The sequence below is a fragment of the Schistocerca americana genome, chromosome 2 (genome assembly GCF_021461395.2).
Source record: "Schistocerca americana isolate TAMUIC-IGC-003095 chromosome 2, iqSchAmer2.1, whole genome shotgun sequence".
Lineage (NCBI taxonomy): Eukaryota > Metazoa > Arthropoda > Insecta > Orthoptera > Acrididae > Schistocerca > Schistocerca americana.
Window position 1 is genome coordinate 284326416 of NC_060120.1, and position 144179 is coordinate 284470594.

A 144179-nucleotide genomic window follows, 5' to 3' on the forward strand; every position below is an offset into this window, starting at 1 on the left:
CTTGTTGCTTTCTTTGCTAATATATTCAAATAGATCGTTCCCAATTTATAATTCTACGATATCCACGACGCTATGGGTATCTTTGGGAAATATGTGTGGACCTGGAGATCCTTCAAATTTATTATTGGTCCTCAGTAGATCATAGTCTGTCTTCTTCGTCTGATTCATCCGAATCAGTTGGCAACCGTAGCGTTCGCCGAATTCTTCTTGGACGTATTTCACTATCTTCCGACGATTCTGCTTCACTTTCATTTTTTGATATCCAGTGTCTTCTCCCCAATCGCCAAGTCTTCCGGAACGTCAGACAAGACGTCCGCGCATTCATCGTAAATAATCGTATCGTCTCTTTCGTCCTCCATGATGAAAGTGCACAAGTACTTACAGAAACAAAAAACTTGTTAACGTGTGTAATTTATTGCTACCCAAACAAAACCCCAACAGAATGAAAAAGATACTAAAACGCTGTCACCGGCAACTGCACGATACTATACTCACAACACCACTGTGGTGTCGGCAGCCACTGAGCGATAATATGCACACGACACCACTGTGGTGTCGCCGGACGGCAAAGTGTTAACTTTGATCAGTCTTCTCGTGCTAAATTCCAAATGGTGGCAGCGGAGTGCAAGAGCCGTTCATCTCAAATAGAGCACAAGTCAATTGGACCTGTTTTGTTTCATGACATCCAGTATGTAGTACAACAGCCGACCTCAAGTCGACACCACGTTTTATGACTTCCACATATCCTTCGATGCAGTTCAGCGCCGTCGGCTAGTAAAGGAAACACGTACACCTGACCGGCTTTGTTGCCTGACTCCGGACATTCCAGCAAACAGAACGCAGTGCGAGAACAGAGTCAGGCTTGTAGGCAGGCAGTGTCCGCTACAACAAGCAAGTGCGACAGCTTCTGTCTCGTTGCACGGGGTCCGCTCTTTTCCGCTATTTGATTCATTCAGTTTACTTTTGGATACCCTACGTGTCGCCACAGTCGTCGTTTAACGTGAAGGAGTGAAGTCGTGTTCACCATTTGTCTTTGAATCGTGTAAACTTTGTTCTGTGTGTGATCGTATTTTAACTGTATGCGTATCGTATTTTTTGACGAGGTGGTTGAGGACTCACCAGGCTATTGTACAAACGAGCGGGGAGAACAACCTGAAAGCCAGTGTCAAACTGCCGTTTAGAGGAAGCGGAGCTGCTACTCGGCTAGCAGAGTACTTGTGAAGAGCACATTCTTTTTTTCTTTTTTTAAAGGCTCAGCAGAAGTTTCAGGTCCTCTGATGAACGTAAGCCAGTGGACAGAAGGAGAGCGAAATCAGGTCGCGTATCTTAAACAAAGCTTATTTTTGTGCTTGCAGTGCAAGTCCAAAAATAATGATTTTCTCATGAAACTTGTAAAGAAACTGGTTCTCTACTTTTAAAAAAACCTTTTAAACAATAAAACATGACCTATACAAGGAATCTCGTTACCCCTGTTAGTCATGGACGAAAAAAAAAATTGGCATAGTTTTTGTCAGAACGTGCAGAATCTTATGTGAGACCAATAAGACAGTTTTAATCTAAATATGGTATGCCAATGTTTACGTGATAAAAAAATAAATTAGGTAATTCAGTACAATTATGATATAGATGCGATAAACACTTTAACGGGGCCAAATGAACAATCAAAGTCAATATAATTCCAGTAAACCTGCAAAAGTAAAAACAAATTATTGTAGGGGCCTACACAGACATCGCGCATCTGCTAGATGCCCACGAAATACTTAATTTTGTTTTGAAGCTGACAGTCAATGAGAAAATAGGTGCAGTTTTCAAGCAGTAATGGTGGACAGCATCAGCTGGATATATACGTAATTTTATGGTAGCTAATTTTACTATGAAAAAAAAATATGTACTCCCTCCAAAAGAAATTACAAACAAACATTAAAATAAAATTATAGTGAGCAGCAAAACGTCTGAGAAGAATTTTGAAAGAAAATTATTAATTTAACTTTAACTTGGCGGGTTTTCAAAACTGTCAACAAAACGAAATAATGGAAGGAATATTTATTGGGACTAAACAAAATTGAGATATTGTGACAGCATTTTTAAAATAGTTAATTTAACTGCAATTGTCTTTAATTTTGAAATGAGAGAGACCGTAATAATTTTCTTTTAATGTCTTAACTGTTGCTGCAGGCAGTGCGATGACGCTAGCGGTGGTCCGCGTGGGCGATGTGTGAAGTGAATCCTGATTCGTCGCGTGAAGATAATGATGGATCCTCCCGTTTCATTAATATTCTATTTACGACGGTGGTCCACGTCTCCGTTGTAGCCGAATCAGCTGGCAGCACTGGCGCGATAATAATAGATCCAGTGTGTGCGTCGTCGTTACGCGCGCGACGTTTTATTATTAAAAGTTTATTAATCACGCGGTGCGGGTAGGTCGGAATTATGCAATGTCTTTAGCATTTAAGATATATATTCGGTTAATGCCAATACTTCGCACAGTTCTTTCACCGTGTTGCCACAGGAAAACAGTCACATGTGTTTATCACTATAAAAGTCCGTTAAACATCAGTTCAATTTACGTCGTCGTCTTTAAGAAAGTTTGGACGATATAATAAATGTTTCTTGATCAAATCACAGCACTGTTCTTTTACTTAACATTTTGGTTTGTTCCACTTTCACGCAATTCTAACAGTTAGTGTCTCCACACGACAATGGTGTTTGATTCATGGCTAATTGTCACAAGTTCACACAGTTTGTAAAGTCGTCACCGCAAACACTCGATATACTTTTCGGGTTTTACTGTTGACTTAATAATGCACGATCTCCTGTTAACACAACGGAATCTCAGTAATTAATTGTTCCTCCGCGTATCACTGTCTTTCACACCGAACTTTGCCACGTTATTCCACCCGCGAACCGGCCGCGTACCACAACTCGCACACACTCTATCTATCGATCGTTCGCTCTCTCTCTCTGACACAGTACTTCTGCTAGCCTAACCAAAGATTTACAAAGCACATAGAACCAGAGCATTCATATTCGTACAACATAAAATATAAAACAGTAGCAAAATGAACTAACAAATAAAGAATAATTGAAATAAATGATACATACATACTATGACAAGGTAATGCGCAAATGAAAAAAAACATTATCGACTTTCGGGGAAAGCAATGTCTTTACAAACTCAGCCACAAAATGATAATAATAACAATAATAGTAAGATTAATCGGATAACGCTAATTTAATTGCGTATCTACAAAAGTCAATGTTGATGAATGACGCAACCAGCTACAAATACTTTTGGAGTGTTTTATTTTATTGGCATAACCGGTTTCGGCCTACCAAGCGCATCTTCAAATGAGTGACATTTTTCGTTGCATAGATGTCTTGATTAACAGTATGTTTTTGCTCCACACTGTACAAGAATATTTGGGTATTTAGTGCTTTTTATCAGTTGTTTCATTAATAAAATATGCTGAAGTGTTTGCAATATATATATATATATATATATATATATATATTGTTGTCACAAAGATTAAAAACATAACTAAAATATTTACAGAACATAAAGCATCTTCCACAAGTTGCAACTTGTGACAACTTGGTATGAGATCAAGCTTAAGATGAACACATTTCGTAACAAAAGGACTTTTTAGGGCCTGAAAATAAAAGCAAAGTCTGTGGAAACCGGTTGTTTAAAATGAAGAAATACTTATGTAACGAACCGCAAGACCGCTACAGTCGCAGGTTCGAATCCTGCCTCGGGCATGGATGTTTGTGATGTCCTTAGGTTAGTTAGGTTTAACTAGTTCTAAGTTCTAGGGGACTAATGACCTCAGCAGTTGAGTCCCATAGTGCTCAGAGCCATTTATGCAACCTTGGGTTTGAATGTTGTAGCAAGTAAAACAGTTCGCTCCTTCTGTTTTCTCAAAACGAGACAATTCAACCTTTTATCAGAGGTATACGAGCTAATGTTATGAAATTTTCAGGAGCTCTTCGAATTATGTATCTACCTCACTCAAACCAAAAAATATAATATTTTATAATTAAATTTGGATTTATAGGCTTGCGTGTTAGCAAAACTACTTAATTTTGATTTTGGAAAATTCAAAACTTTCTATATAAAATTTTAAACAAAATAATGATTGGTTCAGATGGCTCTGAGCACTATGGGACTCAACTGCTATGGTCATCAGTCCCCTAGAACTTAGAACTACTTAAAACTAACTAACCTAAGGACATCACACACACCCATGCCCGAGGTAGGATTCGAACCTGCAACCGTAGCAGCAGCGCGGCTCCGGACTGGAGCGCCTAGAACCGCACGGTCATCGCGGCCGGCAAATAATGATTGTAGTTCAGTGATCTTATAACCCTCTTAGGACCCTATAGCAAAATTTTCAAATTGATTGACTGTTTGGAATTTCAGTTATTACTTTTTATAAAAAATCAGCAAAAAGTGTAAAAAATAATATTTGTGGCAAAATACTAATCCTGGGCCTTTTCCATATTTTTGCATTAGAATACAGTTATTTTCCTTTGCACTTGCACAATTTCAAATCTCAGCCTTACTAACTATGTATGTAGAGATTTCTTAAAGAAATGCTTGTTTTCGGTAGTATCCCCTCATAAACAGCAGTAAGAAAAACTGCGATCTTACTCGAATCGGAAACGAGCGGAAGAATTACGAGACGCCGGCAGCTTACTGTAATTTAATCTGAAGGGGCTGGACATAACGTCCGTCAACAACCTGGCTAGCATAGCGAACAGACTTTGAGACGACCCATAAATGGAGCAGAGAACAGTGCTTCTCGCTCACGGCGAGCTCCACTGTACCCCGTAAGCGGCCGCACGTTGCTGATTGGCAGGTTTAAAAATGCTTTGAAACTACTCGTGCAAGGATACAGTGCGAGCAGAATGCTGTGGCCGCTAGATCCGCAGTCGGATAGGGATGCGTGAGGAGAGCGGGGGGTCGCTCAGAACGCTGTAGGGGAAATGCCGAGCGCTGTGGATGGGGAGGGGGGGAGGAGTGTCGTTCTAAACTAAGCCTACGATCACCATATTTTTGCAAATATTGAGTGGGGGCTCTCCACGCCCACACCTGTATGGTGACCATTCAAAAACATCTACTGTCACCTCTGCTTTCGTTAGTATCTAAAAAGAATTCCGCTGAAAATGCAAAGCCTACACCTTTCTCTGGTTGCCATGTCAAAATTTACTTCTTTTTCCAAAACATAGTGGAGTTCACATTGCCTCACCCTACCAGCGTGTTGTGCAGACACAGTTGCGAGAGAAGTTTGAAGGAGTGGTTTATTAAGCTTATTAAGTGAGGAACTGAGGAAAAGCAAGGTAAGTTGCTTATGAAAAAGAACATCCACCATATAAAATAAACGTGTAATTTCTTCAATTACGTTTTACCGAATAGTTTCTATGAAATTGTTTGAGAAAGTTTCAGGGTGCGCCCCTCGGTTCTGTCATCGCTGACTGGCCGAAAGATGGCAGGGGTTTGCCGATCTCCCCTTCCGAACAAACGAATGAGCTCGCCCAGCGCTTTGGTCGAGAACTGGGCATTGCGCATCGGCCAGCGCATCCTGCGCGAGCTGTACCACACCTTACTCTCGCTACAGGGAGGTGCACAACTGTGCGGCTATCGATATTAAACTTGTGATCAACATATCGTATTGGTATAATGCAGCTTTTTCAGTAGGGAAATGTCATTCAACATTAACAGGCAGTCGCATGTTCGAGCTGCAGAAGACATCATCACAAGGTGTGTGGACATTTCTCAGGACGAGGTACTGGCGGAATTAAAGCTGTGCGGAGAGATCGTGAGTCGTGCTTGAGTAGCTCAGACGGTAGAGCGCTTGTCCGCAAAAGGCAAAGGTCCCGAGTTTGAGTCTCGGTCCGGCATACAGTTTTAATCCACCAGGAAGTTTCATATCAGCGCACACCCTGCTGCAGAGAGAAAATTTCATTCTGGGAATATACCACGCTGCTGCACGCCCACGTCCCGTTCCTAACCTGCTACATATGTAAACATTTCTATATGTCACATTCACAGAGACAGATTTGCACCTGGTGGCTAAAATTGGAAATAGTTTTTTCCTGTGTTATTCGGTTCCGCATTAACGCTTTAGAATATCTATGAAGTTTCGCTGCCATACTATAATTACAGCACATGTTGGACCTCTGTGAGTAGCTGCACTTTAATGATACGTATCCATTAGTTCAAAGGCAACATAGAGATGATTATTTATCTTCATACATAATTATCTTTTTTTTCTGCGGTGACAAAACTCTCAGGTGAGTGTGTTGTGTGTGGCAAAAACTCGGTAGTGCTATTATGGTTCCCAATAAATTGAAACGACATTCGGCAACAAAACATTCCTCTGTGTTAAGATGTGAAATATTTCTGTCGGTTGTTGGAAGAAAATAAAAAGCAAGAGTGGCTTATAACTATGTCTGTACATGTTTGGCAAAAAATACACGAAGCTCTAGCTATAAGGTAGCGAAATATATCGTAAAGGCCAAAAAACAACACATAATTGCAGAAACGTTGTTAATGCCCGCATGTAAGTAAATGGTAAAAGTGAGTCCTTGGTTCAGAAGCTTTACTGAATTTTCAGAAGTTCCTCTCCCTGCTGACAAAATCAGCCGCCGATTTAGTGACATGTCCAGTGACATCGTAGACATTTCTAACAAGGGAACCTCCCCATCGCACCCCCTCAGATTTAGTTATAAGTTGGCACAGTGGATAGGCCATGAAAAACTGAAAACAGATCAATTGAGAAAACAGGAAGAAGTTGTGTGGAACTGTGAAAAAATAATCAAAATATACAAACTGAGTAGTCCATGGCAAGATAGGCAACGTCAAGGACGCTCCGAAGGCAGGAGCGCCGTGGTCTCGTGGTATCGTGAGCAGCTGTGGAATGAAAGGTCCTTGGTTCAAATCTTCCATCGAGTGAAAAATTTAATTTTTTATTTTCAGTTTATGTGACAAACTCTTATGTTTTCATCACTTTTTTGGGAGTGATTATCACATCCACAAGAAAACCTAAATCGGGCAAGGTAGAAGAGTCTTTTTACCCCTTCGCCAAGTATACAAGTTAGGTGGGTCGACAACGTATTCCTGTCATGTGACGCACATCCCGTCACCAGTGTCGTATAAAATATATCAGATGTGTTTTCCTGTGGAGGAATCGGTTGACCTATGACCTTGCGATCAAATGTTTTCGGTTCCAATTGGAGAGGCACGTCCTTTCGTCTACTAATCGCACGGTTTTGCGATGCGGTCGCAAAACACAGACACTAAACTTATTACAGTGAACAAAGACGTCAATGAACGAACGGACAGATAATAACTACGCAAAAGTAAAGAAAATAAAATTTTCACTCGAGGGGAGCTTTGAACCAAGGACCTCTCGTGCAGCAGCGGCTCACGCTACCACGGGACCACGACGCTCAGGAGCTCCCGGTCTCCATGATGTTGCCTATCCGGCCCGTGGACTACTCAGTTTGTATATTTTGCATATTTTTTCACAGTTCCACACAACTTCTTCCCGTTTTCTCAATTGATCTGTGTTCAGTTTATCAAGGCATATCCACTGTGCCAACTAATAACTAAATCTAAGGGGGGTGCGATGGGGAGGTTCCCTTGTAAGGAGAAAATAAAGATACCGACAGGTTCATCATCAGACGGCCTGTTCACGTTAAGATACATTTTTGTCGTTGTTTACATTAGATTTCACTTTTTACTCCACCACATGATGAAAATTCCTTGGGGTGTTGGTGCCGTTGAAAATTTCAATCCATTACGTTGGAATACTGAAGTGTGAGTGGTGCTTTACATTACTTGTGTACATATACATAAAAAAATGCTTCATATAATCTTCGCTACTGCTGGAACACAATAAGTCATTATTACAAGGTAATGGCGCGAAATTTTCGATAGCACCACCACCCCAAGGAATTAAAGTGTGGATAAGTAAAAAGTGGAAACTAATGTAAACTACAACAGATGGAAAGGAGAAGTGGATCCCTCTTCTAGTGATGGTATAGGGCATGGTGATGTGATCACTCGATGTCATTCCACCTTCAGCCTTCCAGCCTTTCGCACGACGAGCCATTGCCGTATTTGCTAGTATGAAGCCTGTGTTCGACGTTTCTCTGACACCCACTTCATCACTGGCGCTCTGCGAAGTCTATTCAATACCTGCAGGCTCACTTCCAGTTGCCTTTCACGGTCATCACACATGCAGCTATGCCACAATACTGGCTTCGCTTTTGCATCAATGGCATAGAAACGAGGCGTATTTCGTCCTAGGTGTCTAATTTCCTTTAGCCTTAGCAAATACTCGTCTATCTCACCACTAAATCGAAAATGCTTGGAAACCAGGATGCAACTCTCTTTTCTGGTTAACCTTCCCACACAGATTGAACGCCGATATTTTAGACGATTTAGACATCGTCTCCTGCTTAGGAGCCCGGCGGCGCAGTGTTGGCGCCATCTTGAGGCAGCGCGCCGCACTAGGAGCGGAACGTAAAGAAGGCGGTGGTGGCGCCCTGAACGAGACTGGCGCCAGCGCGCGCTGCAAAGCAAATTTATAATGGAAATGCCTCCCGCAGAGCGCCGAATTGGAGAGGCGGGGGTGGCGACAAATCGGGCGTCAGGGACAGGCCGCTACGCAAGAAAATGCCGTCTCTCCAGCTCCAGCTCGCCAGCGTGACAGCCTAAAGAAGGCGCCACCAGCGCGCTTCGAAATATAACCCAGCAGATGCCGTGTTGCATATCTGCCGTGTCTGAAACGAGTCTCGCCACGTGAATGTTGGTTACCTAAAATCCACAAGAGCAACCTTTAGATCAATTATCAGAAACATTCTCACTTGGCCCACACAGATTCATTAACTACATTTCATATTTATCATAAAAATAAGCAGTCTATTGACTCCTAACCCATATTCAAAAAAAGTGCTGTCGGTGGTGCTAGCAGACTAATTCTAACTCTAATAATCCAGAATTTCGATAGCTGTGTCTGCCTTATAGTCTAATTTTGGCATTCTCGTGTACGCTTCCACTGTGAGAGTTGTTGGAATACGGACTGTACGTAAAGTTTAAAGCTAACGTAGGCTATCATAAGTAAACATAGACCAAGTAGCTATGGTCGGTTGAGACTGACAGTTTTGCCTGAATTTCAGGTCTGTTGCATACCTATCAGGGGATACCAAAGTTCGATCCCTTTGCCACGCGATCAGTGTCTTACTAGATTCCCCAGAGACCAGAAGTGGTGCACCATCTAGAAACTGAGGGAGGACATATAAAGGACGACGTAACCTACTGGAACATTTTTTTGTTCGATATAGTTATTTTCTTGTGCGTTATTTAAAAACAAACACTATTTATAGCAAAATTGAAATTGACAGTGGTTAATTCAGGTTTTATCCAAATATTGTTGGTTTGACGGTGCGAATTAGAGGGATACTGTAGTAAAAAAAAAGAAATACAGGTTTATCATACTGGATTAGAAAACTCAATTTCCTCTAAAACAGGTAAAATTAAAAACAACGTAAAACAAAAATATATCAATCACTTGGAGGTATAGATGTTCTTACAGGGCCTATCATTCCCGTAAGAGCATCTGTATCTCCAGGTTTTTGATATATTTTTGTTTTAACTTTTTTAATTTTACTTGTTTTTGAGGAAATTGAGTTTTCTAATGCTATATGATAAATCTGCACACCTCCAAGTACATAACCAACAACATGAAGGTGGAACACTACAACTCGGTAGTAAAACCCCCTGCACTCTATGCCTCTGAGTGCATCTTGATGAAACGAAAGGACCCACTCAGGAAACTAGAACTTAAAGGAAGATCCGGAGGAGAATGGAGAATTCTAGGACTCATAAGAGGGGAAGACGGTACCTACAGAAGCAGGCACAATAACGAGCTCTACGAACACCAGGAAGACTTTGTCACACGTATGAGAAAAAGGCGACTGACCTTTTATGGGCACATGCCCCGCCTGAACCACTTTAGGCTCACCAACAGGATACTCACAGCGACTAGTAGGAGAAAGGAGTCCAAAGCCAAGTGGATGTCCTCTGTTAAATCCGGCTTAGAGGAACTGCACATCCCATTAAAGACAACCGAGAACCGAACTCAATACCAACAGGCCATCCTGCAGGGAGTCTTCCCACTGTCTCTCACAAGCAAGAAGTGTACAGCCACCATCAGACCTAAGTGGACGGATGAGAGGAAGCAGGCTCACAGCCAGAAGATGAAGGCATACTGGGCCAAGAACAAGCAGAACATCTTAGCTGAGGGTTACGACGAACTCCGTGGTCCCTAGTAGACCGAAATAAATTGAAAAAAAAAAACCACACCTCTTCAATAGTCCATTAAATTTCGGGCATGCAGCCGCGCAAATAAAATTTCCTCCACTGATATTTCAGCCGCGTATCGTCCGGCCATCCTCAGAGTGAGTCACAAGATTGACCACAAGATGCCAAGCGCGGCTTTATATGCTCGACCGCGGCGGTACTTCGCTTGCGGGTCACAGATGCTGGTCTGCGGCAAAGAAATACGCTTAAACATGCGCCGCCTGTGGCGAAGGCGTACAGACATTCAATTCGCTTATCGATGAGGGGAGAGAGGGCTTCCCATAGCAACGCCATCAAACTGCTCACCATTAAACTGAAAATAAGATGATAAAAGCACATGTTCAAATAAGGCCGTAATGTTCTTATCAAAACGTTGGCCGATAAGAGATAAAGAGTCCTTCAAAGGTACCTTGGTGTATAATGATATGATGTCAAAACTAACGAGCAAATCTGTACTATTTAGCCTGACATTGATCGGGGGCGGTGACACCATGACGACTTCTCTGCATTCTAATTACCCCAAGAGCCGGATTCCATGCTTTGTCCAAATTAAAACCATTATCTCTGTTTATTAAATTATTAGCTGATATAATCTCTATAGCTTCCTTGAAGATAGATTCCCAAAAGGAAGAGGTGGATGTTAAAATCTTCACATCACTGTAATTCATGGAATGCCCTGTATCAATACAGTGTTGGCCCTCAGCTGACTTGTCTGGCTGTAATAAGCCTGTGTATCTTCGATGCTTCACACATCTCTCATGAACGGTGCGTGTTGTTTGACCTATGTACGACTTCTCATAATTTCCGCAAGGAATCTGATACACGCCTGCATTACGAAGCTGTAAATTGTCCTTTACAGAGCCGAGTAAAGCTGCAGTCTTCGTGGGGGCCGGAAGATCGCCTTAGCACAGTGTGTCTCAAGAATAAGGCCAATCTTCGAGGAAAGAGCACCCACATAGGGCAAAAACGCACTAGATCTGAATTACTATCTTCTTCCCCATCACATACATGCATTCTAGGTTCTGCATTGAATGCTCTACGAATTTGTTGCGGAGAAAATCCATTCGATTTAAAAATGCTCTTGTGGTATGTGAGCTCTTCTTGCAAATTGTCTTTATCGGATATACAGTGCGCCCTATGCACTAAGGTCTTAAGGACACCTGTGGTCTGTGAAGGGTGATGGCAGCTACTGGCATGAAGATATATATTTGTATGTGTCGGTTTCCAACATACGGTATGTCCTAATGTGCCATCAACTTTACGGCGAACGACAACATCCAAGATGGGGAGGCAGCAGTCTTTTTCTATTTCCATAGTAAATTTGATGCTTGCATGGATGGAATTCAAATGCTCAAGAAATCGATGTAATTCATCCATTCCGTGTGGCCATACCACAAATGTGTCGTCCACGTACCTCCAGAAGACCGTTGGTTTAAAACATGCTGAGTCCAGTGCCTTGTCCTCGAAGTCTTCCATGAATAAATTAGCTACCAGTGGGGAGAGGGGGCTTCCCATAGCAACGCCATCAAACTGCTCACCATTAAACAGAAAATAAGGTGATAAAAGCACATGTTCAAATAAGGCCGTAATGTTCTTATCAAAACGTTGGCCGATAAGAGATAAAGAGTCCTTTAAAGGTACCTTGGTGTATAATGATATCATGTCAAAACTAACAAGCAAATCCGTACTATTTAGCCTGACATTGCTAAGTCTCTGAATAAAATCCATAGAATTACGAATGTTGTGATTACATTTTTCTACCAATGGTTTTAATAAGGAAGCTAAATATTTGACAGAAAAATACGTTGGTGAACCAATAGCGCTCGTTATAGGTCTCATAGACAAGTCCTCTAGACGCTCATCCTTACCCATCTTGTGAACTTTAGGAAGACCATAAAATCTCGGTGGTACTTCGTCGAGCTTATACAAAACATGTTTCTGTTATTCATAAGAAATTTTTGCACTTATCAGTTATAATAGGAAACTCTTTCCTTTGATCGTGAAGAAGAACATTCTATTGAGTACAAAATAATAAAAAATAGTTACATAGATTTATGTTAGTGCATGTAAACTTACTTACATCAAAAGTAATTGCTCTGGTTACATAAAAGTGCAGAAATTACGCGTTCAACTAATTTGTATTACTTATAAACTGCAATTTATATTTTGTAAGGATATAAAATACACAATGGACTAACACTGAACGGTGTGCAGTTCTTATTATGTGCAGAACAACCAAACAAGCAAAAAAGAAAGAGAAGCCGTCGGCTCCCACTTTCTCTCTCGAAAATTCAATTATTTTTCTTTCCCTACCAATGCTACTAATACCACGCGTGATTCTACCATTTACTACTTCATTCAAGTACTTTTCTAAAACTACCGAACCAAAGTTTTGGTACAGCGCAACTCTAACTATATATGTAACGGAAATCAAAGAAGTGTTACTACATCTGTCATAAATGTTCACCTGTCGGTAATACAGCCTACCCCATCCCCCATCAGGACCAACCGACTGCCGTGTCATCCTCAGAGGAGGATGCGGACTGCCGTCATGAAATGACTAGCAATATCTGAGATCCATCATTATGTCTAAAGCAATAACCTCAGTCGAAAGAGTGAGATATATGAATACAGGATAAAAGTACGACGTTATTTGGTATTTATAATGCGTATCTATACATTGTGCATCTTCCAGAAATTTTTAATTCGCTATCAAAAACTAATAAGGGAGCAGAATAAACTTCCAAGATATAAAAAACGAATCTTAATCGTGTGTAAAAGTTTACGTAGACAACAGTGGATAAATAACAGAAAAAAGAAAAAAATTACTTCTATATATGAAACATATTTAAGATAAGATAGGTCACAACAAAAATCTGAATATTGCGTTCCTCGCAGAAACTACCTAAGAAATGTACACGGTACACAAAAATATGACAAATAAGGCAAGTATAAAATTATGTTTCAAATCGTTCAAATGGGACTATGGGACTTAACATCTGAGGTCATCAGTCACCTAGACTTAGAACTACTTAAACCCAACTAACCTAAGGACATCATATACATCCATGCCCGAGGCAGGATTCGAAGCTGCGACCGCAGCAGCAGCGCGGTTCTGGACGGAAGCGCCTAGAACAGCTCGGCCACAGCCGGCCGCGGTGGTCTAGCGGTTCTAGGTGCTCAGTCCGGAGCCGCGCGACCGCTACGGTCGCAGGTTCGAATCCTGCCTCGGGCATGTATGTGTGTGATGTCCTTAGGTTAGTTAGGTTTAAGTAGTTCTAAGTTCTAGGGGACTGATGACCGTAGATGTTAAGTCCCATAGTGCTCAGAGCCATTTGCACCATTTTTTTGTAGCTCGGCCACAGCGGCCCGCAAAATTATATTTAGCAACTATGGGATGTACTGCACGAAGAGGACGATATTTCATATGCGGCACAGGGAGCACTTGAAATGTGCCTTCAAGTTAGTGTAAATTACACCAAGGGGAAGATCCTCCGGTTAAGCGACATTCTAAGCCGCTAGGAATTCAAAAGTTTCGCGTATGCACTTCATGAAGGCACGTTCCAATAGCGATGGGTTGATTCTCTTTATCTGTTTAGCTGCTGATCAAAATCTTAGTTATTAGGATTTTAAATAATTTAAATAATTTCATTCCTTTTCTCCTGTCTCTGTATGTTTAGGCCAATGCGTTGTGGATGGCTTCCGCCACTATTCTTTTTTTTTTTTTTTTTTTTTCGTTCGTGTCAAAGGCATCTATTGCAAGGAAGGTAACGAAAAGCTCAACAATTATAATCATGTGTGTGTGTGCCTTAGACATTACCACATTAAAACATGGAAATAGACAAACATGACCGTAATTAAATCACTTTCACCCGTTAAATCATTTTCACGCTTTAGAGTTAGCATGCAGACATGAGTATTTGTACGTGAGTAAGGAGTCAGAAATACATTTAAGGGCGAACGAATTAACAAACATTACATTGTTTTCGCCCAAAATTTAGCAACGTCGAAAACGTTAGAATTGGCCAGCATTAGATCTTTTTCGGTGTACGACTACGAGCAGAAATGACAGTTGCGCTGGTGAGGCATTGACTGCTCCTCCCCACACACACGGATTGAGGGTCCACTAGCGTATCCCCACTTTTTAAGATTTAGTTTAGACCACCCAACACCAGTTCATAATCTGTTGAGCGACTTCCAGGTACACCAATTCTCATTGTGACCAGGAGGCAGTTCTTCTTTAGGTTTTCTCTAGCCTAAAGGAGCATTATCTGCTGTCTTTTTCCACATGTCTAGCCTTTGGGTTGCATTGTTGTTGATCACATAGACTCGAACAAAACTTTTTTGTGGGACATGAAAGGAATCTCCCCGAAGGGTGTGCATATATGTGATTTAGAGCACTTCTTGATGTCCCCTGCTAACGGTATAACAGACGGCTAATGCTTCCACTCGAAAGGCATCCACCATTTTTCATTGACTTTTTGACCGTCGAATTTCGATACAATTCCCCACAGCGAAAGTTTAAGAAAAGAAAGAAAATTAAATTATTGGTCTTCGTTTCTACAAAAATAGTCTCTTCCTTTTACACAATTTGTTCAATGAAAGAGCCAACATGATGCTCAAATCGTTTCAACAGTGAACAATGGCGATTGCAATCCTGTTGAAATCGGTCACGTGTCAAATAACAGCTTACAGTTTTGATTAGTTGAGGATATATAAAAATGCGTCTTCAAAACTGTCTGACAAATAAAAGGTCTTTACACAATTAATTAAATAATTAATCAAGAAATTCATTTAGATGAGCGACACTTACAATATATTACCAACCTAGATGCAAACAGAGAATCAAGAGATGCACATCTTGTGACAGATGAAGAACAGTGGCTTCCGTCGTTTAAAGATAAAAAGGTAAAGATATACAAACAGCATCTTATAGTTCACAAACTAATCTCTGAATTACAATTTCTTGCCTCACTGAGTAGTACATGGTGAGATCTACATACATTTTTTATGATTTTTAAGTAAAGGAAAAGCTAATGTTATACACCCCAACAGAAGCAAAAACAACGTCTCTACGATTAACGTCCATCTTAAAGAAAATCCAACCGTGCGTTTTGGATGAAATAGAGATACATTCGCTTTGATTCATTAACTCTACACTATTCATTAAGTTTGTAGATAACCTGTTGACTGTACGATTGTTTAGGTCAGAGCCATTTGTTGTAATGCGTTTTTTATCTATATCATTGTGTTTCTTTTTTATTTCTAATGTAAGTACGAAATCATTGATGACGGTTTGTGGTGTAAACTCTTCTCAGCGCACTTGTCACCTTAACACTCCATGAAAATTGGAGCTTACGACAATAACCACCATTGTCTTCGTCAGAAAAGCAAGTGGCTGTCAAAGGAGTAACGGATCACAAAGAAGTAAATGATGTAGCGCCGCCCTGGAGGTATAACAAGGGGAGATGGAGCCAGAGATTATCCCTGTACTTTGATTTGAAGTCGGCGCCGCCATATTAGATGCCCCAAAACATCAGCAGACTGCTCTTTACGATTGCCTTTTGTTCTTAATTTCTCTTATGTACTCGCAACAGTTGTTTCAAATAGAAAACGTTAAAATGCATTCGTAAATTTCACAGCGTTAGAGAGACGTATTCAGAGGTTATCCAGTTGTTAAATGCATATTTGATCCAGTAATACGACGCATTTTGCCTCCTTAATGTAACTTCTTCTTTGTTATACGTTTCGAAGTACCAAGAAGAGAACTGTGTGATATGAAAAGGCTGCTTTTGTAATCTGAGATTTCCTTAATGAGGATTGACGAAACTGGGCATGTCTTCTTTCCGAAAATGCTGAGAACGTATTTTGCTACGTTTGGTCGGTTTCGAACCTTTACTTCTCACAACGTCCACCCAGAGAGCTTTACGGGTTGGAGTGATAGGAAATCTAAATCCAATGGCAGAGATAAAACCGCACAGTAAAAGTAAAATGCGGAACCAAAATTCATGTAAATAAAAGAAAATATCACTTAACGAATCGATTTACCAATGAAACGTCTTTCCTTTATTCTTTCGACAATAATTAGAATGACTGATACATCATTAAATAATGCAAGCCGGCATTTTCTATCAAAACACGCCCAACAGAAACTAATGTTCCAGATGGCTGAGGAAGAGAGAAGTTGTTCTGCAACACACCAGTCAGCTCTCATGCGTAGGCATAAAGTTTTTAAAAAATACAGTCTCCTATCCTGCGTCAACAGCCCGCTTCTCGCGCACCGCTCAGCGAGAATCCCGCAATTGCGTTAAAGTTCTAACTTCCACAGCCTTAATGGCGTACTTTCGGATGCTCTACCGAGTTGTTGTTCTCATTTTACGTGCAATATTTCGACGATCGACCCATCCGTCTTCTTCGGGTGCTGCCAGTTCTTTTTCTTTTTTTAAAAAAATCTTTATTCTTCAAATACATGATACAGGTTAACCCACTACCTAATACATTAGTGGGTCCTAATTTATGCTTAGCACAATTACACTTACTGCAGCATATCTAGTTCCAGAATGTGCTGTTGTTCCCGTTTCCACTATGGGTATTACTTGCTGTGTCTTTGGGGTTACCAGTGTTTTACATACCTACTACTTATTGCTAGTCTACTGTACCTGCGGCGTTACAGGTGTGACAGCGCTCATAGACCTGCAGTGTTGGCCGTGCCCACCGAGCTAATCCCAGTGGGCATGCCCCTGGCACCGGGATGGCCCAGAATAGTGAATCGCTGCAGTGCTATGCTAATGGAGTTATCCTGTCTTATCCTACGTCTAACCTAAAACTAATTCTACAGTCATATTCGGTGAGTGTCTGAATCCGTTAGAATGTGCACCCTCCCGCCTAATCCTAGAAGTGGCGGATCCCAGCCTTGAAGCGGCTGGACAGGTCCACGCCTCGGCGGAACTGCTGCGAGTTTTGCCTTTACGTATACTCAGTGCCTAAATTCCAACCAGACTGTGAATTCAAAGCAGCTAGAGAAAACTGTGAACTACTGTCGGTCTCGCGCTGCTATTTATAGATGATGCAGACTCCCATCGCCCAATACGCTTTGGTGCTCTTTCGTTTTTCAGAGCCAGTGTTGATATACCGTGAAACGTGCATTCTCTGAGCATTTCCCTGACCTGTTAGATGTGATGGCCAGCTAGGTTTTAATAAATCGGGAGCCGTACCCCCAGCCTTGTTTAAAGTGAAACCTGTGTTCCGGTTTATTAGGTTTTCCGGTACCTTTATTTTCAGAGACTCCTTATCTACACTGTTCAAAAAACTTGGCGTTTGCAGCACAATACTGGTCGTGTCATACTTCATTTCATTTTTACATTCGAGGCAGTGCTCGATGAGATCTAATTTGTTTGCTTATTTTGCTCAGGTATGTAGCTGGTGTTCGTCGCATGTCTCCTAGACCGTTCTGATAGTCAACCCCACGTAAGACATGCCACATTCGCATGGAATGTGGTGCACACTCATCTTTCGGAGACCAGCATCGTCTTTAGCTTTACAGTGAAGACTTATTATTTTTGCCGACGGCGACGAATGCGCTGGATGTCATGTTTCCGTAGACGTCTACCAATGTTTTCGGATACTGGACCAGGTAGATAAGCGATTCATAGCTTCATTTTCTCTGGCTCAGTCTCAACCTCTTTCTTAGGTGTTTTTTATTTTGGCTGCAATGCCCCGCTCAATTTGACGGTCTGAGTCAGTCGGTCGACGAAATATTGTGCGTAGAGTGGAAAAAACAAGACGACTGAACTGGCAGAAATACACTATTAATCAGTCACGCCGAGTACACGTAAGAGATCTCATTCTACAGCCTTTTTCAAGATTAAGCCCCAGTTTTTGTTTCTTTTATTTGTAGTTCTGTATTTTAATCACTGCGCTATGAAATAGTTAGCTATTGTTTGCATGACAAGTTGAAACTTGTGGGTGTTTACAATGAAATGTGCTAGTAAGTGCATTAACTAATCCAGCTGAAAACTTTAATCTTTAATAGCTACATTAAATTGCCCAGAGTAGTAAAAACGGGACAGCCGTTTGGATACAACTAGAGGCTCAAATTGTACAACTTGAAGTTGCAGCGGTATGTACTCAGACTACATCGACGGTAAAAAAAAATTCAACACCCTCATGGACAACGTTATTTTATTGACAGGGGGCTGATAACCTGCAGTCTGGAACCGCAAGACCGCTATGGTCGCAGGTTCGAATCCTGCCTCGGGCATGGATGTTTGTGATGTCCTTAGGTTAGTTAGGTTTAACTAGTTCTAAGTTCTAGGGGACTAATGACCTCAGCAGTTGAGTCCCATAGTGCTCAGAGCCATTTGAACCATTTTTTTTGGCTGATAACCTAGCCATTGAGCGCCCGTAAGCACCAAGCACAACAACAATTCTTTTGTCAAGTGAGGTCGCAGCTAATTCATCGTAGTATGATAAATTCAGACTAAACAAGGCACATACGTCACAATAAAGGGTGCCAAACAGTCGTATCAGTGCATAGTGTACACTTGTGTTGCAACTCAGCAATGATTCTTACAGGTCCTGGGGAACGATTAAGTTCCCACAAGTCTGGTGCTCGTGGTCGACGGTGCGGTGGTGGTCGCCGTGGTCGCCGGGGCGGTGTTCCCACGTATTTACGTCCCACATTTCTTCAATTGCCGAGAAATCTGGTGATCGGGGCCGCCGGGGCCGTGGTTGACCACCACGGCCGGCGCGCTGAGTCGGGGCAGTAAAGGCGCGTGTCCACTAGCAAATAAGTTTCGCAAGTAACTTCTGCCGAGTACGTGCTGAGGTGTTTACATTAGTACCAAAACTTGCGCAAGTTGACATCTGCATGTCGCTTCGTCAAGTTCATTTCACAAATTTGCTGCAAGTACTTGCGGAAGTGTATCCATTACAGTTCGCGTTGTGACACAAGCAAGTTGTAGATTACAGTGTCGTGTGCACAAACAAGAGCAGGCGCCAGTGTTGTTGTACTGTCATTGTTAAAGAAAAAATGTGACGAAAAACGAAAAGTTAAGAAAAAGGAAGTGTTTGGGTAAAGAAATGGATACAGAGGCGTTCATGTTTAAGTTTTCAAGAAACACTACTGAACGAAATGAAATCAGAGCACTTTGCTCAGATTACAAACTTTCTGAGAATGTCTTTTGCAAGTTATGAATGCCTCTTGTCAATTGTAGAATCATCAACAGGATACAAATATGAGGCAACTTATATCACCAAGAGATCGTCTTTTAATTACACTTCGATTTTTAGCCATAGGTAAGAGAATAAAACAAGTAAATGTCAAATAAAAATTTATCGTCAATAGCCGAACATTTATATTTACTTAACTGAATTACTTTTTTTAAATTTTTAGGCGATAGTTTTCACTCTTTGATGCACCTTTTCCGAGTACCTGTTTGCACAATCTCTCGAGTTGTTACGGACTGCTGTGTGGCTCTATACGAATGTTTGAAAAGAGAATATTTGAAGGTTAGTATTTTTATATTTCATAACTCACACAAATAAATCACTTAAGCAGAAACTTTACGAAACGGCTACCTTGTGAATGATGAACTTGGGCAGTATCAGAAATAATAATTACTTTCTCTGATGGTGTGCAGATGAAACTGCTTTCGCCTGTCATCCAAGAATTAGTTATAGCTTCATCTTCCTCGAGTATTGCCTTTTGTATTATCCCCCGTCAACAGAAGAAGAATGGTTACAAATTGCTACTGGAAACTGTATTGGCGCTATTGACGGAAAACATATAGTCACACAGGCTCCCAAGAAAGATGGCAGTGTGTACTTTAACTAAAAATGATACCACAGTACTACAGAGTTATATACTTCGATGTGAGCAGTAATGGTAGAATATCTGATGGTGGACTTTTTAATAATTGTAGACTGTCAGAACGTCTTGAGTCTAATGGTTCAAATGGCTCTGAGCACTATGGAACTTAACATCTGAGGCCATCAGTCCCCTAGAACTTAGAACTACTTAAACCTAACTAACCTAAGGACATCACACACATCCATGCCGGAGGCAGGATTCGAACCTGCGACCGTAGCGGTCGCGCAGTTCCAGACTGAGGCGCCTAGAACCGCTCGGCCACCCCGGCCGGCCTTGAGTCTAATTCTTTGAATGTACCAGTTCCTCGAAATTTACCTGGCAAAACTGTGCAGATACTTTACGTCATTGTTGCTGATGATGCATTTGTTCTAAAAGGTTATATTATGAAGCCCTAACCTTTTAGAGGACAACCAGTGCAAAATCGTGTGTTTAACTATCGGCTCTCTAGAGCAAGAAATGTGTCTGAAAACTTTATTGGGCTTATATGCACACGTTTTCGGGTACTACGAACGCAAATTCTTCTATATCCAGAGAAATCGAGGCAAATTGTCAAAGCGATTTGTACTCTTCACAACTTTTTACTCACAGAAAAGAGTAGAAATTCCGTTTATGCCTCATCTGGCACATTTGATTCTCAAGGTTTGCAAAGACATATGCACAATAACGAATATAACGCTGGAACCAATAAACATACATAATTGGCCACAGATGGCCAAGGAAGTCAGAAATGAATTCACGAACTACTTTGTTTCACCAGAAGGGGAAGTAGCCTGGCAATACAGACGCCTTTAAATTTCAGTTGATTTCTGATGAGAGTGTAAACATAAATACATCTGTAATAAAAGTGATAAATACTACATGCAGAATATTAAATTTGTTTCACTTACCATATTATTATCTTCGGTTTTTTTGGTGTGTAGGGTCGAAACATAAATTTCATGGAATCAAAAAATTCCCATTTCCTTTTATGTAAGTCAACTGAACTTTGTCCACTGTTTCTTTTCTTCGATTTATTTAGTTCTTGATTATACTGCGTACGCAAATTGTGGATTTTTTCTCCGTATTGCTGACTCTGGTAGTGTCGAATTCCGATGCAATAATTTCCAATGCGTCTTGTTCTTTTAACCATTTTTAAATTCCATGTGTTGTGTGTCCCACAACACGGGAAAACACTCCAGTCGCTGAATAAGCCATTGTGCTTTATCACTCGTCCACGCGAGCTTCAAGACTGACATTTCGTACTGTATACACTTGTGCAAGTTCCGAAAAAACTTCCCGCAACTGGCAAGCAAGTCCAGCAAGTAATTGCAGCAAGGTACGGAGAAACGTTTTCACTAGCAATTGATTTTGCGGAAATTTAGTGGACGCGCGCCTGAATAGGCGTTGGTTCACAAAATATGGCTGCGAGTTGCAGCTTACAGGAAATTTAATAGCCCTTACATAGTGCATGTGCGAAAATGGTTAACTTTGTAATGCTGAAAATAAATACAGGACGAAATGCTCGTACAGGAACATCTACCAAGTAAGTTTTCGCCATATTTACAGTTTTAGTAAGTTAAAATCATTTCATAGACGTTGTTGTGAAGGTCAAAACAAAAAAATTAACTTTACTAGATTGTGAATGAACGACCTGTTGTTTATATCAGTGCAGCTCAACAGTAACGAACACAAAGTGAGGCCCCAGCAGGAAAGAAAGCAATGATGTAAGAAGCTATCCGAAGACGGACTTGTAAAAAATCCGAAACCGGTAATTGTATGCGGTAAATAAACATTTTTTAAACGATACTTGTGGTTGGTTGCTGCTTTCATACACCTTATCTAGACGATTTAGTTATGGAAGAAGGAATGGGAACAGGAGCAACTACTGATAAACATAAATAGCTAAGGTATTCAGGGAAGCTGACTATTTCTTTATTAAGTGGAATTTTATGGAGTAAACACATAATAAATAACATAAAAAGAAGAATATTAAAAGAATACTTAGGGGGCAGTTCAGTTAGTTGAGATTTACCATTTATTTTGTTTCACTGATGATTACACATAGACTCCACATTTTATAATCTAATACAAATATTCTTGTCATATCCTCTATGCCCTCATACAATTGAGACAAAATTAGCTCGTCACCTGCAAATTATAATTAGAACACTATATCATCATTTATCGGGATATCACATTTTTATATTGTAATTGCGTTAGGAAGTCTTTTCTGAAGTGTAGCGTTGCACAGAAATGAAACGCGGACGATAAAACAGTGCACAGGAGAGAAAAGAAGCTTTCGAAATGTGGGTCTACAGAGCAATACTGAACATTACTTGAGTAGATCATGTAACTAATGAGGAGGAATTCAATAAAACTGGGAAGAAAAGAAACTTATGGAATAACATAACTAAAAATGGGATCAGTTAACAGGGCACATTCTTAGACATTAAAGAATCATCAGATTGGTAATGGTGGGAAGCATGCGGTGGAGAGGGCAATCAATTTTGTAGAGGGGGACTAAGCTGATTCGCTTGTTGTAAGTTACACAGAGACGAAGAGGCTAGAGCAGACTAGACCAATCTTCGGACTCAAGGCCACAACAACGACACAGTCTACAGCCTTCAGCTACAATCTGTTGATCACGTGGAACTTGTGGTCCTGCTACCACTTGTTAGCATTCATCGGGATGCCAATATTTTTACATTTTAATTAAGTCCTTGATTTCAGCAGCAGTGGGTGCTACCTCTCTTTCTAGTTTTCAGGTTTCTTGTTTATTTTTGTTTTCTAACAACCAACTACTGTCCAGTTCTATAATTAAACGCTACATGTAGGGTGAAAATTAGTGCAGCGTGACAGTTACTGAGCTATATGAAAAAAACCTAACTTAGTTACTAATTAAGGCGTGCAAACGCTTTATTCAAGATGTAAACGTCGCTACATGACATGTTCGATATGCCTGCCATCATTGGCGATCATGTGACGTAGACCAGTAGCGAAATTCTGCATGACCCGCTGAAGTGTCAGAACATCGATGCTGTCGATGACCTCCCGAATGGCTGTTTTCAGCCCAGCAATGGTTTTGGGGTTATTTCTGTACACCTTGTCTTTAATATAGCAGCACAAAAAGAAGTCGCATGTGTTCAGATCTGGAGAATATGGTGGCCAATGGAGGCCCATGCCCCCGGCCTCTGGGAACCCCAGAGCCAAAATGCGGCCCCCAAAGTGCTCTTTCAGGATATCAGACACTTTCCTGCTTCGATAGGGTCGAGCGCCGTTTTGCATGAAGCACATCATGTCGAAATCAGGGCCACTTCGGATAATGGAGACGAAATCAACTTCCAAAACCTTCACGTACCGTTCGTTAGTCACCAGGCCATCAAGTAATATCTAAAACCGAGGTAAGCCTGTTCCACCTCACTAATCGCCTTTCATCAGCAAAGATCAGTCCACAGTTCGGCCCTCTTGGCACGGTCAGATACAACGAAAGCCCAAAATACTAGGGAGTCACTCTGGACAGAACTTTAACATACAAAAAACACCTACCCAACTTGGCCAAGAAGATACAAACACGAGTGAACCTTGTGAGGCAGGCAGTACGCGGGGAGCAACCACATCAGTCCTCCGAGGAGCATCCCTTGCACTGGTATACTCTGCAGCAGAATACTGTCCACCAGTTTGGCTCCGAAGCGCCCACGTAGTGAAAGTAGACGTCCAACTGAACTCAGTTATGAGAGTAATTAGTGCTACAGTCCAGTCTACACCTACTTGCTGGCTACCAGTGCTTTCAAACAACTGTCCACCAGACCTCCGTTGGATGGCTGCTCTTTACAACCTCTGTCAGCAAGTTTCTGAAAACAACTCGATCCCTCTTCATGACGATTTGCTATCACTGCCTAGGAAACGCCTCAAATCTAGAAGACCAGCATATGAAATGGGAGTCCAAATGCTATCCACAGGATTCGACCAGGACGCAGAGTGGAAACGTGAGTGGCAAGCTTGTAACCTCCCAACAGATAAATTAATATTCATAATAACCTCCCAACAGAAAATTATAATTATTATGTATTGCACTCACAGCATTCACATTTAGTGTAACCTCCCAACACAAAAATTCCGAAACCTCCCAACAGTAAAAAATATAGTTATTTATATCATTCACATTCAGCGTAACCTCCCACAGAAAAATTCCGTAACCTTGGAACAATAAAATGTGACTAATATCCTAATAAAAAAATGTGACTCCTAGATAACCTTTCAATAATTGACTGTGAATTTAAACTGGTAGATTTTGGACGTCAGCAGTGCTGCGTCATGGCCTCGATAGATCATACTGAATAAATTGAAAATTCTTACCTCAATGAAGTCGCCGGATAACGCATATATACCTGCTCTTATAATAATTTTTTCTGGCACAGCCCAGTGCAATGCTGGCCGATAGATTTACCATGTATAAAAGGAAACAACTAATTTTTCTTTACAGTAATCGGGATGACCATGGATTGGATAAATTAGTAAATTCTTTAAATTGAGATGAATCATTGTCAAAAGTTAATTTTTATAAAAAAAGATTATTACTAAGAGATTTCTTAAAAACATTTACATGGGACTTGATATAACAATACTACATGTGCGCGAGGTTGCTTTTACCTTATATTATATCGCTCAGGCTCCGCCATCGCTCTACATGACCGGCCCAGCCAACTCGATACACACGACTGCTCGCTACTACTACTCCTACTGCTACACAGTTCCTACTGCAGCCGACACTGCTCTTTGGTCTGAGATTCTCTTACAGCTTACATATCGCAGGCAGCACGTGAGCAACCCATCGAAATTGCATCTGCTCGAGTGCGCTAGCAACAAATTCCTTAATCATGGACCTCTCAGAACTACAAGAACCCGAAACCACGAACTTGTAGACAATCCAACAGTTCCAGTTCCAGGCTTCCACCAACAAAGGGCGGTGTGGATGCAGTTAAACAGAATCGAACTGAAGAGGGTAGGTGCAAATACAACATGCACAAGTGGAGCTTTTCAAGTGACAATGTGTGTGACTGTGGTGGCACCCAAACAATGAGCCACACTGTGAATGAATGTCCAATCAGACGCTTCCCTGGTGGCATTGAGAAGCTCCATCAAGCATCCCACGAGGCACTCCGCTGGATCGAGTCCATCAACATCCGAGTATAGACTGAGACGTTTTAAAACTTGTGTATGTATATAATTTCACATGTTCATTTTTATATATATTTCTTTGTTTTGCTAAATGTGTATGACTGTAATTGGTGCATACGACAATAATAAATAACAATAATCAATTAATATCGCACCGATTATTCCCTGACTGGACATTTAACACCACACAGTCACCCGTCGAGGGTGAAGAGATTTCTCGATCGCGAAATGTGGATTCTCAGTCCCCCAAATGCGCCAATTTTGCTTACTGACGAACCCATCCAAATGAAAGTGACCTCGGCCAAATAACAATGCGCATACTAATTCCCATCATACTCCGCGGGCAACCGCGCAGTTTGAACATCCTAACGCAAATTGTCCAGAAGTTAAGACGATTTTATTTCGTATAGTTCAATAATTGTCACCCTGTATCAGGTGCCTATGCGACTGGACGCCCACTGGTTACGAATCCAGTACGTCATCCCTGGCCTGTATAGGAGCCCCGTGGCCAGCGACACACGTTCCCTCGCTCCCCCTCCCCACGCGCTTCGCGTTTCGGCCGGCCTCCCCCAGTCGCTCCAGCTCTTGACGCTGGATTCCGCGGCAGACCCCTTGCGACCGGAGCTCGACCTCTTGGCCCTCCAGAGAGAGACCTCGCCCCGCAGACCTATCCCCGCGGCTACGTTTGCGCATCTGTATTCCGCGTGCCGACCGTCGCCCACGGGCCGTCGGTATTTTTTGAAGTAATACTTTTATAATTAAAAAAGTCCGCAGCTCTCGCGACACGGCCGGTCGTGCGTAATGAGGACGGCGCGTGCGTGTAGACGCGGATGGCGGTTCATCGGGGAGGAAACTTCCTACGCGAACGTATTGTCTGTCTGTCGGCTCTGCATGGCTGCGCCGTACCGGGCGCTCGTAATAAGGAAGATGTCGGCCGCCGTAATTAGCTCCGCTCTGCACATAAGGCCCGGCCTCACTTACACGCCGCCTGTGTCTCCTCCTCTACATCCACGTCTACAGCCACTGTGGATGCTTCGTACGACCTTCACCTGTCCTCTCGTCCCTGTTGCGGCATAAAAGGAGGACCACCTGTACGCTTGTGCGTATCTGCTACGCATTTCCCCGTCGAGCGAGATGGCACAGTGGGAATGCGCTGGTCTGGTTCCCCAATCGAATTTCTAAACTTATCTATTTATTTATGCAATTATTTCACGTGCCAAGTTTAGGCCCTTGTTTAACACTGGTACTCGACATTAAAGCAACAAACCGCTGTTTTCCCCTCTTGTGTCTAATTCACGATATAACCATACAAACTATCAAAAGATGTCCGTACGATCGTGTTCTGCACGGAAGATGGCATTCCGGTCAACGGACAACCACGCCAACGATGACGTCAGAGCACCTGTCAGAAGAGGTAGTAAATTTAAAAATGTCGTGTGACTAGGGCCTCCCGTCGGGTAGACCCTTCACCGGTTGCAAGTCTTTCGGTTTGACGCCACTTCAGCGACTTGCGCGTCGATGGGGTTGAAATGATGAGGATTAGGACAACGCAACACCCAGTCGCTGAGCGGAGAAAATCTCCGAACCAGCTGGGAATCGAACCCGGGCCAATAGGATTGACGTTCTGTCGCGCTGACCACTCAGCTATCGGGACCTGACAGAAGTAGTAGTGTTTGCCAGGTAGTCCCACATCCACAATCGCTGTGCGAACAGTCACAGACGGGGCGGTATGGCACAAACAAGACTACTACCAGGCTCTCGGCTGTGGAGGGCCAAGAAGAATGCAAGCAGGACAGCAGCCATCTGATATGGCCCGATGACTTAAGGTCAATCGTTCTGCTGTTTCTCGGATGTGGCGACAATTTATAGAGACCGAAACAGTATCCCGAAGACCAGGGAAAGGCCGATGATGTCTTGATATCAAAAAGAATTAAGTGTTATTTGGCTGTAAGGGCGCGACGGTAACGCTTTAGCATTGCACGGCAACTGGCATTTGACCCCGAAGCATCCACCGCACATGCTGCCTCGAGATAAACGGTGACCGTAGCCTTCGGCAGAGCGGTCTTTGTTGTCGGAGACCTGCTGTATGTGGACCTCTGATGTGTCTTCCCAGAAGGGGACGTCTAAGTGGAGTCGTCAACATACCACCAGGACGTCGAACAGTGGGCTAATGTTCTTTTCACAGATGAATCCCCATTTGGTCTGGAGAGTGATTCTCCAAGCAATCACATCTGGAAGCAATGTGGAACACAATTTCGGCACCCAAGCATTGTGGAAAGAGACCGATATGGAGGAGGATATCTAAGGGTGTGGGCAGAGATTATGTGGATCACTCTAACACCTCTACATGAAACTGTGCGGGTGAATCGGCAAGGTTTAACTGTGTCAAGTATCGCGACGAGATCTTGGGACCTCATGTGTGGTTGTCGCGAGGTGGTATGGATCCAAACTTCGTATTGATGGACGATAATGCTCGACCTCATTAAAACAACGAGTGGCTGCGACGCCTGTTCACTCTGAGGATTTGAATCCCATGGAGCATATCTGGGATGCGGTAGACACGCACGTTGCATCACGACGCATCTCCCAACCACTCTCCAAGACTTCCGAGCAGCTATGCAGGAGGAATGGGCGTTATTGCCTCAACATCAGATTTATGACATCATTCACAGCATGCTCTGTCGTTGTGAGGCCTGTATTGCTGCCAGAGGTGGTCACTCCACATAGTGAGGACGTTAACCAGTTGTTGGAATGTATGTGCAAATTCGTTGAGTGGGAAAAAACGAAGAACATTTTTGTCTACCGTTATACATTTAGCTGTAATTTATGTTATATATTCTTTACATTGTTTCTACTTTACTATAACCTTTTTATACTATTTTAAGGCAAAATAAAAGCAACCTTGCAAAATTTGCGTTTGTTGCTTTAATTTTGGAGACCAGATTACGTGTAGGCTCATTGAGATGCCCCAACCGATTAGTTTTATGCAACCTGTATTACGGCTGTATCAGAAATGGTATCCAGACAGGCGACATCACGTAATCAATGTAAGTTCCTTCTCAGAGCTTTGGGCGACGGTTAGCAAACGGAATCTTACTATAAAAAAATACAGCTGAGGATTAGTCAAGAGTTACAAGGTATCTTTCGACCAAGATACAACGTGCTTCTGCCGTACTTATCCAACTGCCTCCAATCGTTCTTTGTGTAATTAGCGGTGTACTAATACAGGTTTTCGATGTGGCTGTAAGTTTATTCCGTTTATAGGACTTAATATTTCGTAAATGGTTCAAAAACCTTGCCTTTTAAAGTTGTATCTCGACACTGGGAACAACGAAATCAACAGGAGATATAAAAATGGGAAGCGTGGAGGTAACAACTTGCCCGTATATAACTGATGAACCAGTTATGAAAGATTAAGCGCTGTAAACAGAATAAACTTGCAGTGACTTACAAAATCTGTATGACTTCACCGCTAATTACACAAAGAGAGTTTGGAGACACTTGGTAAGTATGGCAGAAGTAAGGTATATTATCTTGGTCCAAACACGCTGTATAACTCATGGCCAATCGTCACTTGTATTTTCGCAGTATGATTCCGTCTGCTGACACTCGCCCAAAACTCTGAGAGGAAACTTGTATTGATTACGTTGCTATCGCCTATGTTGATGTCGTTCCTGTTACAGATGAAGTGCAGGTTGCATGAAACGACATCGATAGGAGCAGCTGACTTTCCCTGTATAACCAGACATGCTCAGTAACTCAGCATCACAATACACTCATTGTATGGCGCAAAAAGTATCCAGACATCTCTGTGTAAGGCGGCACTAAACGAAAGAGTATTGTATTGTGAGCAGAGGTGTAGTAACAAGAGAATGGGTCGGTCATGAGAGCTCAGTCACTTCGAATGCGGACTAGTTATTGGATGCTATTTGAGTAACAGTTGTATTAGAGACATTTCAATCCTTCTAAAGCTGCCCAAATCGCCAAATCGCCTGTTGGTAATGTCATTATGGAGTGGATACGCAAAGGAGCAACCACAGCTACTCGGTACTCCTCATGTACTGACAGACAGCAACCTTCGAGCATTGCGGTATGAAAGGAAACGAATGAAATCGAGCACAAATAATCATACTGAGTTCCGAACTGCTGCCAGCAATTCAGCTAGCACAATCATTGCGGTAGGGAGTTAAAAAGAATGAGGGACAATTGTGAGCTGCTCCTCGTAGGCGAGCCGGTGGAAAGAGGGACGTCACTGGACAGCGGGTGGCTGGAAACAGGTGATTTCGACTGATGTTTCACGCTATGCCCTCTGGCAATCCTACGGAAGTCTTTGGGCTTGGCGAATGCCTGGAAACGTTACCTATCATCGTGAGTAGAGCCAGCTGTGAAGTGTGGATGAAGTTGTGTTACGGTATGGCGCTGTTTTTCGTGGTTGGGAGAGGCGCTTAAGAAAACACTGAATGTGGAAGAATATGAACAGATCTCACAACATTGTGTAGAGCAACAGTTCGGAAGCGGTGGCTGATTATATCAGCATGACCATGCAACGTGTCATAAAGCAGCCTCTGTGAGGCAGCGGTTTGTGGACGACAACATTCCTGAAATGGACTGGCCTGCCCAGAGTTCTGACCCGAAGCCAACAAAACATCTTTGGGATGAGTTAGAACCTAGACTGCTTCGATTCTCTTCTGTTCCGGTTTTCCCACAGTCCATGTTTCACTGTCCATGTTTCACTGCCATACAATAATGTGCTCCAGACGTACATTCTCAGAAATTCCTTCCTTAAATTAAGGCCTATGTTTGATACTAGTAGACTTCTCTTGGCCAGAAATGCCCTTTTTCCAGGTCTAGTCTGCTTTTAGTGTCATCCCTGCTACGTCCGTCATTAGTTATTTTGCTGCCTAGATAGCAGAATTCCTTAACTTCATCTACTTCGTGACCATCAATCCTGATGTTAAGTTTCTCGCTGTTCTCATTTCTGCTACTACTCATTACTTTCGTCTTTCTTCGATCTACTCTGAATTCATATTCTGCACGCATTAGACTGTTCATTCCATTCAGCCTACCATGTAATTCTTATTCACTTTCACTCAGGATAGCAATATCATCAGCGAATCGTATCATTTATATCCTTTCACCTTTAATTTTAATTCTGCTCCTGAACCTTGCTTTTATTTCCATTCTTGTTTCTTCGATGCACAGATCGAGCCCTAGGGAGGAAAGACTACATTCCTGTCTTGCCCATTTTAATCGGAGCGCTTCTTCCTTGGTCGTCCACTCTTATTATTCCCTCTTGGCTCTTGTACAGTTTGTATATTACCCGTCTCTCCCTATAAGGTACCACTATTTTCCTCAGAATTTCGAACGACTTCCACTATTTTATATTGTCGAACGCTTATTCCAGGACGACAAATCCTATGAACGTGTCTTGATTTTTCTTTAGCCTTTCTTCCATTATCAACCGTGTAAGAGGTATGCGCTGTCTGCGACATGAGAATCGCTGACCAGAGAGCAGTGTTGACTGCAGAATGAACTTTGTAACTGTAGCAGTTAGTTGTTGCTAGTCGCTTGTCTGAGGTTGTCTGCGCTTGTCTGCAGTCTGCTCTCGTCGGGAATCTGGAGATGGAGTATTATTGTATAAGGTAAAGAAGCAGCGTCGCGCATATCTAGTAATGTATCTGAACTGTCATCCAAATGTTTTAAAAATTTCCTAATAATAATTTTGGTAATATAAAGTAATTTTTTTAAAAAAAAGCATTCATTTAAAAGAAAAAGTCAGTTACTTCCTTTCACAAATCACAAATGTATAGGCCAGCATTGCACGGAGCTGTGCCGAAAAAAATTTTAGGTAAGAGCAGATATATTTGCCGTTTTTATTGAGGTAAGAATTTTTGCTTTTCATTCAGAATGATCTTACAGGGGCATGACGCAGCACTGCTGTCGTCCTAAAATTTACCAGGTTACTGAATTTATTTTTTATTACGAGGTTTAGGAATTTTTCTGTTTCGAGCTTACATTAAGTGAGAAAAGAATTTTGTGGGTACATTAAATGGGAACCATTTTTGTTCTTAGGTTACATTTTTGTTGTGAGGTTACACAAAAATTAGAATCGCTGTTCACAATAATTATTTTTAATTTCAATTTTTAAATTTTGTGGGGAGGTTACACTTGGTGACCCTGCCAGGATCGTATTTCTTTGCGAATTTCTGAGAAGTAGTCATATATCTGCTCTTGTTTACTTAAATGTAGTTTGCATCTGGCGCAACGCATTTACTGATTTGTCACTCTTTTCTTTCACAGATCATCGGCAATTTGTTGCTCCTTGTTGTAATTGTTTGTTCCATTTTTGCTTTGTCTTTGTTTCATTTTTGTGCCTTTTTTTTTATTTGTGAAAAATGCCGCGAAAAACTATTAACAGTACATCGCGATGTGCAATGAGTGAAACAGCCGACTCGAATAATTTGACCGATAATACTAGTGACACGCAGTGTAATAGTGATAATCCCCTATTTACAGACAATCAGTGTGTGTCAATTACTAGTAATGAGTTTAATCCTAATAATCAGCAAACAAATGCAATTATGTCCAGAGTAAATGTAACAATTGATGACGCGGCGCGTTCCGATACAATGAACGGTGCCCAGTTTGACACACCCGGTTTGCAAAATTTGAATTGTGAACAGATAAATTTTTCTCACGAAGATGAACAATGTAGACAAAATACGTCAGATTTATTTGATTCCGGGGTAGTGACCCACAGTGCAAATCCAATTGGCAAACCTTTTCAAGAATTGAAGAATGACCAAATGGTTACAGAAAACGTGACAAATGCGCATGCACCAACACACAGCATAGAAAATAGAGTCGCTAATTTTGGCTTGGATCAAATTATGGCAGTATTGCTACAGTCGATTGAAAAACAAGACAACAATCACAAACAACTTAGTGAAAATCTCAAACAACAAATTAATGAAAATAATGAAAATCTCAAACAAAAAATTAATGAAAACAATGAAGATCTCAAACAACAAATTAATGAAAATAATGAAAATCTCAAACAACAGTTTAATGAAAATAATGTAAATCTCAAACAACTAAATAAAAACTAGACAGCAATTCCAAACAGCTTAGTGAACAGATTACAGCCGTTGCCGTGCAATGTCATGATACTAAAGAACAATTACGTGAGGAAATTAAGGCTTGTGCTAGGAACAATAGTGAAGAAATTAGATCTGTGGCACAAGAATTAAGGAATACGCAAGCAGCTACAACTAAATTACTTAGAGACGAAATTAGTGCAGTCGCTGAACAATGCTCTGAAAACGCAACACAGTTACGCGACGAGTTTAAATTAATGTCAGCAGAACTTTCACGCACACTGGATGCGAAAGTAGACGCGAAATTTGACCAACAGGACAGTCAAATTGACGAACGTTTTAATAACCACCTACAAAACAGTGAAACGCGTTACCGTAAATTTATACAGGAACAGAATAAAGTAAAGCGACAAGTAATGGAAACAATTACTGCACAGAGACAGGAAGACAAGCGTAAATTGTTTACAAAGGCAAAAACATACGTAGACAATAATATTTTTACAGTATCAGACGAAATTAATACTATCAAACAGTTGAACACCGAATTACATGATGTAATCTCTGATCTTAAAGCAAAAACAGACACACAAACAGTAGACTTTCAGACAATGACCGACAGACTTGAACAATTAGAACTAATACAGGATACCGATGCCATCAAAGCAGACGTTAAGAAGTTGAACGAAACCACACGTAAAATACAAAAACAAATTAACGCTTGTGATAATAAAAACGATGATCAGGTAAAAGCACTGGCTGAAAAATATGATGAATTGGCCAGTCGTATTGATGTTATCGAAAATAATAATGACACTAAATCGGACGATACTTCACCAGTTTCGTTTAATCAAACACCCGAATTCCAAAATTTACAGCAGACAATCAGTGAGATAGGTTCGTCCAATAATACATTACGTAGAAAATTGTCAATTTTACAGCAAGAAGTGACAGAGATGAAAAATGTTTCAGCCTTTAACACATCACAGCAGACGCCACTTTGCGAACATTTATCAGACTCACACCGCCAGTATAATTTAGGTAATTTACAGAGAGTACGTGAGTTAGATTCCGAACAATCACAGACATATAGATTCTCATACAATCCTGCACCTGTTCAGACATACAGAGACGATAACGTTGATTATAAGCAATTTTTATCTGTAAAAAAATCTAAGGTGTTTAATAATGACAGAACACAGAGTCACGCTTTGGACTGGATACAACAATTTTCTTTTGAATTTTCACCTGCATTGCCTGTAACGGAGAAGCTAAAATTTATTTGCAGCGCGTAATTGACCTCAGGGGATTCATTACACTTCGATGAATATGTGCCGTAGCGTGCACAGGGCCCCGAGCCGTAGTAGTGCTGTTTCATCTTTAGTTTTCTGCACTGCTGCCTTCTCTTCTACCATCCTTTACATCTATCAAAACAGCTCTTCAACTATCGATCTATCTAGTATTAGGAATTTGTAAAGATAAGCTGATACGACAAGTTTTTACCTGAAAGTGATAGTTTTCATTAGATGCTCCACAAATGACAACCACGAGAACTTTAATACCAGACAAAATTTTGATTATCAGTATCGTCAAAATTATCAACAACAGGAACCACATTTTGGTAACAATAGACGTTTTTCCAAACAACAGCAACAAAACCAGCCGGTTAGCATACCTAACCAACAATGTAGTCTACAAGGTCAACCAAGCTTTAATGTTTCGCCGCCTACACGTATAGCGTCGGCTCCATCAAATAGTAACGCACAGCAACAAAGAAATAACTACGTACAGAAAACACACAATTTCAATTCCTATCGCAATGCACCGTATAGGAATGACTATCATGACAGACGGAAAAGTAATGAGCACAATTATCAGCGTACGTTTAATAACAGTCGGTCTTACCAACAACAAAATCATCCGCAACAACAAATTATCATGAATGAACCAGACAGTAGATATCATCCCGAACGTAATACGTCAGGACGAAATAACAGAACAGTACAAATAGTGGAAATGCCACAGCATACTCCAGAAAATAATAGCACGTCAGATAGAATTTGACTAGATACAGTACAGGTTGCATCTTACAGTAACGCAAGCAATGCTTTTGACACGCAGAATCTTGTTCACGAAAATGTTATTACTTTTGACGACATCCGAGACACTCTTTTGCAGGAAAGACCGGTTATTCAAAAAAACCATTTCACACCCTGTCATTGAAGTAAAGATTGGATTATCCAAATTTTCAGCAGTAATCGATTCTGGATCACCTATGTCAGTTATAAATGAGGAAACTTTCGACGAATGTAACAAAGAGAATACCTATCCTACATTACCATTAGGCAAAACTAAAGTAAAAGGAGCAGTATCTGGTAAAGGAGTAGATGTAAAATTACAGACACATTTATCATTTTGTATTGCAGGTCATACATTTCACTCAAATTTTTGGATTGTTCCCTTATTTTAGGTACGAATTTTCTGGTACAACACGACGCAATTATTGACTTTCAAAACTCCTATTTAATGTTAAAGGATGAAAATGTATAACTGGCATTAGAATTTCAGCACTCTTTATCTGCAGAAGAACAAACAATTAATCGTACAGAGGTCATTTCCGGATCACGTGACATAGACTGTCATTCCACATTGTTCACAGATACGTACGTGCACAACTATAATACTCCAGACGAAGCTGACTATGACGTTATACAGATGATTTCTGATAAAGTTAAACTGAGCAGTGCAAATACAGACGACGAACGCATGCAACTACGCAAAATTCTTTTACAGCAAGCTCCAGTTTTTAACAACGTTCCTGGTACTATGTCCGGTTTTATGTATGAATTTCAAGTTAAACAGCACGACACATTTAAAGCCAAACATTATCCCATTCCGTATATTCACAGAGAACAAGTTAAGAAAGAATTGCAAGCTATGCTTGACCAAGGTATTATTGAACCAGCAGTTAGTCCGTACATAAATCCACTCCATATTGTTAAGAAAAAGGATGGTTCACTTCGTCTCGTACTTGATTCGCGTCACATCAACGACATTATTATTAATGAAACAGATCGCCCACAAACACTAGAAGACCTTCTACAGAAATTTCATGGTACTGCTATTTATTCCACATTAGATTTGAAATCGGGATTTTGGCAAATTCAACTCCATCCGAACTGCAGAAAGTACACGGCTTTTCTCTGTTTTGGTGACTGTTATCAATTTTGTAAATTACCGTTCTGCTTAACTATTTCTTCAGCAGCATTTATTCGCGGTTTGAATAGTATACTTCCGACAGAACTTAAAGACAGAATCACAACGTACGTAGACGATATTCTTATTGCAGAAGCTAGTTGGTCTGAACACAATCTGATTCTTGAACAACCGTTGCAAACTTTTCGTGCACAAGGACTCACAGTTAATCTCAGTAAATCGCACTTTGGCAAAACTTCTATAAAATTTCTTGGACATGTGATTTCAGCAGAAGGCATTGCGCCTGACCCAGAAAAACTTCAAGCTTTACGTGACATTACTGTTCCTACGACGAAGAAACAACTACGCAGCTTTTTGGGTTTAATTAACTTTTTTCGTAAATTTATTCATTATTCTGCTTTAGACACCCCTAGAGTATGTCAATTGACGGGTAAAAACACTATTTGGTCCTGGGATAGGCAAGCACATTCTGAATTTATGAACCTGAAAGAAGCTTTGTTGAATGCACCACTTTTATCACATCCAGATCTTACTAGAAATTTTTCCATTGCCACCGACAGTTCTAACACCGCTTTAGGCGTACACATTTTTCAGGAAATTGAAGAAGATGACACTACAGTAATTAAAAACATCGCCTTTGCAAGTCGCATTCTGTCACCTGCCGAACGCAATTATTCTGTTACAGAACTTGAAACATTACGTGTTGTTTGGGCATTTACTAGATTTAGGCATTTTCTTTATGGAAGACACACTACCGTTTATACAGATCATAGAGCTATACAGTTTTTACTTTCCGCTAAATTTACACACGACAGATTAAGCAGATGGAAACTTTATTTACAGGAATTTAATTTTACAATTATTCACATTCCCGGCACACAAAATATTGTAGCAGACGCACTATCCCGTTCTCTCAGCAACAATCAGCAAGACATCGCAACCAACTTCTGCAAAGCAAATTTCAGCGTCATGTACATTCAACAAGTTGTATTTGAAAATTTCATTTCGTCGTCATTACAAGACATAGCACAAGAGCAGAGTAAAGACAACGTATGGAAAGAAATTAAACACCTTGGGCAAGATAGGAATAATGTTACCATTAGAAACCATTACATTGTACGGAATAATATTCTGTTTCGCCGCTCTCACCCTGACAGCAACAATTGGTTGTTATGTATTCCTGACGAGCTTGTTAACAAATTAATTTGGTATACTCATTTAAGTTACGCACATTACGGAGCCAGAAAATTTTTTCTTATATTGAGACAGAACTGTTATTTTACCAACATGGAGAAACGTATTCGACGAGTTTTAGCGTCATGTAAAATCTGCCAGAAAGCTAAGTCAGATACGACTTCACATATTCCTCCGTTACAACCCATTGTACCTGTTAAATTGAGACACATGGCTGCTGTAGATATTTTTGGTCCGATTCCCAGAACTAATAGAGGTTTTTGCTACATCTTTGTCGCTGTTGAACTCACTTCAAAATTTGTTACCTTCACTCCGTTACGCAAAGCTACTGCTAAAACTGTTTCGAAAGCATTTTTAAAACATTTTCTATTCCATGTAGGGCATGTATTGAAAGTAATTTCCGAGAATGGATCACAGTTTCGATCTGCTTTATGGACACGTATGTTACGAGCTAGAAACATTTCTCCGATCTATATATCCAGGTACCATGCTTCTTCGAACCCTTGTGAACGACTAATGAAAGAAATTGGTAAACTGTGTAGAATATACTGCCATAAAAATTATATTGATTGGGACACACACATACTCTCATTCCAAGATGTAATTAATTCCATACCAAATGAATCTACTATGCTATCTCCGACTGTTATACTGAAAAATGTTGAACCACCTAACAAAATTAAAGAATTCGTAACCTTTCCTACATCTCGTCGACTACGACACCATGAAATAATTGACATTGCGCTGAACAACATCAAACGTGCCGCAGAGCGCCGGAGAAGACAGCAAAAACAGGTTTGTACACGCCGTGACTTTCACATTGGACAGAAGATATTAGTACGCACACATTATTTATCCAACAGAGGAAAGAATAGGTGTAGTAAATTTGAGCTTCTATACGCAGGTCCATATCGAATTCGCAGCATTCCTCACCCCAATGTAGTACACGTCGAAACTTTGAGAACCAGAAAAAGTAAAGGCAATCACCATGTCTCCAATATTAAACCCTTTATTGAATGAATATACTTTATGATTTATCACACTGTAATGCCATTTCCTGATTTTTATATGACCAATGATGCAATTATATTTATGTGACTACTTAATGATGATTATCGTATTTTTTTCTTGGCAAGTGCCCGGCAAGGTAAGGTTAGCAGGTCGCTGTTCTTGTCGTTACACATCAGACCGTGCACATTTTTCATTCTTCATGTATGTATGATTGTTTTCCTGTTTTGTTTGTATGCACTATGAAATATTTAAGATATAACAAACACCAGTTGACTTTGACATTTTGCCTTATGATATCTATCTCAACATCGTGACTACATTGTGATACTCTGTGTACATTTTTGCACCTGCAGACTGTCTATGTTTTTGACATATTACGTTTTCTGTCATGCTATGCTGTATGCTCAATTATATCACTAGAAACCAGTTTTTATTTAATGGGTATATGATTTAAATGCAAGACATTAATCATTGTTCATCATTTTCAGAAAGCAATAACGTGTCAAAGAAATAAATTAAACAAACCACAGTGGATTGCTATGAGGCGGGAATTTCACCTTCGGAATGAACGGAAGAAGATGCAATACCTCGTCACGAAGAGTAAATGGATCAGAATTAACAAGCATTAACAAGAATATACTATAGACATCGTATGATAGCGGTCTTAACTAATTTTTTCTTTCAGAATACGAGGCGATTGGTGCAGGCTGTCAGACAGAACTACACATCTTAGTTTTAGTGATGAAATATGCTAGAAATAAGGAACTCTATACTATGAATAGTTGTATGATGAAGTGTCTTTTTGCAGATGATAATGAATGGTGATGAAGAATATAGTAATATGAATAATGAAGTTTTTCTTTACAGGTGATGATAATAATGGAGTTATGGTGATATGAATAATGAAGTTTTTGTTTACAGGTGTTGATAGTGATAAACTTTATATGGCCACTAAACGCACCACTTTTAAGTTTTTCTTTGCAGATGAGGATAATGATGAAGTTTATGTATTTATGCTATGTAGTTATTTAAGTATTTGTTGCAGTTCGTTTTGACAGTATGTCTTATGTCGCATGGTGTGATGACTGAAGGTTTTGGAAAGGACAGCTAGAGAACATATATATTTAATACACATTTCATTACCTGTTAATTCGAAGTTCACTACTTTTCAGCATAATATGCGTTTCTTCTTTCAGCTTAATAGTCCATTTTGTATTTTTTTTCCAGGAGAAGCTATTCATGAAATTAATGTGCTATAAGCAGTTGGTCATTAAACCTGTTCTAGTACTTGCATTTTTTTACCCATTTGTGTGTGTCATTCATGAATGTGATCACATATACTTTATTTATTTCATAACCTTGCTACAGCTGACTCATGACGAATGACGTTACCTATCCTCATTTGCAGCAATAAGTCAAGAGTAAATATTGTTATGCCCCAGCAATTAATTATCGATCCCAAGGCAATGCATTGCTAGTATAAAAAATATGTATTAACAGTCCCAAATAATGCTACCAGTTTAAGAGAGTTCTGAGTAATACTGAATGATGTTTTTCTAATCACAGACCTTGAGTAATAGTTACAGTGTGTTACATTTTAAATATGTCATATGTCACTTGAATGATGAGTTCTGAGTAATAGTATATGATATTTTGTAATAATGCATACATGCTCTACACTCTTTAACTCTTGTTTTGAACGATGACTTCTGATGTTTTGTAACTGGCCAATGAGTGCCAATAATTATTTTAAATATGTCGTATGTCACTTGAATGATGAAAAATGTTTTGTAATATTCAATACTTGCTATATGTTTAGTAACTGGCCAATGAATGCCACTGTTTCTTATATTTGTATTATGTCACTTACATGCTATATATATGAATACTAGTAGCTTGATGCTACACTCTTTAACTCCTGTTTTGAAGGATGACTTCTGATGTTTCGTAACTGGCCAATGAGTGCCAATAATTATTTTAAATATGTCGTATGTCACTTGAATGATGAAAAATGTTTTGTAATATTCAATACTTGCTATATGTTTAGTAACTGGCCAATGAATGCCACTGTTTCTTATATTTGTATTATGTCACTTACATGCTATATATATGAATACTAGTAGCTTGATGCTACACTCATTAGCTCCTGTTTTGAAGGATGACTTCTGATGGTTTGTAACTGGCCAATGAGTGCCAATGATTACTATAACTAGCTGAATTATGTAAATAGTACGCCATTAATAAACTCTTGTTGAATGATCACTTTTGAATAATGCCTAAAATGGTTTGTAACTGGGCAATGAGTGCCAATGTTCACTATAATCAGATGACTTATGAACATTATTCTGTAATACTTCATACATAGTACAGAAATGTTCAGTAACTAGGCGATGAGTGCCACCAATTACTCAAATCAGTTGATAGACTAGTGTAATTCTCAATGATGACTGGCATAAGACTTAATGTCCTTCACCTTCTGACCTAATTACCAGGAATTACTGCAATATCCATTTGTCCTGTCTATCCTCATGATCATGGAGCACTATATTTGGTTTTTGCACTAATTCTACGTTGGTGTACCTTACAAGAACGTGGTGTTGACACGACATGCTGTCCACCACCTTGAGCGATGGAGATGTTATTATGGTCCCACTGTTTAGTGTACCTAATGTACTACCAAAATGATAACATTGAATATTAATGCGACATTTCAGTGTCTTGGCTACACTGATTAATTCTTCAGGGAAGAGAACTGCAGATTGTCTCACTTGGTGTTGTGCTTCTGTAGAAAGATATGGACTTTCAGTGCAGCTACGTTCAACCTACTGTACTACAACCATGATGCAATCCTTCCCTTTCTTATCCTAGTTCTTGTAAAATGGTAAAAAAAAAATACTACAGTGCGTGTACACTTTATGTCATTTGTTAATATGTTTTGTACTCATTGCGATACTTTTGTGATTTCCCGATATGTTCTGTACTACAGTGCGTGTGCACTTTATGTCATTTGTTAATATGTTTTGTACTCATTGCGTATACGTTTTGACATTACCTGATATGTTCTGTACTACAGTCCGTGTGCATGTTATGTCATTTGTTAATATGTTTTGTACTCATTTTGTCATTGCTTGATATGTTCTGTACTCAGTGCATGTGCACTATATTTTATTTCATGATCTGCACTTATATATATGTATATATTCTGTGACTGTGAACTTAGTTAATTAAGAAAAATTTGTTGCTCATGGCAAGTCCAATTGACTCACCATCGCTGCCAAACTTTTGCCCCCCAGTGGAGGGTTATGTAAGAGGTATGCGCTGTCTGTGATATGAGAATCGCTGACCAGAGAGCAGTGTTGACTGCAGTATGAACTGTGTAACTGTAGCAGTTAGTTGTTCTTAGTCGCTTGTCTGAGGTTTTCTGCGCTTGTCTGCAGTCTGCTCTCGTCGGGAATCTGGAGATGGAGTATTATTGTATAAGGTAAAGAAGCAGCGTCGCGCATATCTAGTAATATATCTGAACTGTCATCCAAATGTTTTAAAAATGTCCTAGTAATAATTTTGGTAATATAAAGTAATTTTTTTTAAAAAAAAGCATTCATTTAAAAAAAAAGTCAGTTGCTTCCTTTCACAAATCACAAATGTATAGGCCAGCATTGCACGGAGCTGTGCCGAAAATTTTTTTAGGTAAGAGCAGATATATTCGCCGTTTTTATTGAGGTAAGAATTTTTGCTTTTTATTCAGAATTATCTTACAGGGCCATGACGCAGCACTGCTGTCGTCCTAAAATTTACCAGGTTACTGAATTTATTTTTTGTTACGAGGTTTAGGAATTTTTCTGTTTCGAGCTTACATTAAATGAGAAAAGAATTTTGTGGGTACATTAAATGGGAACCATTTTTGTTCTGAGGTTACATTTTTGTTGTGAGGTAATACAAAAATTAGAATCACTATTCGTAATAATTATTTTTAATTTCAATTTTTAAATTTTGTGGGGAGGTTACAACCGCAACGTCAGAATTGCCTCCCACGTGCCTTTACCTCTTCTAAAGCCAAACTGATCGTCATGTAGAACATCCTCAATTTTCTTTTCCATTCTTGTGTATATTATTCTTCTCAGCAACTTGCATGCATGAGCTGTTAAGCTGATTGTGCGATAATTGTCGCACTTGTCAGCTCTTGCAGTCTTCGGAATTGTGTGGATGATATTTTTCCGAAAATCAGATGGCATTTCCCCAGACTCATACATTCAACACACCAACGTGAATAGTCGTTCTGTTGCCACTTTTCCCAATTCTAATGGGATGTTATCTATCCCTTACTTGTTCTCCAAAACTCTCTTAAATTCTGATTCTAATATTGGATCCCCTATCTCTTCTAAATCGACTCCTGTTTCTTCTTCTATCAAACGAGACAAATCTTCCCCCTCATAGAGGTTTTCAGTGTCCTCTTTCCACCTCCAGCTCTCTCCTCTGCATCTAACAGTGGAATTCCCGTTTCAATCTTAATGTTACTGCCCTTGCTTTTTGTCACGGAAGGTTTTCCTTTACTTTCATTTTTGCTGAGTCAGTCTTCAGACAATAATTTCTTTCCCAATTTCTTCACATTTTTCATGCAGCCATTTCGTCTTAGCTTCCCTGCACTTCCTATTTTTTTCATTCCTCAGCGGCTCGTATTTCTGTATTCTTGAATTTCTCTAAACATTTTTTGTACTTCGTTCTTTCATCAATCAACTGAAGTATTTCTCCTGTTACCCATGGTTTCTTCGCCGTTACCTTCCTCGTATCTATGTTTTTTCTTTCCAACTTCAGTGAATGTCCATTTTAGAGACGTCCATCCCTCTCAACTGTACTGCCTACTGAGCTATTCCTTATTGCTGTATCTATAGCCTTAGAGCGCTTCAAGAGTGTCTCGTCATCCCTTAGTATATCTATATCCCACTTCTTTGCGTATTAGTTCTTCCTGACCAGTCTCTTGAACTTCAGCCCACTCTTGATCACTACTAGATTGTGGTCTAAGTCTAGATCTGCTCCTCGGTACGCCTTACAATCCAGGATCTAATTTCGGAATCTCTGGCTGACCATGATGTAATGTAACTGAAATCTTCCCCTATCACCAAGTCTTTTCCAAGTATACCTCCTACTCTTGTGATTATTGGACAATTGAACAGAGTGTTTGCTATTACTAGCTGAAATTTATTACAGAGCTCAATTAGTCTTTCTCCTTTCTCTTTGGTTGTCCCTAGTCCATATTCTCCTGTAACACAACTGCATTCCAGTCCTCCATGACTATTAGATTTTCATCTCCATTTCTTTCATGCATTACCCTTTCAGTATCCTCGTATACTTTCTCTCTCTTTTCATCTTCAGCTTTCTACGGCGGCATGTATATTTGAACTGCTCATACAAGTCGTTTACTTCTCATCAGGCCTACAAAATTTAGTCTGTTGTAGATTACATCCGTATCAATGTTGTGTCGGATTGTCAATTCCACCATGGTTTCACCATGTACTGAATCAAAGATCTTCCATAAGACTTTCCGCTCGAAAACGAAAACGAAAAGTCCTTTTTCTTTATACTCCATGTTTCGCAATCAAACAGCCCTGCATGTTGGATCAGTCTTTTTACAGATGGAGTTTGAAATTCCTAACAATAATAATAAAACTAATAACATCATATGTAGAAACAGATATATGGAATATAAGAAATGTCAGTCTTATTAACATTGCGTAAAATAATTGCCTCACCACGATCTTTCCGAATGTGAGTAATAACATATAACTGATATATGTGGTAGCAGTATATTAGGAATCGAATGTGGAGAAGAAGATAATGTGTCAGAGAAAGAGGGAGAGGTAATAGGGTAAGGTTAGGAAATGAAATTGAAAGAAAAGAGAAATACATAAGGACTAGGAAATTATGGATATTATTCACGATGTAACATAGGTACTGGTTGCACTGTTGGACAGAAAGGAAACAGCTGGGATCTTACAAAAGCTTTCTCACAGATCGGTAGCTGAGTAGACTGTTGGCGACGTGGAATTGGTTTATCTTCATGAATTTGAAGACTTCGAATACACAGGTCTGGAACAAAAATTTGAAAATTGTTTTAGTTTTGATAACTAATTTTTATGTAGTTTTTGACGCTAGTTTCAGAAATGATATTGGTTTCTGCTCTCATGTAAGGTTTGTCTACAAAAAGAGGTAAAACTTTTAGTAAAACCCTAAAAATGCCATTTTTATGTCAGTATTATTTATGCACGCTGTTATTAAACCACATTAAACATAGGTTAATCTTAAACATAGAGTAAGAAAAGTTGATAAGGCTTTATTACAACATTATGACTTCTTTATAGTAACGGTTCCTTTTCCCTACCAAACTTATTTTTGTACTTTACCTGCTGTGGAGCTGAGGATTTTCTCTTTTTAACATCCAAAAGTAGTCAGCCATCATGTTCATGTCACAGCGTCCTTCATGTCTTCAGTTCATTTCTTTTATGTCTTGACGCAATCGTTTTCCGGTGACAGCTCCAAGATTTTCCAGAAAATAGTCCAGATGAGAATGAAGAAACACCTATGTTGCAGCCCAACAGTTTGTAGTCAGATCAGCAACAATATTCTTGTAGTTTGGGTCTTTCTTATTTCCTAGGAAGCCGATTACCACTCTTCTAAAAGACGTAAATGCTTTGCTTTCATGGTTTTCCATTTTCAACTTGAAGTTTTCATCCTTCATTAGTTTTCTTATATCAGGCCCAACAATACCCCTCCTTTAAGTTTTGCTTCAGAGAATCCAGGGAACCAGGGACCAGCCGCACAGTCCATGACTGCAACGCCTAAGACCGCTCGGCTAATCCCACGCGGCCCGTGTTTTATATTAAACGTCTCCATCGAACATTATGCAGAAAACGAGGTCACCCACTCAAAAGAAGAAAGGCATAAACTCTTCTTCTCTACTCCTGTATCAAGAAAATGATGTTCCAGGAGCCAATAACCCTTCTTTTATATAAATTTCTCGGGTATTCAGTCGGGTAGCCGCCTTTTGGACGATGCTACCCTGCTGAATACCCGAGAAATTTTCAAGATTTCTGTACGCCGGGGACACCTTAGATCACACATCAAGAACCCTTTTTCTTTCAACCTTGACCCTAAAACCTCCGCTGAATCCTTTGGAAGGCCTAAGTCTCTAACAAAATCATTTAGTTCCGATTGTGTGAAGAGTTTGGCTCGTTGTAGGGGGGCTCGTAACTACCATCATTGTCATCATCATCATAATCATCATCACTGCCTTGAGACAATTGATCAACGTCTTCTAAAATGTTTACAGGTGTAGCTGGAGGACAAGGTGTAGGTAAATGAAGCCCATGAGGAACAGGGCAAATAGCTGAAGGGATGTTCGGATACAAAATCTCCTTTTTATTTATCAGTTTAAAACCTTGCACTCAATATTTTTCGGTTCTCTCCAAATCGTAGGTAGAGCAAAACGAAATGATTTATTCTTACCTTGAAACCATTGTCTCAGTCTCTTCTACACACACACATACACACACACACACACACACACACACACACACACACACCACACACACACAGACACACACACACACACACACACACACACACACACACACACACACACACAGAACACACTTTGTGAGAAGCCCATGATTTTTCTTGATCGCCCTGTTTCATACAAAAGTAGGCGAAGTATACCTTTGTAATAAAATCAGAAATGTTTCTCTGTTGCTTTTTAACAGTATAAGTTCCACAAATACAGCAGAAACAATCAGGAGAGTTCACACAACCTCTAGAAGCCATTAAAAACACAGAACTAAATTTCACTTTAACAAAGAAGCAGTGGAAGTATGCTTGACAAAGTGGATACATCCACGTTGACAGCAGGTTGACATTTCAGTGGAGAGCAGACAGTACGCGGACGGGGAAGGAGGAAGAGTGGAAGAAGTTAACTTCTTACGCTAAAATATATTTTAAAGTTATTATTTAGATTTTACCGAAAAGTTATAGTTTGTACGTATGTTAAAAACATCTTAAAAGTAAAAATTTAATATGTGATTTGTGGGTAAACAAAGGGTGATGGAATTTTTTCACTATTTTCTCTGTATTCAGCACAACAAATACCATAAGAATCACTACAAAAATTTCAAACAATTTTTTCGCCTCAGACTTGTGATACTCCCGCGACCCCAAACATAATCCACATAATGCACATACAGTTTTGAGCAGAATGGATTAATGATACGGTGTTTTGGGTAAAACAAGTTCCAGGTGAGGTGTATCTAACAATCCTTAAAGAAATAAAAGTTTTAAAAAAAGCTGGGTAAGAGCAAACTAGCAATCCAGAGACCCAGGGTTCATTCCTAAGTCGGTCCTACGATTGTTTCAGAGGTTTATCGCTTCTTTCACGTCCAGTAACGCAATGTTACAGCGCGGTTCGAAATCCACGTTAAACTGTAGGTCTCCCTGTTAGTAGCTCTGCTAGACGGTTCCTAATTTGGAAGCAGGCAACGGAATTGGTTGCCTCCGGAATAGCACTGTGTCTAGTAAAGCAGTGTGATGTTCAGACCAACCTGCAGGTTAATGACTGCTTTAGTTTCCTTCAGATAACTGACTAATTTGTTATATCTTCTTTCTGCATTAGCGTCTTCCAGGAACCACGTTCCAGTAAGAAATCTTTATTTTCCGTTGTTCCTTCCTTTCCCTCCAGTATTCTTTCATTGTTTCACTCTATTCCTTTTCTCTTTCTTCAGACGACTTTGTGTCTGTCTTCCGCACCTTTCTTCCTTGGAACCCCACTATTTTTTAAACTCTCCTCTTCAACATTTCTCTTTCTTATTGTCCACTTTTTTTCATGTATTCCGTGACTTATTGAATTCAGGTGGCAGATAACTATTGTTGACCTAGCTGTTTGACTATGTTTTTGGCGGCCTGCTGTCATCCATGCTGTAAATATCTTCAAAGAACAGCAGTCTCCTCTTACTCATTGTCTGTAATAATACACTGATGGCAAAAAAATAGCAACAGCAAGAAGGAGTTGTCCGACATAAACGAAAGTTGGTAGGTGTGTTTCTACATCTGAAAGACAATGTCTGTTAAAATGTCGCGCCAGTGGCATAAGAGTGGCGCTAGCAGCGCCCCTATAAGGATGAAAATCAGGTTTTCTTTAAATACACGCTGTATCAGTCGTGAGCATTAGTTACCTTTGAGATTGCACGTGGTGAGTTGATGTTCGTCAAGAATGCCTTTAAGGCGACAAAGATGCCGTTATCAGCACCTCACTGAGTTTGAACGAGGTCGTGCAATAGGGCTTCGAGAAGCTGGATGATCCTTCTGGGATACCGCAGAAAGACTTGGAAGGAATGTGCCCACTGTACATGATTGCTGGCAGCGGTGATCACGGGAATGTACCGTCGCAAGAATACCGGGCTCCGGACAGCCACGTGGCACTGCCGAGAGCGAAGGCCGTCGTGATCGGCGTTGGGCCCTGGCACATCGTACTACATCTGCAGCAGCAATGTGAGTCGCAGTTGGCACCATAGTGAAACAACGAACTGTTATAAATCGGTTACCTCAATGACAGCTCCGAGCCAGACGGCCTGTAGCATGCATTCTAGTGACCCTATGCTGCCGTCATTTGCGACTTCAGTGGTGACAAGTAAGAGCTCATTGGAGGGCGTGTGGCTTTGATGAAAGGTGGCTCTCCATTGGCATCAGTGATTGCAGTCTGTTGGTACAAAGAGGCCAGTCGAGGGCTTGCAACCAATCTGTCTGAGTGCTAGACACACTGAACCTACACCTGGAGTTCGGGATTAGCCGAGCGGTCTTAGGCGCTGCAGTCATGGACTGTGCGGCTGGTCCCGGCGGAGGTTCGAGTCCTCTCTCGGGCATGGGTGTGTGTGTGTTTGTCCTTAGGATAATTTAGATTAAGTAGTGTGTAAGCTTAGGGACTGATGACCTCAGCAGTTAAGTCCCATAAGATTTCACACATTTTTTGAATTTGATACACCTGGAGTTACGGTCTGAGGTTCGATTTCGTATGGCAGCAAGAGCACTCTGGTGGTTATCCCACGCACTGCAAATCTGTACGTCAGTCTCTTGATTCGAGCTGTTGTGCTGCCATTGATGAAAGCATTTCAGGGAGTTTTCCAACAGGATAACGCTCGCCCACCGCTGTTGTAGCCCACCATGCTCCACAGTGTATCGACGTGTTGCCTTGGCATCCTCAGTCACCAGATCTGTTTCCAGTCAAACACATTTGGGACATCATCGGACGGCAACTACTGAGTTATCCACAACCACCAGTAATCGTCCCCTTCTTGACCGACGAAGTGCAACAGGCAGCGAAATCCATCCCACAAGTTGACATCCAACAGCTGTCCAACACAATGCATCGCGTTTGCATATTTTCATTCAAGATTCTGGCAGTTACATCAGTTACATTAATTTTTTTGTGTTGCGATTTTTTTTCGGCAGCGTAATTTGATTCTTACGTTAGGATATATTTCCTTGTTAATTTAAAAACTCTGAAGTTTCTAGAGGCTTTAATATTTTCCTTATAGTTTGTCTTTCTAATACTCTAATTTTTCAAGCTTACTCAATACTAATAACTGCCTCGCATGTCGGCTAATAAATGACATCATTTGTACGTATAGACAAGGACAAGGCTGCTTGCTTTTTCTGTTCTTATTTTTCCGAACCGGTATCGAGCTACACCCTCGTCGTCAGCGATGCTATAGAAAATTGTAACGCGAAACACGCTAAAATATAAACACATCTTAACTCCCATAACATAAACGTTGTACCATAATATTTTACATGTTATGTTACTATGTGTCTTCTGTAGTACCACTGATGATAAGAGTGTAGCTCAATACCAGTCCTTTCTGTGCCTCTTGATGACTGGGTGTTGTGTGATGTCCTTAAGTTAGTTACGTTTAAGTAGTTCTAAGTTCTAGGGAACTGATGACCATAGATGGTAAGTCCCATGCTGCTCAGAGCCATTTGAACCAATACCGGTCCGTAGAAAAAAATAAAATAAAAAGAGCAAGCAGGCCTCTGTATACATATATACAAATAATGTCGTTTATCCGTCACATGAAGGCTGCGAGGCACCTTGAATACAAAACGTTGGCAAATACTGTAGGTACCCTGGTTTCACTACTGTGCTCAGTACTTCACATTAAGATTTTTAGATAAGAATTTTTTGTTGTATTTGTAGGTATTCTGAGTTACGCCGTAAGTAATTTATATATCTTGTGGATCATTTCTTCTATAATATATTTTTCTTAACAGCTGTTCGCCTCAAATTTCTGCATCTCTTTACTTTTCCTGTTGACCAAAAACTATTCTTAAGATTTTTAGAGTACTTTTTATACCTCCATTGATTTTTTTTCCTGTCGTGTTATCTGCCTCTTCTAGGAGACTGATTTGTGTTGCTGCATTTCTCAGACAAAAAAAAAAAAAAAAGAAAAAAAAGCGAATTATCTGCTAAAGCTAGGCAATTTATTGCACCTATTTCTCGGGGACTGTCTGAAATGGACTGACTACACAGGATGACGAAAAAAGTCGGACAAATAAGGTCAGGTCACTGTACGGGTGCTGAATCCAGCAGAATGTATCAAATGACTACACGTTGTACGATACCACTGTGGAGTTACATTTCATTCTAAAGAGTTATCTGACTGGCTCCCGTTTGAGTATGTCGTTACTATAAGCTTTTACGGGTGCTCGCTGTGTGATGATACGGGATCCTTATTCACAGGTACACTGAAGATCCAAAGAAACTGGTACACCTGCGTAATACAGTGTATCCCCCCCATCCGAGAACACAGAAGTGCCGAGGGAGTGGAGTGGAGATCTCTTCTCTCTTCTGAATAGCACGTTGCAAGGAATCCCAGATATGTTCAATAATGTTCATGTCTGGGGAGTTTGGTGGCCAGCGGAAGTGTTTAAACTCAGAAGAGCGTTGCTAGAACCACTCTGTAGCAATTACGGACGTGTGGGGTTTCGCATTGTCCTGCTAGAATTGTCCGACTCAGTAGGAATTCACAATGGACTGAATGGGTGCAGGTGATCAGACAGGATGCTTACGTACGGGTCACCTGTGAGACTACTATCTAGACGTTTCAGGGGTCCCACATCACTCCAGCTGCATACGACCCACACCATTACAGAGCATCCACCAGCTTGAACAGCCCCTGCTGTCATGCAAGGTCCATGGATTCATGAGGTTGTCTCCATACCAGTACACGTCCATCTGCTTGATACAATTTGAAATGAGACTCGTCAGCCCAGGCAACCTGTTTCCAATCGTCAACAGTACAGTGTCGCTGTTGACGGGCCCAGGCGAGGCGTAAAGCTTCGTGTCGTGCAGTTATAGAGGGTTCACGAGTGTCCCACACTGATGATGTTTCGTTGAATGGTTCGCACGCTGACATTCTTGATGGTGCAGCAATTTGCGGAAGGGCTGCACTCCTGTCACGTCGAACGATTCTCTTCAGTCTTCGTTGGTCCTGTTCTTGCAGGATCTTTTTCCAGCCGCAGCAATATCATAGATTTGATGTTTTACCGGATTTCTGATATTCACGGTATAGTTGTGAAATGGTCGTAAAGGAAAATCCCCGCTTCATCGCTATCTCGGAGAAGCTGTGTCCCATCGCTCGTGCGCCGACTATAACACCACGTTCAAACTCTCTAAAATCTTGATAACCTGCGCTTGTAGCAGCAGTAACCGATCTAACAAATGCGCCAGACATTTGTTGTCATATATGAGAAATGTCGACCGCAGCGTCGTATTCTGCCTGCTTACATATCTCTGTATTTGAATACGCGTGCCTATACAAGTTTCTTTGGCGTTTCAGTGTATAACCGTATGTGTATAGCACCCTATTCATTTTTAGCTTTCTATGTTACGTAGGTCGACATAAGAAAGGGTATTGTGATCGAAAGCAGTTCTCCATGAAGTAGCTTGTTCATCATCCAGATTTGCCCCTGACGAAGTATTCATAGCCGACCGGCCGCCGTGTCATCCTTTTCCAATGGTTTCTTTCGGATGCGGTATGGTGGAGGATGGGACCTGCACACCGCCAGTCCACCTACCAAGGAAAAATCCACGGCAGTACCGTGTACTGAACCAGGATCCTCTTCACGGCTGGCAGATACGCTGACTACTAGGCTAAGCAGACGAACAAAATGGCTTATTAGTGTTGCAAAAATTAGTTTCTTCAAAATATCCAAACTGCACAACACCGGCTACAAATGAAATCATCTTCAAAATTGATGCTTTTTATGACGAGGTGAGCGAGAACAAATAAGCAACTATTTCTGTCGAAGTATTTTCAGACACCATACATTTGTGAGAAACCATTCAACAACCAAGATCGCATGAAATATTTCTTCATTTAAAACAACAGGTTTCAGTAGACTTTACAGTCATCTTCAGGTCTTAAAAATCTTTTTGTAAAACATGTTCATTTCACTCGGAGCCTCATGCACAAGATGTCACTTGGATAAAAATCAGCTCTTTATAAAAGATTTGCTATCACTAAAATATTTAAAAATATAAAGCATCTTTATACTTTTAAATATTATAGCGATAGCAAATCTTTTATGAAGTGTTGATTTTCATCCACTTGGCATCTTGTGCATGAGGTTCAGAGTAAAATAAACATGTTTTACAAAAAGATTTTTAAGGCCTGAAGAAGACAGCGAAGTCTGTTGAAACCGGTTGTCTTAAATAAAGAAATATTTTATGCAATCTTGGCTGCTGAATGGTTTTTAACAATGAAGATAGATGGCCCTTCAGTATTCCTCCAAAATGAGAAAATTCAATCACACACTTGGCAAAATATAGACACTTTGTCTTCACCTTGGTCTACTAATGAAGAGGAATAATGAACGTTTGTTTCAACACTTTACTATCTGAAGTACTGGCACAAACTTTCATCATTCGACTTTTAATTTATCTTCAGAAATGTTCATTGTACTCTCCACTTTTAATATTTTTGTGGGATCTATAATTTAAAAACCTCTCTCACACCGGCCTGTTTAGCTCCACTGATCAGGATAGTAAAAAACTTGCGTATATTAAGGGAATTTTCATTCACAAAGCAGGCTTATCACATTCACACAGTTCAATACTGTTCTATCCTGATTAAATTGAGCTTCACTTAAATTCCACAAGGCCGTGAAGCAATTTCGAAGTCTCGGTGCGACGAAAATTGTCAGTCGATCTCCTGAAAACATTTGTAATAATTATTAACTTTCGGTGATCACATGGGGAAGACCGGAGATCTGCTGGTAAGACCGTGTTAGCCTCTTTATTGAAAGTAATAAGCTGGATATCTTGGGCATACAAAACGGCAGGTTCGTCCAGTGTAAATCAGACGTTCCCCACTGATCCCGCGCAACACAGCGTAGTAAGCAGACACTGTCAATAATAATCAGTTGAATAATACGCGGAGACACTTACTTTAGTTTAGTTCATGTATTAAATTGCTTCTCCTACAGAATCTCATCAAGATGGCGACTAGCTCAACAATACATACATATAAATCTTCGTTCTTTCACGGCTAATCGGCAAGATCTCCTTCATTCTTTTCATAAGAGAAAACATAGATAGCAGAGAAGCTATTCCATGGAGTAAATGGACGCTCCAAGGCATAACAGGGCTTGAAACTACTTTGCATTGATAATCATCGTATATTAAACTTTAGGAATCGGTAAGATAAGAAGAGATATTTCGAGATATGTACTGAGTTATATAAAATATATAAAAAAATTCTGAAAATATCGCGGAGAGACCGCTGCAAGAGACATTACACACTGGGCGCACGACACACATCCAGCTGACAGTCAAATTCGTCCAACGATCAAATAGTCTTTGTCGCCAGTGGCGCAGGCCATACGACTGTCGATAACTATCACGTCGCAGAGCTGTAACTGGACGTTGCCATGATGGCCGCCGAGTGAGATACGTGGGTGAAGGCGCCCGGAGTAGACAACGTTCCATTGGAACTACTGACGGCCTTGGGAGAGCCAGTCCTGACAACACTCTACCATCTGGTGAGCAAGATGTATGAAACAGGCGAAATACCCTCAGACTTCAAGAAGAATATAATAATTCCAACCCCAAAGAAAGCAGGTGTTGACATATGTGAAAATTACCGAACTATCAGTTTAATAAGTCACAGCTGCAAAATACTAACGCGAATTCTTTACAGACGAATGGAAAAACTAGTAGAAGCCGACCTCGGGGAAGATCAGTTTGGATTCCGTAGAAATGTTGGAACACGCCAGGCAATACTGACCCTACGATTTATTTTAGAAGCTAGATTAAGGAAGGGCAAACCTGCGTTTCTAGCATTTGTAGACTTAGAGAAAGCATTTGACAAGGTTGACTGGAATACTCTCTTTCAAATTCTGAAGGTGGCAGGGGTAAAATACAGGGAGCGAAAGGTTATTTACAATTTGTACAGAAACCAGATGGCAGTTATAAGGGTCGAGGGACATGAAAGGGAAGCAGTGGTTGGGAAAGAAGTGAGACAGGGTTGTAGTCTCTCCCCGATGTTATTCAATCTGTATATTGAGCAAGCAGTGAAGAAAACAAAAGAAAAATTCGGAGTAGGTATTAAAATTCATGGAGAAGAAATAAAAACTTTGAGGTTCGCCGATGACATTGTAATTCTGTCAGAGACAGCAAAGGACTTGGAAGAGCAGTTGAAGGGAATGGACAGTGTCTTGAAAGGATGATATAAGATGAACATCAACAAAAGCAAAACGAGGATAATGGAATGTAGTCAAATTAAATCAGGTGATGCTGAGGGAATTAGATTAGGAAATGAGACACTTAAAGTAGTAACGGAGTTTAGCTATTTAGGGAGCAAAATAACTGATGATGGTCGAAGCAGAGAGGATATAAAATGTAGACTGGCAACGGGAAGGAAAGCGTTTCTGAAGAAGAGAAATCTGTTAACATCGAGTATAGATTTAAATGTCAGGAAGTCGTTTCTGAAAGTATTTGTATGGAGTGTAGCCATGTATGGAAGTGAAACATGGACGATAAATAGTTTGGACAAGAAGAGAATAGAAGCTTTCGAAATGTGGTGCTACAGAAGAATGCTGAAGATTAGATGGGTAGAGCACATAACTAATGAGGAAGTATTGAATAGGATTGGGGAGAAGAGAAGTTTGTGGCACAACTTGACCAGAAGGAGGGATCGGTTGGTAGGACATGTTCTGAGGCATCAAGGGATCACCAATTTAGTATTGGAGGGCAGCGTGGAGGGTAAAAATCGTAGAGGGAGACCAAGAGATGAATACACTAAGCAGATTCAGAAGGATGTAGGTTGCAGTAGGTACTGGGAGATGAAGAAGCTTGCACAGGATAGAGTAGCATGGAGAGCTGCATCAAACCAGTCTCAGGACTGAAGACCACAACAACAACAACATCTCATCCAGAAAAAGTGATTGTTTAAGAGTAAATAGCGTTTCATTTAATTTTGTTTTGCATACTTGCCGTAGTGTCTGTTCTTGTCACACAAGTGGGTATTTAGCGTTCCTCTACTGCTTTTTCTTAAAACAGTTCATATTATTTGACATCCTGACAGCCGCAAAGTTGCCCTAAACTTTTTGTGTTATGAATATGGAATAGCCTATCAAAATTTTCTTCACTGTATAATGTTCTTTAAAACAAGGAAGCTGCTAGTTTTAGTAATGTTTGCTCTCTCTATAAAAATACCATTAAACGTTTTTAAATCTTATTTGTGAACATATTTCGCGTTAATTGCTAGTTGGACAGACGCGACTTAGGCCTAAATTTGCCGAATTGTAAGAGTTTAAAAACCTAAGCAGACAATCTTAGCAATACGAATTCTCTCAAAACAAATCAACCGCTAATTCACTCACTGTCTTTATGTATCTAAACTAGTACAAAAACAGATCAACAGCACAAAACACGCTAGTGTCGTTGTTGCTCACATACAACCCAACTCGCGTACTTGACAAACTCAGCACATTCTTTCAAGTTAAACTCAATTCTCTTTATCGAAATTAACCATGAGTGAGAGACGTAGGAGCTGTTACGGACTAGTGAGTATCGGGTTTGCAGCCAGTCTTGTAGGCGACTTTCACTCGTAATGAGGGAGGGGGGGGGGGGATAGTGAGGAGAAGAGGCTCTCTCCTGGATCTGCAGAGTATGCAGCAGGAATATTTTGACTGAGGAACGCGAACCAAAAAACCGCGCCCTACAGGAACATTTGGACGAAGCCAGGAGGGAAGTGATTAGCATCAAGGGTAACAGAAGGCAGGAGCGGGGTTGAGAAGTGACTGTTGGTAGGAACTCAGGGTGTAAGAGGACCCTATCTGATAGTTTTATTATTAACACTAAAAATAGCTATCGACCACTGGCAGAGTTAAGTGGGAAAGTATATCATGTCGGACTAGGAAATAAAATGTGCAGCACACTTCAACCGAGATCAGAGTGCATAAGAGCGTGAAAAATGTTAGTAAGAAGAAAGTAAGGCCGGTAGGTCGCAGCCATGGGCGACGTGTACCCTCAGTGACAGGAGAGCTTACTGGCCACCAGCATTTTCAAACCAAATGTAAGTAGTGCTAATTCGAGTCAGAGGACCTAGGTTCTTTATGTGAGGGTTTTTCGAAAGAGGACCGTATGGTGATATTGGGTAGAGCAGGAAATGGTTTGGATAGGGTTGATATAGGTCGTGACCTAGACAAGATTGCTTCCCCAACTCACGGCACCAATGTATGCTTTCCAGCGTCATGATCGACCACACATTAGTGAAGCTGTGAGACGGATTAATATGGCATTAGAGACAGCCGACTTTGCACTTGTAGCCCTGGTGCCTGTCGGGACTACCTATAGATGGGGATCACTAAGCATGGCCGAAGTTTAAATGGGAATGAGAACGGAAGAGTGGTACAGTTCATTCACGACAGTATAGGAGATCAATCTTGGGTCTATGGATGGTCATATACCTATTCCTATCGGTATTAGATGTAGATCTTTTCAAGGATAAGTCCAGATAACGTGCACCCCTACCTAAAGAGTATCTCCAACAATTCAGAAAATTCTGCAATAAGTACCCACAAGACAAATTATAACACATCAAATGGCACACATACTACACAACATGAACGAAAAGAATCAGTGGAGAAAATAACACAGGACATTTTTACTTGAAAAATGTTTCATCAACACATGTAATCAATAAAAATAAAATACAGCGATCTGAAGTTTAGTTCCAGTCTTTAAACTGCCCATTACATTATGTCTCTAAACACTGGTGTAGTGTCACAGAACTCCGGCAAGTAGTATTATCGTTGTATCAAATACAGACTCTTACTATAGGACTACTTCGAAGGCTGGAGGATCATGCATGTATATCAGAAAATGAACACATTTTAAATCAGGACATGGCCTTAGTGCAGTAAGTGAAGAAAAACACTTTGTAATATCAGCTACTCAATTAACAAGGCTTGACATCAACAAGAAATTCATCGTTCTGTATGCGTGTTGATCACACACTGGTAGTGTGGACACTTTTATCGATAAATTAACAGAAATTCTTGAAATATGGAAGCCAACATAATTTTGTGCAGAGATATGAACATAAACAGAAATTTCACAAATGAAACTACTCGTATTATCGTTCTCATAAATGTCCTTCAGAGTTTGGGTAAGCTGTTGTTTGACAGTAGTGCAAAGATGGTTACTACTATGACCGCAGCAGTAATAAGAGTACGTCGCCGTAAATACGGACAGGCAAATGTGTGATTTAGCGGGTAAAAGATATTTGACTATCAGACCATTTCTACCAAATAATAACACTAAATGAGGTATGTAAAAAAATCCCTAAACTGCAGGCCTGCAAAAGACATTGATCACAAATCAAAATACAAGACTTTCCAAGAGAACTACGAAACCAAAGTTGGGATGAAGTGTATAAAGAAACCGATGTAAATGTAAAATTCTCAACATTATTTAGATTTAACTTTGAAACGACACTTCCAAAAGTGCCCACGTCAGTATCAATGTCTCACAACAGAAATGGATAACAGCAGGTGTTAGGAAGTCCCCCAAAACCCATAAGTACCTCAGTTCCACGAAGATGAGTCATAATGTGCCAGACCCGTTAAATTTCAGTCACAGGCAAATTAAGCTATAAGAAGGTACTGACGGCTGCAAAAAAGTCCTTTAATGACAAATAATATACAATGCAGAGAATAAAAGAAAGCAGTCTGAGACAAACAAAAGCATAATAGCATACTGATAAGGGAGAAGGATACACTAACAAACGATCCGCACCATCTAGCAAACTATACGTGAGCATTACTTAAGCGTTGCAGAGAAATGAGAACAAAAATTTCCAAAAACAAATATAACACAATTTAACATGACTAGTACAGATCTTTCCACGATTCTGCGTAGTTAGTTTCATATAAAAAGCGGGCAGTACTAGTTGTTGGGTGATTTCTGGAAGGTTCTCCCGCAAGCAAGCTGATTTCGGAACAGAGGAGTGTGTAATCTCCCACTCCTTCCTAATTCCAGTTATTGTCCACAATAAGCAAAGTCTTTTATGAAAAATTGGAGAGGAGCGAAGATTACAATAAACTTTCTACTTTACTTAGCTTTTCGTACTTTACTTAGCTTTAGTTGCCTCCAGTTCTTGTCTAGGGGTCTGATTCTTGAAACTGAAATTCTCACATTTTAGGTCCTCATGGTTGAATTGATCTAAATAAATTTGAAGTTTGCTGTTGCAAAATTTTTGTTGTCACATTTTAGTATATCACACAGTTCTTCGAAATTTCACATTAACAAAGCCGAAATTTCATTGTTCACCGAAATACAAAAATACGTCCGATCATATCAGAGGCATGCTTACTACTCCTTCACTCTCCGGAAATAACAATATCCGAGATGGTTTACAGGTTTTCTTGACAAATGAATTTGTATTAGTTTCGATTATTATTTCATAAATGAATCCAGAAATAAACATAGCAAGCAGTAATAGATTGCGTAATTAATAACAGAAGTTTTAAGTGTGCCAAATACTTCGTAATTTCAAATGTTTGTAAAAAAATAATTTTAACTGTATATTCAGATAGTAACATCGAAAATAAAGTAAATCCTTTTCATAAATTTTAGTTTGTATTGTAACATATTGCGTATAAAATTATATGAAAGTTTTCAGCTGAGATAATCTTGACAGGTCCAGAACTCGGAAATTAATACTGGTGTCGAATACTACTGTTGAGCAAAAGTAATGCTAGAGGAGGATTTCCCCTTTACAAATTACAGGAGAACAGCTTACCTCAGGCTGGGTGGCATTTCCGGAGAAGTTCCTAGGGCTTGTTCCACGTATTCTGAAGTTGTGGTTTCCGTGAGTCAGTCGCTTACGCACAGCCGCAACGCTTCCTCAGCGCGCAAGTTCGCACTTCAGATGTAGCAGTATCTATTCAGCATGGATGTCGACAGGAATCCCGCCTTTTTTACCCCAAGAAATGTGAGTAATTTCGAACTATCTCAACAGTATTTTTGTTGCTACAATCCTTTGTTTCTCCACCCCTACTAGACACTGTGTGTGCTGCATCAACCAACATTAAACGACCGTTTAGTCTCTGTACCGAAATGGCAAAATGTTTACGCGCATTTGTACCATTTCAGGAAAACTTCCACAGCATTCTCCTCAATTGTCATGCTCTGAGGCACTTTCTCATTCGTCGCACTGGCTACTAATCTGCAGTCGCCCCTCCAACAGAGTTTGGGCTGAGGACAGAGAACTTTGAATACTTTATCATTCGCTTCCTGGCTGTCGTCCCGTGCGGCCTGTGCAGTTTGAAGATGTGTCACTTTTTCCTCTAACATTAGACTGCAACGGTGCTGTTTACAATATTGTTTCTCCCACAAAAATGCCCACTCATTTTGTAGTGGCTTTCTTCTTCTGCAGTCCAGTCTACACTCTTGACCTGTCAGAAAATGAGTAACGTTCGTCGCCAAGAGAAAGCTGTAGCGGAAATTAGCCGCACTACACATCTCTACAAGTTGCACCATATGTTTTGTTTGTTAGTGAAAAGTTAACTGAATGATTAACTGAAAGGTAGTTTGTGAGCGAAAAACTTCGGTACATTGTCACCTGTTTGATACAGAAACACTGCCAAGCCAGTGCTAATCTTAAGTTAGAGTTTTGTCAATGACACGCAGTCACAGTCAAAAATGGTTCAAATGGCTCTGAGCATTGTGGGACTTAACATCTAAGGTCATCAGTCCCCTAGAACTTAGAAGTACTTAAACCTAAGTAACCTAAGGACATCACACATCTGCCCGAGGCAGAATTCGAACCTGCGACCGTAGGAGCCGCGTGGTTCCAGACTGAAGCGCCTAGAACCGCTCGACCACAACGGCCGACGCAGTCACAGTCACTCGTAATAGCCAGCTTACTACATCGAACCAAACCTATTACCAAAAAGGAATACGAAATGTATTATCTCTGACAGAATGGTAGCTCTAACATTATCCAAATCGATTTCTTTGAACGTTCAGTTCTCGGTTCCGACTTGCACAATATGCCACTCAAATTTCAGTTAGTTCAAAAGTCACAGTTTACACATAAAAACTGGAAGTTCGCGCGTTTGTCTTCCACGCACATCCGCGGCATTCCACGGACAAGTTTTACTCATTATTCCGCAAAACTATTACGTGTGTTCACAGCTGTTAATATACGCATCCAAACTGAACTTAGACTTCAGAATGGAAAAATATGCGCCAACCTGCTGTCCCCTGATTGGCTGAGAAACATCATAACCAATCCGATACAAGTATTAAATTGCGCAGTCCTGGATCTTGACATGTGACCAATCACTACTTAGCAGCATTTAAGAACAATTTATTAAATGAACAAATTTGGAAAATCAACCATTATCAAAATAACTGCCTCTTTAAATAAACAGAATTGTTGTACAATGTTCGTTTCCCCAGTCCCACAAACTGGCTAGCACCACTTTACAAAATTCCCTTGAGAGTATGATCCTGTTTGTGTACGGAAGCAGTTCTCACGCTAACGTGTACTCAGTTAACAGACATAACAATGTTAATTTGTTATCTTACTTTACGTTCACACAATCATTCAAAGTAATAATTAAACTTAATAAATCAACAATACTTGATAGCAGACGTAATATACAGCCGATACAGTTTTGTTTCCAAAATATGCTGGTTTAACTTAATAAATCAACAATACTTGATAGCAGACGTAATATACAGCCGATACAGTTTTGTTTCCAAAATATGCTGGTTTAACAACGTATGAATTACGTCCTGAAGCCCGCATCTCGTGGTCGTGCGGTAGCGTTCTCGCTTCCCACGCCCGGGTTCCCGGGTTCGATTCCCGGCGGGGTCAGGAATTTTCTCTGCCTCGTGATGGCTGGGTGTTGTGTGCTGTCCTTAGGTTAGTTAGGTTTAAGTAGTTCTAAGTTCTAGGGGACTGATGACCATAGATGTTAAGTCCCATAGTGCTCAGAGCCATTTGAACCAATTACGTCCTGAAGATGCTGCCACCTTTCGACGTCAGCCGAAACTACTTAGAAACGCTGCTGGATCAGAGCTTCGACTAGTAGACTGGCCTTGGTGTGCAGAAGCTATAGGGCTGGTGTGACTCCAACATAAACCACGTGACTGTTGGCAAAACGTGGAGGAATTTCAAATCAGCGGTCTGCCACCCTATGTTTGTATCGTATTTTCCCCACATTTCTCAATTGACTGCCAAACGCTTCCAACAAAAATTACTTTTTTATTTGTGAAAAATTATGCCAGAACTACATTTGACCTGAATTTGTTCACAGCACCATTTATAAAATCTAACAAATACATCGAACTCCACTCTGGTGGGCAGTGGGACGAAATTACTATAAACTATCAATTAAAGTAAAATGCCGTTAAAATTCTTTTAAACAGTTAAGAGTGGGCTCATGCAAAAACTTTAAACATTGGATTCGCCGCGTTTTGAGCTCTAGTGCCTAATAAAAGAAAATGGGATATGGGAATTACGTCAACTACACGTACCAAAATTGTCGACTTTAGGAGCAGGTCCATTTTAGAGTATCAATTTTAGGTGCACTTCAAAGGTTCAGTTCCTACTATTTTTACAAAAGTTTAAACTATCAGTTTGAAAAAAAGATATTTTAGATGAAAGGTGAGACTTTGAAGCTTCAGAAAATAATTTTGGAGCCTACATTTATTTAATAGTATTAGAAGGTAGAAAAAAATTCTCTTCATGTGTCGACTATAGGTGCTCTTACCTTATTATAATCTCACTTGTATATACAAATCCTTGGTACCTGTGGGCTATTAAGTGCCTCAAAATGAATAATGCATAAACAAAAGTGAATATTGTACACTGTAGTAAAAGCTGTCAATTTTGATTCAAGAAACACCTATAAAATTTCAACTGAAACAGTCGTTACAGCTCTCAATTTAACCAGGGCAGGCCATAAATTAAAAGTTCTAAGAGACTATGCAATGATTTTAATTTTTTACAGGTATTTTTTTCACAGTTGATGAAAACAATCTCAAGGAAAACTCTTTTCAAGGTTAAAACACTGTTGTCAACTTCTGTCTTAAGATAGTCATTCTGTGGGGAAACAAACTGCAAATAATTTCCACAATGAACTGTGACAGTATATAATTTTTTAAGAAAACTATCTAAGGGACACTTTCCACTCCTAATATTGCAAAATTGTACTGACCCTCATCCAGATTAAGAGCTATTTTCCAGGGCACAAGCAGGTTAGAGCTCATCTGCCAAAACAAAAACATTTGGAAGTCTCTAAGTACAATAAGAATAGGGGCTCTTATTTTAGAAAAATAATGCCTGTGCAGTGATCTGCTTTTGTTCTGGCACTGGTTGGGATGATGAGGAAATTTTTCCTTGCCTCTGCATAATAATCATGTGAGCATAAATTAAATAAAACTCCTCTTTAATTACATATTAATGTTTATCATTGCAGTTTGTGATCAATTTGAATAGCTTACTAAAAATGCAGCAGAAGACAATTAGTCAACTTAGAGCTTAAAAACTTACTTTTTTTAACAGAAATTTTGGGCTTACCTCGGGAGTAACCTTTAAAGATAGGAAAAGTTGTTCTTACACTGAAAAGTGGGGTCTGTTTTCTGTAGAGTTTGTAAACTGCCAATGCCATGCACAATGTCACATTTTCATGAAGTTTTGTACCAAATTTTGGAAACTGTTGCATATGAATGAAATATACATACCTGTACTTGTTTCACTCAAACAGCATTCTGAGTTTTTTATTGCAAGCTCATGCGACAAATCCTTAGTACCTGGTGTCTGTAGTGGATGTATTTTGCCAGAGGTGAAGACTATCCATTGCAGTAACAACTGAGGTAATAGAAATACTTTTATGCTTGACACTCCAATGATATTTACAAACATGCACTGCCAACACCATGCACAATCTCACATTTTCACTAAGTTCCGTAGCAAATTTTGAAAGCTGTTGCATATGAATGAAATATATGCACCTGTACATGCTTCACTCTGAGCCTACTGAATTTTGTATTGCAATCTCATCTGACAAATCCTTACTATTGCGTATCTATAGCAGACACATTTTACCGAAGTGAACACTATCCATTGCACCAACTACAATTGACTAAAAAGCAAGAAACTGGTTTAAACTTTTACGTGAAACAACTTTTGGGGGTTTGAGTTTATATAGACAACAAGAAAAGAAATACATGTTGATTCTTTCAAGTGCTTTTCTCATTTGAAATTTATTACACTGTTTTCTCAGTTACTGCAAGTATTCAAAGAAAATTAACATCTCTTGGGAAAAAATAGATATTCAGAAAAAATTAACTCAATACTTTATTTCACAACATTATTTTATTTCTTACAAAATTTTATTTCACATTTTCTTTCTTACAACACAATATTTTCCAACAGATTTACTTCCTGAGCCCATATTCTAAGAGGGGCAGAACAATGTTTAACAGATAAAAAGATATAGAAGACACTGACAAGAGAATAAATCTAGTAAAAATATAAGGGCCCAAACAAATTAACAACACAACATACAAACCTAGTGGAAACAAAAAATAAAAAAAGACAGTACATAAATATATATTCTGTTAAGAGAAAGACAAACAAATGAATCTAATTGGTCTGAAAACAGAAGTAAAGTCCAAACATATATTGAAAAAGGTGTTGTGGATGCAGTATGGGAACTTAGAAAGGTTAAGAACTCCAGATACCTCTGTCTGTACTTTGTGTAGGCATCAAGGTTCAAACATTAATAATAATAAACAATATCACCTTGGCAATTATAAACTATAATGTAATAGGGATCAGGCATAGAATATTTAATGTCCCTTAAACAACACAGTTTTTGTGTATAAACTCCTCACACAACCTTTCTGGAATGTTTCTGTCACAGTCTTTCCAAAATGGTGATTTCTAATTTTAAAATACTCAAATAAAATTGATTTAATTAGAGCATTTCTGTGATTTTCTGTGGGCTCAAAGTCCATAATATGTAAGTTGATGGACTGAAAAACACTACAATCAGCATCTGCCATAGCACATGTAACAAGAACAAGCATAACATTTTTCTTTTGCAACATTCCCTTCGCCTGTTGCAACTGATAAGCTTGCTCTGATGCTTTGCAAATTTTAATAACGCCAGCAGAAGGCGTAACTAAACCTCCCACATTCTTTCTACTGATTAGTCTGATGTCACTGTCCACTGCACCCCATAAGGAACTTTCACATTCTACACAATGTACTGACTTAGTCAATTTACACACAATGAATCCTGCTATGTATGCAACAACATTCCGTACATAATTTGACAGCTGTTCAAATGAAACAGCAGGAATGCTGTATGAGTGATCATGAGAAACTGATGCAACATCTAGGCGTAACTTTTCTGAATTACAATTGATAACTGATGTAAATGGGTTAGATTGCGTCACATCCAGTCCAGAAGATACACTGAGAATGGAACAATCTGCAGTATTCAAAGTAGATCCAAATTCTGACCCTTTTACCTGCTGATGGATAAGCAATCGTTTGTAGGCTGCTTTGAATTGAGCTGCTGTGTAAATGGTAAAATATGGCCAGCTGTCTGCATTGACAGAGGTTATTTATACCCTTTGGACAGGAGATTCCTACTACTGAAACAATCAAAAAGGTTGTTCATTGTCCTTATAAATTTAACTGTATGTTCACAGCCTTTAAAGTCAGCTAGCTGCAAATCTTTGTCAAGGAATTCTACAGCATTAGCTACACTACCACTAAATGTTTGCACAGCAATCCTTACATTCATTTTATGACGATACCACTTAACGTGTTTTGTTTTTTACTTTTGTAGCAGCCAGAAGTTTCTCCACTTTTTGCAGCTCATGTAATTTTAATACATAATCATATTTTATTCGATTTCTATTTCCATCAAAAATGACACCTTTACCAGCTAATGTATTGTGTATTAACTTGTACATGTGACATGGATCAAGGAATATGAAAACATCATCCTTACATAGAGGGTTTTTTAAAAAAAGATTTCATTCTGCACGTTGAAAGACAGGCCCCTAGCTTGTCTACTATTGCAGTGTTTACTTGAGCACCATCAAAAGTAACAGAAATTACTTGTACTCCAGCATCATATGTAGATTTCAATGCCTCCTTATGTAGGTTTGATTTTTCAACAGCACTTAGGCTATTGACTTATAAGTAGCCAATTGGAATTTTCCATGAACCATTAACAGCAGTCAACATGAATGTTAATGTCTCATTTGCAACAGGCAGATTGTCATGGTCAAGATCTGTACCATAATCTATGTAACCAATAAACATATTTCCACGAAATTCAACATGCTTCCTTATGGCAATCTCATCAAATGACATGGCACAAAGCAATTTCTTACCTTTGCTAATGAGTTCCTGACTCTTTATTCTAAGCGCTGTTGCTGCTTCTTTACTGAAACCAGGATCCCCATCAACAACACTGTACCACTTTCTTAATGTTCGTGGATGTGGCAGTGATGTTTTCAAATTTTTCCTTACATAGCTATATGCCTTGCTACTGTAAAAATTTAGTGTTAGAGCAAAGGTCCGAAGAGCTGCTGGATACATATTTGCTTCTTTACCTTGGAGCAACTCTGAAGTACCAGGTGGTAGCATCTGATAGCAAAAAGCCACAAGCATTTAAGCATGAGTATTCCAACCTGCAATCAGTCATACATTTTAAAAATGACAGGCATTGTAAATATACTTGCCTTTAGTAAATTAGCTAGGGATTCATTTACCTTTAGTAAATTAGCCTGGGATTCATTTATAACACAATTATTTTCAAGATTATTTATCAAAGATTTCAAAGACAAGACTTTCTTCTTCATCCCACGAGATGACCGCTGCAAACTCCTTAACTTTCTGGCTTTGATGCTAATCTGCCATCTTGCCACATCTACCACTTTTTCTGCTATGCCAGGAGTACACAAATCGCTATTCGAAAAGTCCCCAATATACCTGAAACTTTTGTTTTTCAGGGTGTTCGTTTCCATATCGCATAACGTCACTGTAAACAAAACAAAAATGCATGTTTTGAGGTATAATTTGTGGGCGAAGCATGTTCGAAATGGCACTAACGTAACGTGTTACAGTTCTATTCTAATACAATATTTTACTAACTCGCAGTTATCACACACATTCTAACAACACTCAGACTTACAGGTATTGGAAGCACAGATTTCGGAAGACGCGGCATCATCTAAGGAACGCCTTCTAGTTTGTGATTTACGGAGCTTAGACCTCTTCGATTTCATATGCTTCGGAAAATCAAAAAGTGTCGGGATGGCATCACTACTTAGCCAATTCCCTGCAGTCTTAGCCCTATAAAAACATCAGGTTTAAGAATGACAGACACTGTAAATATAAATTATAAATATGCATTGCAAATAATAACTAACCTATCAAAACACTTCTCCTCGAAGTGCTTCGAGCAAAGGCGCGTATGTGCAGATGGCTTAAAGTTTTTCCGTTTCAGGGCCTGTATCCAAAGCTGCCTTCGGTTTTCATCCTTAGGGAATCTATGAGTAGGAACGAGAAACAGTTATACTTACTTCTGTAACCGAATTATCACAGATACTTTCCAAAATGTAATATGAGTCTGACTTTATAGGCATCACTTTGAACACTTTAATTTACGTGATACTCTATTTCAAGTGTAAAAAACATATGAAAGATTTCAATAAACGCATCTGCACTATCATAGAAACACTTACACGTGAAATGTAATGCCCTTTCCCCCGACAAAACGCTGAGTACAGTCATAAGCGCAACACGAAACAACCACGTTTTGCCAACATTCACGTGACTTCAGCCCAGAGATGTTGGAGCCACGAAAATGACGTCAGGCCCAGTCTATTGTATTTATGGTCGAAGGATCAGAGCGCAAATCCGTCATGCTGGAACCACGACGCACGTGTGAAGCTTCCTGCTTGTTACTGTCCGACTCACATAGGCGGGCTACAAGGCTCTGCACCTCAAGCTACTAGTTTCATAGCTCAGAATCCGCACCTCGCATTTATCTGTTTGTGCCCCTCGGATGTGTAGTTCATAGCATTGTTTCCCTTGTTAATTTGAAAATACGAGTTGTGAGATGAGGAACTTTGGCTCTGTTCTTCTTTCAGTATTCCTAACGATGTCAAAGAGCCACATGTAAGTAGGCTGTTTTGGTTTTTATGTTGGTAACGCCACGTAGCGCTCTGTATGAAAATCACTGACTGTGCTCTGTGCAGTCTGAGGCTGTTCGGCATTGTTGCAATATTTGCTATTGTAGTGTTGGACAGTTGGATGTTAACAGCACGTAGTGTTGCGCAGTTGGAGGTGAGCCGCCATCAGTGGTGGATGTGGGGAGAGAGATGGCGGAGTTTTGAGAGCGGATGATCTGGACGTGTGTCCATCAGAAAGAGTAAGTACGTAATACTCGATATCATGGACTTCAAATAATGAGTACCCAGTTTCAAAAATCTGCACATAAATTAACCACATGGAGATCACCCAGTCTTAGACAAGGTGAATACCAAATAGACCATGTCGCAATTTCCAAAGAAAACATAAAAGAAATTCAAAACATCAGAACCAGCTGGTTGGCTTGAACATGAACCATTCCAAAACAAAAGTAATGTCCAACAAATGGGTCCCAGCTGGAGATGTGAAGGTCAAAGACAGTCTAATAGAAGAGGTCAGTGAATATGTCTACCTTGGCTAGATTATAAATATGAAGGGAGACATAAGGCCAGAAATCTATCGACGCATCAAGCTTGGCTGGCAAGCATTTGGGAAGAATTCAAAAGTATTCAGATCAAAAATGCCAGTAAATTTGAAGAAAGCAGTATTTAATCAATGCATTCTTCCTGTGATGACGTATGGCTGCGAGACATGGACACTGAACTCATTTACAAAAGGGAAACTTAGGACAGCACAGAGAGCCATGGAGAGATCAATGCTGGGCTATACAAGAAAGGACAAGAAAAGGACAGATGAAATCTGGTGTGTGACGAAGGTTAATGACATCTTAGAGACAGTAGGTTCCTTGAAATGGCAGTGGGCTGGCCACGTCGCAAGAAGAAAAGACAACAGATGGACGAAGCTAGTACTGGAGTGGAGTCCGAGAGAGCACCGGAGACCAAGAGGAAGACCACCAGACAGATGGGACAAAGACATCAAGAAGATCGCTGGTAACACCTGGCAGAGAACTGCCCAAGACCGTCCCACTTGGAGAAGACTGCTGAAAGCCTACCTGAATCCACGACTCGAAGAGGCCACATCATTTAATGATTGCATTGGCTGATGATGATATATATATATATATATGTATAATGAGTTTTGAACACTATTAAGGTAAATACATTGTTTGTTCTCTATCAAAATCTTTCATTTGCTAACTATGCCTATCAGTAGTTAGTGCCTTCAGTAGTTTGAATCTTTTATTTAGCTGGCAGTATTGGCGCTCGCTGTATTGCAGTAGTTCGAGTAACGAAGATTTTTGTGACGAAAGTGATTCATGAAAGGTATAGGTTCTTGTTAGTCAGGGCCATACTTTTGTAGGGATTTTTGAAAGTCAGATTGCGTTGCGCTAAAAATATTTTGTGTCAGTTTAGTGATGATCAGAATAAGTAAAGAGAGAAATGTCTGAGTATGTTCAGTTTTGCTCAGCTGTTTGAAAATCAAATAACGTAAGGGGTTTACCAGCACAATTATTCATAAATTTTTCTAAGGGGACGTTTCACACATAATTAACTTCAAGATTTGTTGTTAATTTTCTGTGTTTTGTTATTCAAGAGTCATATTGCAGCAAGATTCCATTTTCGTTTTGAATTAGAACATGTGTTTGGTAGTCGCGATATCGACTTCCGTTCACGAACCATGCTTCCTACTATTTCTCCCATGACTCAGTGACCCTTACTTAACTAATATAATCAGGAATGCATTAAGGTATTGTTTTTATTGTGATGGTGTTACCATTGGTTAATTCAGAGCTCAGACTGTTATTAATGCAGATTAGTTTGAGTCTGTAAAAAATTATGCACTACGCACAATAAAGTTACTACCAACCAAAGAGCACGAAATTGGTAGAACTGTACAAAAACTAAAATATAAAAAATCAGTATGCTTAGGTGAAGTATCAATGTGTGTTCCCTTAGCAGCCATAATAAATCGGTAATTCAGAGCAGGGAAATTCTCAGAGAATTTTAAACAGGAAACAGTTGTGCTTCTGTTAAACAAAGGGAATGCGGAAGACATAGACCACTACCGTCCCATTTGCCTACTGTCATTAGTCTCGAAAACTAATGGACTCAGCTACGAAAGAGAGTTAATGAATTACTTGAACATATACAATCTTCTAAGTGAATTTGGTTTCTGAAGTGGCGGAAGTACAGAACCAGCCATAGTAGGATTCATAAAAGTGGTACTTGAGTCTCTTGACAATGGCGAGTGTGTGACAGACATATTTTTAGGATCAAAGTTTTTGATACTGTCGACCATAAGACTGTACTAAATAAGCAAGAATCATAAGGAATAAAAAGCATAGCTAATACCAGTAATACCTGATTCCGACCACACCTAGTACATAGGGTGCACAGAGTAGAAATAACACATACCTCAAATAACACTGAACTATTAGTGAAACATTAATCAGAACCAAACGTATATTTATAAGTATGTTCCTCAGGGGACCATAATAGGACCAACCCCCCCTCCCATCAATGAACTTCCCAGTGTTGTTGGTCGTGGTGAAAAATACTCTGTGCTGATGACAGCAATGTTAAAGTCACTGAGAAAACAAGAGAACTCCTTGTAGACAAGGCAAATGAAATCCTCAAGGACGCTTAGGATTGGTCAATATGCAAAGAGAGTGACAATGAACATAAAGGAAACAAATGGTAAGATATCAGTTTGAAGAGGCAAAACAGTGTTAAATTAGGTGTAGGTGGCAACATACACAAAATTTCTGGGATTGAATATAGATTCTCAGCTGAAGTGGCGCGAACACGCAAAGGTACAATAGAGTGTCATCATCAGCACGTTATGCCCTTGAGTCCTGTCATCGGTGTGTAACAGGCAGCGTCTTTTAGTTATGTATTGTTCATACATTCTCTCAATTCTTAGCTACTGGCCTCTTTTTCTGGGAACAAATGCACAAGATATGAACATAGTTATCAGACTGTAGAAAAGGGCTGGCTGGTGTGGCCGAGCGGTTCTAGGCGATACAGTCTGAAACCGCGCGACCGCTACTGTCGCAGGTTCGAATCCACACATCATGGATGTGTGTGATGTCCTTAGGTTAGTTAGGTTTAAGTAGTTCTAAGTTCTAGGGGACTGATGACCTCAGATGTTAAGTCCCATAGTGCTCAGAGCCATTTTTTTGTAGAAAAGGACCGCAGGAATAATAACTAAATATAGTAGCCGAGCTCTTTGTAAAGATCTTTTCAAAACACTGGGGATATGTACTAAACCATATGAGTATATTTACCAATAAATTGTGTACATAAAAAGTAGCATTGATAATTACTGCACAAACAGTTCTGTCCATGAAAATGGAACAAGACCTAGAGTGAATTTACCTCTACTAAGAAAGAATAAAGTTAAAACTCAAACAGCAGTTTCCATCAAGAAATAAAACTGTACCATAAATTGCCCGAGTAGATCGAAGAGATTACTAAAACGAACTTGTTTAAAATGACAGTTAAAAAGTATCTGTTAAGCAATAAATCCTGAACAGTGAAATATTACTTATATAAAACACATTAACAGTGTGGTAAAAAGTGAACACAAATAAATAGTAATAACGGCAATAAAACATGTCATTTCACGTAATACTTTCACACAAGGTTTTTGTTTTCTGCAAAACTTTACACCTAAAGCTATGCAATATGTAATACCAATAGCATTTCCTCTTTCTGAGCTAAATATCTCACTCGCAACAGAGCGATGGCCAATGGCCTTGCCTCAGTGGTAACATCGGTTGCCGCGAGATCAACGAAGTTAAGCTGTCTGGCTTGGATAGAAATTAAATTAGAATTGTATTAATACCTTCAGCTGCTGACGGGCGTTGATATATATCAACGGGGAGAGGTGAAAACGTGTGCCCCGACCGGTACTCGAACCCGGGATCTCCTGTTTACATGGCAGATGCTCTATCCATCTGAGCCACCGAGGGCGCAGAGGATAGTGCGACTGCAGGGACTATCTCGCGCACGCCTCCCGCGAGACCCACATTCTCACCTTGTATGTCCAAACGCTACATTCGTAGTGTCCCACCTCAACACACGCACTACTCGTGGAAGTAGTCCGGTAAGAGTTCTGGGAATATGTGTGCATCCACACAGAAGAAGAAGGTCATGGCCGGTATTGCCAGAACTAGGACGAGTGACCGTCTGGGTGTGCCGAGCGCTATTGACAGGCGGGGTGCATTCAGCCCTTGTGAGGCAAACTGAGAAGCTACTTGATTGAGAAGTAGCGGCTCCGGTCTCGTAAACTGACATACGGCCAGGAGAGCGGTGTGCTGACCACGTGCGTCTCCATATCCGCATCCAGTGACGCCTGTGGGCTAGGGATGACACGGCGGACGGTCAGTACCGTTGGGCCTTACGAGGCCTGTTCGGACAGAGTTATAGAGGGACTGTGAGTCAGTTCTTCAGGGTAAGGAATAGCTGGCTGCAACAGGCATTGTTGCTGTGGTCTGATACGTTATGAAATAATATGCGTATAATGTGTACAGTGTCTACAGTGACTTTGAGTTAGAAATGAAAGAAAAGTACAGCACTAACCTTTTAAAGTATAAACTTCCTTGAAAAACAGTATTGTACACCAGGAATAAACCGGATCTGTTTTAAACAGACTAGCCTAGTATTTGGGAGGATGGAAGCTCCAGTCTGCATCCGCCCATCCTGATTAAGTTTATCGTGGTTTCCCCCAAATTACTTCAGGCAAATGGTGGGGAAGTTCCTACTTTAATGCGAAGGCAAAGTACCTGTCCCTTCCTTGTCATACCGGACTTGTACGTATGTACGATAATGAACATATGAATTACAGTCAATTCCCCAAGTGCATGCCATAATTTTAAATGTGACGTCAGCAGCAAGATCTCTGGTAGCGGTCTCGAATCTGTAATCAATGCGCTTTTGCACAGTGTGTAGGTAAACAGTGAGAGAGTTGAAAGTTTTGTTTTGTCGGTTTGAAATGAGTGCAAAATATCTTAAGCGTCACTTACTCATTTTTATATTTATGTATTTACCAAAATTGCTTTCAGTGGTCCACTAAGAAGCTATTTGGTTCGAAAGAGGCAAACTATGTGCGTCAAGAGGATAATGATCTGAGACATCGCAGCAGTCTCTGTACAGAGTTGAAGCAAGACGGTGGGGTGTCCACGATGGATTGGCCGGCAATGTCTCCGGATGCAAATCCGATCGCAATGTTTGGTCATATATTAAGATGAAGCTTAAAGGAAAGCCAATATATACTCTGAGGCAGTTGTCATATAAAATCAGGACTGTATGGAGATCGTTACCGAGAAATATGCAGAAAATGTCGTGAAAAGCATCCCAAAAAGGTGCCAAGCTGCAATCGATAATGGTAGCCACTGGATTAACTATTAGGCAATTGCACAATTAGTAATAACATGTATTTTCATATAAACATATATTTATAATAGTGACTTTTAAATCATACAGATAAAGGCGTACACTTTCTTGTGGAACTGACTGTTGTTTTTGTTATTCTTAAACTGTAATACCAAGACATGTCCAATATCATGCTTGTGAAAGTTATCTACTGATGAATAAAACTGCTACCGCATTTTACGAACTATAAGATGCACTTCTTTCTTCGTATAATTGCCTCCAACATTGCGTCTTGTACTCGAAATTGATATAAAAAGTCCAGTGATGGATTTAAAATTACCGCAAGTCTTAAAAATGGCCATATATTCCGTGCCTCGGGAAACGTGTCTCTATCAGGCAACACTGGATTCAACTGGATTCACAGGCTTCCTGACCGCCCCGATAGCTAAGTGGTCAGCATAACGGATTGCCGTCCTACGGGCCCGGGTTCGATTCCCGGCTGGGGCGTGGATTTTCTCCGCTCAGGGACTGGGTGTTGTGCTGTCTTCATCATCATTGCATCCCCATCCGGCGCCCAATGTGTCGTCGAATGTAATAAGACCTGCACCAAGGCGGTCGGACCTGCTCCGTAAGGGGCCTCCCGGCCAATGACGCCAAACGCTCATTTCCATTTCCACAACCTTGCTGACATTGTCTCCCTCCTGCCCAGCCACCACAAACCCAGGACACTGTCTAACCTATGACGCGTCACTGCAGACTACGGTGTCAGTGAACTTGAACTGAAAAGGATTTGTGTTATCGGTAACAGTTCAATATTTTTGTTACTAGCTAGTTACCGTAAAGGAAAAAAATAAAAGGTATTAATGTGATGCGGACTATAAATTGAGAGTAACAGCGTATGCAAGAGAACATGGAGACAGAGAAGTTGAGCGGCATTTCGGCCTCCACCAACAGAAAAAAACCATTCACGATTGGCGGCCTAGTATAGAGGAACTGAAAAAAAAATGAAGAAGACGAAATGTGCAAACAGAGGACTGAATGCAAAATGGCCAAAACTAGAAGATGGTGATTCTCAGTGATTTTAAAGGTCAGTTCGGTTTTATAAACAAAGGTTTTTTCAAGTCTGGCTTTTATGTCGAAAATAGTAAAAATGTTTTTCAAGAACATGCTTAAAAATTAAGATGCGTCTTATAGTCCATAGCGTCTTCTAGTCCATGAAATACGGTACTTCATCTATTACTGAACTGTTGAAACGCAGCACGAGAAACGTGTTTTGTTACTGTGTTCCCACCATTTTTACTCAACACATATTGGATGATCACATGATCACCACTGGCACCTTCGTTTCCATTTGTAAGTTAAAATTAACGCAAAGTTTCTGTCTTTGTTCTACCTCAAGTAGAAGATACGGTGTAATGATATCATAAGAATCTTTTAGGAACACGTGTATTATAACGATTAGCAAATAAAAAGCTGTATTTTTGACAGGCCTTTAATGTGCGAATGACTTGAAACTGTATACTGTACTTCCATTGCACGTAATTTCTGACAAGTAACCCTTAGCCTCAAACGATGTAATCCCTTATGGCATCTGGTCGTTTCTACCTGTGTCATAAAAGCTGTCGTGCATCGAAGTGGAGGTTTAGAAAATCTGCCTTATTTGAGTCTGCTGCGCGCGCTCGGAAAATTTTCACAATCTGCTTTTTCCATGTTTTTAAAGTCACGCACTCGTCGTTTTATGTGTTCGTGTTCGCAGCCTCGGTTCATCTGCAGTAGAGGACATAGTTAGTGACTAGAAGTCACGATAAACAAATACTACCTTACGCTTGCCAATAAGTCATCTAGCGTTTCTACTGATATCTGTTCGGGATACTCAAATATCTATTCACTTGGGTGTCTTATACTGTTGGTGCAGATGAGCGTTTGCTGTTTTAAAATGAGAGCACTGTAGTTTTTCGAACGTAATTAAAAGACTACGCGGGTGTGCTTATCAGACTGCGCTAAGGGACAGTAGAGCTCTGTATAATCAGAAGTGTTCGTTCTGAAGACCAAACGTACAATTAAGAGCTACAACACCCCAGCAGTGAAAAAGGTATTCATTTATGGCGCCCTGTCGACAGTGTTGTCTCTTCAGTGCTTAAATGATTAATTTTGCTAATCATTTACACTTCAATAAACCTCGCCGCCGCTCCACCCCGATCAAAAGGTTGCATCGTGTCGTGCTCCACGTCGTGCATAAAAGCGGCAGTCGAGCGCATTATTGCCGACTTTATTTCCGGAAGGGCCGACGGATCCGTTATGCCTCCTCCTGCCACCCCCCCCCCTTCCGCCCCCACCACCTCTCCTACGGTCCGAACGCAACCATCCAGAGGGCGGCTAATTTCACGAGGAGGCAGGCGTCGTGTTTCGTGGGCGCATGCGCAGACTCTTCCGTTTGTTTCCTTCCTCGCACTAGCCTGCGTTCAAATCTATCTAATCGCGGAGAAAATTAAAGGATCAGAAAGGAGGAGCGCCGTCTATTTTGCGCGCGCATAAAAAAGTATTAAAAGTGGAGGAGCGAACGAGGTTGTGAAGAGAGAGATAGAGAACGGGGCAGAGCCGGGCGTAAAGAAGATTTTGCTAATTAACGAGGAATAATTTATCCGGCTCACTAACTCCGGGTGTAATAAAACCAGGCGTAGACAAGCGGGCGCGTTGTGTTTGGCAACATTCAAAGCCCCGCTTCACTTTTTAATTGGCTGTGTAAATGTTAGCCTGAATGGAATAAACTTACAATGTTGCCGCGCGCAGCGCCTGCACGCTGCGCTGGGCCGGGCGACGAGTGGAGCGGGGAGGAATGGGGAGGCGAAGCTCGCGCATGCGCACTCGTGCATCGCGCGTCAGTAACAAACAGCCAGCCACTCGAATATGTTCGGAGAGCGCGCGCGGTGTTACGCATGTGTTGTGTCTCTGTACCGGCTGGCTTTGGACATAGCGCTTCTGCATCGTTACCAGATCCTTTCTTTCTTTTTTTCCCGCCGAGAGGGAAAGAACCCATAACGTCTGCCGTCAGCGTGACAAACATAATGACGCCGAGTAATGACGAGCACTCCACATTAGCGGGGAAATCCACACCAGTGGCGGTTATTGTGGAGTGTTAGCCGTGTGTGTACCACACGTGTTTTGTCGTCTGTGTTAATGACAATCGGGTACAAGCTGTTAAATATGCTACTACATGTATACTCTAACTGACGTCAGAAGAACGTTTTTATTGTTAAAAATGGTGTCTCAAATCGCTATATTCGAATTACAGAAATGAAAAACGATTCTAAGCTGAATACTTTGAAATAAGAAAGCTGTGTTTCGAAATGCATATTTTTGCACGCAACTTTCTCGACATTCAGGCCATGTGTCTCAAGCTTTCGAAATCGTCCGCATTCTCCATTTCCAGGAGCTGATTGTCGCGAGCAATGCGTGTCCCGTATACAGAGTGAAGCAGCTAAGACAGGTCACACGAAATAAACTGCCTAACAAGAAAACATGAAGCACACAGCAGCCACGGTCGGATGTTAACTTAACTTTGTACACATACACACCATAGGTGGGTATGTAAAGGATTAGACTTACAATTCTGTATGACATGTTGAACAGCCACTAGATTTAATTACTGTTGTTTGTTTTTAGTGTTGTTACCAGGCCTGGTTTGATATATAAAGGCATTAACGGCGTCATATGTTGAATGACCACTGAGAAGAACACACAGATGTTACACACTTGTTTGAGACAGTGTTATCAGCAGGACACAGAACCTGAGAGGGAGATGGGCGAATCGTTCACCATCCCGATTTCTGCGCCATTGGTATATGACAGTGACCCAATGTTGGACTGCATAGGAGCATAAGAGAAGGCATACTCCTGGTCAAACTTCTGGTCAACCAGTGTTTGTTGATCCATTGTGGACATGGGACAGCGGATGGTCAATTATTTAACAATGAAATCGGCCAACAGCCGTGTAGTAGAGACGTTATTTTATTTACCAGTTTCGGCATTCCATTACCGCACCTTCAGACCCCATATGCAGCTCTCGAAAATAAACGATATTGGCATACTGGGCCATATGTTCCTGGATGTTGTGAATTCTAAAAAATGGTTCTGAGCACTGTGGGACTTAACATCTGTGGTCATCAGTCCCCTAGAACTTAGAACTACTTAAACCTAACTAACCTAAGGACATCACACACATCCATGCCCGAGGCAGGATTCGAACCTGCGACCGTAGCAGTCGCGCGGTTCCGGACTGAGCGCCTGAACCGCTAGACCACCGCGGCCGGCTGTGAATTCTAAACCGTATCCCAAGTGCTTCCTTCGAAGACTTGATTGCAACTAAAGAAAGCACTTGGGATATGGTTTAGAATTCACGGCATCTAGGAACACATGTACTGGGGTACGCCACTATTGTTTATTTTCGAGAGATGCATATGGGGCCTAAAGATGGCATAATGGAATGCCGAAACTGGTAGTAAAAAGAAAATAAAATAACATCTCAACTGCACGGCTGTTGGCGAATTTCATTGTTAAAAATCCTGTCAACAACGTCTGGCCACCAGAAGGCGGGATCCTCATACTGTGCACTAAGCACGTCATAGCCCTCTCACACCTGGACCGCCCACCCGAAAACAGGTAAAGAACTCCCTGCGACATTTTATGTTAACTGCACCATTGGTCAGAGATTAGCAGCAGCGAAAGAAGGGAATAGCGGCCCAGCAGTAGGCTGCCATTATCACAACACCAACTGCTACATTTGGAGTGATGCCATAACAGGAAATCATGGAGAGCTGATGAACGGCATCGCAATGTATCCACCGACGTATCACCCCAAATGACCATCGTCGGCGAATGTGATGTCACCATGGGCAGACGTCCCCTCTTTCCAGTGTTTTGAAGGGGCATGGCAGTCTTACTCCTGGTAGCCATCAGGTGGGACTTCAGGTCACGGCTGGTAGTGATTCAAGCAACTACGGTGACATATCGGTATGTGTCATGGACATGTGTGACCCCTCATGCGAAAGTATCATGGTGTCATTTTTCAAAATGACAATGCCAGTCCACACATAGCACGTGTCTCTATGGACTGCATGCGTGATGCTGAGGTGCTCCCGTGGCCGTCAATATTCCCGTACCTGCCCTGATAGAAAATGTGTGTGTCTCAGACGTCAACGTCCCAGTGATAGTAACCAGGATATAAAGGACCAGTTAGAACAGTTCGTGCGCCAGCTTACCACAGATGATGGTACAGTGGTTCTAAGACACACTTCCCTACCCGGTCAGTGCTTCCATCCAGGCCACACGAGGTGAAACTTCATACGGTAGCTGAGTTTGTACTGCCAAGTTCTTTGTAAATGTCTGGGCTGCTCTGGAGACATGACATGGGACTGCGGCGCGTGGATTTGAATGTTTACCAGGACTGTAGACATGCATCTACAAACAAAAATAAATTAATTACATAACTTTAGTATTCCGACGTTATAATTAAAACTTTATGCCGTATATCAGAATTCAGCGACGCTGTGACATTAAATATGTAGCAGCTACCTTCGAAAAATAGTCCCAGTGTTGATTTTATTCTCGTATATCAGAATTCAGCAACGCCATTACATTAAATACGCAGCAGCTATCGTCCAAAAGTGGTTCGAGTATTGATTTTACACTGGTTTATGTAAAGACAACTTTATTCTCCGTGCTTTATTTTCAGTGAGTGAGTTCGTCTTAAGCAAAATTCGCAGTCTATCTTCAAATTATCGGTTGGATTTAGTTTTCGTTCCGCTGGAGATGTGCTATTGTACTATGGCGCGAGGACTTCAGTGCGTACCAATACTGCAGCATGTACCTAGGAATAAGCAGAAAATGTATTACGTAATTTTAACTGAAACTGTGTCCGCCTCCGGTAGCTGAGAGGTCAGCGCGAGAGACTGTCAGTCCTAAGGGCCCGGGTTCGATTCCCGGCTGGGTCGGAGATTTTCTACGCTCAGGGACTGGGTGTTGTGTTGTCCTAATCATCATCACTCCATCCCCATCGACGCGCAAGTCGCCGAAGTGGCGCCAAATGGAAAGAATTACACCCGGCGAACGGTCTACGCGATGGGAGGACCTAGTCACACGACTGAAACTGTGTGATCGCTCCTTGTATAAGGGCAGACACAGTACCTCTAGAGGGCCCCCGCAATCGTTGTCAACTTATATCTGGTTACTTCTTGCTGTAACTGTTGCGATGAAGTACAGTTCATTATCTGTTTCGGCCGTGATGAGCCCTCTTCAGATAATCTGAGCCCGTGTTCAGTGTAACACATAACCGTCGTCGTCGTGCATGGCTGCCTCAACAATAATAGTGAAGATTTTAATGGGCAGCGGGATGGGAGAGGTTAGTGCTGGCGTGTGCGGGTGGAGAGTCACCAATAGACACTCTCCAACTCGTCCACGAAATGCACGCTTTGAGGAATGCAGAACTGGGAGAGGGGTGGGTACTGATGGGGCAGCAGTTACACACCATCTGTAAACAATGGGACGAAATGATCACTTACACAGCGTGTAGCTCTGGAAATAGATTAGCTCGTGCAGGGCTAACAGTTATTGTTGTTCAAGGATGAGGCCTGCTTCGAATGTCCTCGAGCCTGCTCTGCCACTATAGCCACGTCTGGAGTGACGGCTAGTTTTGTACTATCGCGAAATAGGGGAGATAGTGCCACAGACATGATACGTGAATTGGAGTGGAAATCATTAAAACAAGGGCGTTTTTCGTTGCGACGGGATCTTCATCTGAAATTTCAATCACCAGTTTTCTCCCCCGACTGCGAAAACATTCTGTTGGCACTCACCTACATAGGCAGAAAGCATCATCAAGAAAAATCAGGGCTCGCGCAGAAAAATTTAAGTGCTGGTTTTTCCCGCGCGCTGTTTGAGAGTGGAACGGTAGAGAGACAGCTTGAAGGTGGTGAAACGCCTCTGTGAAGTCGTTTCATAAGACGCTTGTCGAATTCGGTACAACCTATTCATTTTACTATCTGATTTTAGCTCAATTCATGAACTCTTCCAGAAAGACTGAGCACTCAAATAAGGCCTATTGTATATTATATGTGTGTTTTAATGTGGGGTTTCGGTTTTGTTTTGTGGGAAACGCTGAGTTGGTCATCGTCTGCTGGGAGGTTTACCCATCTTAGTCGAAGGCTGTTTTTGTGTGTGAGGTTGGTGACGGAGGGCTACCCCTCTGGTAGCTTCCGCTGCACGGGGAGGTAGGTAATCTCGACAGAGAAAGCAAGACTCTTTGGTGAACGCTTGGTGAGTACGGACCGTAGCTCTTAAGGGGGGTTTCAGGTGATAGGAATCAGGCTGAGTTAGGACTTCGTTAAGTTTAAGTGGTGAAATACTTAAGAACTTCAGCTTAACTGAAGCGTGTGAAGCGAGTTATCTCTTATAATTATTTTTAATCTCATATTTTGTGGAAATTGCTCTTGTCTTTGTGTGTCGATTTTGTGCCACGTGTTTGGCAAGCAATGACCCTTCTGGTCCACCACGGCACCGCAATAGGCTTTATTTTAACAGTTTGTTGTTTAATGAGCTACAATTTCTGCAAGAATATCTGTTCTTTCGTGCGCTTTCTACAAAGCAGCACAACAGTTTGAGTCAGAATGCACCAAGTGCTCTAGTTCGGCCGTTTGCAAGCAGCGGATGCAGTTAGTATGTTAAATAATTATCGCACAGCCTTGTGTATTGGTTAAACCTCTGTCCAGAATAGTGCATGCGTAGAATCGTAATGCAAATCTCACTGTGATTTTTTTATAGTATTAATGCAAAGGAGATGATAGTATAATTGTCTCCCACCCCCGTTTTCTGTGTTTCTTCTTGCTGTAGTTAAATTGTGCTCTGTTACATTCTCACGTAATTCTTACTTAAATATTTCTAGTCAGGCACCAGTTACGTGTAGTTAGGATGTGCAACCAAATACTTAGATACAATAAATAATCTACGTGAAAGATAAATTCTGTGGTGTTGATCTTACCCAACTTACTCCGATTTCCAATCCTGAATTAATCATGTTGCTTCATGCACGACATGGAGTGCTATTTATCTGGCTACTTAAAGAAATTTGCATACTTGTAATCAAATTATTTAAACTTGAAATTGATTACAAGGATGAGACAAATGCGAAGGAAGCCTACAGTATATGTCTTTGTCGACTTTAAAAAGGCATATGATTCAATTCACAGACCCACACTATTTAAAATTCTTGAAGAACAAGGACTGGATAAGAAGACACGGAACATCATAGAGCAGACATTAACAAATACAAAATGCAAAGTGAAATTCATGGGAAAACTTTCAAAATCATTTGAGATAAAAACTGGGGTTAGACAAGGTGATGGATTATCACCTCTGTTATTTAACTTAGTTCTAGATAGAGTCATGGCAGAATGGGAAAAAGAACTCAAAAAAGAAAAGTACTGGAAACCAATATCACTGGGAACCAAAAAAGATGACCTACAAATCCCCTACTTAGCCTACGCAGACGATCTTGCAATAATGGCAGATTCTAGTGAAATGGCAGTCAAACAGATAGAAACCTTAAAAGAGTGTGCAGGAAAAGTTGGCCTACTAATATCTTTTGAGAAAACGGTGTTTACAACAACAAATTTAGAAATTTCTAAGTTACAAACCAAATATGGAGAAATTAAGAGGGTACCATACTTTAAATATTTAGGAGAGATAATTTCTGAAAAATACTCACAACAAGAAAGAATATTAAAAGCTCGTAGGGGTCTAGGGCTGGTCCAAAACATTTACAATAAAAAATGTCTATCTATAAATACAAAAATTAAACATTATAAGTCGGTAATTAAACCAATAATGCTATATGCCAGCGAAACCTTGACACTTAAAAGGAAAACAGATATGGAAAACCTGAAGAAAGAGGAAAGGAAAATCATTAGGAAAATTCTGGGACCAAGATGGACCAAAGAGGGGTATAGATTACAGAAAAATTCTAAAATTGAAGAATATTCTAACATAGAGATAGACATGAGGAAGAGGCGTCTAAAATTCTATGGCCACATAATGAGACTTCCCGATCACAGACTTACAAAAAAAATAGTAAGATACGTAGCATCCCTTGTTAATGGAGGAGAATGGATCAAAAAGTAAAGAAAGATCTGGAATTAGCCAACATTACTACTGAAGACATGAACAAAAGAAACAATTTCAAACTTAAAGTTGACAAGTGGGAGGTCAAACCAGAGACAAAAGCGCCGAGAACTGGAACAAAATGGAGCGAAGAAAGAAAAGCTGAATTCTCGCAAAGAATGAAGACCTGGTGGGCAAACAAGAAGAATAAGAAGCCCCAGAAGTGAACCATCTTTACTTAGCGTCTTCCATGTTGGGAGCTTTACGACTAATAATAATAATAATTATTATTATTATTAAAGTAATTAAACTAATAATTTTGAAGCTCCGTTTTTTTTCTAAATGGTTAGGAAGGTCTTGGACTGGTGGCGACCCTGACTTTCTGAATTTTTATCATTATTTGTGTGAGAGAAGCAGCTAGAAATGCGAGATAACGTATATGGCTCGATGAGAAACGTCGTAAAGATAGTAATACGTTACAGTGGTTCATTGAACTCTGTGCCTGGCACTTTAATGTGAATAGCAGAGTAATCACGTAGATGTGGATTAAGTTCATGCTACAGTCGTCTCTGATTGCCAGCAACGGTTTCCTTTGAACTTGTGGTCTGGAATTGTGAAACATCAGCCAGTAAGGCCCTATTTGCAGCCACTCAGTTTCGGTGGTGCACAGTAAATGGTGTGCTCCAACAAGTATTGGAGACTGCGAGACAACGTGGTTTCAACACAAGAATGCGCTATGTCACTCCGATGTTAATCTTCGAGAGCATTTCAGTAACAGTCGCACTCATTGTTGGATTTGAAGGGGCTGTGCTGTCCCTCGGTTAGCTCCACTACCTGATTATTTATCTACACACTAACGCTTTCATATTGTAAACAGTGAGGTAAGATATTAGAAAAAGCTGTAAAAAGTTACAGGAGTTGCACATCTCGTCTAAAATTGACAGCTCACTTAATAAATAAAAACTGTTAAAAAAGAGAAGGGGAATGAACCATAGAAGATGACAATATTTCTGTTGAAGAGACCGAAAACACTGTAAAAGACCGATCATGTGCACCAGGAATTTACATTTATTGCTTTTTAGAGAAAACTGGTGCGAACAGTTCAGAAGAGAAAGCAAAACACCACACCTTAGAAGCATTCGAGAATACATTTGGTGAAATAAAAATCAATGCCTTATTAAAATGTGAAATAAGGAAAATCATCATTACTCTAAGAAGCAAAAATCATATGGCATCTTCAATAAGGCACTAAAGCATTATGGGAATATAATATGCAATGTTCTTAGTGACTTATGAGACACATAATTAATTAAAGATGTTTTCCCAGGCAAATAACTACTGCCCAGTGTCACTCCCTACATCATTTTCTAAAATTTTTGAGAAGGTAATGAACTCCATGGTTTCCAGTCATCTTTGTAGTAATGGGATATTTATTCATTCACTGTTTGTATTTGGTCAAAGACCACTCTACTGAGTCAGCTATAAGGGGCAGTCAAATGAAAACGAGGAGGATAGAATAAAAGTAAGTAAACTGCTTATTATTTCAAAAGTAGCCGCCATAACCGGTAATACAGTTATCCCACTGCAAGACAAGACAGTCTGTACCTTCATGGAAAAATGTTGTACCCAGGTGTGCAGCTTTTCCTACAAACACATCCATGACCACGAATGTCTTTCTTCAGGGCTCCAAAAACATATAAATCGCATGGGGAGGGATCGGGACAGTATAAAGGACGTGTAAGGGCTTCCCAGCGAAACCTTTGCACCATAACAGAAACAATCTTGGCAACATGTGGACGGGCCTACTTCTGTCATACGGGTTGTTTCTAGTATGCTGCAAATGTTTCTCTGGGAAGCCCTTACACGTCCTTTATACTGTCCCGATCTCTGCAATTTCGATATTTTTGGAACTTGAAGAAAGTCATTCATGGGCGTCACCGTCTTATCTCATTTCACTCTTACACGGTCGGGTCCAAACCGAGTAAAGTTTCCTTCTCCATCGTCTTCTGCCCATCGCTGCCATCCACCATCGTTTCAAACCTATCGTTGACCGTTGCAGCTGTTCATGGAGGCCATCCCTCCAGCTCTTCCTTGGTCTTCCCGTGAGTGTTCTGCCTGTGCGAATTGAATCGAGGAGCTTAGGTGGCCACATGTCGTCTTCCATCTGAGCCACATGTATAGCCCAATTTAAGCGCTTGCTTCTGATGATTCCTGCTGCATTGGAATCTTAGTACAGTTCATCTCATGGTTGTGTGTGATCCTGCACTCACCCGTGTTTGCGCGCAACATCGGACCCAAAGATCTTCCACGGCACTTTTCTCTGAAACAACAGTAGTTTATGAAAATCTTTTGCATGTCTCCTCTCATTTTTATCAATTTTATTAATGTTCTATGTCATTGCACGGTAGTAACAGACCGAATAAGGTTATTGTAATGAGAGTATTTGTAGTGACAGCTCAAAAAATACTTTTCACTTGATTCCTAAACATGTTGTTTTACTTCTGTGGGTGGCCTGGGCGAGGCGAGCATCGTAGGACGCGGCACACTGCGTTTGCGGTTGGGAGCTGCACTTCCCTGAATTCTGAGGGGTTCGTACAATAGGCTTAAGCGCCTGGCGGAACGACTGACGTCGGCCGAGTTTCGCCTATTGTATGCAGGGCGAAACGAATATTCCTGGCACCGACTGACTGCATTGTCCTCATGATTCTCAGAATACCTGTGGACTCTGCCCTGCGGGGTGCGACTGTCTGGCACCGGATGGCCGGTGGCCTAGGCAGGTTGTTTTCGTAGCCGGTCAAACAGCAAGTTCAGTGCCCTTAGCTGAATAGCAGAGGCATGATTGGTCAACTTAAACTGAGACTAGTTGACGTCATCAAGACCTGCTCGAAATTGGAGGGAACGGTCGCTATTGGTGCGAATGATGTTCTGAGACAGTGTGGGGGAATTTTGGAATCAGAACTGAATGCTGATTCACGGTTTTCGAGGAGAGTAGGGAGTTGAGCAATGCTGGCTTCGTTCTTGCATGGCATCACAGATGAGATTCGGGATCTGGTCTTCGTCGGAGTCGGACGGTCTTGCGACTTGGTCGCTCGTTTTCGGAAGAACTTAGAATTCTCGGACAGCCTTCGCGGCCAGGGGTTGACACAGAGTTGCCGCACGGCAGAAGTCGGCGCCTACATCATCAGGACGCTGCCTACCGACGACGTGCTGCAGATTTCAGTACTGGTTCAGTATTTTGCGGCTCCGGCATTGTAGGACCTTATCAATTTTATACTGGTCCTCAACAGCACGCTCGCTCGCTTTGGTACAAGTCCACATCGCTTGTTTCTCCATGTGATCCCATTTGAGCTCTCACTACTGATTGCGATACTGCTATATAGTCGGGAGATTAATATTTGATTCGTTAGGAGCTCCAGTCATTACCGTCAATCTATTGCATCACAGAGAGCAGGAGCCCCTTGTTCTCGAGCCAACTCTTATTCTCATAATATTTCAGTCTACCCTATCCTTTAACCCACTGTTTGTGTCGATAATCATGTACATTTCTGTTCAGACGTATAATAAATCTCATTGTAATATTTAATCCGCTTATCATTTCGTAGATATATGCAGAATCCCAATTCCTGTTGTTTATTATGATAAAGTTCTCTTTTTTTCTGGGTAGATTACTCTGTATTTCTGAAGCTAATAAACATATACAGTGAATTTTGTTTTTTGATGAACAGGAAACTCAAAAACTTTTTTCATATCTTTTCACAGGTGTTCGATATGCCCCCCTTGAGATGCACGGCATATGTCAACGCGGTATTCAGATCGTTCCCACACAGCACCGAGCATATCTTGAGTTACAGCTTCCACAGCTGCTGTTATGCGATGTCTCAGTTAATTCATTGTTGTTGGTAACGGAGGCACACAAACAAAGTCCTTTATAAACCCCCACAAGAAATAATCGCATACAGTCACATCCGATGACCTTGCAGGCCAATAATGTAAGGCTGAACCACTCGGTCCAGTGCGACTGATACATCGTACAGTAATCTTTTAATTTAAGAATCCCCGCACTTCCAGATGCCAGTGTGGCTGTGCCCCGTCCTGTTGGTAAATGAAGTAGTTCGAAACAGTCTCCAACTGTGGGAAAAAGAAAGTTCCCAAGCATATCGAGACACGTGCTTCCTGTAACGGTGTTCTCGGCAAAGAAATATGGACCAATACGTGCTTCCTGTAACGGTGTTCTCGGCAAAGAAAAATGGACCACACACCTTATCTCAAGTAACATAATAGTTATGATTTTCTTAAATTGGATGGTTCTGTTTGATGCACAGTCGTGGACAAAACGAGCGAAACCCCTCGCCTTCTCTTTATGCTGATCCGCACAGCTTTAAAGTCTGCTACACAGCATAACAGCCAAGGCGACGAAGTGCTACCAACATACTATGCACAGGTGTGAAATTGAAAAACTATCCGAACTTAGTCAGAATGTTTTCAATCATGTGTAAGACTATATTAATGCTCATTAGTATGTTAAACACAACAAGTAAATATAAGATATAAATGAAAGAAGAAATAGTGTGAACCGTACTAATAAAAATGAGTTTCAGCTTATCGAGATAACCTAACTGTTTTAATAAGGCAAAGTACCCCAGATCGTTACGAATTAGCGAAATATTATGCACATTCGGCCGCGAAACTATCTGTGCCAACGTTCGGACCAGTCATACTGGATTACCGTTGCTGACCTACCATGAAAGTGAGCAAATTTAGCAATGCGTGAAGATTCATAACGAAATCCAGTTCAAAATCATTCAGTGTCACACTTAAGTCAATTCAGTTATTGACAGAAGCGGAAGTAGCAAACACCTTTCACTGCGCCAGCAGACAACCCAGGCAGACAGCCCTCTACTATTACCCCAGACATGAATAAGCCGGCAATTTCGCAATGCAAATGGCATGATGATCTGCAGTTTGTGTTGCATAGAGCTTTCTGGACTCAAAAACATGAATTTTTTACCTTGATGTCACCGCTTATGTGACAATCATTCGGGGTGTTTATCGAAATAACAAAATACTGTTATTACCGAGTAAATTTAATAGGATAATTCTGCACAACCGCAGGAAATAAACGGCTACATAGCTGGCAAACGTATTCTACAATGTTTCGAATTCTCCATTAGGCTCGCCACAGCCAGAAAACGTTCATTAGCCGAAGTGTTTCTTAAGCTAGCTAGCAATGGGAATACTCGGTGGCATTAATACTGGGATCTGAATTACCACGTGTATAAGCACATGGATTTTATTTGTATTACTGTAAACCTGATGAAAGGTCTCTGTTGGATTCCTTTCATGTTTAATTTCTTAAATCTGTTGTCATTTATGGAGTAAATTCCTCTCCTAAATTTACTGTGCCGTTTCTGACTATCTGGGAGGAGACTGAGTAGTGGAACGTGTTACTTTTACACATAAACAAGAACGATCTGTCACACTACTACACTTTAAAACACAGTTTATATGTAATTCATGTCACACAGTCTCATACGGAACCTACATCCGCTTTCTTTTATATACTGTATATGATAAGATACTGTTATTCCCCTTCCCTTCTGTGTGAGAGTATGAATGAGCAAATGTATTTGTAGTTGCATGCTTGAGGGTAGCAGACAAGCCTGTCTGCTAGAGAACAGTAGGACCAACGTCGGAACAGGTAGCTACGCTTCCTAAAAGCAAAGAGGTTTCTATCCTTAGTATGGTTCTGTCCGTCCGTTGTCATGTTGGTATAGGAAGCTGCCCCTCTGGCCACTTCCGTTTGTCTTTGTGAGCCACCCTCAGGAAGCACGCTCAGCAATAGGCAGTTGCTGTGGGACCATGGCGAGCGTCTGAAGTGGTAAGATCTCCGGCTAAGCACGTGTCTGCTAAGTCCGTAGGACAATGGATTTCTTAAGTTCAGCCTAACTGAAAACTTAATACCTTGATTTCAGATTTAGCTCTAAAATATCTAATGCTATCTTAAATTGCAGCGGAGTGTAATTCTCGTGTGAAGTTCAGATTATTTTGCGGTAGTTGCTTTGTCATTACTTTGTGAGTAAAGTGGAACCACGTGTTGATCAGTAACTCTAACTAAGTTCATCAATCTTAAATGTGAATGCTTGTGTGATTATAACGTCTCGTCTTGACAATATTTTACAATATAGCAACTTTTCTTTATGCTTTTCTTTATGTTCAACCCACGTGGAGTGTACTTTGCGAGACCAGTACCACGTGCTTATATAACTGTTTGGCCCATCAGGTTAATAGTAAGACGTTAGTAACCAGTTCAAGGTTTTTCTTTTGTCAATTGCTTTTCGATCGAATTTATTTTAATTATCAAAATTACTGTGGAGTTATACGCTTTCTGTAAACCAAGTTGACCACGTGGAGCATGTGGGGTAATCATCAAAGTAGCCTTCAGCTATTCTTTTTGGGAAGATTTCACAAAGAGTTAATATGAATTTATTATACCAGTGTGTGGTAATTACATGACGGACAGGATTGTATTACGAACGTAATTTCTTTGGGTGAAAACTGAATCTGTTGGTTGTGGTTAATTTCTTCTTGCTTATGTTTCAACGTTCTTTGGGTGTTGTTTTGTGAATGCAGGGTTGTATGCAGTCTCCCAATCTTGGCTCCATATTTGATGTGTTCCGTAAGATTAAAATCTCACATTTTTACTATCCTTAAACAAGGCACCAGCTCAGTTATAACTCACGTATAATATGCTGAAATTTCAATGAACAATCTTAAAATAAATTTCCAAATATAAACTGATTTCTTTCTTTTTATTTAAATTCTCCTTTTTATATATAGGTATATTACCGGTTGTTGTATGACTGTAAAAGATTATAATCAATGTTAGTCTGATTGGTAATGTGGTAAACCTAGACTAGTTACCTGGTGAAACAGTTGCGCAGCAATGCACGATTAACTTCTCCCCAGACAGCTCACAGCTTTTAACCCGCTTTTATTCTACTATTAGCACCCGATTTCAGCATAGCAAATTCGTGTAGCAATATTACACTGATTTGGATCGAAAGCGTAGCTACGAGTAATATGGCGATGTATCGACTGCAACTAGAACATTTCGAATAAAGAGTAGGGGGAATTATTTATGCCGCCCTCATCTTCAGTAACTGTCGTAGCTATTTTCGTTGTTAGGATTTCGTCATCTAAGTCGGTAAAAATGGAACCCTACTAGTCTCACTTTCTTGACCGTCTATCTGTCTACCCAATTCTTAAAATCCGTTTACCTAGAGTACGGATAGACATAATAAACGGAAATGTATCGCACTTCCTGCGGTATACGGTCCCATGGTGGTGTAAAAAAGTGAGCTTCTATGTCAACGCAATCTAAAGATAGGGCCGTTTATGCAAAGAAAACTTACGCGATAGGTCAAAAAATGGCTCTACAAACTATACGACCAAATTGCTTAGCTCATCAGTCTCGTAGACACAGAGCTACTTAAACCTACCTAACCTAACACCTACTTAAACCTACCTAACCTAACACACATCCATGCCTGGGGAAGGATTCGAACTGCCGGCGCAAGCAGCCGCGCGGTTCGCGATATGACTTCGTTGAACGCACGGCTAACCCGCGCCGGCAAGCTGTTAACATCATCTGGTGTTGCTAAAAAGGTACTCACTTCTGGTGAATAATTTTCTGCGCAGTTCATTTAAGATAAAATAACTAAAATATATTTGATGTTATGGAAGAGGAAGGACGCTTAATTGATTTCCCCTTGTCTTTATTTATGATGTTAGATTCGCAATCTCAGCGTACGTACTATCCATAACCACACTTCAGCGCCACGTCATAGCCACAGATTAGCGAATGCAACACAATGGCTTATGCTTGAGGTATTTCGTTTCCCACGAAGTGGTGGCAGACGATCTGTGGCGTCTTCGAAACTCTGCACATCAGCTGAGCGAACGTTTCCTTCCTGCTGCTAGTCTAATGGACAATGGCAACACCGTAGAATACGTTTGACAACTATGTGACCATCGATTTACGTCCTTGATTGGTTCATAATTATGTTAGTAAATCCACTCGATATTTTTGTGTCGTTTAAATTACATTTGCTCTATGATTCGCACTGAAGACGTAGGAAATGTATGATATTTGGTCCATGAATCACGTTCCAACAGAAATTGGTGCTTACATTGACCTTTATGTTGCGAATTAGTCGTCTTATCCATCACATGGACAACGTGGATGCTCTGTCTTGCTACAGTTGTTTCATAGCTTAGTGGTATTGTGTGTTGGTGGCGTTGCCAGTTTACATACTGCGCATGTAACACACAATGAAAGCGTTCGATGCCTACAGTGATCGTAATTTATGTAACTTGCTCTTGGACTTCCAATTTGACCTTTCCACAATGCCATTTTTGACTTGCCTCTTAATATTTTCAACAAATCTGTAGTTATAGGACATATTAACTGTTTAATACGCTATTCCACAAATTAAAAACTTCTAGTTATTCTTTATCTCTTGGAACTTACTATTGTTCACTTTCACTGAAGATAAGATACATAATAATAAAATGAAATCGTAGATTACAATCTCAAAGCATACTGTGAATGGTTAAAATGAAATGAACTAAAAATCATCTTCTTGTCTAAAACACTTTACTATTCCAGAGAGCTTCGGCACCTCTCAAAATTTTTTACACCTTTGATGCTCAGCCATATGTGAACAAATAGTGGGTCTCATGAAGCAGCACTGTTTAGCCGTCACAAAATGAAGCCAAAAAATCAGTAAATTAACTATTCTTCTACTGTTGCTCCGAATCGCATATACCAACCGCCCTCTGCTGTTATTGGGTATTTGATTTTTCTCTTCTTTTTCGGGCCTCCTTACATCCCCTTCTAACCCAAACTCCGTTAGGTAGGTTTAAGTAGCTCTGTGTCTACGAGACTTATGAGCTAAGCAATTTGGTCGTATAGTTTGTAGAGCCATTTTTTGACCTATCGCGTAAGTTTTCTTTGCATAAACGGCCCTATCTTTAGATTGCGTTGACATAGAAGCTCACTTTTTTACACCACCATGGGACCGTATACCGCAGGAAGTGCGATACATTTCCGTTTATTATGTCTATCCGTACTCTAGGTAAACGGATTTTAAGAATTGGGTAGACAGATAGACGGTCAAGAAAGTGAGACTAGTAGGGTTCCATTTTTACCGATTTAGATGACGAAATCCTAACAACGAAAATAGCTACGACAGTTACTGAAGATGAGGGCGGCATAAATAATTCCCCCTACTCTTTATTCGAAATGTTCTAGTTGCAGTCGATACATCGCCATATTACTCGTAGGTACGCTTTCGATCCAAATCAGGTTTACAGTAATACAAATAAAATCCATGTGCCTATACACGTGGTAATTCAGATCCCAGTATTAATGCCACCGAGTATTCCCATTGCTAGCTAGCTTAAGAAACACTTCGGCTAATGAACGTTTTCTGGCTGTGGCGAGTCTAATGGAGAATTCGAAACATTGTAGAATACGTTTGCCAGCTATGTAGCCGTTTATTTCCTGCGGTTGTGCAGAATTATCCTATTAAATTTACTCGGTAATAACAGTATTTTGTTATTTCGATAAACACCCCGAATGATTGTCACATAAGCGGTGACATCAAGGTAGAAAATTCATGTTTTTGAGTCCAGAAAGCTCTATGCAACACAAACTGCAGATCATCATGCCATTTGCATTGCGAAATTGCCGGCTTATTCATGTCTGGGGTAATAGTAGAGGGCTGTCTGCCTGGGTTGTCTGCTGGCGCAGTGAAAGGTGTTTGCTACTGCAAGGGAGGTCTGGTTTGTTTTCGGTTCTAATCTCGATGGAGGCAGATAGACTATCAGTAAAGCAATTTTAAGAAATTCTCGAGCCTCCAATACGTTTTATTGCTACATCTGTTCTGTACAGGTGTCCTGTGGATGACAATATGAAACTCTTGTAGAATTTCACTCCTGTTACTGCCTACTTTTTCCGCTTCTGTCAATAACTGAATTGACTTAAGTGTGACACTGAATGATTTTGAACTGGATTTCGTTATGAATCTTCACGCATTGCTAAATTTGCTCACTTTCATGGTAGGTCAGCAACGGTAATCCAGTATGACTGGTCCGAACGTTGACACAGATAGTTTCGCGGCCGAATGTGCATAATATTTCGCTAATTCGTAACGATCTAGGGTACTCTGGCTTATTAAAACAGTTAGGTTATCTCGATAAGCTGAAACTCATTTTTATTGGTACAGTTCACACTATTTCTTATTTCATTTATATCTTATATTTACTTGTTGTGTTTAACATACTAATGAGCATTAATATAGTCTTACACATGATTGAAAACATTCTGACTAAGTTCGGATAGTTTTCAATTTCACACCTGTGCATAGTATGTTGGTAGCACTTCGTCGCCTTGCCTGCTATGCTGTGTAGCAGACTTTAAAGCTGTGCGGATCAGCATAACGAAAAGGCGAGAGGTCTCGCTCGTTTTGTCCACGACTGTACCATGTAAAACTCGAGAGTTTGCTCTTCCCAACAGTACGTTGTTCATGCACCTATCTCAGATAACATAATAATAAAATCGAATGATTCTTTTTGATACACTCTCTATTGTACTAGAGAAGTTAAGCTTTTATGGTTACGAGTCCGTCGTTCGGATGCAAGGACCGAGCGAGGTGTCGCAGTGGGTAGCACACTGGACTCGCATTCGGGAGGACGACGGTTCAAACCCGCGTCCTGCCGTCCAGATTTAGGTTTTCCGTGATTGCCTTAGATCGCTTCAGGCAAATGCCGGGACCGTTCCCTTGAAAGGGCCCGGCCGATTCTCTTCCCCCACCCTTCCCTAATCCGAGCTTGTGCTCCGTCTCCCATGACCTCGCTGTCGACGGGACGTTAAACACTGATCTACTCCTGCTCCCTCCTCCCTCGGAAGCGAGGAAAGAGGGAGATCAGGGTTTGACGTACCGTCGACTATGAGATAATTAGAGAAGGACCACAAACTCGGATTAGGGAAGGAAATTGGCCTTGCCCCTTTCAAAGGAACCATCCCGGCGAGATCTAGGGAAATCACGGATAGCAGAGGTTGAAAATATCGCTCCAGTTGAAAATTACTTTATTTTCACACGACCGGTTTCGGGCTGTTATAAGCCCATCCTCAGGTGTCGTACTGGAAATAGGAAAAGACGGGAGATAGTTTTCACACGCCGCAACACAAAAAAAAAACTACTACGGTTCCCTTGAAAGGGCACGGCCGATTCTCCTCCCCCACCCTTCCTTAACCCAAACTACGAGTAGTACTACTGTCTGGTGACACTTGCGCATTGACATATGTTTCATAGCACCTAGCCCGACCAGCGGTTTCGAAACGTTTTTTAAAAGTTTTTGGAACTTCTTAGAAATTTTTTTGTTTTTGTTTTTATGTGTGTAGCGGCGCGTGAAAATTATCTTCCGTCTTTTGCTATTTTCAGTACGATGGGCTTATAACACTCCGAAACCGGTCGTGTGAAAATAAAGTAATTTTCAACTGAAGCGGTATTTTCAGCCTCTGCTATAATGCTCAGTTGCGGATGTTCTTCCAACAGGTTTGTTTGTAAATCACGGAAAACCTACATCAGGATGGTTGGACGCGGATGTAAATCACGGAAAACCTACATCAGGATGGTTGGACGCGGATTTGAACCGTCGTCGTCCCGAATACGAATCCAGCGTGATGTAGGTAGTCACATGCCTAGTTTAATTCTTATTAAGAAACGGAATACAGAAAGAAAAGCTTATAATAGTTTCCACAACGAAACTTTATCTCGAAACCTGGCAGAAAACCCAAAAAGTTTCTCGTCGTACATAAAGTATGCTAGCGGCAATACACAGTCAATGCCTTTTCTGCGCGATAGCAATCGAAGTACTAGCGTTGATAGTGCCGCTAGAGCAGAGTTACTGAACACAGACTTGCGAAATTCCTTCACCAAAGAAATCCGAAGTAAGTATTCCATATTTCGGAGCAAGAACAGCTCCCTACATGAGTAACTGAGTAGTAGATATCCTCGGAGTAGTGAAACAGCTTAAATCACTTAATAAAAGCAAGTCTCCCGGTCCAGACTGAACACCTAGCTTCCTTTCAGAGTATGAACATGCAATAGCTTCATACTTAAAAATCATATACAACCGCTCGCTCGACGAAAGATGCGTGACCAAAGACTGGAAAGTTGCACAGGTCACACCAATATTCAACAAAGGCAATAGAAGTAATCCACTAAATCACAGGCCCAAATCATTAACGTCGATATTCAGCGGGATTTTGGAACACATATTGTTTCCGAACATATGAATTACCTTTATTGACACACAGTCAACACGGAGTTAGAAAACATCATTCTTGTGAAGCACACCTAGTTCTTTACTCACACGAAGTGTTGAATGTTGTCGACAAGTAATTTCAAATTGATGCCGTATTTCTAGATTTCCGGAAGACTTTTGACGCTCTACCTCACAAGCGGCTTGTAGTGAAATTCCGTGATTATGGAACATCGTGTCAGTTATGCGACTGGATTCGTGATTTACTGTCAGAGAGGCAACAGTTCGTAGTAAACGACGGAAAGTCATCGAATAAACCAGAAGTGATTTCTGCCGTTCGCCAAGGTAGTGTGTATAGGCCCTCTGTTGCACTTTATTTATATAAACGATTTAGAAGACAATCTGAGCAGTCTTTTTAGATTGTCCACAGATTATGTTACCGTTTATGGCCTAGTACAGTCGTGAGAAGATCAAACCAAATCGCAAAACGATTTAGAAAAGATATCTGTATGGTGTGAAAATTGGCGATTGACCCTAAATAGTGCAAAGTGTGAGGCCATCTTCTTGAGTGCTAAAAGGAATCCGTTAAACATCGGTTAGACGATAAATCAGTTAAATCTTAAGTTAATATATTCAACGAAATATCAAGGAATTAAAATTAAGAACAGCTTAAAGTGGAAAGAACATGAAGAAAATTTTGTGGGAAAGGCGAACCAAAGACTGCGTTTTATTGGCAGGATACATAGAAGATACATCAGGTCTATTAAGGAGGCTGCGTACACTTTTTTGGAGTACTGGGAAGACAGCATTAACGGAGTACATCGAGGAAGTTCAAAGAAGGGCAGCACTTGCTGTATTATCGAGAAATAGAGAGGAGAGCGTCACGGACGTGGTGCAGGAGTTGGGGTGGACAGCATTAAAGCAAAGGCGTTTCTCGTTGCAGCGGGATCTTTTCACGAAACTTCAGTAACCAACTTTCTCCTCCGAATTCGAAAATATTTTGTTGACGCCGACCTACATAGGGAGAAACTATCATCTTAATAAAATAAGGGAAATCAGAGCTCGCATATAAAAATGTAGGTGCTTGTTTTCTTCCCGGGCGCTGTTTGAAAGTGGAATAACAGAGATTCGCTATAAAGATAGTTCGATGAACCCTTTACCAAGCACTTAACTGTGATCTGCACAGTTTCCATGTAGATGAAGATGTATAAGAGTCCCCTAGGTTTTTCGGTAATATAAGGAGGGACACCACATCATCTGCATAAGGAGAAATTAGAATGGGAGTTACACAGGATTCGATCATTAGCGCAGTGCTGCTCTTGCTTTATATGAATGATCTGCCATTTTATTTGAATCAACAGGCAGAATTAGTCCTGTTTGCGGATCATAGAAATATTGTCGTAGAGCTAAGCAAAGAAGTACCAACAGAAAAAATGCTCTTGAGAAAGTTCCTGAATTGGCTACAGACAGTTGGGCTAGATATACTCTTTAAAAAACAGCTTATGCAGTTTTCTACGGTGAAAAGTATCCGACGCGCAATTAACCTAGAGCACAAACAAGAAAATTAGAAACAGGGTACAAAATTCTAAGTTCTTAGGCCGGTATATTGATGAAAACATACATCGGAAGAACCAAATAGTGGATGTGCTAGAACGTTTCGATAACTATAACTGGTAACTGTTAGGATATAAGTCAGTAAATTAAAATATTTCGAATATTTTCATTCAATGAAGTCTTATGCGGTGATATTCTGGGGTAACTCCTCACTTAGGCAAAAAGTACTTTTTGCACAAAAGAAAGCAATTAGAATTGTGTGTCCTGTTCACCCACGTACATCTTGCAGGCATCTCTTCAGGCAGCTGGGAATAGTATCCAAAGCCTCACAGTACATTAATTCACTTGTGAAATTCGTTATCAGCTATCTGTCTGAGAGCAACAGGGATATTCACAAGTGGAACACAGGCAGGAAAAATGATCACCATTACCTTTTAAAAGACTCTAACTTCGCGGCTAACAAACTCCTTGACGATCTACCAATAGGAATAAAATGTCTGACAGACAGTAGAGGTGTTTCAAATGTAAGTAAAAGAATTTTCTTCTTAACAAATCCTTCAATGCTGTAGAGGAATTCTTGAACACGAATAGTCACGTTTAGAGAAAAACCCTGTAAAAGATCAGCATGTAGTCATATGAATTTTTTTTTTATTTATATTCACGTACAAGTCCGCATCCATAGCCGAATGGTGAATGCGACGGATCCTCTTGCAGGGCACCGGGTTCGATTGCCGGTACTGCCAGGGATTATACCTTGGTGGGACTTGCTGCTTCATTGAGAAGCTGTGGTTCCAAGTTCAAAGCGTCCACAAGGGCCGAGAGTGCAGCGTACTGACATCACGCGTCTCCATACTGCATCCGATGATGGATTACTGAGGATGAAACGGCGGTCGGTCGACTCCCCCCTGATCGCGGGGTGATGGGTAAGTTATGTACGCATATTCATTGACTGAAACAAGAAGGAAGTCTGCGAAATAAACGGATGTTGATAGGCGTTTTCCTACATTTGAAAAATTATGTCTATTCAAATTTCGCGCAGTTCGCATAATGGTGGCACTAGTAGCGCCACTATGAGGATGCAAATCAGATTTGCTTTAAATAGACACTGTATATGAAGGTCGTGAGTATTTGTTTCATTTGAGACTGGACGTGATGACTTTAGGTTACTCATGAATTCCTTTAAGGCGACGAAGACGCCATTATTAACACGTCACTGATTTTGAACGAGGTTGTATATTAGGGCTACGAGAAGATGGATGTTCCTTCTGCGATATTGCCGAAAGACTAGGCAGGAATGTAGTTACTGTACATGACTACTGGCAGAGGTCGTCACGATAATATAAAGTCGCAACAAGACCGGTTTCTGGACGGCCACGTGACACTGCCGAGAGGGAAGACCATCGTCTCCGCTGTATGGCTCAGGTGCATCGTCCTGCATCTGATACAGCCATTTGAACAATTTGTGCTGTGGTTGACACCACAGCGACAAAACGAACTGATACAAATCGCTTACTTCAAGGACGCCCTGTAGCGCTCATTCCACTGACCCCTGACCAGCGCCACTAGTGATTTCAGTACTGACAAGGGAGAGCTCATTCGAGGGCAGGCTGGAGGTCTGTTGTGCTTTCTGATGAAAGTGATGGCCGTGTGTTGGTTAGGAGTGGCCAGTTGAGGGCCTGCAACCAACCTGTCCGCATGCTAGACACATTGGACCTACATGTGGAGTTATAGTCTGGGGTGCGGTTTCGAACCACAGCCGGTTGTTATCACTCGCAACCTGACAGCAAATTTGTACGTCTGATGATTCGATCTGTTGTGCTGCCGTTCACTAGCTCGATCACCAGCTCTGTCTGCAGGAAAGCATACATGAGACATCATTGGGTGACAACTGCAGCGTCATCCACAAACAGCATTAACGGTCCCTTATTGACCACCAAGTGCAACAGGCATGGAACTGCATCCCACAAACTGACAAACGATAGCTTTACAACACAATGCACGCAGTTTTGCGTGTAGAGATGGGCAAAGTCGTTCACCCTTGGGAACTAGTTCATTAGTGATCGCTCTTTTTTGGGAACCGTTCATTTTCACTCGTTCACCGTTCATTGTGCTTGGTACATGGTTCTTATGACAAATTGAAAATTAGTAGCATAGGTGACTGAAGATGGAAGGCGCCAAGAAGGGGACTTGCCTCCCCCCTGGAGTACAGAGTTTTTGTTCATAACAGAATTCTCACACACTTGTAATTTTCGTGATTCTGCAAAACTTCTCGTTTAGCCGACTGTAGCGTTATGTGACTGGTGCCAGTGAAATAATATAATGTGGCGCACGAAAAACCGTGCCCGAGTACAGACTGCTCGCCAATTACGCACGATTTGTTGACCGCTACGAGCAAGATACATAAACATGTAATAATTAGGCAGTGAATAAATAACAAATAAGCTAATGCAAACAACTTCGAAACAATTGATGACGATTGGTAAGCGACAATGAGTAGTCTAGTACTCGCCACCCTGTACCACTGAAATAATATTGTAGGAGCCATCATATTCTCCTTACAAAATGTGACACCATACACTCGATGGCGAAGCGGGGGCTTCATTCGGTTCTAAGTAGGTCTGCCTTCCATAACAATGAACATGCTCTTTTACCTTGGATCAAAAAAAAAAAAAGACGGAAAATGGCCACCCGTGTGTGCCGTGCCGACTTCCTTTGCATGTGTAATAACAAAAAGTCTTGCCTTTTTACAAGTATTTCTTCTGTTGTTTATCGAAATAGAGAAGTAAACTGATACGCTGTTTCGTTACCTGAAAAGATGTATGTATTACATACCACGTAACTTTTATGTAGTTTACGTAATTATTAAATACATTTTAATTACCGGTCGTGGACGCTGAATAGAATAGGAAAAGAACCAGAAGCTAAGAGTTCAAAAAATGGGCGTGCGAAGCGAACGAAACGAACAACAACTCGATACTGAACTAATTATGAGCAGTCGGCAGTGGCACTGCGACGAGTGGCCACGCGAGCGACGAGTCGGACCGAGCGAGACCGAGACAGAGGGGAACGGGACCGAGGCTGGAACGAGACCGGCCGACGTGCTGCTGGGGGAACGAGATCGACCGTTTCCCGTTGCCGGGAACTATGAGTAGAAAGCGGCGACCGAAGTGAACTATGAAAGACCGTTCCTTAGAACTCGTTCCTCGCTCGTTCCGTTCATCTTGGTGAACCGTTTCTTTGGACCCGCTAGTTCGCGAACGACCCATCTCTATTTGCGTGCTTTCATTCAACATTCTGTCGGTTACATCGGTTACTAATGCACCAGCATTTCACGTTTCCCGGCCGGTGTGGCCGTGCGGTTCTAGGCGCTTCCGTCTGGAACCGCGTGACTGCTACGGTCGCAGGTTCGAATCCTGCCTCGGGCATGGATGTGTGTGATATCCTTAGGTTAGTTAGGTTTAAGTAGTTCTAAGTTATAGCGGGCTGATGACCACAGATGTTAAGCCCCATAGTGCTCAGAGCCATCTGAACCAATTTCACGTTTGCAATGACAAATATTGCGCTTACATTAACCTGTGATCTTGCAATGTTAATCGCTGAAATATGTTACCTAGAGAAACGCATCCCCGAATTTCATTCCTCTACATTAATTGTTTTTTAGTGTTGTGATTGTTTTCCCGCCAGTATAAATTTTTGTGCATTGTATGTTTGTTCTCTTGGTACGTTAGCCGCCACAACTAAGTAAACTAACTACCTAACTCTTAAAGACACATAAAAATTCTATAGGTGTCCATACAGTATCAGATCTTGGTACCGATACTAAATATCGTATGGAATGGGGGGACTGGAACGCCACTATGCCTGGTTCCACTCAGTGGCTGCCGTGAAAGAACTGTAGCGTTTGGATCTGCAGAGTCTGGAGGATGACCCAGTGGTATTCCTGGCGCTGCGTGACCAGTGCAAGCGCGCCTCTGTTTATTGAGGGGCCGCGTGACAATGAGAAGAGCAAACGCGTTCTGGTATTACGAGGCGCATGTAGTCCAGAGGCCGGCCGTCGACTTGCAGTCAAGTGGGATCCAAACCCCGTCCGCTATTCATCCGCACCTACATGTGTAGTCCGCATGCCACCGTGTAGAGTGAGGCAGAGGGTACTTCCGGCACCACTGTATTTGTCCCCGTCCCCTGTTTCATTCACAACTGTCGCTATCTTCTCGTCAGGGGCAGCCGGCCGCTGTGGCCGAGTGGTTCTACGCGCTTCAGTCCGGAACCGCGCTGCTGCTACGGTCACAGGATCGAATTCTGCCTCGGGCATGGATGTGTGTGACGTCCTTAGGTTAGTTAGGTTTAAGTAGTTCTAAGTTCTAGGGGACTGATGACCTCAGATGTTAAGTCCCATAGTGCTTAGAGCCATTTGAACCATTTTTTGGTTAGGAGCATTTCGCAAGACACAGACTACTTTATGGAATGCATGCTCTCGGGATTTCAGCAGTAGCCCTCTTCCTGATCGACAACGCCTCTCTTGTAGCGTCTGCCAACTGTGTGTGTGTGTGTGTGTGTGTGTGTGTGTGTGTGTGTCCATAGCTCCCTCGTGCCGACTAAACAATCCCGTGATGAAACACGCCCCTCTTCAGGGGATGTTGTACATCTCTTCTGCTCACCTTAACTTCGTAATGATCGCAGACTGCAGAAAAATGCTCAAGAACACTTCTTTCGTGTATGAATTACCTTTCCAAAGAATCTCAGTCACCCAGCTGCTTTCCCTACTATTTGTTTTGTGTGGTCATTCCACCTTAGATCGCTCCTGTGGCTACTGCTAGGTATTTTACGGTAGTTACTGTTTCCATTGAATTGTCACCAATAGTGTAATGGAACAGTAGTGGATCTTTTCGCCTATTTATACATAGTACGCTACTTTCATTGACATTCGGGTTAACTGACAGTCCCCAGGAGGAGTCACTCAATTTCGCAACAGAAACGTCCACGAAAAGCCTCGCAGAGTTCCAGCGTCAGCCACTACATCATCGATATGAACGGTAAAAAGCTACGGTCCTATGATACTCTTGCAGAACTACCGAAATTACGCTGCCCAGTCACATCTGACCGTCTGCCGAAAGCCTGATTAACCGCTGCGAGACGTGCAGGAACATTGATGGCTCTGGATCTTCCACCATAACCGAGTCCATCAACATGAGGTAGCAAGTATGAGGTAGCCAAGGAGGTGAAAACAGGGGTTCTACTATGTCAAGACTGCTTGGTAGCTACAACAGGAAAACACAATTAACAGGAGTACAAAACAAGAAAGTATTCATTACTTAACTTCGTTGTACTCTATGTTCTGTTGGTTGACAAATATAGAAGACGCGACTAGACTAAGCGTCTGTAGAATGTCATAATTTACAACTCACAAATCTTGCAGTGACGAATTAATCTCTCCTAATCTTGAATGTCGAATCCGGTGAATTTGAAGACTAACTTGGTTGTCCACATGACAGAACGTAGAATTGTTTATAACTGCCAACTTGGTTCAAATGGCTCTGAGCACTATGGGACTTAACATCTGTGGTCATCAGTCCCCTAGAACTTAGAACTACTTAAACCTAACTAACCTAAGGACATCACACACATCCATGCCCGAGGCAGGATTCGAACCTGCGACCGTAGCAGTCGCGCGGTTCCGGACTGAGCGCCTACAACCGGTTAACTTGGTACTGTTGACTTTACTGTAGTACTAGTACGGAACTTTACAACTGGGCTACAAAGACTTGATGGCAGCAATGACTGAGCTGCACACGATGACTAACTAACATCGGCGCTGGCTGACTGCTGAGCGCGGCTACGAACTGTAGACTGACACAACTGCACTACACTCCTGCTACACATGACGTGGCCTCGCGGCGAGCATAAGTACTGCGACTGGCTGTGTACTCTGGCTAGCACAGCCGTTCTTCAGTTCCGTTTATCGAGAGAATCGCATCCGGCAGATCGATCTGACAAACATAGTGACTGAGATTCTGGAAGGTACCGACAGGGATGTGCAGCCATGCCGACTTGCCGACTCAATTGCCGTGGCCAGCAGCATTAGGTTCCTCGGTTGAGGATCCACGGCGCGAACAGCCCGGTAAGGTGGCCGCACAGATTCTCGATGGGATTTAAATCTGGGCAATTTGGTAGCCATGGAAGCACTGTAAACTCATCCCGTTGCTCTTCCAACGACGCACGTACACTGCGACTTGTGTGATACTTTGCAATGTCCTGCCGGTAGAGGCCATCGTGCCGAGGAAAAATACATTCCACGGAGAGGTGAATATGGTCCCAAACGACAAATGCATACATTTCTTGATCCATTGTAGATGCCAGAATGACGAGATTAGCCAGGGAATGCCACGAAAACATTCCCCAGACCATAGCGCTCCCTAATAGGGCGTGGACTCTTCCGACGGTTGTTGCAGATTCTTTGCTTTAAGTCCGATAGAGCACAAAACGTGTTTCATATCAAAAGGGCACTTGTCGGCACTCAGTGGACGTCCAGTTGCGGCACTGCAATGCAAATTCCAACCTTAGTGGCCGATGAACAGCAGACAGCATGGGTGCACGAGCCAGAAGCCTGCATAGCAACATTCGCTGACCGGTCTTTGAGGAGACACTGTTGGTAGCCCCTTGGTTCATGTGGACGGTCAGTGGCTCAACAGTTACACGACTGTTCGCCTGTGCACATCTCCGCAGCCGTCGTTCACCCCGTTCTATGCCCATGGCTAACCACAGTTGCCTTGGCGTCGGTTTTTGCATGGCGCCATTTTGCCATGCACGGTATACATTATCCACGGCGGCTCGCTAACAGTTCACAAACTTTGCTGTTACGGAAATGCTACCACTCTTGGCCTGAAATCGAATGATCATGCCCTTTCGAACGTCATGTGAATCGCCGCGTTCCCGAAATACGGCAACGTACTCGTAGCACCCGAAACGTTTTATATACCCTCCACTGCTAGTGCTGCCATATGCCGCCTGTGAGTGGATATTGTACGTTGACGTCGAAGATATGTCGTGATCACATTAACGTGATTGGACTGTACGTCGTTACATTTCCCGATTATGTTCCGTCAGGAATACGTTCAGTTCCAGCAGCAAAGATGACCCGGATCCGGTCAGAAATGTCGTCCGATATACGATAAGCACTTACCTTGCTCACTGTACGACAGTGGTAGACGAAAATTGTTGCGTTTTACACGTAAACGTGAGATCTTGCAGTTATGTATTTAGTAACACCACAATCTTAACTCACATTTCATGTTAGTAGATGAAACTAATCAGAATAGATCTGACGTAATTTGAGAAAGAAGCTCATTTCAGAACAATAATACAGGAAATAATCTAGTTAATAATTTCTCTGGATTTAAGATATGTGCTTGGCTCCGTTTCTGAAAACCCTATTCGAAATTCAGAACAAAGAGGGACTTGAGCAGCTTCACAGTTTCAAGACTCACGTAGCAACTCCAAAAAATGTGGAATATGTTTCTTCAAAGTTCGCCTCGCAAAATAGATTCGTAAAAGTTATTATCTCCGACTGACATATGACTGCACTCGCAGACAAAAATCGGAATTATTCTTTTAATAATAGTTGCGTACACAACGGTTACTAGATACATAAGTGAACAATTATATCACTAGGCATTTCATGAACGAAAGCCTTTCTCAAACGGTATGCGTACGTAATAGCGAGCACGTCATTGAATTTTCTACACGTAAACAAATAATCGAACATGCTCTACGCCTTCACATTTTTGTATTGGACACTTAGTGTCTGCATTAAGGCTGATTCATAGTCCCATAAAGGACATCTACTGTTTCAGATATAAAGACTGCTCGAATATCCTACTCCGAGAAAACTTCTGTGAAAGCTCGATACGCCCAGTGCACTGGTGTAGTGGGACGCGAAATTGAAGCGTCACTCATCCACCAGTGTCAGCCCAGTTTGCAGGTGACTATTAGTTTAATTTAGTGTTGTTTATGTATTTTTTGTAATATTTGTAATGGTTGTGAATTGTCTAAAGTTTGTATTTATTTTTTATGTTTCATGTACGGAGAGGGCGGCGCAACGAACGGAGACAGCATCTTCACTGCCGGGACCAGAGAGAAAATTGCTGGCCACTATACGTCGCGGGTCGACAGCCAAAGAGCAACAGAAGATCCTGAAACCGAGTTGTTGCGTCGTGCTTCTAAAAATTGAAAATTAAGAATTTGTAATGTTTCTACAACAATGACGTCATAGAAAGTTTAATCATGTTGTAAATGCTCAGTTCTATCTCGTCAAGGCTCAGGTTCACGTCTATATGTAGGAAGATAATAAACTAGTGGATGCTACAAAAGTTTAAATACGTGTTCCGAGAGTTTATTTATGAAGAATTATGTTAAGTAATTGATCTGAGAAGATTATTAATTTTTTTGACAGCGTTCATCGCGAGTTTGAGTCTTGAAAGTTTATTCAATGTGGTTCTAATATCTATTAAAGCAGATAACCTGCGTTAATATAATTTCTGAGGAGAAACAAACGACATCTAAATTGAAAAAGTTTGCGCAAACCAACTGGACTGAGTGACGTAATTCTGCGCGTACGACTCAAATGATGATGTTTTACAGTTTCGTTCAAGAACCATTCAGAGACAAGTTAAAAGGAGTTTAAATAATTTTGAAGTGTGTTGTAACTGACGTAGGTGACGAAGTCTGCACATGGTCATATGTCAAAAGAAAACCATTTATACAAAACTTACGTCGTTACACTACACTGGACACAACTGCATTCTGCATTGGGAAAGATTCCCGACAGTCCTCTATGTCGTTCATGAAAAGAAAGACCGTACTACATCACCCCCACACCAGCCTACTCGTAAACTGTAACACAAATCACTCACTATAAGATTTATTTGCAGTGTTTATATGTTCTTCCCTCGGCGAAAGTAATTTCAATATTTGTTATTAACTGTATAGGTTACCTCAGAAAATTTTAATGGAGACAAGACCAGTGTGGACCATGGAAAGGAAGAACGTAGGAACCGATGCTACTGGTGTTGTATTAAACAAAAAGTATTAATACTAACTCTGTGCTTTTTTGCAGGTAATGTGCGTATCTGTATTCAATTCGCCCTGAAAGAAGAGCTTCACAAACATTCAGATTTGACAAGATTTCAGAGTGGTAAAAAGACTGGCAACTGATTTTAAACCTTCAGAAACGTGAACTTGTGCGCTTGACGACAAGCAGAAACATAGCATGATTTCCGTATCAAAGAACTACATTTGGAATCAGCCACCACTTGCGAGTACCTGGGTATACCAATTTGTGGAGATGTGAAATGCAATGAGCACACCGGCGCAGTCGTAGAGAAAGCAGGTAGGAGACTTCCGTTCATTGGCAGGGTACTGAGAAAATGCAGTCTATAAAAGCAGATAACTTACAAAACATGCGTGTGACCTATCCTAGAATACTGTTCAAGTGTGGGATCCAAACTGAACTATCACGGGATATTAAACAAGTGCAAGTAAGAGCAGCTCGGAGGCGCACAGGTTTGCTTGTCCCACCTGAGGGTAATGCAGGAAAACATGGACGGGCAGACGCTAACTATCCGATGAAAAGTCTAAAGATTCCAGACTCACAGTGGGTGAGGAATTTAGGAATATACCACTCACAGAGTCATTTAAGTAGTCATTCATTTCGCGCTCCATATGCAAGTGGGAGCTGTCGCCCAGTTAAATATGGACACAGAAAAAGTCGCGCACAGGTCCACTGATCCCCCCGCGCGAGCTTCGCAAGAGCCCTACCGAGACAGACAAGCCGTGGGCTCTCGCTTATTGTTTTCCTTTATAGTATTTACTGAATAAGAGCGCTGGAGGTGCTCAAACAAGAACTTTAATGCCAAAATTTTCAGAATGAGAAGTGATCGTAATTTATTATATTTTCTGTAAGACTATCACAAACTTTTTACTTATGATCGCATCTTCAGAAACTGCAATGGAAAACATAAAAACCAAATTACAAACACTAAATTTATAAATCGTATTTGTTCTTGCGACAAACCTTACTTTGAAATACATGTAAAGTAGAATACGGGCCACACCCGTAAATTAGTGTATGGTATATGTAATGCACGAGGTGATGTCAAACATTAAGTTATGCAAGTCGTATTACACAAAGACCAGTGCGCAGCGGAAGTGGCGCATTGTCAGAGGAGACTATACAGAGTACGTTTCGGTTTTTCTGCAGAAGCACTTCTGCTGCGGTACGGATAACAGTTCCAACGCAGCGTCGAAGTGAAACGTCGTGACAACTGGAGAGGTACTCCAAAGGTGAAATACGAGGGACAGTACGATTCTTGTTGGCTAAATGTCTAAACTGCACAAAGGTTCACCGTGAAATTCTGGCGGTGTATGAACCAAATGGACTGTAGTATCCAGCCATAGTGAAAGGGTGCCAACAATTTGACCAGGACCGTACAGACGTGGGCGATGCTGATCGCGAAGAAAGGCCGTCGGAATCGGGCACAGACAACAATGTGCAGATAATCGAGGAACGGATTCACAGCAGTCGCAGATTTTCCGACGATGAGGGTGTCCACACCGGGGTTCTGAATGGCTCCGTGGACCGAGGAGCGGATTTCCGCTGTCGAAGAACTGAGTGACTGGCGGAGCGTTCCAACCGTGGTTTACAGAGACATGGTACACTTTCATTATCCGTGTCACTTAGAAGTGTAGTGGATCATCCAATAGAATTTACTTGGCCTGCCCTAATAAATTATCTTACTTTTTTAAGTATTCTCGTACGTAAGATGCTTTGTCATGCCAACTAAAGCTCCAGGAGTATGCATACAAAAAGGGTGCATCACCCAAAACTTGCACTGCAAATATTGCGGAAATGGAAAGTGCTATTGAGGTGCGAATGGAAAGTGCTATTGAGGTGCGGTTTTCACAGAATGGATTGGTATCAGTGGCTCGTATTCTCAGCCCAATCAACAGATCGTAATAATACCTGGAATTGTATTTTTTGTGCAAACTTAAACCTTTTCTAAATGGAACAATGTCTGCTAACATTAACAAGTTAAAAGTAGGGTATATCAGAATGCCAGTGGTGTTTCTTGAATTTCAGTGCGAGTCTTTTACAAGACGTCAGATTTTGAAAAGTTTCTACACCGACAATTGCTTGCGCTATTCATCCTCCGTAGTTCCTACCTACGATGTTAGCTTTGCTTACAGTGTGCTCGCGTGTTCTTTACGTGCACTGCGATTCTCTAGTCCGTTAGTGTGCAAGAGTCTAAGCAATAGGTCGTGAGTGGGCGAAGGGATTTGCCAATGCAGAAAACGCCGACATGTTCATGGCGTATGGAGAGTGTAGTAAGAATGTGTTGTATGCGACAGGACACCCTAGTGGATGTCAACCATCTCGACTAATACTTATCAACCTCTCCAATCAGATGCAGTGGTAATGTAACACCTACATAACATAATAGAAGAAACCAAGTGACGATAGAAGAGGGCGAATTTAACGTTCTCGCCGATGTTGTAGCTGATCCGCACGTTGGCTCCCTCCCAATCGCTCGAGGAAGCGGCATGAATCGGGCAAGTGACCCAAGGATTCTCCATCGACGTAAGTTCCATCCCTATCACATCTCTCTCCATCAAGAGCTGCATGGAAACGAATATCAGAATCGAGTTAACTTCTGTTCATGGGAATTAAGACAGGATACTCGAGATGTATCAGGTATGATGTTTAGTGATGATGCCACATTTATCAGTCATGACCAGGTAAACCACCGAAACAAAAACTACTGGTCTGTTAACAGTCCCCATTGACTTCGCCAGGTGTAAAATCAGCGTCTATGGAGTCTAACCGTGTGGTGTGGGGTAGTCAACCGTTTTTCATAGACGCAACACTGAAGGCGCACAAGTATATCAGCCTCCTTACACACCGTCTTCCACCGATGCTAGATTGGGAGGAACTGTGGTACCAATACGATGGCTGTCCAGTCCATAGTGCAAGAAGTGCTACAGCATGTCTTCCCGAATTGTTTCCACATCGTTGGACTGGTCGGAGAGTACCTTGGCCGGCTAGTTCCCCGAATTTGACGCCTGTAGGCTTTTTTCTGTGGGGAGAGATGAAAGAGGCTGTCTGCGTGGACATACCGACCACACCCGATGATATGCAAGACGAATTACTGCAGCCTGCTCGGACATCTCCGCTGAAATGCTAGCACGTGTGCAGCAGTCGTTCCATACCAGACTCGAAACGCCGCTGCTGGTGATCATTTTGAACACAACCTGTGATGGTGAATTGTCATAACTAGTGTATGCACCTGTGTTGTTATTTAGTGTGTGCTACCACAGGTATTGTGCAAGTGTCGGTGTGGGAAGTTTTCAAAGTACGATACCTCGTAAACGACTCGTACCAGAATCGTGCAACAAACACCACTGGCTTTGTAATTTACCCTTTTTGTTAACGTCAAGAGGCGTGGCTCCGTATAAGAACTATATGTTTGCACAAATAATTCACTTTGTAGGTATTCTTACAATCTGTTGATTGGCTGACAAATCGAGCCCCTAACTACCGAAACATTCTGGGAAAGCCGCACGTCAATAGCACTTTCCATTTCCGCAATACTTGCGGTGCAAGTTGTATTTGATTTACGTGACAATGCATAACGTGATTTGTCACATTAGGACAGAGTATGCATCAAAGAAACAAAAGCATTAATTAAACTTTACAATAAGTAGAACCAGTGCAATATGTGTATGCGAGAGGTCATGTGATTGCATTGTTGGTGATGCTGTTCTACCGACATCAGGATGTTGACGTTGCTGGCCATCTTCATGGCAGCGTCGAGGCATCTCTGACAGGCTGGTTCGGCACCTCAGTGCGGACATACGGAACGTTTCCGGTGGACGAGGACTCTCAGGACGTAGGCAGGTCCTGACGTAGCGAGCGGGCAGTTGGGAGAAACACTGGGACCAAAAGACAGATTTTGGAATGGGCAGAAATTTCACTCTACTCAGTTTCCATATATCTCAATGGAACGGGATGGAACTCAAAATGCATGGCACAACAAGAAGCACCCTGTGCCTTACAATCCACACTGGTCTTTAGAGGGTGGCCGCAGATGTAGGAGGCTACAAATTGTTCGTCTCCAGGTGCATCGCGACTAACGGAGAAACGTACTTCCCACGTGGTCACCAACAGTCTGGCGTTTTTCCTCGAACTTGAGATCTGAAAGCAGCCACTGATTTCTCTAGCGACAAAGTTATGGACCATAATCCGTCCCATGTTTCACAAACGTTTTGAAATATCCTCATGTTTAGAAAAAAAGTTCAGAAAAAAAACAGAACACCATGAGAGACTACAGATAGAACGTTCATATTCACAGGACATGTACGTTGGATATTCTACAGAAATGATTAGCATTTCAACCATGTCCGCCCGCGGGTTCGAGGTCAACATCGATATCGCTGCACAACACCACCTACCAGTAAAATGTGCCTGCAGCTCTCGTTGTCGCTATAAATCGAAGACAATGGATCAGTGTGGCTTGAGCAGACGTGCTCGATGCCTCGCAGACGTATGCAGGAATCCTACCGTCATATCAGTAAGTTTGAAAGAGGGCGCATTATTGGCATGAGAGAATACGATGCACTCATCCGGGAAACTGCTGCTTGTGTGGGAAGAAGTGTTTGGTCGTGCAACTGATGTGAGCATAATAGCCGCAGAAAACGACGAGGTGGGTCAGGTCGCACCACCCAGACCACCCCTCGAGAAGATCAGCACCTCATCCAAATGACACTGCAGACAAAAATGGTTCAAATGGCTCTGAGCGCTATGGGACTTATCTGAAGTCATCAGTCCCCTAGACGTAGAACTACTTAAACCTAACTAACCTAAGGACACGACACACATCCATACCCGAGGCAGGATTCGAACCTGCGACCGTAACAGCCGTGTGGTTCCGGACTGAAGGGCCTAGAACCGCTCGGCCACAACGGCCGGTACACTTCAGGACAGATCGGGGACTCCTCGGCTCTGGCGCAACAGTGTAACACATCGTACACTATCAGGGTCGACAGCCCATCGCCGTTTATTACGGCATGGGTTACGTGCGCGACGTCCACTTCTCCGCCTACCGTTGACGACTGTGCAGAAACGTGCTAGACGGCCATGCTGTATGGAATGACGTCACTGGGGACAGGAATGGCATCAGATACTGTTTTCCGACGAAACAGGGTTCTGTTTCTTTGAATATGATGGCTTCATTTTGATTCACTGCAGACATGGTGAGTGGCATCACAGTGGCTGCATTCGCACAAGGCATGCAGCGCCAGCTCAGGTCCTTATGGCGTGGGGTGCTATTGGGTACGACCAAAGATCACAGCTGGTGCGTGTCCAGGGCACTGTGACCAGTGTGACCTACGTGAATGACATGCTGCGATCCGTAGCCATACCCTTTCCGCACACTACCCCAGACGGCATTTTTCAGCAAGACAATGCACGACTACAGGTCACTGCACGAACACGTGTCTTCTTGGTGTCAGAGGTTGTCAGCCTTTTGCCTGGCCCGCCAAATCACCAGACTTGTCGCCATTCGAAAATGTGTGGCACTGGTGAAACGACGGGTGCAGCACTGTGACCGAATCCCAACCACTACAGAGGACTTTTGGAACCAGGTGAATGCAACAGTGATGGCTATGCTACAGGACGCCATTCGCGCCTTATATGCGTCGATGCCATCACGCATGGAACGAGGTATCAGGGCCCCTTGGTGGACACATCCCGAACCGAGATGACTGAAATGCTAATCATTTCTGGAGGACACGCTAAGGTACATGTCCTGTCTCTAGTCGTTCAAGGTTTTCTGCTTTTTTTTTTAACATGAGTGTAAATGTATTTGAATAAATAAAGTTAAAAAATAAGATACGCGAAAGGCAATCGGGCAACAGACGAATGCTCACTGGTGAGTTCTAATGTGTTGTTTGTGCCAGCAGACAATCCAAACTCTGACAGTATTTTCAGAGTTTCCAGAGAGTGTGGACGTGCAGCTGAACGAGCTGTGTACGTCGGATACAGAATGGGAGTCAGGATGAAGCTAGGCAGTTATTCTGTACGCAGGGTTCAGAATTACATCTATTAAATTACGTATCATTTCGTTTCCTTCCCGTCAATGGGTTGCTCATACGTGTATACAATGAGAACAAGTTGCAGCGTTCACATTTTTACAATGTTTGGTGAAACAGTTCTTGATGACAACAAGGAAGATCAATTTGCGTGTCGGAAAAATATGAGAACACGCAAAGCAGTACTGACGTCATGGCTTAAGTAAATCTGATAGCTCTTGCTACATCCTGTCGCTTTCGAGCTTCTATGATCTCAACTTATTTCGTCCATGCTTTCTACACAGTGAGCTCGCATCTCGTGGTCGTGCGGTAGCGTTCTCGCTTCCCACGCCCGGGTTCCCGGGTTCGATTCCCGGCGGGGTCAGGGATTTTCTCTGCCTCGCGATGGCTGGGTGTTGTGTGCTGTCCTTAGGTTAGTTAGGTTTAAGTAGTTCTAAGTTCTAGGGGACTGATGACCATAGATGTTATTAAGTCCCATAGTGCTCAGGGCCATTTGAACCATTTTTTCCCCACAGTGCCCCACAAGTTTCATACGTCAGTTCTGGTTCGCAGGGGCCTCCCATCTGATTTCCTCAAGGTAGTCTTGCTCCTCTTAAATGCAGCATCATTCCGTATGAAACTTCCTGGCAGATTAAAACTGTGTGCCGGACCGAGACTCGGGACCTGTGCCTTTAGCGGGCAAGTCCTCTACCAACTGAGCTACCCAACCACGACTCACGACCTGTCCTAACAGCCTAAATTCCGCCAGTAACCTTGTCTTCTATCCTCCAAACTTCACAGAATCTCCCCTGCAAACCTTTTAGAATTATCACTCCTGGAAGAAAGACGAGGCAGTGGTGGAATTAAGGCTGTGAGGACGGCTTGTGAGTCGTGCGTGGTTAGCTCAGATGGTAGAGCACTTGCCCGCGAAAATCAAAGGTCCCGAGTTCGAGTCTGGATCCGGCGCACAGTTTTAATCTGCCAGGAAGTTTCATATCAGCGCACATTCCGCTGCAGAGTGAAATCTTCATCCTGGAATCGTCCCGTATACCGCTAAATGAACATACATCTGGTCCCTTGCTGATCTGGCGTTCGGTTCGAGAAGGATGCCCACTCTGCACGATTTTTTACGCAGTAGGACTGGAGCCAGTCATAGGAGAATTGGAACGCGGTCTCTCGAGGTTTACGCTGAGGTGCCACACTTACCACTGCAAAGGGTATGCTGATTACCTTGTACTGCTGGCTCTATCAGGTGGTGAGTTGCGCTCTGTGCTTGAATGGATCAGGCAATTTGGACTGGCGGCGAGAAGCCACATGAACGTAGCCAAGTCGGCGGCGATGTATATCTGAAGGGGCGTCCAGGAGGCCTGCGTGGCGCCCCTGCCACAGATGGATGCTATCAGATATTTGTTTATCACATTTATAAGAGATGTGCATCGCACGGTTACCGTAGACGTCTAATACAGGCGATATGCACAGAGAACCTACTTAGCCTCATGGACCTTCTACAGCGTGTCCAGTATGTTAACCCTCATGTGGCGAGCTAGTTGTTAAACATGGAGCAGATTTTCCCACTACCGACAGCCGTGACACTCGGACTACACGCCTACATTTGGATACTACCTAACTGCTGCATTCCTGTTTAAAGGCGCCTTCTCTGTATACGTTCGATATCCCCTGTATTCGTATGAGTCCTACAGAACAGAGCAATATTCTAGGATAGACAGCACGTGTGTTTTGTAATCAATGAACTTATCAATATCGTACCAATCGACCGAAGTGTGGCAACCGCTTTTCGTACGACTGAGTTTGTATGATCACACCGTTTTGTAGCCTCACAAACCGTTATACCCAGTTGTTTGTAAGATGTCTGATTCTAGATGTCCTGATGAAGCGACTATCTCGATCAATAGCTTTCAAAATGTCTTGTGAGAAAAGAGCTAGTAGGGTTTCGCGTGCTCAACGTGTGCGTAATCCATGCTGGTTGTCATGGAGGAGGACTGTTATAAAAGATCGAGATAAACAAAAGGCATCACCTGACGCACTTTGTCGCGCACTATCTGTCAACATAAAACATTGAGCTGTAGCTGTTCAGAGAATCTTCATCTGCCTTTTTTGGAGCGGGATACCACAGAAATAGTTGCCAAATTAGTGAAAGAGAGTGAAGGTAGGTTGAAACTGCGCCCTAGGAGAGGGAAAGTAAAAGGCAATAGCCAAGCCACAATGTCACTGCGGATGATCGTAGAAGAATTGAGATGAACAGAAAAACATATGCCTCATTCATTGAGGTAGAGAAGGCTTTTTATAGAGTGAACTGGAAGACACTGTTTGGAAAACCGAATAAAACTATGTTAGACGAGATACAAGATATATTTTTAGTCTGTAGAGGAACCAGTGTGTAGAAATCAATGACACCAAGAAAGAGTCTAGAAAAAGTAGACCACGCCGACAAGCCTGCCCTCTCTCTCCAGATTTACTTAATTTATTTATAGACAGTGCTACACAAACAATGAAAACTGGCACAAAAGGTATCAGTCATAATTAATAGTAGAAAAAAATGGTTGAAATGGCTCTGAGCACAATGGGACTTAACTTCTGAGGTCATCAATCCCCTAGAACTTAGAACTACTTAAACCTAACTAACCTAAGGACATCACACACATCCATACCCGAGGCAGGTTTCGAACCTGCAACCGTAGCGGTCGCGCGGTTCCAGACTGTAGCGCCTAGAACCGCTCGGCCACAATTAATAGCAGACATATGAATATAATCTGCTCTGCTGATGACAAAATAAGGACAGCAGATTCTGAAGAGGACAAGAACTAAGCGATAAAAATTTTGTCTGCTACTTTGGACAATCACAAATTGAAAATGACGCAAACGAGACTAAAACAATGAAGATAACTAAATCGAACAGACAAGTAAAGGCAAACATTAAGATAAGAAATAAAACACTAATGCAAGTACACAAATTTTGCTACTAGGGATGCACAGTAACAAATGACAACTGAAGTACGAGGGACGTTCAATAAGTAATGCAAAACTTTTTTTTTCTCGGCCAGTTTCGGTTGAAAAATTTGCAGAAATTGTTGTGGAACATCGTGAAATATTCCCCTCTCGTCCTCTATAGTTTTAGTACATTCCGACATAAGGCGACGCTATATGTAGCCTTCACAATGGCGTCTGTAACGGAAGTGAGTCCCAAGCAGAGGGCTATCATTCAGTTCTTTTTTGGCGGAAAACCAGAGCATCGAAGACATTCACAGGTGCTTGCAGAATGTCTACGGATACCTGACAGTGAACAAAAGCACGGAGACTCGTTGGGCGAGGCGTTTGTCGTCATCGCAACAAGGCCGCACAACCCTGTCCGATCTCCCGCGAGCCGGCCGGCCGCACACAGCTGTGACGCCTGCCGTGTTTGACCGTGCGGCAGTCATTCAAAGTGATCGACGGATCGTAATCAAACATCTTTCTGCCGGACTGGGCGTCTCTGTTGATAGTGCCGACACACACGTCCACCTGTTGGGATACTCAAAGTTCTGTGCCCACTGGGTTCCTTTCTGCCTAGCAGAAGACCAAAAAGAGTAACGGAAGACCATGTGTGCGGATTTGCTTGCACGATACGAGGCTGATTGTGACAATTTTTTGTCGGACATAATTTCAGGCCACGAAACATGGATTCATCATTTCCAACCGGAAACAAAATGACAAGCCATGGAGTGGCGCCAACCATCTCTTCTCCGAAGAAAAAGTTCAAAGCCGCACCTTCAGCCGATAAATTATGGCGACGGTTTTCTGAGACTCCGAAGGGGTTATTCTGTTTGTTGCCCTCCCTCACGGTCCAACGATCGACTCTGAAGTGTATTGTGCTATCCTCAGTAAATTAAAGAAACGATTTTAGATCGTTCGTCGCCACAAAAATGCAAACCAACGTCTCCTTCTCCATGACAATGCAAGATCTCACACAACTCTGCGCATCTTGAGAGGTTGTCACCGACTTCACTGGACTGTTTTTCCTCATCCACCCAACAGGCCGGATCTCGCACCTTCCGACTTCAATCTGTTTGACCCACGGTGGATTCACTCTGCGGGAAGCAGTATGTGGATGATAGGGAGGTATTTGATACATTAAGACTTTGGATCCCACGTTGACCAGTAGAGTGGTACCACGCCGGCATTCGGGCCCTCCCAGTAACGTGGCGTAAGGTCGTCGCATTGAATGGAGATTGTGTTGATGGTTCAAATGGCTCTGAGCACTATGGGACTTAACACCTGAGGTCATCAGTCCCCTAGAACTTAGAACTACTTAAACCTAGCTAACCTAAGGACATCACACACATCCATACCCGAGGCAGGATTCCAACCTGCGACCGTAGAGGTCGCGCGGCTCCAGACTGAAGCGCCTAGAAGTGCTCGGCCACACCGGTCGGCCGAGATTGTGTTGAAAAATAGGGATTCGTAGCGAAAAGAGTGGGGAATAATATGGTGTATTGGAATCCTGAATAAAACCAACCTGCAAAAAAAAAAAATTGTTGCGTTACTTATTCAACGCCCCTCGCATAATGAATACTAAAAGCAGAATTGCAATGACTAAACAAGCCATCAAAAACAAGAGTAGTTTATTAACAAGCAATCATCTTAATACGGAAACAAGAAAGCCATTTATTTGGAGCATTTTAAGTTATAGTTGAGAAAAAAATTGAAAACAATAGAGATGATATGGAGAAGAGCCCCAAAAAAGTCCTGGTCTGAAAGAAATTCTAATGGACAAATATAAAAAGAGATTAAAGAGAAAAAGACATAGGTTAATTTTGTACAGAGAGGAAAAACTAATTTAATTGGATACATAAATCGATACAACAGCTTCATAAAAAACATCTAATGAGAGAAAGTCCTAGGGGAAAAATATTAAGAGACAGGCTCAGAGCATCCATATTACAATATGTTGTTATTGGAATGAACTGCAGCAACTGTAGCCAGATGGTAGAGATGGCGGGGAATGAGAAGGAGGGGTGCTTCAACATTAAGTGTGTGATGAAGATGATAATGAAGATGATGATGAGGAAAAACCTGTCTTCAGACAAGACACAACTTAAAGAACACTTTTGTATGCTGCTCCTTGCGTACATGCAACGTCCTGAGACATTAGCTTAGCTCAGGCAGCATACAGGATTGGTAAAATTTAAACGTCGTGTGACAAAGGCCTCCCGTCGGGTAGACCGTTCGCCGGGTGCAAGTCTTTCGATTTGACGCCACTTCGGCGACTTGCGTGTCGATGGGGATGAAGTGATGATGATTAGGACAACACAACACCCAGTCCCTGATCGGATAAAATCTCCGACCAAGGCAGGAATCGAACCCGGGCCCTTTGGATTGACACTCTGTCGCGCTGACCCCTTTTTTTTAATCTCATTTTGTTCGATTTTGTTCGTTGCATCTGCTCGGGGCGGACGTCGTAAGACATCCGTTTAAGTTCGTTGTTGATCGATTAACTCAGTTTTTTTTATTACAGAGGGCGGTAACCCTCTGACCGAACACGCTGAGCTACCGTGCCGGCACCTCTCAGCTATCGGGGGCGGACATAAGATTGGTTAGGGATAACAAAGCACGACACACCTTCCGCATCACACCGCACGGCGGCAGGCGGTATAGAAAAACGATGTGCTGCAGGTTCGAAACATCGTCCACTCTCTGTAGCTCCAGTTGCACGACCAGTGGCTCTCTTGTCATTGCCTGAATGACGTCATGTATTTGCATCCGGCAACAATAGGATATGGCAGTAAAGGGTTCCGTACGCACTTCCGGAGAGTCGTCATTTCAGGAAAGGGGAAGAACAAAAGCACCCGCTCCTACTTTTACAAGCTCATCTGCCAAATAAAGGCGAAAAGTGGGTAAATTATTGTATTTGTAGCTTCATCACTACTGGCAGCATGACGAGTCATTCGATGCTGGACGAAGTCCTCCTTTAGTCTTTTCCATGCATCACAGTCTCCAGTGACAGACATGTTGCTAGCTCCTGTACGTTTCCTAATGTCACCTGCCAAACCTTCCATTGCGGCGCCTCGTCCTTGTTTCCCTATTTCTTGGAATGCAGCAAAGAATCCCTCGCTCCGTCTACAAGCCATTCGTATGCTGCTCGCCTCCATTTAAATTTCAATGCTATGAAGATTACGTCTTCCATTCGTCTGTTCCTTGGTCCATACATTTATTTCCCTCTGTCTCCTCAGTGATTCCGAACAACCATCTGTTTATTGTCCGCCGAGCTGCTATCAGCCATAACAGATGATACACACCGATGGTCAACGTTGAGGAATGACAGTCAGCCGGCGAGGAGGTAGCGTGTGGTGCTGTCTGTCTGATCAGCAGGCGACGCCTCAACCCCTGCTACGGGCGGAGTACGACGACCACGAGACAAGGCCGCCATCGTAAGGGCAGAAACAACGGTGAAGGGTTACTGCGGGTGGTTTTGGCCATACGACTTGGGTCCGTAAGGGTGCCGCCGTGGTGCATACTCAAAAAAACCGCGAATTACTTCACGGTCGCCGCTTAAGTATCAAACGTAACAGCTAGGATTTTATCGCTTCTTCAAAAGATATAGATCAGCAGTTTCTCACTCCTGTTAAATAATGAAAAGGTGATAACATACCAACAACAATCCCAAGTATAGCCAGATATGGGCAATATCAGTAATATTATACTTTGGAAGCGAAATGGACCTACACAATGTATCCATTATATCTCTAGTAGACACTGTATTTGTTAGGAATGTTTAAAACCATTCTATTCTGTTAATACTGCTAAAATTCGGCTATCATCATTGTCGGAAAAACATTTAAACGCAGAAGTGTTTTGAAAGTAATTAAAATCAGTAATATTCAGTTATAATCATTATTTATGATGCATAGTTTAAAACTAATTGAGCCATGTGTGGCTCATGTTCCCACCATCATGTATTAACACCCTGTTTTTAACGTACTTCTTGCCGGCTGGAGTGGCCGTGCGGTTCTAGGCGCTACAGTCTGGAACCGAGCGACCGCTCCGGTCGCAGGTTCGAGTCCTGCCTCGGGCATGGATGTGTGTGATGTCCTTAGGTTAGTTAGGTTTAATTAGTTCTAAGTTCTAGGCGACTGATGACCTCAGTAGTTGAGTCGCATAGTGCTCAGAGCCATTTTTTGACGTACTTCCACCTCACTACGTTAATTTAAATTCCTGGTGTCACTCAGTTGCTGCTTTGCCTGACCGTGAGCGGCGCTAGCAGTGCGTATCAATATATCCCGGTCGTTGTCTGCCGTAAGCGAGTTCGGGTCGCGAATTCGGGCTGTCAGTCGGTTGGAACGCGTCTGGAGCGCAGTCCGGACCTGCCAGTCGGGGAGTTGCAATGCGGCACTAGTGCAGTCGCGTTGGAGCTGTGAGGTCTGCGTCGACATGGCTCGCCCGACCATTGCCGCTACACATCACTTGAGCCGGGTCACGGTCTTGGTGGATCGTCGGTTGGTCGTCCTACCGGACGACGCGTTTTGGCTCGCCGATCGGTCACTAGTCGGCTGTGTGCGTGTGTGTGTGTGTGTGTGTGTGTGTGTGTGTGTGTGTGTGTGTATGCGCGCGCGCGCCCATCGACTGCCGATGTGTCTTCTTGCGTGCTTAGTTACTGTTGCGTATTGTTCAGGTCTTCGTGCAAGTGTTTGTCAGGTTGTGTGTGTAGTTGGCGTTATTTCCACTGACAACTATTTTAGATGTTGTCGGCATTCTGAGGGTAGTCGGTCGGTTGGTGCGGATCAGGGAGGATATCTCCATGCGGCGCAGTCGGATGGGTCCGCTGGCAGTCCCTGTGCACTGTCGGAGCGTGAGTTAATCTGTCCGATCGCTAGGAGCTTCGTGGCTCACCGACCCAGAACGTCAAAGTTAAGTGGTGTCTTAAGTACCCAAGCCACGTCCGTTCATGTTGTGTCGTTCGTTTCGGTGGTTCGCTGTTGGGGAGCTTTTCCTGTGAGCAACAGCGAGTGGTTGTAGTGGTGGAATCGAACCGCCGTGCTGTGGAAATAAAACTACAATGGTGCACCAGCGGAATTTTCTACCATGTGGCCGTAAGTGTTCTGTTTACCTGCCGTGGCCACTGACGTAAATTCAGGCAGTGTTCTTTTTGGTGGAGTTGAACTATATTACCTTATTTCAAGTTCAAGTGTACCAGCGGAATTTTCTGTCTTGTGGGCGCTAGTTTCCGGTTACCTGCCCTGGCCACTAACGTAATTTCAGGCAGTGTCCTTTCCTCACCTGTTGTCGCTGTCCAACACGCTGCGTAGTTCTGACAGCTTGATAATGGATAATCACGTCCGTAACAGTTTGGTCTTTCAGTTTTCGTGTACCGATTGGTGCCTAGCAAGTCGTTTGGTCGGTCGGTCCGTGACTGTCTCTTGGTTGGGTTACCGACGGATCAAATGTAGTTGGGCCCACCACCTGTCTCACCCAAGTGAATGTTAATGTTTCGAGGGCAGCCCCCCTCCTCCCCCCCCCCCCCCGTGGGGGCGTCTGAGTGCCGTTGTCTGTACTGTCCTTTTCATGGGTGTTTAATGGTTTGTTGGTAATCTATTATAGCCAATGCTTTAAAGGAAAAAAAAATTATTGTGTTTTATGTAAATCAAGGGCCTTCAGCCCGTATAAGTAAGTTTGAATTCTGGCAAGTGGATATTTTGCTGAAAGTTACTGTTGTTGTGCTATCTTTTCATTTAGTGCGCTGTCAGCAATTTAAAACTTAAAGCTCTAAGGTATTTTGAATTTCTGGAAAATCAACTGTGGGCCTTCAGCCCCTTGAAGCCTTATTCTTAAAATTTCCCTTTAAGCGAAAACATTGCGGCCTTCTACCTTAAAAGATGATCGTAACATATTTTAAAATTTTGAAATTTAATTGTGGCCTTCAGCCGGTGGTATTGCACCTTGTTTATGTTTGTTCTATCCACCTTCGCCTTGAGGCTTTCAGCCTAGCTGTGATATATACATATACATTTTAATTATTTTATTTGCAATTTTAACTGCATATCTTCAGTCACTTGAAATTTATCTTGTTGATTTTTAAGATTTCTTGTTTGGAGGCCTTCAGCCGTGAAAGAATTGGATTTTGAAACTCGGAGTTGTAAACGTTCGGCTATGTGCCGTTTTGGTTTAAATGTGTTATTAAATTACAATACATTACAATTTTGAAGTGAAACTGACCGCCACCTTATTTAGCCCTTTCCACAATCCTAATCACCTGTTCTGCCCTGCGGGTTTAGCGAGCGTTTCACTAATATAATACAAAAATCAAATAACAGATTTTAATTAAAAGACGATTGTAACTATGTAATTACAAAGCTTTGTCCTGTCTGCCGGTCTCAGTTTTGAAAAGACAGTTTTACTGAAATGAAGTACATTTTTATTAAAGAAACTGGCTCCGAGCACTATGGGACTTAACATCTGAGGTCATCAGTCCCCTAGAACTTAGAACTACTTAAACCTAACTAACCTAAGGACATCACACACTTTCATGCCCGAGGCAGGGTTCGAACCTGCGAACGTAGTAGTCGCGCGGTTCCGGACTGAAGCGCCTAGAACTGCTCGGCCACTCCGGTCGGCCATTTTCATTACAGCTTGGAAACATGCTACGAAGAATTTATATTCCATATTTTACGAATAATCCACTAAAACGTAATGTGTATTGTTATAGTTGTTATGAGATGAAGGAGAGAAGCATTGGAATATTAGCGATGCAAGAAACAAGATACACTGACAAAGATACAGTGGAGTCAGAAGGCTTCATAATACTGAAGGGGAAACCAGGAGTTAAAGTGGGAAAGGAAAGACATGCACCGAGATGCTTTGGTATAGGGTTCATAGTAGACAAGAGATACGAGGATGGCATAACTGAAATGAAGAGCAGGTCAGAAAGGATATCAACACTGACATTTCAAGCAGGGAACAAAAAGGATACAATAACAAATGGACATGCACCTACAAACGACAAGAACAGGAAAGACAAGAAAGTTGGAGAGGGTTTCTGGGAAGAGCTAGATGATACACTGGAAAACATACCAAATAGACACGTAAAGATACTCGTAGGAGATTATAATGCACAGATTGGAAGAGAGAAGCAACATAAAGGAGCAGTGGGAGCGTACCCTGCACATCAGCGGACAAACAAAAATGGAGGAAGACTAATTGAACTGTGTCGAGAACACAAAATGAGATTGATGACAACAAATTTCAGGGCCAAACTGTGTAAGAAAAAGACATGGGCAAACACCCATGCACCCGCCTTGGCGAATTTCAAATTGACCACATAGCTATAAGCTGGACAAATGCTAAAGAGATCATGAATACAAAGATCAGAAAGAGCACAAGAATAGATCGGATCACTATCTTACAGAAGTTAAGTGCCTTTGGATTCCAAACATGGACAGAGTGCCACAGACAAATAGAAGAACAGAAAACATAACAGTAGACAGGGACAAATTAAGACACAATCGATCCAGATATGAGGAAGGAATTGAATCATTCAATGAATGGGACGACGTGCAGTGAAATATGGCCAAACAGGCTGAACTATGGGGAAAGGAAGAAAAGAAACGGAAGCACTGGTGGTGGAACAAGGAATGTGAGGAAGCGGTAGGGACTCGCAAGAAAGCCTGGAGAGACTGGAGCAGCAAGAAGGACCCGGAAAAATGGAAAATTTTCTTAGGAGCAAGAAAGGAAGCGGCCCGAACAATAAGATGGACCAGCAGACAGAAGATGAAGCAGGAACTGGACGAGATTGAGACCCACTTCAGGAAAAACAACAGCAGTCACTTTTCGGGAAATTCAGAAAAGGTCTGATTGGATACAAGGGTAGAGAACTGTTTATAAGAGATAAGAAAGGAGAGCTGGCTGTCACTGCGAAGGAGAACTGTAGGATTTTTGCAGAGCACTTTCACGACCTGCTGAACTGTGAACCACCTGAAGAAGAGCTGGAACTAGGTACTGACACAGAAGAGAGAGAGCCACGCCCTCCAACCAGGGATGAAGTCGCACATGACATAAGCGATCTAAAGAATAATAAAGCAACTGGAGAAGATGGTATAGCAGCCGAGATAATAAAGTGGGGAGGCAACAAAGCAATAGACAACATGACCAATATAATTCACCAGATCTGGAGAACAAAGAAGATGCCAGAAGGATGGAAGAATACAATTGTAGTTCCAATACATAAAAGGGGGACAAGAGAGATGCAAACAACTACAGTGGAATATCGCTACTAGAGGTCGGATACAAGGTGCTGTCAGAACTATTGCTCAAGAGAGTAGAAGAACAGGTAGAAAGTACAGTTGGCGACTAACGAGAGGGATTCAGGAAGGGAAGAGGTTGTATAGAACAGATATTTACCGTGAAGCAACTGATAGAACATGGGGCCTTAAAAAACAAAAAAGACAGTAACAACCTTCGTGGACTTCACAAAGGCATATGACTCCATCGACAGACAGACTCTTGTTAGGATCCTGAAGAACAGAGGACTTGTTGGAACCACACAAGAACTCATAATAGGTTCCAAAAGAGGTGGAAAGAGGTGGATGCGAAGATCTAGGGAAGAATTGTACCGGAATATGAGAACAATATCCGGGGAAATCAGACTCAAAAGGGCAAGGTTTGTTGGACATGTAGTTAGAATGAGTATGGACAGAATGACGAAGAGAGTGTGGGAATCAACAGGGAGGACAAGGGGAAAGACAGGAACTAAGTGGGTTGTTGAACTTCGGAAGGTCTGGTTGGAATTGGGGATCAAGGTCGAAGGAAAGGAAAATTGGAGGAACAAATATACACCGTGAAATATGCCGGAGATCAATGACAGAGAAGAATACAGGGAGCCGACAGGAGAAACGGAAACTGAAGATCTCGGAAGAAGAGCAGGAGAGAAGAAGAGAAAGAACGAAGAGGTTCTGGGAGAAGAAAATGCAGTCCACGAAGGGGCTACCCGTAGTCCTAAGAGGCCGAAACGCAAGAAGAAGAAGAAGAAGAAGATAGTTACCTTTCCGACTATTTTCAGTGTGAATGAGACTGCTACTAAATTCATACATTATGTAATGTCATTTTATTTTATGGTTTGTACAGTGTTATTTAATGTACTGTCCAAATTCATTGTAATTCTTTAATTTTCTTTTTTTTTTTTTTTAAATCACATCATTGTAGTAAAATGCATATAAGGCCGATGTAGAACCACTGCTTGCGTCCACTTTTGCTTGAAGTACAGACACGGCCGATCAGTACAGAAAACACGTAATCCACTCTAAACCGAGCGACGTGGCGCAGTAGCTAGCACACTGGACTCGCGTTCGGGAGGACGATGGTTCAAACCCGTGTCCGTCCATCCTGATTTAGGTTTTCCGTGATTTCCCTAAATCGCTTCAGACAAATGCCGGAATGGTTCCTTTCATAGGGCACGGCCGATTTCCTTCCCCATCCTTCCCTAAACAGAGCTTCTGTTCCGTCTCTAATGACCTCGTTGTCGACGGGACGTTTAACACTAGTCTCCTCCTCTACTCTAAAAGGCAGACACTGTGTCAACTTTGTACAGTTGTACCTTGAAATAAGTGAGACAGAAACTCAAAACCACGTGTGGCAGGAATTCACGTGAGCGTTACTACCCAGTCGGTTAGTGTTCATAGCACCAGGACTTCCGTTTATTCATTGTCTTCTACTGCAACAGCGTCAAGATCAACTCTTAGAAGTAGATAACACAGGTTAAGTATCTGACCCCGACCGTAGAACTTTTTATGGGAAACCTATCAAGTAAAATCCGCAGTAATACCCAGTTGGTTAGTGTTCATAGCACCAGGACTTCCGTTTATTCATTGTCTTCTACTGCAACAGCGTCAAGATCAACTCTTAGAAGTAGATAACACAGGTTAAGTATCTGATCCCGACCGTAGAACTTTTTATGGGAAACCTATCAAGTAAAATCCGTAGTAATACCCAGTTGGTTAGTGTTCATAGCACGAGGACTTCCGTTTATTCATTGTCTTCTACTGCAACAGCGTCAAGATCAACTCTTAGAAGTAGATAACACAGGTTAAGTATCTGATCCCGACCGTAGAACTTTTTATGGGAAACCTATCAAGTAAAATCCGCAGTAATACCCAGTTGGTTAGTGTTCATAGCACCAGGACTTCCGTTTATTCATTGTCTTCTACTGCAACAGCGTCAAGATCAACTCTTAGAAGTAGATAACACAGGTTAAGTATCTGATCCCGACCGTAGAACTTTTTATGGGAAACCTATCAAGTAAAATCCGTAGTAATACCCAGTTGGTTAGTGTTCATAGCACGAGGACTTCCGTTTATTCATTGTCTTCTACTGCAACAGCGTCAAGATCAACTCTTAGAAGTAGATAACACAGGTTAAGTATCTGATCCCGACCGTAGAACTTTTTATGGGAAACCTATCAAGTAAAATCCGTAGTAATACCCAGTTGGTTAGTGTTCATAGCACGAGGACTTCCGTTTATTCATTGTCTTCTACTGCAACAGCGTCAAGATCAACTCTTAGAAGTAGATAACACAGGTTAAGTATCTGACCCCGACCTTAGAACTTTTTATGGGAAACCTATCAAGTAAAATCCGTAGTAATACCCAGTTGGTTAGTGTTCATAGCACGAGGACTTCCGTTTATTCATTGTCTTCTACTGCAACAGCGTCAAGATCAACTCTTAGAAGTAGATAACACAGGTTAAGTATCTGACCCCGACCTTAGAACTTTTTATGGGAAACCTATCAAGTAAAATCCGTAGTAATACCCAGTTGGTTAGTGTTCATAGCACGAGGACTTCCGTTTATTCATTGTCTTCTACTGCAACAGCGTCAAGATCAACTCTTAGAAGTAGATAACACAGGTTAAGTATCTGACCCCGACCTTAGAACTTTTTATGGGAAACCTATCAAGTAAAATCCGTAGTAATACCCAGTTGGTTAGTGTTCATAGCACGAGGACTTCCGTTTATTCATTGTCTTCTACTGCAACAGCGTCAAGATCAACTCTTAGAAGTAGATAACACAGGTTAAGTATCTGACCCCGACTGTAGAACTTTTTATGGGAAACCTATCAAGTAAAATCCGTAGTAATACCCAGTTGGTTAGTGTTCATAGCACGAGGACTTCCGTTTATTCATTGTCTTCTACTGCAACAGCGTCAAGATCAACTCTTAGAAGTAGATAACACAGGTTAAGTATCTGATCCCGACCGTAGAACTTTTTATGGGAAACCTATCAAGTAAAATCCGTAGTAATACCCAGTTGGTTAGTGTTCATAGCACGAGGACTTCCGTTTATTCATTGTCTTCTACTGCAACAGCGTCAAGATCAACTCTTAGAAGTAGATAACACAGGTTAAGTATCTGATCCCGACCGTAGAACTTTTTATGGGAAACCTATCAAGTAAAATCCGTAGTAATACCCAGTTGGTTAGTGTTCATAGCACGAGGACTTCCGTTTATTCATTGTCTTCTACTGCAACAGCGTCAAGATCAACTCTTAGAAGTAGATAACACAGGTTAAGTATCTGACCCCGACCTTAGAACTTTTTATGGGAAACCTATCAAGTAAAATCCGTAGTAATACCCAGTTGGTTAGTGTTCATAGCACGAGGACTTCCGTTTATTCATTGTCTTCTACTGCAACAGCGTCAAGATCAACTCTTAGAAGTAGATAACACAGGTTAAGTATCTGACCCCGACCTTAGAACTTTTTATGGGAAACCTATCAAGTAAAATCCGTAGTAATACCCAGTTGGTTAGTGTTCATAGCACGAGGACTTCCGTTTATTCATTGTCTTCTACTGCAACAGCGTCAAGATCAACTCTTAGAAGTAGATAACACAGGTTAAGTATCTGACCCCGACCTTAGAACTTTTTATGGGAAACCTATCAAGTAAAATCCGTAGTAATACCCAGTTGGTTAGTGTTCATAGCACGAGGACTTCCGTTTATTCATTGTCTTCTACTGCAACAGCGTCAAGATCAACTCTTAGAAGTAGATAACACAGGTTAAGTATCTGACCCCGACCGTAGAACTTTTTATGGGAAACCTATCAAGTAAAATCCGTAGTAATACCCAGTTGGTTAGTGTTCATAGCACGAGGACTTCCGTTTATTCATTGTCTTCTACTGCAACAGCGTCAAGACCAACTCTTAGAAGTAGATAACACAGGTTAAGTATCTGATCCCGACCGTAGAACTTTTTATGGGAAACCTATCAAGTAAAATCCGTAGTAATACCCAGTTGGTTAGTGTTCATAGCACGAGGACTTCCGTTTATTCATTGTCTTCTACTGCAACAGCGTCAAGATCAACTCTTAGAAGTAGATAACACAGGTTAAGTATCTGACCCCGACTGTAGAACTTTTTATGGGAAACCTATCAAGTAAAATCCGTAGTAATACCCAGTTGGTTAGTGTTCATAGCACGAGGACTTCCGTTTATTCATTGTCTTCTACTGCAACAGCGTCAAGATCAACTCTTAGAAGTAGATAACACAGGTTAAGTATCTGACCCCGACCTTAGAACTTTTTATGGGAAACCTATCAAGTAAAATCCGTAGTAATACCCAGTTGGTTAGTGTTCATAGCACGAGGACTTCCGTTTATTCATTGTCTTCTACTGCAACAGCGTCAAGATCAACTCTTAGAAGTAGATAACACAGGTTAAGTATCTGACCCCGACCGTAGAACTTTTTATGGGAAACCTATCAAGTAAAATCCGTAGTAATACCCAGTTGGTTAGTGTTCAGAGCACAAGGACTTCTGTTTATTCATTATCTTCTACTCCAACAGCGTCAAGATCAACTCTTAGAAGTAGATAACACAGGTTAAGTATCTGACCCCGACTGTAGAACTTTTTATGGGAAACCTATCAAGTAAAATCCGTAGTAATACCCAGTTGGTTAGTGTTCATAGCACGAGGACTTCCGTTTATTCATTGTCTTCTACTGCAACAGCGTCAAGATCAACTCTTAGAAGTAGATAACATGGGTTAAGTATCTGACCCCGACCGTAGAACTTTTTATGGGAAACCTATCAAGTAAAATCCGTAGTAATACCCAGTTGGTTAGTGTTCATAGCACCAGGACTTCCGTTTATTCATTGTCTTCTACTGCAATAGCGTCAAGATCAACTCTTAGAAGTAGATAACACAGGTTAAGTATTTGACCCCGACCGTAGAACTTTTTATGGGAAACCTATCAAGTAAAATCCGTAGTAATGAAGATACAAGACAGGAAATGGCACCACATGAAAAAACGAAGCGAGGCGAAGAAGCGCGTTTAAACATTAACCCTGCAGATGTAATGAATGGTATTTTACATATTGACGAAGAAACACAAAAAAAGCATTATCTTTAAAAACTAATAACGCCTTAATGCCTTAAGTGGTCTTAACGAATAAAGTGTCAGCAGATAGCGCTTGAATAGCACTGTCGGATAACAGTTTCAGAATTTCTATTATATCAGTACAATTTAAGAGAATCGGAATGTTGTTTCGCAGGGTTAAAAGCACATCTTAGTGCAAGATAAATTGCAAAGCAGTAAAAGTAGCTGAAGTTCTTGATAATAAACTACAATAACTTTCAGTAGAATTTTAATTCTCATTATGTTTCGTATAGCTAATTTCAAATAATGCTAATGTTGTTATCTCGCTGATTAAGACGTAAATGACTCAAAAACCAAGGTCCCTAACAAAAAACTAATATTACGAAGGTAAGCTGGTGATATTCTAGCCCTAGTTCACGTATAATACGACAGCGATATGTTAATATAGTTTTTATTCGTTATGTGTTTCACGTGTAATACGTGAAAGACATTACGCTGGATTTTCTGATACAAAGGATTGAATACATTAAGCAGAATGAAATAATGTAGATTACAGTAGCTATGTGGAGATGAAGATATTTGTTCATGATAGACTTCCGTGGACAGGTGCATCAAACCAGTCTTCTGACTGAAGACCACAAAAACAATAACAACAACAACAAATTTGTTTTCAGAAACGTTTTTCTTACTGATGCCAGACTGCATTTTATGTTCCTTGTACTTCAGCTATCGTCAGTTGTTTTGCTGTCCTAGTAGCAAAATGATCCTTTACTGTCTCATTTCTTCATCGAATTCCTTCAGCATCCGCTGATTTAATTCGACTATACGCCATTAATCTTGATTTATTTTTCTTGATCTTCATGTCATAATTTCTTTTCAATACATCATATATTCAGTTCAACTGATCATTCAAGCCAAAATGCCCTCTCCGACAGAACTGACATTTACTCGGAAATCTCAAAATATTTGTTTCTTCCCGATGAACTTTAGTTCCCTTTCCAAATTTCTGCATAGTTTCCTTCACTTCTTGCTCTTTGTGCGAACTGAATAACTTAAGAGATAGTCTATAACCGTGCTTTATTCCCTGACGCCTCCTTCGACATTTGTAAGAGCAGTTTGGCTTCTTGTTCCCGTACAGCAGGACAGCGGCTGTTTTAAGTTACCTTCTTCTCGTCGGACGTCGGAGTTTTATCGGAATCACTCTCAGTTCTGCGCCACGTGAACCGACCGCAGCCGTAGTTATTGAGTTTTCATCTTTGCCTCATTATTTATTTATCCGATATGTTTTACCTTCAACTCAATTATTCCATTAAATTCTTTTAAAAGCATTTGTTGGTTTATTCCACGGAGATCGATTTACTTCGGAGTATAAAAAAGGAGCGATTTCTAGAGTACCCGGTGTGTTCGCGGCGGATAGCGCAATCCAATTTGCGAAATGTTGGGTAATTGTCTACAGATCACAGGTGGGTCGGACTGCGGTCCGGTACGCCGCTAATGCACTTTCGGGCAGCGCCCATTAAGGTCTGGCCTGCAAATAGCTCATCCTCTGGCCTGAAGAGGCCCCGCAGTTTCGGCGGCCGGTGCGTCATTTAATTATCTGCCGGTCCATTATATCGCCCGCCCCACTCCTGTGTCTCTCGGCTACGCTGGCAGGCCATTGCCCTCCTACTGTCCAGCGACACACTAGTCTTTTCTTAGCGTCACTTAGTAACGCCCTGAAATAGGGGCACTTGCCTAAACGAATGACCGGAGTTCAGAATGTGTGTTCTGGGTTCACTGAGCGCATTTTTCCCCCCTCAGATTATCTCCAGTCGGGATCTTCTGCAACTTAACCAAGACATTTCACTGTCAACTGTTGTTGTTGTTGTTGTTGTGGTCTTCAGTCCTGAGACTGGTTTGATGCAGCTCTCCATGCTACTCTATCCTGTGCAAGCTTCTTCATCTCCCAGCACCTACTGCAGCCTACATCCTTATGAATCTGCTTAGTGTATTCATTTCTTGGTCTCCCTCTACGATTTTTACCCTCCACGCTGCCCTCCAATGCTAAATTTGTGATCCCTTGATGCCTCAGAACATGTCCTACCAACCGGTCCCTTCTTCTTGTCAAGTTGTGCCACAAGCTCCTCTTCTCCCCAATTCTATTCAATACCTCCTCATTAGTTATGTGATCTACCCATCTAATATTCAGCATTCTTATGTAGCACCACATTTCTAAAGCTTCTATTCTCTTATTGTCCAAACTATTTATCGTCCATGTTTCACTTCCATACATGGCTACACTCCATACAAATACTTTCAGAAATGACTTCCTGACACTTAAATCTATACTCGATGTTAGCAATTTCCTCTTCTTCAGAAACGCTTTCCTTGCCATTGGCAGTCTACATTTTATATCCTTTCTACTTCGACCATCATCAGTTATCTTGCTCCCCAAATAGCAAAACTCCTTTACTACTTTAAGTGTCTCATTTGCTACTCTAATTCCCTCAGCGTCACCCGACTTAATTCGACTACATTCCATTATCCTCGTTTTGCTTTTGTTGATGTTCATCTTATATCCTCCTTTCAAGACACTGTCCATTCCGTTCAACTGCTCTTCCAAGTCCTTTGCTGTCTCTGACAGCATTACAATGTCATCGGCAAACCTTAAAGTTTTTATTTCTTCTCACTGGATTTTAATACCTACTCAGAATTTTTCTTTTGTTTCCTGCACTGCTTGCTCAATATACAGATTGAAAAACGTCGGGGAGAGGCTACAACCCTGTCTCACTCCCTTCCCAACCACTGCTTCCCTTTCATGCCCCTCGACTCTTATAACTGCCATCTGGTTTCTGTCAGCTATAATATTTAATTATCGAACTTAAGTTTTTATAGTATAGAGGAGCCTCGGGGAACGTCAGTTTGGAGTCCGGAGAAAGGTAGGAACAAGCGAGGCAATATTCTCTTTGAAACAATCATCGGGACCGTCATTATTGACTCTAATGAACGATGTTCTAAAGAGAATAAAGGTAGCTCATTTCGTTATAACTGCATGTTAAGAGTGAGGGGAGTTCAACTCTTCATAGAGGGAACACGTACTGTGACCAGAGAAAAAGCGTACTGTTTCCTGTTTCATAAGTTGCAGACTCTGCAAACTTTTAAAAGACAATCAGTTTGAAAGCGGCAGCTATTCTCCAGTTCAGCAGATTACCGATGAGTCACGAGCTGGGGCTGTATTTTGCTTTTGGGAGTGTATAATATAGAGGAACATACGCTTGAATCAGTGCCCAGCACATTTTTATCTGGTAGGAAAATGATGGATGGGTTAGTTGTAAACAGACCACAATTATATACGAGAACTGGAACTTTAATAGCGGCAACTATTTATTTACAGCTCGTACAAAATAGATACGTGTTTCAAAGTTTTACTGACCTTCAAAGTAGTCACCAGCATTGTGTATAACCCGTTGCCAGCGATGTGGAAGTCGTAGGATACTCTTAGCAATGCCAGTTGTGTTGACAGTTCGAGCGGCGCGGTCTATTGTCCGACGAATTTGTAGCAGTTCTGAAGCGAATGCCGTGAAGTGTTTCCTTCAGTTTAGAAATAGAGTTGAACTCAGGAGGGCTTAAGTCAGGGGAGTGCAGCCCCACCAGTCAAACAAATCAATAACAGCTTGCACTGTACGTGCTTGAGCATTGTCCTGCAAAATGATGGTCAGAGCCTGCAGGAAGTGTCATCACTTCTGTCTCTAAGCTGGTCGTCGGTTGTGTTCCAAAAATGAACAGCATAGAGGCAGAAGTGATGACACTTTCTGCATGACCTGACCATCATTTTGCAGGACAATGCTCAAGCACGTACAGTGCAAGCTGTTACTGATTTGTTTGACTGATGGGGCTGCACTCCCCTGACTTAAGCCCTCGTAAGTTAAACTGGATTTCTAAACTGGAGGAAACACTTCATGGCATTCACTTCAGGACTGCTACAAATTCGTCGGGCAATAGACCGCGCCGCTCGAACTGTCAACGCAACTGGCACTGCTAAGAGTATCCTACGACTTCCACATCGCTGGCAACGGGCTATAGACAAAGTTGGTGACTACTTTGAAGCACGTGTCTATTTTGTACGAGCTGTAAATAAATGGTTGCCACTATTAAAGTTCCAAACCTCGTATTTTCAGCTGAAGAACATAGGAATAATGACTCAGACGACTAATCTGCTTCTATTTGAAGTGAAATAAATTCCGTTGGAGACCAGAAAAATTAATCACAAACATTTTTTAATTTTCTGAATTTAAGTTGGCAAATCCTAGTATTAACTTACTTAGAAAAAAAGTTACGAGCACGACATTATACAAAACGTTCGTTGCTCAGACTGCTGTGTTTCAGTTAAAGCAACACAAAGGTACTTTTCTAACACTCAAATGTAAAGTCATAACAGCATCACGTTTCAGTACAGTAAGTAATTCAGTTTTTCTCTCTGTCTAAAAGCACATATTATAATATTCATTATTTTTCAGATTCAGTACAAACTCCAGTTTTCATACAGTCAGATAAATAGCTGATTTGTGTAAAAGACTAAAAGTACTAATAACATTATATATCAAATGTTTCGAACAATAGTACATGAACAGGAAGAGAATTAGCTGTGTTACGCTATTATCTTCGAAGGCCAAAAACAACGTCGTATCGAACGTACGAAATTTTCAAGTTTCATTACGAAAACACATTGTATGTAAATTGTTTTCATCAGGCTTGTCAATTATCCTCATGGTAATGTTTAGTAGTATAGTTTAACCTTCTTAATATTGCTCCACTGATCCTATTTCTCATATCCCTGAAGACTAACGGCACCAGTTTGCTACGTATCCTCCTGTTCAAAAATGTTCTGTGTGCTTTTTCTTGTTCAGTGACAGAAGGCGGTGAAGGTGTAAGTGCGATGTTCTCACATACTTTCGGAGCAAACATTTACCGTATTACTAACAGCGTTTGCGGTCTAGTTGCATTCTTAGACTAAAACTGCAGTTCGTAATACCACACTACCGTATGTTGTTGCGTCACAGATACGCCATTGTAGATGGAGACAGCATCAAGTCGCAAACTGATTGCTCTGTGGGCACCTCTGGTGGCCCACCAATACCATACTCTCTACCAAGACTACAGTGGGTCTGCTCTGTGATGGCCTACCTACCAATATTCTCCAAAACTTCGCATGACTTTGCTGTGGGTTTGCTCTGTTGTGGCCCATTACCTGTCTGCATGTCAAGAGTCAGCACTGTCTTACCGTTGGAAGGACAACACTACTTCTTCAAGACTGCATGGAAATCCACTACTTCCGTGTGCATTTTCTTTTACTGCTCAGACTTTGAGAAAAAAAAAACACTGCAATTTTACTGTGATGAATGATCAGGACTGTCTTTATGGACTGTGAGAAAATTTTAGCTTTTGACCAACATTGTATCAATAAGTGTGTGCATTTGATTTCTTTGTTATTGTAATTATGAAAAATTTTATCAAATCATTATTGGCCACTGCTTAAAACAATTTGTAAAATTTTTTTTGGGGAGCATGGGGGCTATGTAAGTAGGCTGTTTAGGTTTTTTATTGGTAACGCCACCTCTGTATGAAAATCACTGGCTGTGCTGTGTGCAGTCTGTGGCTGCTTTGCATTGTTGTAATACTCGCCATTGTAGTGTTAGGCAGCTGGATGCGAACAGCGCGTAGCGTTGCGCAGTTGGAGGTGAGCCGCCGGCACTGATGGATGTGGGGAGAGAGATGGCGGAGTTTTGAAATTTGTAAGACTGTCATGAACTGCTATATATAATATGACTATTAAGGTAAATACAGTGTTTGTTCTCTATTAAAATATTTCATTTGCTAACTATGCCTATCAGTAGTTAGTGCCTTCCTTAGCTTGAATCTTTTATTTAGCTGGCAGTAGTGGCGCTCGCTGTATTGCAGTAGTTCGAGTAACGAAGATGTTTGTGAGGTAAGTGATTTGTGAAACGTATAGGTTAATATTAGACAGGGCCATTCTTTTGTAGGGATTTTTGAAAGTCAGATTGCGTTGCGCTAAAAGATATTGTGTGTCAGTTAAAGCACAGTCTTGTATAATTCTTCAAAAAGGGGACGTTTCAGTAATCCCACACTACCGTATGTTGTTGCGTCACAGATACGCGATTGTAGATGGAGACAGCATCAAGTCGCAAACTGATTGCTCTGTGGGAGACACGATATATTCCAGGGGTGGCCACATAGCAGTTCGCGAGTCGTGTGTGGCTCTTGTCGCAGTTTTGTGCGGCTCTTGTCGATTTGCTTATGGTGGACAGCCCTATCAGTTAGTTAGTCTCATAGCGTGACGGTTGTAGTCTATGCTGTAGCACTGTGACTTGTAGTACCAGTTTCTAAGAAGCGTAAAAGAGAAGAATGGACCCTTAACAAATAATGAGAAGAGGAATCCGTTTTCGTAGTCAGAATCGGGAAACCATGCCGTCTTTTTTATCAAATGGCAGTTCTAAGACTAGTAATTTGAAAATCCATCAGGGCGATAACCATAGTGATTTTAGCAAAGACGTTCTTGTTGATCTTCAGTTAAGGAAAATTAAGTTGACATGATTATAGGAAGAACTTTAAGACCAAAGTGGTTATGTCAATGACTACAAAGGAAGCAAGCAAGTTTGGCTTTTAATACTGCAAAGGCAAAGAAAACTTACGCAGAGTTCATAATGAGGAATATTGTTTCTACACTCCTGGAAATGGAAAAAAGAACACATTGACACCGGTGTGTCAGACCCACCATACTTGCTCCGGACACTGCGAGAGGGCTGTACAAGCAATGATCACACGCACGGCACAGCGGACACACCAGGAACCGCGGTGTTGGCCGTCGAATGGCGCTAGCTGCGCAGCATTTGTGCACCGCCGCCGTCAGTGTCAGCCAGTTTGCCGTGGCATACGGAGCTCCATCGCAGTCTTTAACACTGGTAGCATGCCGCGACAGCGTGGACGTGAACCGTATGTGCAGTTGACGGACTTTGAGCGAGGGCGTATAGTGGGCATGCGGGAGGCCGGGTGGACGTACCGCCGAATTGCTCAACACGTGGGGCGTGAGGTCTCCACAGTACATCGATGTTGTCGCCAGTGGTCGGCGGAAGGTGCACGTGCCCGTCGACCTGGGACCGGACCGCAGCGACGCACGGATGCACGCCAAGACCGTAGGATCCTACGCAGTGCCGTAGGGGACCGCACCGCCACTTCCCAGCAAATTAGGGACACTGTTGCTCCTGGGGTATCGGCGAGAACCATTCGCAACCGTCTCTATGAAGCTGCGCTACGGTCCCGCACACCGTTAGGCCGTCTTCCGCTCACGCCCCAACATCGTGCAGCCCGCCTCCAGTGGTGTCGCGACAGGCGTGAATGGAGGGACGAATGGAGACGTGTCGTCTTCAGCGATGAGAGTCGCTTCTGCCTTGGTGCCAATGATGATATGCGTGTTTGGCGCCGTGCAGGTGAGCGCCACAATCAGGACTGCATACGACCGAGGCACACAGGGCCAACACCCGGCATCATGGTGTGGGGAGCGATCTCCTACACTGGCCGTACACCACTGGTGATCGTCGAGGGGACACTGAATAGTGCACGGTACAACCAAACCGTCATCGAACCCATCGTTCTACCATTCCTAGACCGGCAAGGGAACTTGCTGTTCCAACAGGACAATGCACGTCCGCATGTATCCCGTGCCACCCAACGTGCTCTAGAAGGTGTAAGTCAACTACCCTGGCCAGATCTCCGGATCTGTCCCCCATTGAGCATGTTTGGGACTGGATGAAGCGTCGTCTCACGCGGTCTGCACGTCCAGCACGAACGCTGGTCCAACTGAGGCGCCAGGTGGAAATGGCATGGCAAGCCGTTCCACAGGACTACATCCAGCATCTCTACGATCGTCTCCATGGGAGAATAGCAGCCTGCATTGCTGCGAAAGGTGGATATACACTGTACTAGTGCCGACATTGTGCATGCTCTGTTGCCTGTGTCTATGTGCCTGTGGTTCTGTCAGTGTGATCATGTGATGTATCTGACCCCAGGAATGTGTCAATAAAGTTTCCCCTTCCTGGGACAATGAATTCACGGTGTTCTTATTTCAATTTCCAGGAGTGTATTTTAGCCACCGAATATACATGAAACCGCAAAAACTTATTGACCAAGTGACCGCTGCTAAATACCCAATACAGAGGGGAGTTTCTGCCAACAGTGGCAATGTTTTAAGTAATTTGCGAGAAACAAGATTAGTGTGTGTCCAGCAATGAGTGTGTTTTGGACGAATATACATACATCGAAGATCAACCCCAGCTGCACATGTTTGTAAGATACCGTATGTAACAAATACTTGAAGGTAGCGGGAGAGATGTTAGACCTGGTTACAATGAAGGATACTCCTGGAAGTTGTCTCATTGAAGAGGTTCAGGATGCTGTTATAGTGAAAATTTCAGTACCTGTCGGGAAGATTGTCAGTATTTCTGCACACGTTGCACTGCCAGTGACAACTCGGGGGCTTTTTAAATGTTCACACTAGGTGTCCTGATTTCATACCTGCCGACTGCATTATTCACAGTGATCATTTAACATTAAAGTATCAAAACAGTTTCAATATACTCATGTTATGCAGGTTGTCTTAAAAATCTTAAGGTCCATGTTTTTCACTGTTGCTAATTATCAGCTTCTACAAAATGCGGCTCTCTCGGGACCAGTTCCATAAGGTTGTGGATACCAAAGCCGCCCGTGGTCTACAGCACAATAGTGGACTGGGGAAAAGTGGAGAATCATGAGTAGAACATCTGTATGTTTAGACAGAAAAAAGAGAGAAATGGATATGTAAGGGAGAAATGTTAGTGTGTTACTACTGGAAGGCTGGCGCGCGTTAGTGCAATAAATGAAGGCTACGGTTTCGCTATAACAGTACAACCGGGGACTGGAAATAAGACTGGGTGTTGTGTGCTGTCCTTAGGTTAGTTAGGTGTAAGTAGTTCTAAGTTCTAGGGGACTGATGACCATAGATGTTAAGTCCCATAGTGCTCAGAGCCATTTTTGAACTGGAAATAAGTATACACATCATAACCAGTCATCAGACTAGGAAAAGAGACACTTAAAGTAGTAGTTGAGTTTTACTATTTGGGTAACAGAGTAACTGATAATGGACCAACTAGAGAGGATACAAAATGTAGACTGGCAATGGCAAGAAAAGCATTTCTGAAGAAGAGAAATTTGTTAACATCGAATACAGGTTTAAGTGGTAGAAAGTCTTCTCCGTGAAGTATTTGTATGCAGTGTAACCATGAACAGAAGTGAAACATGGACTATAAACAGTTCAGACAAGAAGAGAATAGAAGCTTTCGAAAAGTGGTGCTACAGAAGAATGCTGAAGATTAGATGGGTGATCACGTAACTCATGAGGAAGTATTGAATGTATTTGGGGAGAAAAGACATTTGGGCCACAACTTGACCTAAAGAAGGGACCGGTTGGTAGGATTCATTCTGAGACATTAAGGGATCAGCAATTTAGTATTGGAGGTACGTTTGGGGTGTTAAAACCACAGAGGGAGACCAAGAGATGAATACAGTAAGCAGATCCAGAAAGATGTAGGTTAAGAACAACAATAAGGACGTGTTTCCGAGGCTCTGTCCCTTGCTTGGGTGACAGTTTAGGCACCCAGCCCAACAGCACTGTTCCGGGAAACAGTGTTTAAAACTTTGCATCTTCTGTTTTCATCTGCGGTGCCCGTTTTCCTTTACTGTTTAAAACTGAAGAAAATCCTAGTAGTCTTTATCTGTGTGTCCCTGCCACACATTTTTCGTAATACGCTAACGCAGAATTGACATCACACAATTTTTTGCTTTGAAACTTCGTTACGAAGCGAAATATTCGTCTCGGAAATTATAGTGTTATCCATCACTGTTGTCTATTTTTCTGTGGGTTATCGTGAAAGCACCAGTTTGTGTTATTTGAAATGAGTTCTTCCGAATTTCAGCCTTGGCGATGAAATATGAAACACTTTTGTGCCAAGTAGACAAATATACGACAGATATAAAAACAAACTGAACATTGACCGGTACTGTAATTTAACCAAAAAGTGTCTAATTTTCGTTTCGTCAATGTTAATTGTCGCATAATGTGTGACACATCTTTTGTAAGAAAAATCGATGCTTCGAATTTTGGAAGTTCATTTTTCTTTATAATTCAATTTTGGAACTACCTTTTGCCTATCGAGCTTTGCTACTCGTCTGTTTTATCCCACATACAAACTATTTTCCAAGTTTACACATTATTAGCATTCCCTCTTACTGATCGTAGCGTCAAAGTAACAGTTCATTGAGGTCACATATCATCAGTACAATATACAGTCACACTTTTTTTCCCTCTTTGAACGATATCCGAATTCTGTTCTCCACAGTGTCATATCTTCCTCCCGTATTTTATGCACTTTGCACTGTAAAATCTTAGGAAAGCGTCTCTTCGCATTTTCTATTTTGTAATCTATTAGGTGTCAACTATCGCGATAACACCAGCAGAATAATTGCATCACCACGAAGGAACATTTTCACAGTAGTTCGTCGAGCATTTCAGCGACAGATTCACGTTGACTAAAGACACTGTATACGAAACGTCCAGTTCCTCCTTGAATCTTTCCTACCTCTTCCGCCAATACAACTTGACAAGCGCCACAAATCGATGACGAATACTCAATAAATGGTCGAACAAGGGTTTTGTGGCCGATCTATTTCCTATGTGAACGACACTGCGTTAAGTTCTCCCAGTGCATATGAATCTGACATCTTCCTAACGCACGAGTAGATTTATGTGCTCGTTCCACCTTATATCTGCGCAGACAAATTCTTAGTTATTTGAAGCCGGTGACTGACGTAAGTGACTGACTGCATAATCAGACGATATCGAATCTCATAGTTTATTTGCGTGTAGGACATTACATTGATTTATATTTTTTGTCATTTGGCAGAAGTGGAGTCAGACCATCTCAAAGGTCTGAGTAACACCTGACTGGACCGTGCAACAGTGTTCTCTTTTTTAAAAGACATCGTAGTCTCCATCGACTCTTAAAATTGTCTATATTCAAAATTTACTTCCACAACTTCGACCTTTAGCCATTTTCGAGTGTAACACAGCGAAGATTTCGTTCTTTGATAGACGCCAACACTTTCAAATACCAGACTTGGATACGTATATGTCACCGTCAGATGGTTCGTCTCGAATGTGATTATGATACACATGCACTATTTGATCAAAAGTATCCGGACACTCATACGTAATCCGGAATTATCAGTTGGATGTCATGAGAGGCGATACGATAGAGTGAACAAGGCGGCGATTACTGTGTTGTCAGTAGAGAAGCACTAACAGCAGGCTGTGTCCGTCTGGAGAGGTCAGTGACTTCGAACGCGGACTATACTCATTGGAAATCAGGTGAGTAAGAAACACGTCAGGGACATTTCAACCCATCTAAATGGTTCAAATGGCTCTGAGCACTATGGGACTTAACAGCTGTGGTCATCAGTCCCCTAGAACTTAGAACTACTTAAACCTAACTAACCTAAGGACAACACACACATCCATGCCCGAGGCAGGATTCGAACCTGCGACCGTAGCAGTCGCACGGTCCCGGACTGCGCGCCTAGAACCGCGAGACCACCGCGGCCGGCCAACCCATCTAAAGCTTCCAAAGCCGACTGTTGGTGATCTGACTGTGGAGCGAAAACACGAAGGAAGAATCACAACTGCCGGCCGCGGTGGTCTAGCGGTTCTAGGCGCTCAGTCCGGAACCGCGCGACTGCTACGGTCGCAGGTTCGAATCCTGCCTCAGGCATGGATGTGTGTGATGTCGTTAGGTTAGTTAGGTTTAAGTAGTTCTAAGTTCTAGGGGACTGATGACCATAGATGTTAAGTCCCATAGTGCTCAGAGCCATTTGAACCATTTGAAGAATCACAACTAAAACCGGGAGCAGTCAGACCTCATGTAATGATGGACAGGGATCGTTGAGCATTGCGAAATCAGTGTTACCAGCTTTGCGTAGGGAGTCACAAAGAATTGGTACAACGGTCGAGCAGCTCCTGGTAAGCCCCTCAATTTGTAATGGTGCTGAGCGACGTTGGAGGTCGTGTAACGACCGACGCCACTGTGTAACGTAGCAAGTTATTACGAAATAACATTCTTTGCAGTAAGACACGCAGCCGTTTGGTACGGTAACTGTAGGATGGCTATGGTTTTTTTTCCTGTTTCTTTACACACAGCGCAGCTGACGCTGCCTGCCGTGAAAACTGATAGCGTAACAGTCAGTCAATACAAAGATTATACCCTCTACGAATCTAAATAATCCATACTAGTTATTATCCGATTTTGTTCAAATTTGGTACACAGCCTGTTGTTATTAATGGAACGATGCTGTCAAAATTTCAGATTTTTATTTATTATATTGCAGGAGATAAAGAAAATTACCTTAAAGTCCTAAAAGCAATGCTTGCTTTTTTAAAACCATGTTAGGACAAAACACAGATTGACTTGTATTATCATTTGAAGCCATTACAAAGTTACCAGTGCATAAAAATCAATTAATTTGAGTTTTCTTTTTTAACACCTTAGTCACTGTGCACTACATAATACAAAAATTGGTCAAAATTATTATATGATTATATTTTGTTGGGTGAGCGCGTGAGAATGTTTGAGAGACGTAGGTGGGACATAGGTTAAAACTTAATATGTCATTTTTCATAAAACCTTGTACAAACAGACCGTGAGAAAGTTATGGTGCAACCGTGATTCAGATGACGTATGTGGGTATGAGCTTGCTTTCGTATAAAAGCCGCTAGAATGAAAGTTAGAGGCGGAATAAGTTTACTTATCAATTTGAAGAATAATTCATACTTCGCTTATTTTGATTAAACAATACACTAAAATTGAAGTTTTAATGACGTTAATTACTATCAGATTATTGATTGGATAAGGCAAGGTTTGCCGCGAGAATGATCTGGAAGGAACATTCTGAGTGGTCGTTTTCATCAACAGCCAATCAGAATTAAGCTGCTCCCGTGCGAATATAGTGGATTGGGCAGTCAGTAGGATAGTTCGAGATAGTCGCTTGCTAACCGGCCTACGGATAACACCATGTTAGATAGCTTCGTAAAAATACTCTGAAATTTGAAGAAATAGTGAGTTAATTGCGGTTAGAATACCTCGTGGCTGAAGCGACTGGAGTTACGAGCATTTCAATGAAAGTTTGGTGTTTCTGAATTAAATAGTTTGAGAGTTATGAGCGTGTGAACTTTCTGGTCGTAGTAACAATTCTGCGTGGCATGTTTCGTGCTCTGTACGGAATACTTTGAGGAGCACTCCTTTTGAAGATGACCACTGAAACGACCGAATGTTTAACTCGTGGATAGTTTTGGATCAGTACCTGGTAGAATGTGAAAATTCTGGCTGCTTTTCGAGTGAAACTATGTTGTACGGACAGTGAACTTTGAATGATAGACCATTACCATATTTAATACGGACTTGATAGCCATTTCATTTGTTTCCATATGAATAAAAAGCAGATTCAGTTGAAAGGTGACTACACTGAGTCTCAGCGCCAGAGATTCCGCCAAAGATTATTATTCCGCCGCCTCCACTGGGGCAGTAGTAGTTCAGAGGTTGCCGTGGGCAATACTTGTTGAGAGGATGTCGAGAGCAGTACTAGTTGAGAGGATGTTGTGGGCAGTTGTTGCTCTGTTGGGCGAGACAGTAGATGGTGGTGGTGGTGGTTAGTGTTTAACGTCCCGTCGACAACGAGGCCATTAGAGACGGAGCGCAAGCTCGGGTTAGGGAAGGATTGGGAAGGAAATCGGCCGCGCCCTTTCAAAGGAACCATCCCGGCATTTGCCTGAAACGATTTAGGGAAACCACGGAAAATCTAAATCAGGATGGCTGGAGACGGGATTGAACCGTCGTCCTCCGGAATGCGAGTCCAGTGTCGAGACAGTAGATGCTGTTTGGTTGGTGTAATGTATAGATGGAAGAAGTTGCAATGATCACAGTGTATTTTTCGTCAATATATATGGAGGTAACAAAAAAAATTATTTCACATTTCCTTAATGACAATGCCTCTTGGTCACAGGTTCAGTCAACAAAGCATCTGGCTTGTGTTCATGTATTAGACTTGTAATTCTGGTTTCTACGTATAGTATTTCTGGTTTTTCAATTAGTTCATTGTAAATGGTGTTTAAAATTTCTTGTCGTATTGAGGAAGAACCGTGCCAGATACATGTACGTTGAATCACACTACCACACACAGAACAGTTACACTTGTGCTTTGTTGTTTCGTAGCTTTTATAGTTGCAGGGGACTTAATTAATCAATTGTGTTAACGGAATCTTTATTGTTATTTTATGCAGTCAGATTGCGTACTAATACTAGTCAGGGCCAACCGGTTATGAGACTTCGTAACCGGACACACAGCTCCTAAAATTATTGCATAATAATTAAGCCCCATGCACAGTTTAATTTTAAATGCTTTCTGCAAGTAGACTGCATCCTCCGAACACCCGATTTTTTTAAATATGAACTTTCAGGAACTGACATTCAACTCGAGTTACGCGGCCTCTGTGTGGTAGGTATTAGGCAGTGGTTTCATCAACGCTGCTTTACACTGTCTAGCACGTATCTGCTACTACAGAGCGAAGGGACGACGGAAAGAAGCATATCGAGGTAGGTGGACTTTCGATAAGTGAAAGAGAGAATGCAGACGACCTACCCCGCCCCGCCGCAACTGGACGGTGGCTGACTGGAAGCGAGTGATGTGGAAGCATGAATCATGCTGTACTCTGTGATGTTCGAATCAAGAACGGATGCCAACGTGAGTAATTAATAAGCAGATATCCTCGAATTAGTAAAGCTACTTAACTTACGTAACAAAACCAAGTCTTCCGGTCCAGAGTTTATGCAAGCTAGGTTCCTTTCAGAGTATCCTGATGCAATAACTCCATGCTTAACAGTCATATACAAGCGCTCGCTCGACGGAAGATCCGTATCCAAAGACTGGAAAGCTGCACAGGTCACACCAATATTAAAAAACGGCAATAGGAGTAATCCAGTAAATTACAGGGCCATATTGTTTATGTCGAGATGCAGCAGTATTTCCGAACGTATATTGTATTGTGTTCGAACATTAGGAATTACCTCGAAGAAAAAATTGTTCAAATGTCTCTGAGCACTATGGGACTTAACTTTTGAGGTCATCAGTCCCCTAGAACTTAGAACTACTTAAACCTAACTAACCTAAGGACATCACACACATCCATGCCCGAGGCAGGATTCGAACCTGCGACCGTAGCGGTGGCGCGGCTCCAGACTGTAGCTCCTAGAACCGCTCGCCCACTCCAGCCGGCCTTACCTCGAAGAGAAACGTCTATTGACTCGCAATCAACATGGGTTTAGAAAACATCGTTCTTGTGAAACGTAACTAGTTCTCTGTTCGTATGAAGTGTTGAGTGCTACTGACAATGGATTTCAAATTGATTCCGTATTTCTGGATTTCCAGAAGGCTTTTGACACTGTACCACACAAGCGGCTTGTAGTGAAATTGCGTGCTTACGGAATATCGTCTCAGTTATGTGACTGGATTCGTCACTTCCTGTCAGAGAGGTCACAGTTCGTAGTAAATGATGCAAAGGTGATTTCTGGTGTTACAGGCCGTCTACTGTTCCTTATCTATATAAACAACTTAGGAGACAATATGAGCAGCCGTCTTAGGTTGTTTGGAGATGACGCTGTCGTTTACCGACTAGTAAAGTCATCAGAAGATCTAAACAAATTGCAAAAGATTTAGAAAAGATATTTGTATGGTGCGAAAATTGGCAGTTGACCCTAAATAATAAACATTGTGAGGTCATCCACATGAGTGCTAAAAGGAATCTGTCTATCTTTGGTGACACGATAAATCACTCAAGTCTAAAGGACGTAAATTCAGCTAAAAGCGTAGGAATTGCAATTAGGAACAACTAAAAATTGGAAAGAACACAAAGAATGTTGTGGGGGAGCCAAACCAAAGACTGCGTTTTATTGGCAGAACACTTAGAAAAAGTAACAAATCTACTAAAGAGACTGCCTTCATTACACTTGCGCGTCCTCTTTTGGAGTGCTAATGCGCAATGTGGGATCCTTACCTAACCAGGTAGGACTGACGGAGTACATCGAGAAAGGTCAAAGAAGAGCAGCAAGTTTTGTAGTATCGCGAAATAGAGGAGTGTGTGACTGACATGATAAATGATTTGGGGTAGACATCGTTAAAATAAAGGCGTTTTTCGTTGCGGGGATATCTTCTCACGAAATATCAAGTACCAACTTTCTCCTCTGAATGCGAAAATATTTTGTTGACACCGACCCACATAGGGAGAAATGACCATCATAATAAAATAAAGGAAATCAGACCTCGCAAGCAAAGATATATGAGTTCGTTTTTTGCGCTCGCTGTACGAGATTGGAATAATAGAGAATTATTATGGAGGTGGTTCGATGAACCCTCTGCCAGGCACTTAAATGTGATTTGCAAAGTATCCATGTACATGTAGACGTAGATGTAGATAACTGGATGGAGATATCTTACCTGCCACCATGTATAGTTTTAACAGTGAATTACGGAAGATTTAGTATTACAGTATGGGTGTGTTATTCGTCGTTCCAGCGTGTTCCCCTTATCGCGCTTAATAAAATGATAAATGCGTAAAGATGTGAGCACGTTTACTGCACTGTAAAAGAGAGGAAGAGTGGAGAGGATGACTGATTGTACCATCATGATAATGCAATTCACCATAAAACTGTACTTTTTAGGCAAAAATTTGTGGACAACAACATTCCTGGAATGGACTGGTCTGTCCAGCGTCGCCACTTGGACTCAGTGGAATACGTTTGGGATGAATCAGAACGTCGATTTCGGTCCAGACCACACCGTCTGACAACACCAATGCCCTCCGAAAGCTTTTTTTGACGATGAAATTCGCCAAACAGGCGTACAACTAAGAAAATATTTAATTTTCGGTACCAATTTAGGAAATTCATTATGCAATCTTTAGAGTTGCGGACACGTTTTCAAAGGAAACACTTGAAGTAAGAATTCACGACATCCAGAAACATAGGGCCCCAGTAAGCTAACATTGCTGTTTTTCGGAGGTGCATATGGGGCCTGAAGGTGGCATAATGAATTGCCGAAACTGTTAGTGAAAATAAAATTAAATAATTTCTTAATTTCACTGCTGTTTGGGGTATTTCATGGTTAAATATTTGATCAGCCGCTGTCCCATGTCCACACTGGATCAACAGAGACCTTATCGTAAGTGTCCCCAGCAAAGTTCAGGCCGTCATAAAGGCGAAGGATGGCCATACCTCACCTTAATGTACAGTGATGGATAACATCGACTAGATAGTGTACGTGTCCGCTAATTTCAAATTTTTTCGGTGCTACAGCACTAAATTTTTGCTGTTTACCACCTAAAAATGGCTAAAGGCCAAGATTACAATAGTGGGTTTCAAAAACAAATTATTTGTGTAAGGCGATTAAGACGTGT